The sequence below is a fragment of the Pelecanus crispus genome, chromosome 18 (assembly GCF_030463565.1).
Source record: "Pelecanus crispus isolate bPelCri1 chromosome 18, bPelCri1.pri, whole genome shotgun sequence".
Lineage (NCBI taxonomy): Eukaryota > Metazoa > Chordata > Aves > Pelecaniformes > Pelecanidae > Pelecanus > Pelecanus crispus.
Window position 1 is genome coordinate 6,312,524 of NC_134660.1, and position 135,830 is coordinate 6,448,353.

General features: G+C 57.3%; 9 protein-coding genes across 9 annotated transcripts in view; 6 read left to right on the forward strand and 3 right to left on the reverse strand.

Moving 5' to 3' along the window:
• Nucleotides 1-1,996: 1,996 nt before the first annotated feature.
• NMT1 (N-myristoyltransferase 1) lies at nt 1,997-20,259 on the reverse strand. Its single transcript, XM_075722653.1, has 12 exons — nt 20,117-20,259; nt 13,035-13,146; nt 11,560-11,704; nt 9,120-9,238; nt 8,493-8,584; nt 7,711-7,827; nt 7,049-7,219; nt 6,560-6,668; nt 5,299-5,469; nt 4,842-5,009; nt 3,670-3,807; nt 1,997-2,116 (listed from the first exon to the last, which is right to left on the reverse strand). The coding sequence occupies exons 1-12, from the start codon at nt 20,242-20,244 to the stop codon at nt 2,096-2,098; spliced, it is 1,491 nt and encodes a 496-aa protein (XP_075578768.1). The 5' UTR covers nt 20,245-20,259; the 3' UTR covers nt 1,997-2,095.
• Nucleotides 20,260-21,961: 1,702 nt separating this feature from the next.
• On the forward strand, nt 21,962-29,209 carry DCAKD (dephospho-CoA kinase domain containing). Its single transcript, XM_009493702.2, has 5 exons — nt 21,962-22,085; nt 23,908-24,025; nt 25,792-25,995; nt 27,888-27,975; nt 28,512-29,209. Exons 1-5 carry the CDS (start codon nt 22,077-22,079, stop codon nt 28,795-28,797), a joined length of 705 nt encoding a protein of 234 aa, XP_009491977.2. The 5' UTR covers nt 21,962-22,076; the 3' UTR covers nt 28,798-29,209.
• A 9,734-nt stretch (nt 29,210-38,943) lies between these two features.
• On the forward strand, nt 38,944-46,820 carry C1QL1 (complement C1q like 1). The gene is made up of 2 exons (XM_075722879.1): nt 38,944-39,507; nt 46,641-46,820. The coding sequence occupies exons 1-2, from the start codon at nt 38,944-38,946 to the stop codon at nt 46,818-46,820; spliced, it is 744 nt and encodes a 247-aa protein (XP_075578994.1).
• A 2,211-nt stretch (nt 46,821-49,031) lies between these two features.
• On the forward strand, nt 49,032-59,835 carry KIF18B (kinesin family member 18B). The gene is made up of 15 exons (XM_075722944.1): nt 49,032-49,362; nt 51,344-51,501; nt 51,988-52,092; nt 52,366-52,476; nt 53,955-54,152; nt 54,375-54,551; nt 54,923-54,997; nt 55,117-55,229; nt 55,541-55,658; nt 55,922-56,037; nt 56,784-56,998; nt 57,751-58,288; nt 59,065-59,160; nt 59,345-59,436; nt 59,729-59,835. Exons 1-15 carry the CDS (start codon nt 49,041-49,043, stop codon nt 59,833-59,835), a joined length of 2,541 nt encoding a protein of 846 aa, XP_075579059.1. The 5' UTR covers nt 49,032-49,040.
• Nucleotides 59,836-63,536: 3,701 nt separating this feature from the next.
• On the forward strand, nt 63,537-68,444 carry GFAP (glial fibrillary acidic protein). The gene is made up of 9 exons (XM_075723036.1): nt 63,537-64,003; nt 64,851-64,911; nt 65,832-65,927; nt 65,993-66,154; nt 66,355-66,480; nt 66,691-66,911; nt 67,125-67,168; nt 67,974-68,059; nt 68,403-68,444. The coding sequence occupies exons 1-9, from the start codon at nt 63,537-63,539 to the stop codon at nt 68,442-68,444; spliced, it is 1,305 nt and encodes a 434-aa protein (XP_075579151.1).
• A 3,058-nt stretch (nt 68,445-71,502) lies between these two features.
• On the reverse strand, nt 71,503-72,747 carry FAM187A (family with sequence similarity 187 member A). The gene has a single exon (XM_009492246.2). The coding sequence runs from the start codon at nt 72,745-72,747 to the stop codon at nt 71,503-71,505; it is 1,245 nt and encodes a 414-aa protein (XP_009490521.2).
• A 2,198-nt stretch (nt 72,748-74,945) lies between these two features.
• On the reverse strand, nt 74,946-80,012 carry DNAAF19 (dynein axonemal assembly factor 19). Its single transcript, XM_075722978.1, has 3 exons — nt 79,870-80,012; nt 76,994-77,126; nt 74,946-75,419 (listed from the first exon to the last, which is right to left on the reverse strand). Exons 1-3 carry the CDS (start codon nt 80,010-80,012, stop codon nt 74,946-74,948), a joined length of 750 nt encoding a protein of 249 aa, XP_075579093.1.
• A 1,050-nt stretch (nt 80,013-81,062) lies between these two features.
• Nucleotides 81,063-104,557, forward strand: EFTUD2 (elongation factor Tu GTP binding domain containing 2). The gene is made up of 28 exons (XM_075722694.1): nt 81,063-81,079; nt 81,604-81,709; nt 82,588-82,753; nt 83,227-83,305; nt 86,330-86,405; nt 86,675-86,740; nt 86,999-87,034; nt 87,946-88,036; nt 89,164-89,246; nt 89,733-89,899; nt 91,014-91,138; nt 92,799-92,862; nt 93,248-93,338; nt 94,314-94,449; nt 94,742-94,869; nt 95,874-96,067; nt 96,211-96,322; nt 96,540-96,680; nt 97,073-97,174; nt 97,685-97,767; nt 98,939-99,025; nt 99,315-99,441; nt 99,895-99,982; nt 100,490-100,608; nt 101,094-101,188; nt 102,029-102,182; nt 103,151-103,258; nt 103,925-104,557. Exons 2-28 carry the CDS (start codon nt 81,605-81,607, stop codon nt 104,018-104,020), a joined length of 2,919 nt encoding a protein of 972 aa, XP_075578809.1. The 5' UTR covers nt 81,063-81,079; nt 81,604; the 3' UTR covers nt 104,021-104,557.
• Nucleotides 104,558-132,650: 28,093 nt separating this feature from the next.
• GJC1 (gap junction protein gamma 1) overlaps nt 132,651-135,830 on the forward strand; it is a 5,567-nt gene continuing 2,387 nt past the window's right edge. Inside the window, exons 1-3 of the mRNA XM_075722614.1 lie at nt 132,651-132,748; nt 134,588-134,663; nt 134,797-135,830. The exon at nt 134,797-135,830 is cut by the window's right edge and continues 2,387 nt beyond it. Of these exons, the coding sequence (XP_075578729.1) occupies nt 134,816-135,830 (1,015 nt within the window). The 5' untranslated portion in view covers nt 132,651-132,748; nt 134,588-134,663; nt 134,797-134,815. The remainder of the gene's footprint in view (nt 132,749-134,587; nt 134,664-134,796) is intronic.

The window sequence follows — 135,830 nt, forward strand, 5'->3', positions numbered from 1 at the left end:
CGGGCCCCGCTCCTCCCCTCCCTGGCTGTGGCCCTGAGGGGACAGGGATGCTGTGACAACCAGGACGGGGTGGCCGGGCCATCGAAAGCCCAGCACAGCCCCGGGGGGGTGAGATGGGTGACAGCAGCCCCCGAACTTCACCGCCGCCGGCCATGCTCGATCCCAGCCCGGCCTTGGGCTGCAAGGACGGTGCCATCAGCGTGAGGTCCCCGAGGGGACCCTGTCACCACGTGCCACACCGCGCCCACGGCGTCGAGGCTTCGCTTGGCTGGTGGACGCGTTCCCAACCCCTGCGGCAGCACCGGCGGTGGTCACAGACTCATACCCTGGTGCCAAGTCAGTCCAATAAAGGTTTTATTTTAACAGAGCCTGTCCCGGTGTCCCTGTCACCTCCCGGGGGCTGTTGGGTGGGTGGGTGGGGAGAGGCCGGGGGGGTAAGGGCTGGAGCCCCCGCCCCAAACGCAGCGCTGCCCCGGGGAGCTGCCAAGCACCCATGGGTGCTGCACCCACAGGGGCCAGGGCAGGGCTCATTGGAGCAGCCCTCCGAACTACCGCGGGGACAGGGGGAGGGTCCCGCCGGACACCCCCCAGCCGCCCCCAGCCCAGGACACCAGGGACACGGGAGGGGACGCAGAGGTACTTGCATAGGTGACACGGGACCCCGAGCAGGGGGGTGCGATAGTGCTGCCGGGGGGGACGTGACGGGCTCCTGGTCCCCCACTGAGGCCCCGCAGGTCCAGGCCGGGGTGGGCAAAGCCGCTCGGGGCATGCGGCGTGCCATGGGGCACGACGGGGGCACGACGGGGGCACGGAGGGCAGGGAGGAGTGGGAGTGCATAGTTGGGGTCTTGGCCTTGGTATGCAGCTTTGGAGACCTTTGGCTGGGAGGGCGGGAGCATCTCGGAGCTCTTCGTGGCCACGGTTCATGTCACGGCAGGAGGCGGCAGGCTGCCCGGATGCTTGTTTCCCAAGATATCTTAATGGGATAAAGGTTTTCCATGAAAGAAAACAGTTCCTTTACCTTGGAGGTTCCCATAGCACCAGATGACGAGCCTGGTGGAAGAGGCACCCGGGTGGCTGGAGAGGCTGAAGCCCCAGGGCGATGCCGATGGCGAGTCGCAGGGCAGTCACCTGCACGTGTATCCGTACTTCCACGCTTCCAGAGAAAAGCAGCCGAGCAGAGAGCCCCAAGGCGCAGCAGCGGCCACGCAGCATCCCTCCAATTCCTGCAGCATCACAGGGGGTGGTGGAGGGGAACGAGCCCCAGAAGTCCGAGCAGAGCGGGGTGTGCCGGACGAGCTCTGGAGGCAGCGAGGAGCCGAGTCCCCCCGTATCTTCGGGCGCTGCTGCTCCTCGGTTCAGTGCTTGAGCAGAGAGGGTTTGAGTCTCTGAGGCTGGGGAGAAGGGACAAGGCATCGCTCGCACAAATAGCCCTTAGAAAGAAATTTCGACGTGCTCCCGAGCCCGCGGGGAGGGATGGTGCCATCCTCCCTCTCCATGCACCTGCGGGAAGTGCCGAGTTTAACAGAGGAGGGAGCAAATGGGGAAAACAGCCGAGCAAGGGACAGAGCCAGAACACCCTCCAGGCAGGCAGGAGGGCTCGGCAGCCTGGCCACTGCATCCCGGTGCTCCACCACGCCGGCGCCGAGCCGTTCGGCGCAGCAAGCATCTACCTTGGTTGGCCCCATTGAGAAAAGTCATGGTCCAGCAACCCGGAGGTGGCCTTCAGCAGACGAATGCAACTCACGTCAGTTTGGAACAGGAAAGATTTAAAATATATATAATATATACTTTTATTATTCACCCGTTAACTCCATTATATGCCAATCATGAGCTAGTTTCAGCAGTAACATTCCCTTGATCACGTCTTTACGAGGATGCAATTAAATCAAAACAAAGGAGACCGCTGACGCCAGCGGGGGAGCGGCGGCCGGTGCTGCGGGACGCGGTCAGTGAATCCGGGTGGCGGGTGGCTGCGTGCCTGGTTCGACTCCACCTCTCCCGGTGCGGCTCCAGCTTCAGCGGGAAGGACGAGGGCAGCACTTCCGCCGGGCCCGGCTCCTCGGCGGCACCGCGCTCTCCTGGCAAGGGCTCGTTTACTGCAACACCAGTCCGACCTGGGGGAGCCAACAGAGATGGCAGGTCAAGATGCGCCCCACCGCCGGCGTGCTCTGCCCCAGACCCGGCTCCGCGCGTACACAGCTCGCAAGCCCTCGCCGTGCCGGCCGGGAGGGCTCAGCGCTGTCCGTGCAGGTTTCCCCATCGGCTTTGGGATGCTTGAGAGCAGGGAGAGCCCTGGGCCTGCAGCCGAATGGGCGCACGGACCCTGCCCAGCTCCGATCTGGGGAGGTGACCAACGTTTGGGGTGTGACAAGCCTGGGCGGTCTGCACAACAGCCTTGATTTACGAGCCAAGGTTGCTTCTAAGCTAACTAACAACGGATTTGGGAGAAGCTGCTTCCCGAGAGCCTGGTACTGGGCCAGGCCCCTCCGCAGGCAGCCGGCACTGCCAGGTGCTCTCCGGGCACTGTGTGACGGGATGTGCTGGTGCCTGGTCCCGGGCTCCGGCCCGCTGGAGCCGCAGGCAGCCCCACCGCAGGGTATGGCTGCAGAGCAGCTCCCAGCACCAGGCTCTCCAACCCACCAGCCCTCCTGGTGAGAAAAGCGATTGCTTAAACCTCCTGGCAACCTCCTGGAGCTTTTTGAAGGGCTCAGTGGCACAGCAAGGCTGGGTTAAGGCATGTGGGCTTGTACCCACAGACCTGCCTTCACATGCTCTGCGAAGGGAACCAAAGCCCCATTGCTGCCGTGACTGAGCTGTGGTGATGCAGCGTGGGCAGGCTGCAGCACTGCGCAGTCAGGCGGCTTCTGGTTCTCGGGCACCGTCCTCTCCAAGGCGGCTGCGGACCGGATGGATGCTGAACCACATCTTCAGGGTGGAGACATGGTAGCAACCAGGTGCTGCCTAAAAATGGCCCAGGGCAGGCAGACAGGGTGTCTCCAGCTGCAGCGCTTGCAGCAGCTGGGTGGGGAGCAAGCTGCTGGCCGTGGGGACAAGGTGACACTCCAGCAATCCCATGGCTCAGCCACTCCGCAGACGCCACGAGCAACCGCGCTGGCAGAGCTGCCATCATCATGGGGTCCTGCTCAACAGCAGCCCAGTGGCTCTCAAGATCATCTGTTCTCTCTGGAGGGGTTGTTGTTCGTCTCGTCCCACCACGACAGACTGACGCATGGGCTACAGGGCTGCGCGGTAACACCTGGGTCCTGTGCAGGCTCCCAGGGCACAGCAACCACCTCCCAGGTACGGACAAGTGACTGTCAACCACCGGTGTCACGTCTGGCACCCGGCAGCCTCTGCCTGTCTCCTCTCTGTACCTGGCCTCCTTCCACAGAGGGAAGAGGCTGTCCGTGCGGACATGTGTGAGGTTAAGGACTCTGAACCTGTCCAAGAGCAAAATGAGCCTGGGGAGACGAGCGGTGAGCGCTTTTCCCCAGGGACACCCTCTGCGCAGGCACAGCGCAGCCGTCGCTGCATTCACCCGTTACTGTGTGTGCTGCTGGCCTGGGAACGCCGAGGTGTGTGAGACGGCAAACTCATCTCCCTGGGGGCTGTGGGGACAAGACCCCTTCCCACGCGCTGGAGGACCCCACCACCCCAAGGCACTGACCTTCTCTGGTGCCATGCTGGGACACTTCCAATTGTACAGGTAATACTGCAGGTTCCCGTCCCCAATCCCAAACTTCAGCTTCTCCAGGAAGGTTTTGTTTTCCATGAGATCCAGTGCATTGAAGACGTCGAATCCTTTCTGCACGGGCAAGACATGAAGCTGTTAGCTCCTCCTGCTTATGTGCTGGGGAGTTCACCCCATCCGTGAGCTGCCTGCCCCCTCTCCTGCCCACTTCTGCACCCCCTGAAGAAGGGAGCGAGGCCGATGGGTGTCCTGGTTTCAGCTGGGATAGAGTTAATTTTCTTCCTGGTAGCAGGCATAGTGCTGTGTTTTGGATTTAGTAGGAGAAGAATGTTGATAACACGCTGATGTTTTTAGTTGTTGCTCAGTACTGCTTATGCTAGTCAAGGACTTTTCAGCTTCCCATGCTCTGCCAGGTACACAAGAAACTGGGAGGGGGCACAGCCAGAATAGTTGATCCAAACTGACCAAAGGGCTGTTCCATACCATACGGCGTCATGCTCAGTATATAAACTGGGGGGGGTTGGCCGGGGAGCAGCGATCCCTGCTCGGGAACTGTCCGGGTATCGGTCGTCGGGTGGTGAGTAATTGCATTGTGCATCACTTGCTTTGGATATTATTATTACTATTATTATTATATTGTTATTATTATTATTTTACTTTATTTTATTTCAATTATTAAACTGTTCTTATCTCAACGCAGGAGTGTTTCTCTCTCTTACTCCTCCGATTCTCTCCCCCATCCCATCAGGGTAGGGGGAGTGAGCGAGCGGCTGCGTGGTGCTGAGCTGCTGGCTGGGGCTAAACCATGACAATGGGGAAGAACTTGGCATCGGCATACCCACTCTCAGTTCAAACGCTACGGACATACAGCAGTACAGTTTGCTGTAAGAAACGAGTAGACAGCCTGAGGTCAGCTCAGTGCTAGCCGGAGGGTTCAGGCTACCCCTTCATCCCGCTCCTGGGTGGCAGATTCTTTAGGATTTGGGTTTGTACAGCCCTGGGTACAAGCCCTGCCCCATGGCCAGCCCTCCCCACAAACCCAAGGGCGGCCAGGCGAGCGGTGAGCTGCCCGGTGCCCGGTGAGCTGCCCGGTGCCCGGTGAGCTGCCCGGTGCACAGTGGTGCCGCCCCGGTCCCACCATCACTCACCGACTTGGCGAGTATGAGAGCATCGCTCATGAGGTCGATGAGAGGTGTCTTGGTGTGAACGTTGTAGAAAGAGTAAGCAGCTTTCAGGCTCTTGTGAGTTGGGTGGTTCATGATCGTGGAGGGCAGCGTGTAGAAGCTCAGGAAGTCTGTCACCTCCCCTGGGGCACTCTGGAAGCCAGAAGTGACACCGCAACAAGTCAGAGCCAGGATAAAGCCTGGCCGGAGCTTCAGAGGGGCTCTGCCAGTCTGAGTGATGTGTGGGCTCCGTGTGAGGAGACTTGGGGCAGCCCAGGATGGAGAAGCACCATCCTCCAGCAGCTTAAACCTCCCACCCTGGAAGAGCATCTCACTGCTCGGGGCAGCAACCTCCCCGATGGCTCTCACAGCTTGCTGCACTCTCTTCCAGTGGAGGCAGAAGCCCAGGAAAACACCCCCCATCTTGCTCTGGCTCCCTCACCTCTACCACAAAGGTGTCGATGATGTTCTCCTGAGGTAAGAACCAGTGCTCCACCTCCTCTCGGCTCATGACAGGCGTCAGGTGGAACTGCTTCAGGTACTCGGTCAAGAGCTTGTGCACTGCAGAGATATCTCTGTGCTCCATTGGCCGCAAGCCAGGAGTCTTGGGAGTCTACAGAAAGCAGGACAAATCATTTGCGTTGCTTGCGTGGTGGCTTTTATCACCCAAGGGCTCTCCAACAAGCGTCACAGAGACGCGCTCTGCTTAGATCAGCCCATTTTCAGGCCCACAACCCAGCACTCTCCCCCCAAGCCCTGCTTGCCCGGCAGAAGGATGGATGCAATTGGCCGTGACACTGATGGCAAAGACTGCAGAGAAGCACAGTGGGTTCCAAAGCCCCACGTGCCAAGTCAAGTCCCGCTGGATGTGGCCTCCTACCCACTAACGACACAAGATCTCTGCTTCCCTCCAGGTCTCTGCTCCTGCTCGCAGTGGGGACGGGCTGGGAGATGTGCCCCGGGCACCACAGGGAACCACCTGATGTTATTTCCAGTTGGGCTCAATTTCTAATCTAGGGTTGGCATCGCTCAGCAAAGCCCAGAGCAAGCAGCACAGACTGCTTCTGGGTCCGGGTTTCTGTGCAAAAATTGGTAGCTACAAACCAGCAGCTGGTGCCTTTGCTGAGGTGGGAGACAGGAGCCACGTGCTGCCCAGCACTAAAGCAGCGCTCTCCAACCGAAACGAGCAGCTCTGACCGACAGAAGGAAGCCAGCAAGGTCGGGGAAGGTGGTGGCAATTTTAATGCTTGCTTTGTCTTTTCTCCCATATCCAGCTGGGGAACTTCCCCAGCAGGACAACTGCAGTGACAGAACTGATCAGTTTGACTGAAGAATGAGGGACTAACCCAATTCAAGGTCACTCCGAGGCTGTGTTTGGACAGATGAAGGCTGTCATATCTGCGTTCTCGTTTTACCAGGAGGACAGGATATGACTCACCATGAAACAAAAGCTCACAGGGTCCTTTAGCTGCAAGAATTTGCCCTTAAAATGCAGGTACCCAGGCAAAAATAAATAAAGATTAAATAAAGCACAATGGCTTGACAGAGTCATTTACTACATGAAACAAACCCCAGTTCTCCAGGCAGAGGACTTGACCTCAGCCGAGATGTTTGTGTCTGCAGTTCCCAGCCTCACCCCTTGCTCAGCGAGGAGCAACTTGTGAGCTCTGCCTCCGCGGCTCACAGCCCCGGCTGGCACCCACCTCGGGCAACCGGTAAAGCTTCATGGTACGTTGCATAGTCATGTTCCTGCTCAGGTGGGAAAATTTGACCTCGATGAGTTTCCGAGGATTCAGGGACCGGTGCCAGTACCTGCAGAAACACACTCGCGGTGGGAGACTTGTTCTTGGGCAGCGGGATGGCTGCATGGGCACGAGGTTCTCATAGCTGCCATGAGAGGGCAAGCGAGAACATCACACCAGCTCGTGAAGAGGCCAGCAGCTCCCGCAGAGAAAAACAAGGGCGGCCTGAAGTGCCTGTGCTGCAGAAAGTCTCCTGTCTTGTGATACATGAACAGCTTAAGCAAAGCTACTGGACTTAATCCTGAAAGCACGGTGTGGGGAGAGGAAACCTGGGCTGGAATCGATCTCTCCTGTCCTGGGGAATCCCACACACGCTGCACGCCACAGAGGGGATCCCGCCAAGGGAAGGTCAGCAGACCAAAATCTCTTTGGAGAACCACAGACACTCACCTGCAAGTCCCCACAGGCTTTGGCAGCACCACTCCCGCAGTGTAAACAGCCTGAAAGATCCCCTCCAGATGAACCCGCCGCGTGATCTCGCGGATCAGAACTGGAGCCACCCGTTTCGAGCGCAACTTTTTGTGGACACACAGGAAGTTTATCTCTACCATCTTCTTCTCTCTTGGGAAAGAAACAATGCAGAGCATGAGACCCGACTGTCCTGACCTGGGAGGATCAGTCCAATGCCCTGGGCAATTTACCTCCAGCCCCTTCACAGGAAAGAGGAGTCGAAGCCTCGGGGAGGGCCAAGAGGCAAGGGATGGGTTTGGAGAACTCTCTCTTAAGCTGTTGCCCAAGGTTTTCCCAGGGAAAATGATCTCCATCCAGCTCTGGAGGATTTCTGTAAGCCAGAGCTCTAAGCTGACCTCACTCATTGAGGAAAACAGCCTTCATGGCTGCTAACTACAAGATGGCCTTGCACAGAACTTCACTGCCTACCTCAAATATCCCCCACCTTCTCCTCTAAGCAGCAAAGCACCTCCATGGCTGAACAGCACAGGTCTGGTTCAGTTGGCTGGGGAGGACAACATAGCCAGACCTCCTCAGCACTCCCAGGAAGCCCCACATGCCATCGAGGGGCAGGATGAAAAATGCAGCCGAGCAGCACTCACGTGTCATAGATGTGGATAGAGGCTGGAATCGCGCTGATAAATCCAACCAGCTTCTTGCTGGAGACAACTCTGACTCCACAGTGCCACTGGGGCAACCAGCCCGGAGGACGCAGTGCCCTGGAGAAGAGACACACCTCAGCAGTCACGTCCCATCAAAGGTCCCCAGTGTACTGCTCCTGCCTCCCCACCCTGTCCTGGGATGCCCCGTGTCCTGCTCCAGGCTGCCCAATGCAGCTGTGGGTTTGCGGGCAGGAGGATGAGGGGGTGACAGTGATGTCGGGCAGTGACGAAGGCAGGACCGCCGGGATGCAGGGCAGTTCCTGCACTCTGGGGCCAAGGCCAGTTCTCACTAGCGACACAGGAGAACACAGAATGTTCCTCGATTCATGAATGCCCTGAGGAAACAGCAGCTCCACTGCAACAGGTCTCCAAGTGTTATGGCTGGCAACATTTTTTGGCAGCCACCTTCATCCTACGGCTCCAGGGCACTGGGAAGCTCCTCAGCTACCGGGATTTTTAAACACTGGAGGGATCAAACCAAAGAGGAAAAAAATCCGGTTTTAGGCTCCCATATCTCAAAGAAGCCAGAGGCAGGCAGGGCTGGGTGAGAGACCCCTCTTGCAGGGTATCTGGGACACCACACCCATGCATGGTGACAGACGGGGAAGGGAGATTTCGGAAAGAAGTGAGACGGGACAAGCAAAGGCAGCTGCAGCGCTGTCACCGGGATCAGACTTGCCAGCATCCAACACCCTCTGCTCTGTGGTCATGGTGCCACTCACCACAGCAGGAACTCAGGAGAGTAATCGAACCGGAACATGTTGTCGTCGTCCTCCACATAGTTCTCATTCAGAAGTGTGTACAGCTCTTTCAGCTAATGCAGGAGAGACCAAGCAGATTAAGAAAGTTATTCAGCCATCAGACGCCCCAGCTGCCCTGAGATGAGACCCTGAACACTTTTTGTGTGGCCACAGTAACGGGCGCCGCATGCAGCCATGTCCCTGCTACCAGCACGTCCCCCTGCTCCGGGCTCCTGAACCGGTGCCGCTGCAGAGCAGGGTGAGCAGCAGGACACACAGATAAGTCCTGCTGCCCTCAGGTCATCTCCCAGGGAGGTGGGTCACGGCCTGGAGGGTCTTCCTAAGGGAAAACTCCTGGTGTTCTTACATCTCCATGAAGAAACCAGGCCAACCTGGCCAACATGGGATGGGTGAGAGGTAACTGCACGGTGGGGGAAGTCAGACCCATCTAACTCCAAGGAGATGGCGTGACCACTGAGCTGGAGAGTTGGTGTGGTGAAGGACATGTTCCCGTCCCCAAAACCATCTTCGGCAGTCCAAGCATGGAACTGCCAACAGCGCAAGGGAGACGCCCTCCCAACACACATGTGCCAAGCTAACTGTACTCACCACGCCTCTATCCCCAAGGTCCAGGGCATCCCAGGTGAAGTCCTGGGGCAAGGTGTATGGCTCCTTACGGATATTGTCTTTGTCCGGCTCAACGGGACCGTGGGTGTTCACCACTTCTCCTGTAAGAGAGCAGGGAGCCATGAAGATGCTTTCTACTGTTTGAGGCCAAGTCTCCACGACACCTCAATCTGGTGACCAACATGCCTCATGGCTCCCACCCCAGGTCCCCGTCGTGGGCAGCCAGGGATTGCTATTTCACCCACCCGGTTTGGGACGTGCCACACGTTCATCGTGACACAGGGGCAGAGAATCAAAACTCCTTCCAGGGCAATGGTGGAGCCCATCGGGCAGCAGAGAGGAAGTGACCAAACTGATCAGAGCACCAGGGCCACAGCTACGTCCTCCAGGTCCACACGCGATGCCTTATCCTTCCCCATACCCACAATCCCAGCCTCGGCTAGCACTTTCCCATGAGCCGCTCCATCGGATGGTGGCTCTCTCCCTGCCAGCCCTCGTCCCTGCCATTTGGCAAGCATCAGGGTTTCCTTCCCACTGTGCTTAAAGAAGAGCTGCATTGAACAAGACAACTTTTCTTGAAAAAACACTGACTCCTAAAGCCCCTGATTCAGCCAAGAGATGTCGGTTCAAGCACCGACTTTCTCGGGGATGTCAACACAGCGGCATCACTTGAGCGCTGCCAAGAGAAGCAAGCCACGCTAATTAGGAATTTCCTTAAAAAGGGACTGAAAAGGTTTCCAGGCAATGGGGAGGTGAAGAAAGCCCACAGCAAGGACTGCCCCCATCACACCCACCCAGGGCAGCTTCCAGAAATGCTCACCCCTGGCCGTCCTCTCCGTTTTGAGCAGGTGCTGAACCGCTCTGAAATCTGGCCCCAAAAATCCCGGAGCACTTTTGTTACCCGACCCTAAATAGCCTTGCGTACATAATGCTGTGTGCCAGAGAGTGCTCTTGAGCAAGGACCACGAGCGATGGCAGGACCCAGCGAGGGGCTGGCAGCCAGAGCACAGCCAGCAATTTGGTGTATGGAGGAGCGGGCTGTATTGTGCCTCTCCTTCCCCACAAGATACTTTACCCAAACAGAAATGATGTTGGCCATGCCCAGGAGCCTCTGGGAAAAAGGGCAAATGCAAGATCAGGCTTTGCTGTCTCACATAACCCCATGCCATCTCGCTATGAGTTTCCCAGCACAAAGCTGAGACCATTGCTCCCAGCAGCCAGTCTCTTGAGACCAAAGAAAGCCTCAGGCTGGTGCTGAGAACACGAAAAGGGAATCAAACATGGTGTTTGCAGCACGAGGGGTTGGACACAACCCCATGAAGGAAATTACTGAAAAGCAGCCAATTTGAAGCCATGACAAGCTTTGGGTAAATCTAGAAACTATGGGCTTGGACTCATTCTCTAGTTCTCCTGAGCTCTGCATGGATTTTGCTGAGGGATGCAGGGGCGGAGAGACGAAGTGAAGCAATCCCGGGCACCCCGGGAGCACTGCAGGTTTGCTCCAATTAGCTCAGGAACAAGCGCCTTCCAGCCACGCAGCTCTGTGTCAGCACGCCCCTCTTCCTCTCAGATCTGCTCAGCTGCCAAGCGCTCCTGCCACACTGAGAAACGCCTCGTTATCGACAGCAGATCACTTTTGACGCAGGCTGACAGCATCAAGAGCAAACTGGAGAAAGGGCTGGAGCAAGGACTAGAGCTGGGAAGCGCAGCCTGGCTGTTTGCAGGGGGACGAAGAGATAGGATTCCCCATCTTTAGATGGGCATGGCAGCTTCGGGGTGCAGACGCTCACAAGGTTTGTGCCTCCCTTCTCCTGGCTCTCCTGGCTCAGCCCCAGCGCCTGCCCGTGCCAGAGCCCAGCAAACCAACGATGTAGCAGCTCAGCACATAGACCTGCTTCCCTGCGCGGCTCCCGTCACTGGCTGGCCCCGTCTCACCCCGAGTTACCTTCCCCACCAAGGACCCCTTGCTGGGAAGCTTCAACCCCTCGGAAAGGGGAGAGCTGGTTAGCTCCAAGTCCCCTAGGACTTGGCAAGAGGAACACTGGCAACACCCCGCATGAAACTTGGGCACAGAGGGCTGCAGAACCCAATTCAAGGGCTAAAGACTGAGATTAAGGGATGCCCAAAGGCAGGAGGCATCAAATCAGATGTCTGAATCGGCTCCTCGTCCCTCTCGATGCCGCCCAGCCGCCTGCACAGCTCTCCGGCGGCAGGGCTGGCCGCTCAGTCCACGACGCTGAACGGTGGAAAAGCGTCACTGATGCCTTTGAAGCCCAGATAGGACAGCAGTGAGGGGCCATCCAGGGACTTGCTTTCTGGCCAGAGACCAGCTTCTTTGGGCTTCTTTGAGGGCTTTGTTGAGCAGCCTGGGGACCACAAGGCTTCTCCCAAGGAGCACAAAACGGCAGGGGACTGTACATACCCAGCTTGGGCACTGGCTGCGTGTCCCAGAACTGGTAGCTCCTCTTGCTGGCTTCCTCCATGGTTTTGGCAGGGCCCTGACCTACAGAGAAGAGCTCGATGGCTTTTTGAATCTCCTGGATCCTCTCAGCAGGTAAGGAGTTCACCTGAGGGCAGAAAAGGACGGTAGAAAGACAAAATGAGTAAGCTGAGCCACCAGGTCTGTATTTCAGCTCCTCATTAGGGGAACCTGGAGCTGACCCTACCAGGAAGGGGAGAGCAGGGAGAAGATTCGCTTCCCAGCCTAGATCCTCTCATAACCCTCTACAAGATGGGTGAACCCTTTTACCAGGCACCTGCCACACACCTAGCCGTGGTTTCTAGGCACTCCTGGGTCAAAGGAGATAGATGAATTACCTTAAAATGCTTTAAGCTTCAGTTAAGGAGGGCGCTGCGAGCCCCAAGAGCAAACCTCCCTGCCTCACCTTGACTAACACCCATGAAGAGACACCCTGGGTCAACCCACACCCAGCGTCTGGGCTTTCTGCGGTGGCTTTTCTCTCTCACTGCTTCATCCTCCTCCAAGCTGGATCCGTATCTGCAAACTGCAGCTTCCAAAGGAGTGCCTGGGCACCGCGGACCAGGACAAGGCAGAGAGGCTGAGTCAAGATGAAGGACGCTTTCCTCCTCCTCCCCAGGCAGACCTTGGCAGGGTGGGCAGCTCTGCACTGAATTCACAACCCCAGCTCCTCCCTGATTCCCAGTAAAGTCAGTCTTGAACACTCAAAGCCCCAATTTAATGCTCTGCATGGTCAGAAGGACAAAATAGTTGGATGGAAACTGGGCGTTGGACAGAAAACAGCCTTTGCTGATGTGCAGATCTGTGCGCGTGTCCCCTGCTACAGGACCAGAGGGGACGAGAAGGCTGGGAGGGTGCCACCCTGGCCGGGACAAACCCTGCGTGTCCCACGCTCCTTCCCCAAGCACCAGCTGCTAGTCAGGATTGGGCAAAGCCAAGAAGGGCGAGACAGACCCTGCTCTGACCCGGCTGCTGTTCTTATGTTAGTCAAGCAAAAATCAACATCAGATGTTGCCCAAGAAGTAGGAGAACACGTTTGTTGTGCTGGCTGCGGGCAGGAGAGGAAGCTGGCAGGTGGCAGCGTGGCGGTTCCCTGCCTGCGAGGAGGCAGCTGGTGTCTGGAAAGAAGAACTCAGAGGCGCCGGTCTGACCCTTTCACCGCAGCGCTGGAAGTGGCTGGGATATCCAGCCAAGGACCGCATTTACCCTGGAGTGCTCCGCAAACACCTTCTGCAGTAACGGGAATTCCCACGCATGGAGCCAGGCTGGGAAATTACTCTAAACCTGAAGTTTTTTGAGCAGCCAAGTGCCTAAAACCAGGACCGGGAGACTCCTTCCTTGCCCTAAGCTACATCGGGGGGGTTCAGGACAGGGCTGGCTGTTGTGTGGGGCCGCAACTCCGGGAAGGGGTCGGTCACCTTCACCGGCTGGTCCTGAGCCTGGTCGGGCTGATCTCCTCCTTTCTCTTTCTTCCGTTTGGGTTTCTTTTTCTTCTTTTTGGCTCCGCTGTCATTTGCTGGACTCAAGCCGCTAGGGAACAAAAGAAACATCATTGGAGCCTTGGGGTTTTCTTTTGGAGAACGTTTATAGGGTTTCTGAAACTCCCTGAAGAAAATACAAGCTCCCTGCTCGTAGTGCAAGTCTCCAGGATGGGGAATGCTTGGCGCACAGAGGGTGCAGCCCTGCGCCCTCTCCCCAGCATCCCTCCCAGCAGCGAGCTCCCAAAAGGGGACCAGCACCAACATCTCCCCCACCGCAGGTTTGCTGAGCGGCGGGGAGCGCGCCCTGCACCGCAGGTGACCGTGTCTCTGCCGTCACCTCACCCTGCTCAGCCGCACATGCCCAAATCCACGCTGTGGAGTAGCGGGGATGACCAGCTTAGGCTTTTTCCTCCTCTCTGAGCCCAAGGATGGACAGGGGAGCAGCAAATGCTGGTCCATCCCTGGGGATAAGGCACCGCAGCAGGTCCAGGCACCCTGGAGGGGCTGGTGGCCAAGGACACGGCACCAAATGTCACCCCACCTGCAGAGGTGATGATCTAGGGAGACGGGGGGCTGTTATATTGGAAAATTATATTGTTATGCTGGAGCTGGAAAATTGAGACCGAGCAGCAAATCTCTTTGGGAGAGCAGGATGGGAAGTGCCTGCGCCCAGGCATCGCTCCTCCTTCCAGGGATGCAGGGCAGCCCCGGACATCCAGGTGACGGTCACCCCAAAGCAGCTGCAGGCGTGACGCCCGCACCAGGCCTGGCCTTGCTGATGGGCAATTCCCGCAGCGACCTGATGCGAAAACACAGGAGATGCCAAAACATGCCTGTTCCCGGCACGGTGTATGTGATCTCACCCCTGCGCGAGATACCCTGACGCAGGACAGGCGACATTACTGCTGCGGAGCTGGGTCACCCCCAAGCCGGGAGCATCCCTGCCAGTGGTCCCCAAAACAAGGTTACAGCCTCCGACATGGTCACGGCTCAGGTGGAAATTCAACCCTAGAGATGGCTGGAGCAGGACCGAGCAGAGGGATGAGAGGGGAACATGGGGGGACACCGGGCCAGGGGTGCTTTGCCAGCTGCCGACACACACGAGGGGTCTTCTGCAAAGAAAGCTGAGGAGACAGCGTGCATGCCAGCAGCATCGCTCAGCTCTGTCCTGTCCCCGTCAGTGCCGCCAAGCTTGTTTTGCAGTAAAACCACAGCATCTTTCCCCTTCTGTTTTCACTGAGGATGATAACCCATGTCTGGCTCAATGGGGAGAGGCCAGAGCGAGGAAAGCCATGGAGAATCCCGGGTGGGAGCTGCTCTTTGCATCAAGCGGCACATCCACAGCACAGCCCACCACCGGCGGGCACCGTCACCCACGCCGCAGCGCGTCTGGCTGGAAACTGGTACGAGCTCTGCGGGACTGGATCCGCCCCGCCTGCCCCAGGGACCCCCCACCAGCCTGATGCTGTGGGACGTGTCCCGGCCCTCCTGTGCCTGGGGACCTCATCGTCTTCTTTCCCCAAATCTCAGCTCGGGGATCCAAGCCAGTATATTTGTTACTCTACGACACAGAGGCGTTTCCTTCCTTGCAGCCCCAAAACGATTGCTGCTTTCACAGCAGGGACAACTGCACAGCTCTGCTCTGCCCAGAGGCACACGGTGAACCGAAGGCACTGGCCAGCCTGGAAGCCCCCCCGAGTACTGCTTGCTCCCAGAGCAGCTTAATGTCTTTACCAAACACAAGATAGCAGTGAAGAGGGTGGAGCAGGGAAAAGAAAGAAGAAACACACTGGAAAATATGTTGGAGCAGCATCCAACTATTTATTTCAGCAAGGCCAGGAAAAGGAGAGAGACGGGAGGGGAATAAGGTTTAAAAAACATCCCTGGGCTGAGCAGCAAGTGAGTTTTGAAACCAGGGAAAAGGGAATAGAGAAATGTTTTTTTGAGGGATTAAGCCGGGAGGGCTGGGTGTGGAGATGCCCGCGGACGGTGAGGCTGCTGACGCTTGTGGCGCAGAAACCTGACGTGACGGGCAGCCATCGCCCCGTGGAGCAGAGACATCTGGTTTGCAGGACACGGAGCGGCTGAGCTGGGCAAGGCTTTCCTTGGGACAAAACCTGAACAGCAGCGGAGACTCTGCAGACAGCATTTACTGGGGAAAAAGATTCCCGTCTATCAGCAGAGCCCCATTGAAACACCGGGAGACAGCAAGCGTTTGCTCACCGGCACGGGGAAGAGCAGTTGCGCAGGGCGAGCTGCTCCACAAAAGGGGGCTGGATGAGAAGCCCCCGCTCTTCTCCAGAAGTGCGTAAGCGCTTGCAGCGGAGCAGAGGGAGGAGCAGCTGCGAAGCCGCAGCTCCGTGGGGATCAGCATCCCGCAGCGGTACTGAGCCGTCCCTGGGGGGACACATGGCACCTTTCCTCCCACCACGGGCAAAGGGCTGCACCTCCACCCAGGGAGACGTGAGCTCTGACATGACAGCAAAAGTAATTATGGCAAAGCGGTGCTGACACCGCTATTGATTTTGGTGACAAATGCACGATGGTGTTTTTTTTTTTTAAACTCCTTGTGGAGGAGCACGGGCAAGACCTAGCAGATCCCCAACCAGCCAGGACAGCCGCATCCAGGCCCTGGGATGAGCCAAACCATCCACCGTGGAGCTGCAATAAACACATTCCCCTGATTTCTTACCAATTTTAACACCACAAACTGACAGCGCAAGGGGGTTCTGAGAGCACGTCCGAGGGCAGGTGCTGGAAGCCGCCCCTTCCAAAGGGGATGGACGCGTTTTCCCAGGTCACCTCCACGTTGGCATGCTGCAGGTGTCAGATTTGACAAACAAAATCCTCCCAACCCCTGCGTATTCAGTCAGCGTCGCTTTGCTTCATAAATCAGAGCTGCCAACTCCCAGCTTGCCACTAATGAGTTCAGCTCAACCAATATCGCTTCACCCCAGCACCGGACTCGCAAGTAAAAGTGCTGAGAAAAATCCTCCCTGATTTACGAGCAAAGCCATCATGACCTGGAAGAAATCAGGGTGGCATAGGTGGGATGAGGGCTTGCATTCCCAGGTGCTGTGGTGTTGGGAAGGGCCCCACTCCAGCCGGGAGATGAAAATCAACCCGGCAGATGAGTCATGAGCAAAGGAAACGTAGGAAAATGCCAGAAAACCCAAAGGTCCATCTCATTACACCTAGGGAAGCAACAATTATAGGTATTTTCTATTTTAAGTCCATTTAGGAAAGCAAGTATCTTCTTCTTTACACTCCAGTGTAGCTGCAGCCCCTCGGATGGTCCCCAAATTAATGGCATCGCCCCACCAGTGCCCTGGGACAGAGCCACCATTGTCCAAAATCCCAGCTACCGCAGCTGATGCGACCCATGAAGCTGCCAGGGTTGAAGCCGGTTTCACCCCCCAGGAAGGGTTAACTGCCAGGCCAGCTCCTGCCCGACAGCCCACGGCCCTCCCAGCTGCGCTTACGGCTTTTTTGCTCCCTGCTTTTTTCCTCCTGTATCTCCCTTCCAGCCCAAGCTGCTTTGGGAGATAAAATGGGTGGAGAAGGGCACGTTGGCTGTGCTATGTGAAACATCTTCCGATTACCCACGGGATGGCAATGCTTCATTCTCTGATGAAGGAAAACACTTTTTCCCTTCTCCCGGAAAAGGCATCGCTGCCGTCACGGCCATTACCTTTCACTGCAACCCCCCTTTCCTGCTACCAGACGGCTCCTCGAGTTCGAGGGAAAGGAGCCGGTGCTAACCGGTAGAAATGCAGAAAATAATACCCATAACCTGAGCGACTTATGGAAGTACCTGAATAAACCGGATGGGTTTGTTCAAGGCGAGACCCGCTCAGACTGACTGTCCTCCACCAGCTCAGCCCCTTGGGAGGCTGGGAAACACCAGATGCCTCCAGTAACAAACTGGTGCTCAGCACCCACTTATCTATCACCTGGATCCGTGTGCACTCCCGCTGTATTCCCAGATCCAAGAGCTTTATTTTTACAAGGTGGGGGAGGAAAGTACAAGGGAGGACAACTCCGGCTGTGGCCGGCTCCCTGTGGCTCCCTCAGCCTGGTGGGAAGCTCTGGGTTGACACGGGGGGATTTCAACAGCAGGGACTGGGAGTTATTTCCTGTCACGTATGCGCTGCGGTGATCAAAAAGCACCTTTCATTCCACAAATCGAAATGCTGCGCTCGGGCTCTCAGACCGTCTCACACCTACAATAGCAAACGGTACCAAATACTGCTGGTTCTTCCCCAAAACCCAAACTGGAAATGCAGATTCAGATAAGGTCTTGTGTGGTTTGCAATTCCTCCACTGCACGGCCTTGCTTCCTAGTCTGAAAGGTGTCAGATGAGAAACAGTAGATCCCTGCTCTGTATTTAGGTGCTGGAAAATCCTTCTGCCAAACCTGGGGCTAATCGGGCATGGTACTTAGGCTGTAATCTCATTAGGGGCCAGAGCGAGGAGAGAGGCTCTGCAGATGGCCGAGCACGGGTCCCAAAGCAGAGCGTGCCATTCTTGTGCTCCATATAATACCTAAAACTAAATTCTGCCTGTTAAGAGCATGGCGGTTATCCCAGGAACATCCTCTCATGGTGTAAGTGCAGGCAGGGATTGCCAAACCAGACAGCTGCCCGCTGTCCCACCAAGAAAAGCCCCTTTGCTTTCCTCACACCCCATCCAGCAACAACCCAGTTCGGGCCGCAGGACTGTCCCTGAACTTTTACCACCCAAAACCACTTCCCCGGGTGGTTTTGCCAATAACAGATGTGTTTCACGGGGCTGGGACGCTCGAATCTTTGGTCTCACCGCTGCCACTCGCTGCCTGTGAATTGACAAATCCCACTGGGCTCACAGCAGCTCCGGGGAGCAGAGCCTGTGCCAGTGTTTCTGTCTTTCCAGCGTCTTTTATCTACAACAAGAATAAACCCTCCGCAGACAGGACAGAATCCCTCTCCACACAAAGGAAAGCATGACAAATACGAAAGTGGGATTTTTTTTTTTTTTCTTTGGGAAACCAACTCGGACGGCCGCAGTGGAGAGCAGTGCAGCCACTTCCCCATGCCGACACAGGACCGAGGTGGAGGAAACTCAATTCCTCTTTCCTGTCCTTAAAAGGAAAGGAAGTATTGCTCTCACTAAGTAATATTTTTATGTTTTAAATCTCAGAGCCAAGATCCAGTGACTCTTAACACAAACTGGGCAGAGGCAGGACTCCGAGCATTGCTCTGCAAACCCCAGTGGCTCAAAGCACTTCCCCTGCCCTGTTTCTGGGGACGGCGTTCAGCTGGGGTGACCAGAAACCCTCCCACATCCCAGCACAACGTGACGGTACAAAATCAACAGAACCGATGTGCATCAGGAAAGAAAACCACTACCTTTCCTACCGCTTGGTCTTTTCTCTCCTAGGTGGATCCCCCATTAGGTTTTTGGGAGGACAGGAGATTTGCCAGAGAGCTCCGAAGCCTCCCTGGCTTGTGTTCATTATCACTGTGCCCATCAGCCATGCTTTTAATGTTATTTCCCGAGCGATCCAAGCTCTCTAAGTATATTTGTTACAGGACATCTCCCAGGCTGCCCGGTTAGCTTGTGGCACTTCAGTGCTCGCCCCAGTCGGGGCAGGTAACTGCATTTTAACTCCTTGGGGTTGCAGAAGGTGCGATGCCTGAACTAGGAAATGAAGAGGGCTCGAGAACACACCTTTTCCTGGCAAAGGGCAGGTTGAACCGCTGGGCTGGGAAATAACGGTGACTAAGCACCGTGTCTCCTCTCTGCTTGGCTCTGCTTTCCACAAACCTAATCATGTCAGAGGGAAAGAAAAGAAAAATCTCCCCAAGCACAGCTAAACCTATTAAGCTGAGACACGGTGCCACACCCGGGAGGCAAATAAAATACAAATGGGCATCTGTGCTGTCATAAAAAACATCTCTGTGATATTTCTTGCATGACCTTTTATTCACTTCAGTTACTGGACAGGCGGGATTGCCTACGGCAAGCTGTCGATGGAGGGAGAAGAGCCCTTCAAGCCAACGGTCTCCATGCCACAGGGCTGGGAAAGCAGCTGCTGGGGCACGAGGTGAGCGGGAAGAGGAGGCTGAGTGAGGCTCAGGTGTGTGAAGCGCAAGGCGCAAAACCTTTGGCAAGGCGCGATGTGGCACGAGCCACACGGCGACGTGCCCCGCCGCACGCCAAGCCAGCAGGAACGAGGACAAAGCCTCTCCTGCAAACCACGGGCATGGCGAGGCAGCTCTGCGCCTCGTTAATTAAGGCAGTGAGTAACACAGGCACTACGTTAGGGATTTTCGATCTTTCCTAACTAGATAAGGACTTGCCTCGCCGCGCGCGCTCGCTCCCAACCTAATTGTTGCTCTTTCACCATTTCCTACCTCGGGAGGCTGCGCTCCTCCAGCCACAAGACGACGTTGGCTGAGCTTTGCAAAACCCTGGGCTGTGTTTAGGATAACGACGGGACGGGCGTACAGAAGCCCGGGCTTCTTCCCAGGTGCAGGGACGGCCACGGGAAGCCACAGGCTCCGGGGAGCGGGACAAGGCACCCAGCCGTGCCACCACCCTGGGTGCCACCTCGGTGCCAGAGATGCCGGGAGGGGGACGGGGCTTGTGCTGGACGACAGGGGAAACGTGGGGAGACACACCCTAACGCAAGGACAAGAAGAGCTGCGAATTGGGCTCATTTCTGCCAAAAAAAAAAAGGCACCCGCGGCACCTTTCTGGATGCCCGGCAGACACCGCGCCAGCCGTCCCCCATCCACGCCACGGACGGGCCCGACCCCGCTTAGCTTCAGTACACGCTCCCACAACAGGCGTGAATGGAAGCCAGCCGGCCCGCCCCCCCCCGCGAGACTGACGGGCAACTCGACCAATCGCAGCGCGGGATGCTGCCCGGCGGCCAATCAGGGCGCGCGCAGGGCGGGGCGCCGCTCACTTCCCGGCCGCTGCCTCCTCAATGGGCCCGGCCGCCGCCGCGGCGCGCGGCCCCGGCCGCCGCTCACCCCCGGTTGGAGCCGTGCTCCGCCTCGTTCTCGCAGTCGCTGCAGTGCTCGTGATCGTTCTCCTCCGCCGACGGCCGCGGAGGCCTCGCCGGTGGCCGCCTCACTGCTGTCTCACTGTCGTCCGCCATCTTGAAACGGGGCCTCGGCGCCTGCCGCACCCCCGCAACAAAGCGCGCCGCGATTGGGCGGCGGGCCGCGGGGCATGCCGGGACCGGTAGTCTGCGCGGGCATGCGGGGGCCGGGCTGCGCCGGGGCCGGGACTGCAGCTCCCGTCGGCCTTTGGGGGCGCCCCGGGGCGGGGCTCCGGGGGCGGGGGGGCTCACTCACACCGGGGCAGCCGCGCGGGGCCACCCGCCGTGGCGGAGCGCCGCGGCCCGGCCCCTCCGTCTCCCGTCCCCCTTCGAGGCCGCCGTGCCCGCGCCCCCTCCCGCTTCCTGCCCGAGGGGGCGGGCCGAGTGCAATGAGGGCGGCGCCGATTGGCTGGGAGAGGGATCCCGCTTCCCCCCAGCCAATAGGCGCGCGGGACACTGCGCCGCGCGTGAAGCCGGGCAGAGGGTGAGTGGGTGAGGGCGCCGGGAGGGGCTCGCTCGCTCGGGGCGGCCCGGCCCGATCCCCCAAGCGTGTCCCGGGCCCCGGGCGGGAGCCGCGGCCGTGCCCCGGCTCGGGTAGGCCGCGGGGGTGGCCACGGCCCGGGGCCGGGCTCGGGGCCGCCGGGGAAGCGCCGTTTTGCGGTCAGGGCCCTGTCCGGTGGGAAGTGCCTGGGCGTGGGGCTCGATTCGGGCCCAGCCGAAAGGCCCGGGGGGGGGGAAGGGCGGTTCATGGGGGCGGCGGCGGCTTTTTCTCCGCCAAGTTAATGATGTACTTTCAGATTTTTTCCTTTTAATTTCAGCCTCCTCAAGCCAAACGCCAGGTCCGTCAGCGCGCCAGGCCCCAGTCAGAGCCGAGGATGGGAGTAACAGCGGGGCCGGGTGCGGCATGGCGCTGGGGGACGCTTTGGGGCTCTGTCCTCGGCCCTGCGGCTCTGTCCTCGGCCCTGCGGCACGCCGGATGGGTGGCTCGAGGCAGGCGAACTTGCGCTGCGCTCAAAAACCGGAGGAGTCGGGACACGGGGGAAATTTGGGCACCTCAGTCTTTAATAGCCGCTTCCGCAGGGCTCTGGGTTACATCTCCCAGGGCAGCATTCCTCACAGCAGGAATAACTCGCCAAGTTTTCCAGCCTGACTAGCCTCCGCGGCTCACGTTTGAGCTTTCCCCATGTTTGATTTAGTTGGCGCAGGCCAAACGCACCACAAAACGGTGTATTTTGGGGAAAAGTGGTTCTGGCTCCTGCCTGTAACATCTGCAGGAATGGGCTGGCCCCTCTACCCTTGCGTACAGTTCAAACCCAAGCTCGTGAAGTATTTATGCCTCATACCATGGGTCTTATATCCGTACAGGCCCTGTGACAGTGCAAGTGTTTTCAAACCCCATTTGGCTGTGGTTTCTAGGCGAACCCTTCCAAGTGCTGTTTTACCCCTGCAGTAATTCTTGTAGCAGCCGCCTGCCTGCGGAGGTATGTAACAGAGGGACAGAAATAGCAGGTTGTTTTGGGACCAAGTCCCAGCTGAGGCTGGAGGCCAGAGTGTAGGGGTTACTGCCGTTAAAACCCTGTATTTACTCTACATGGGCAGGAGAGATTTTTATGTATTTTTAAAAAACACGTGAGTGGAGCCTCTGCCCCTGTGAGGCAGCGCACCAAAGGCCTGAGTCTCCTCGCGCGGCGTTAGCCCTGGTAGGCTGTTGCAGGGGGTGTATAAAATCCTGCCAGGGAGGGCTGGATTTTAACCTGCTGCAATAAATAGAGAAACAGCCCCTCTGTTGCGCCGAGCCCTCTGTAGCGCCGGGAAGGGCTCCCCGTGGGGACCGGGTGCTCGCTTGGCAACAAAGCTTGAGATTTACGTCAGCCTCCCGCAAAGCACTGATGTTTATTGTAAGTGCCCTTTCCGATTCCCTTTGAATTCCCCCTCGTTGTTGCTCGAGTTAAACCCATCTGTTTGCCTGGTGTCTTGGAAGGGAAAAGAGCACGTGGTGCTGCTGCGGGCTGGCGTCGGCTCTCGGCAGCCACAAAGCGAACGACGCTGCTGGCAGGTGCTGCTGGCTTTTGCCCTAACTCCTGGTTCCTCCCTCTGCTGATTTGCCTCCAGCTGCCAAAGGACTTAGCCACCCCCAGACGGGGGTCTGGGTCCTGTTTGTAGAACTGAGTTATGACAAAAGTGCCTTTTTTTTCCTAGCAAAAAAGCTTGTGCTTTGTTTTTGCCCATCTTCAGCCACCCTGCAGGCCCATGTTCCTGACTGCTGCCCCTGGTGCAAAGTGGCGCGGTCCCCGTTCGTGGGGGACGGTGCGGGGAGTAGGTACCTGGTTCCTTCATGTGCAGAGTTTTTTGGGAGCTGGTAGCCATGGTGTCTGGAGGGAGGTGTGCCACCAGACCCAGGTTATGCAGAGCGATGGTTACTGAGATTGTTGGCTCTTGGGGTACGTGGCTCACTGGGGGAGGCGATGGGAGCTGGGTCTCCCTTCCTCTGGGCAAGAGGAAGCTGTGGGGTGTCTACCAGCAGCCTGTGGCTCCTGGCCAAAGGTGGCAGAGCCAGTTTCTTCTCAGGTGCAAGGGGCAACAGCCACAAGCTGCGGCTTGGGAGCCTCAGGCTCAGGTGACAGCAAAGTTGGAGGTTCTGTCCTTGGGGAATTGCAGGACCCAGCTGCACAAAGCCCTGGATGCCCTTGGCTGGGGCCGGTGTTGGTCTGTGGGGGCTGGAGAGGGGACGCTGGGGTCTGTTCCCCACCCTGCCATGGTTGCCCCAGGTCCTGCAGGACTCTTGCTTTCCCAGTCTGCCGTGGCTGTTGCCTTTTTGGGGGTGCAAACACCACCTTACTCGCAGGAGTCCCCACTCCTGTCCAGAGCTGCCTCTGCGTCGCTGAGCCTTTTGGTGAACGGGTGCAAGTGGGATTTAGCGGGTTGCAGGTTTTGGATTGAGTGGGGAGAGATCTCAGTGCAGAAACCGTGAGAGGAGCTGTCTGCTCTGGGTTGGCCCAGGGGTTACTGGCTCCCTCCCAGGCTCAAGGCCATCGGCCAGCGCGGACTCTGCGTTTAGTGCCATGTTTGCAAGCTAACAGAAACAAGTTTGCTGCGCAGAGCCATGATTTCTTGTGTCCGTTGGGCGGCTGATGGCTCTGCTGGCTTTCAGGTAGCATGGGCATGCGATTTACTTACTGGCTTTGCGTCCGGATTATGTCAGAGGTAGCTTATCTCCTCTTACACCCCAGCTGTACAGATCAAGCAGGGCCCTCCCTCTCAGTCCTCGTGTTTCTTGGTCCAGCTTGAGATGTCATCTGAATTCTTCCCCTTTGTCACTGATCCTGGGTCACCCTTGGCAACCCTGCCAGAAATTTCCTCTGATTTAGGGTGCTGTAGGTGAGACTGCGGCTTGATGGGTGCAGATGCTAAAGGGGAATGAGTTGCGTGGAGCTGCAGGTAAACCAGCTGGAGGAACTTCGAGCTGGCTCAAGCTGCACATCCAGAATTAGCAGGGACTAGGGAAGCCTCATTTAACCCAGCGCTGTTCTTCAGCCTGTAAAACAGGGTACCCAGCTCCGAGGGGTGCCAAAATCGTGCTAATGTCTCAGTAACACCCTGAGAACCTATGAAAATGAGCTTTGAATGAAGTTGCCTGTTTGGGATAAATATTTGATGTGCGCAGCATGAACAAAACGGCCCTGTCCTGGCGCATTTTCAGCTCTTTTCTTTCCGTTTCAGAGCACAATGTTCCTGGTTGGACTCTCGGGTGGAATCGCGTCGGGGAAGAGCACGGTGGTGGCCATACTCCGGGAACTGGGCTGTGCCGTGATTGATGCTGATGTTATTGCCAGAGAGGGTGAGTTTTGCATAGCTGATCTTTCTCCCTGAGGTTCCCCTGACAACTGGGGCTGATGCGGGGAAGCGCAGACGGCAGAGGGTGCTCTGGGTACATTGGACAAGTGTTTCCCTCCCATTCCCCAGTTGATGAGGCTGCGTGGAGCAGCTGTCTTGGGGGGATTGGAACTAGGATGTATTTTTAATAATGAAAAAAAATAAGATCGTGTCCTAATAAACAGCGCGGGGAGATCTTGCCCTGAGTTTCTCTCTTCTGGAGTGCAACGCTTCCTGGCTTTGAAAGCCAACTCCTGGCAAAATAAATGCAGTTCTCTGTAAAACGGGCTCCCTTGGCTGATCTGATGTCCCCCCTAAGCCCCAGGACACCCATCCTGTAATGTGGTTACATTAGGTGGAATCACTAAAAGAGAATTTCCCTCTGTGCTGGATGTTGCTTGGTTGTAAATACTGAGAGATTGGTCCACAAAATTACTTGTGCCTTAATGCGCTCAAAAAAAAAAAAGAGGCTCCAGATATCCCAGATCAGAGGGAATTTGGTCTGTGCTTCTGCACAGCACACCTGCCTCTCGCTGCTCTGGAAATATGCTGTCCTGGCTACAGAAAAGAGCCAGAAATCCAGGTCTGTTGCCTCAGCAGGACTGGACAGACCCTGCTCACCCCGATTACCTGCACGATGCGGGAAGAAATGTTAATCCCTCCATACCACTGGGATAACGAGGAGAGCAGCGCTCGCTCCAGGAAGGGCTGCTGATTTTGTATGCGGAAGGTTTTGGGTCTGCAGCTGAGCAGTGGTGCAGGCGGTGTCATTTTAAAGTGCCTGCGCTTTTCTATTTGGTGAAGAACTTACCATGTAGCCGCTCAAAGCCGTGATGCTCTTAACATTTTATTGCACTGTAATTCCCCTCGAGGTGTGGAAAATTTGCTGGAGGTGCTAAAAGCCCTCAGAGACAATAGGAAAACACTACAGATACTCGGTGTCGGTTTTCTACCAATCACTTCATTTTTCTCCAAGTCCTTTTTTATATGTGTTTATTTACTGTATGGATTTCACCCATCCTGAAAGTACCTCAATGTGAAATTCCACGGGAGGAAGAAATTGGTCTTAAAGACTTTTATTAGGTTGGCCTGAGGTTACAACCTGTGGCAATGTTCCCGGATTTTGGTGAGAAAATTATATAAGGTCTGTCATGCTCTGTGGTTAGCCTCAGCTTGGTCTTAATTACGGTTTTATTACAGCATCCTTTTTGTTGGTGATTTTTTGGTGGCGCGGAAGTTTTCAGCTAAAATAAACCTGATGCTGGGCCGTGTCCCTTTAGGGTCTCCCTGCCCAACTCCTCACCCTGCAGGCAGTGGGAATCGGCTCAGCCGCCGTTCCTGCCCGTTCCCTGGCGTGTAGTCAGCGAGTCCTCCCGCCCGCCCTGCTGACTGCTAACCCCGAGCAGCAGCACACGCGAGGAGGGTTGTGGCGCTGAATTAATGTTTGCAGGATGCTTCGATCTCTCGGGTGTCAGCCCTCAAAGGGACCTTGGGCTGAGAGGGTTTTTTTGCAGACGCTTTCCCGCAGCACCGATGCCAGGTGTCTGCTGGGCTGCAGCGCTGAGCCGCGCCGGTCTCGGTTCAGCGTGTGCTGGCAGGCAGATGTGCTGCCTGCCGAGGAGAATAAGCTCGGTTATTTAATGAACAGAACTCATTCGAGGCCGATCGCTGATGCAAACACCAACTGTGCTGTAGAACTGACTCTAACCTCCGGCTGTTTAATGTTATCAGTGGTGCAGCCCCACTTCAAGGCCTATCAGCAGATAGTGCGTTACTTTGGCACTGAGATCCTCTTGGAGAACGGAGAGATAAATCGTGAGGCTCTAGGAAACATTATCTTCTCCCACCCGGAGAAACGGCAGCTGCTGAACTCCATCACCCACCCAGAGATCCAGAAGGAGATGCTGAAGCAGATCCTGAAGTACTTTGTGCTAGGTAAGAGGCCGGGCAGTTCCGGCATCCCGGCACACCGGGACTCCTGCTCAGGCAGGAGCCGTCCCTGCTCGCTCTGCCTTTGATTTTAAAGTGGGGAGAGGGACGGGGAAGGAGAAAGGGAACTGACGTTGAGTGACGGCCGTTGTGCTCTGCCACCGGTGGCCTTTTGCGTTGGCGTTTGGAGGATTCATTCCTGCCTTTCACTGCTGCCCTTCACCGCCACCGCCTTCTATGGTTTAAAGTACATCTGTAGGGCCTGAGAAAAGCATTGTGAGGCCTCTTCTGAGATTACTTGCTGGATAATGTCATACCTTCTGAAATGGCCAAATATTCTTCCCTGCCCCCAACCTCCCTGGGCTTCGATGAAAGCTGCGGAGCCCTTTTAGTCTCAAGAAGGTGAGAAACGGGCTGACAGCTGTGGTTTCCAAAGTCCCGCTTTTTCCCCTGATAAATATAACAAATACAGCTGTCAAACTTGGTCTAATCAAATGCCAGATAAGATCACCAGCTGTTTTGGAGGTCTCCGTGTAGACAGAAGGATGTCTTAATAGAGTCAGTCTGGTTTCGCAGAGCTTATCAAAGCTGAGTCCTGTGACAGCTGAATAGGCCTGTGCTGGGGCACCGCGGGGCCGTGCTCTGCTGCGGGGCGAGGAGGAGGAGAAAGTGCAGAGGAAGCAACAGGCAGGAAAGCTGGGAGCCAGAGATGGAGTCTTGAACCCGGGGCTGCGGGCTCGGGAGGCGGATGCCGTCCTGCCCCTCAGCGAGAGCGCCGTGTGTCTTCAGCAGGCTGCTCTGTCCTCATTAGTCAGGTTTTAATGATTTGGGATAGCTGGATGTTGTCTCTAAGGATCACTGTGTAAGGAAAGCTCTTATCGATCAAACTGTAGGGCAGCAAGAAGTCTCTCTGGGCAGAGATGCTGGTAAAATGGTGGCTTGTTGGATGATGACGTCTTTGTCAAGGCTTTTGTTGCCATGGCCAGCTTGGTTAAGGGGGTTTGGGTTATAAAGAGGGGACACCAGCGAAACGGGGGTGTCCTCGTGCCCGGGGCACACACGGGGGAGCAAGGTCCCGACTTGCAGCCCTCCCCTACCCTCGCCTGCTCCCCTGGGCTCAGCGGGGCGTACGCCCACGTCCCCAGGCGCGGCAGAGGCGTGTGGAGAGCCTGGGGTGGGCTGCCCGGCCCAGGAGGATGGCGGCTGGCAGTTACGAGCTCTCCTCCACCGGCTGCTCCACATGGTGACAGTGGTTTGGAACCAAATTGGGCCACTTCTGGTGAAGTTTCAGGCCCTGGGGCTGTGCCTGGAGGCACCCCCGCATTTCAGTGTCATGGCTGTGAGAGGTCTGCAAGGATTTCCTTGCTCCCCTTGGAAAAATGGAACTGTTTAGCCAAGGCTTTCCATAAAGGGAAGAAAACCGAGCTGGGAAACATTGGCTCAAATGACCGCAGCCTGGCAAAGTCTTGGACAAGCGAAAGAGAGAGGAGAGCAAATTCTGCTGTGGGCACTGCTCCCCTGGAGAGGCCAGCAATGACGGCGCGACTGCTGCTCTCGCCAGCCAGGCACAGGCGCTTTCATTTGAGCTTCTCGTTTCAGCTCCTCATTATATTTCTGCAGCTTCACCTTTGGTCTGAGATCATCCAGGTTAGGGTTTGTTTTTAGTTGGTTTTTTTTTTTTCTCCTCTGGAAACTTGGAACAAAACCACTTCCTCCCTCTGAGAGGGAGGAGGGCAAGCAGGCTCTGCTCTCCTCTCGGCTGTAATCGTGGAGCCGTAGAGCTCTCCTGCTTGCTTTGCTGGAGCAGCCGTGGCCACGGTGCATGGGCAGCACGAGGGATTTGGGAATCTGAGTAACGCTATTCCCTTTTTGGTGGGGGGGTATTATCATTTCTGCAGGCTACCGCTATGTGATCCTCGACATCCCTCTGCTCTTTGAGACCAACAGATTGACCAAGTTTATGAAATACACGGTCTTGGTTTATTGGTAAGTGCCACATGAACCACGAGAACTGCGACACTGACACCTCTCTTAGAGGCCGGAGGGGACGGTCACGTCCCTTCTGCTCCAGTGAGGGTTTACCTCCGGCTTCAGTGTGAAACCTCTCGATAAGGCTGCCTCTTTTCTGTAGGTGTGAGAAGCGACACCTTCGTTTATCCTCATGTACGAGGGGGCTCTTACTGAGGTTGCCCCGAAACCTGGCACCGTTGTATGGGGGAAATCTTTGCCTTTGGGCCTTCCACGACCTGTGCTCCGTTGGCTGGGGCAGGGTTTGGGGCGCTGCCCCGGTGTTGTGGGCCATGGGAATGCCAAAAACGCGCAGCAGGGTCAGCCTGGGCAGCGCTGCAGGTGCTGGCTCCACTGATCCGAGCACAGGATACCTGCGCTGGATCCAAAATGAAGCACGGAGCGTCTCTCCCCCATGCTTTACCCCAGCTTTTCCCCCTCGTGCCGAGGAAGGCAGGCAAACCCCCTCTTCCCTCCCGCACGCCCATCTTAGTGCCACCCTCTCGTCCCAGCAGCGACCCGCCAACACAGCTCTCTCGGCTGATGAAGAGGAATGGGCTGTCCCAGGCGGAGGCAGAAGCTCGCATCGCCTGCCAGCTGCCGCTGGACGAGAAGCGCAAATTAGCGAGTCACATCATTGACAACTCCGGGGACCGGGAGAGCATGCGCCGGCAGGTCCTGAGGCTGCACGCCCGCCTGGAGGATTCCCTGGATTTCCTCTGGGCACGGCTGGCGGCGGGCACGGTTGTAGTCGGGCTTGGAGGGTTGGTGTACCTCCTCCTCCGGCATTTCATGTCTTAATTCACCTTTTCTTTTTGTCATGGAAGAGGCCTGAATTTCCAGGTTTGAAAAGGGCAGTGAAAGGCCACCTCTTTTAATGAGCTTTGCCAGCTGAATGCAGGCAGTGGGATGAGGCGTCTCCTTGCAGACTTCCCAAGGTGAACGTAGGGGGTTTTTCCGGCACTGTCTCCCCTCTCCTTTCTTCCTGCTTGGATTCTTACCCATCACCTCTGTCCACAGGGTGGGACTACTCCCTGTGCATGGCTGCAGCCCGTGGAGGGGCCAAGGCCCTTGTTATCCCCCCATGGCTCTGTACGGTGGGACTTCAGTGAATTTAGGCACTTTAACGTCTTCCGGGACGATCTCTTCACTGGGGGAGTAGCTGGTCTCTCAGGTCCTGTTTCTGCTAGCAGGTGTCCCCATGTAGATCCCTGCCGAGCTCGCAGCCCTGGCTAATCTGCATTTAGATGTGGGATTTCCCCTTCTTTCAGGTTGATTTAATGGAAATGTGTTAAATCTGCCTGGGGCGTGACAGACAGCACTTCATTTCACATGGGTTAGGTGTTCAGCTGGCTGCTCGCCCTCCCTCCTGCCCTCTCTTTCTGCGATCATCTCTTGGGGGTCACCCTTGGCTTTGGATCTGAGGGTCTGATACATCCCCGGAGCAGGCTGAGACCTAGGACCTGCCTCACCGAAACTCATTTACCACTTTTTGAGTTTTCCTTTGGCGGCAGTTTCCCTGTGGGAGAGCGTGAGTCTGCGCACGAGTCTGGGCGAAGCGGGTGCTGGCTCTTCACGTTCGTTTTAATAAAGTGCTAAACAGCAGCCGGCTCCCCGCGGCTCTGCAACCTGCGGGCTGCCAGCGCTGCTCTTTCCTGGCCCGCTCCCAGGTCGTTCCTATGCCGGAGCACGGCTGCGCTCTGTAAAGTTCACCGCACGCAAGCAGAGCTGACGAGCGCGCTCATGTTTTTCCCCGGTACACATCCCTGTGGCGGTTCCAGGGAGCTTCTCGGAGCATCGGCCCCTGCCGTGAGCTTACTTGGGGGGGCTGCGGCTTTGTGTTGGCTCCAGGCACCCCACGGCGTGGGTCTGGCTTCTCGGGATGCGATCCTGGGATTCGCTCTGGTTTTCTGTGGTCAGAACTTTGCCCCTGGGGCAGCCCTGTCTGGCTGCCGCCCCCTCTGCCCCCGCATTCCGAGAAAGGCGAGTGTTGCCAGCCCCTGCACACGGTGGGCGCCGGGGTCCCCCGGGGTGCTTGGGCTCGGATCCCCCTTCCCACGCTCCTGCCTGGGCTCGCTGGTCCAGCAGGCAGGGACGCAGCAGAGCAAGGCAGCGGCCTCGCTGGCCCCAGCGCCAGCCTCTGGGCACGGGGACCTTTCCCAGGGTGTCACAGCCATGCCCAGCCAGCGCGCGCCCCTTTTTGGGGCCGGGCACCCTTCCCACCCTCCTCTGAGCCTGGCCGTGCGCCCAGGGGTCCTGTGTCTCGCTCGCCTGGGGAGACCGGGTGGTCCCTGAAGCTACACCCACGGGAGAGCATCCCTGAGCTGGGGCACCCCTGGGTACCCCAACTTTTCAGGTGGCGCTGTGGAGGGAGCCTTACACAAGCGATAACCCTCTGCCCGTCCCCTCCCCTGCTTTTTAATGCTGCCTTAATTGCGGTGGCGATGCCGGGAGTCCCTCGCAGCCAGCCATAAATCAGGGCTGGAGCAGGACGGTCTCGGCCCGAGATAAGCACTGATTGCCTTCCTCCCTCCCGGCTCGCCGCCTCCGCGATAAATGGGGCTGCGATGAGGCCGGGGGGGGAAGGAGCAAGCGAGACGGGCACCGTAATCGCATTTGGCGCTTCGCTCCTGCCCTGCTGACGTTTGCCGGCCGCTAACGAGTTTAGCAGGACGGAGCGAGCGGTTTCAAGGGGACGGCGAGGCGCAGGGCTCCCCACGGTGCCGGCCGGGGCTGGTGCAGTCTTGGGGTGCCCGGTTTGGGGGTGCCTGGTGCCCTGGGCTGAGCTGGGGGTCGAGCCCCCGGGTGGGCTGCGTGCCCAGGGAACGGCACCCGCTGGGGAACGGCTCCTGAGCCGGGCGCTTGGCCACAGCGTCCCTCCCGCGGGTGCCGATGTCCCTCCTGTGGGTGCTGCCCCAGCACCTGCAGGCCTGCCCGGGTCCCGCTCCCGGCCACCCCGCAGCCAGACGCTCCTGGGGACGAGCTGGCGGGACACCCCCTGTCCGCGGCAGTGGCCGCGTGGCTCAGCCTGCAGCCATCCCGCGCTGGTGACAGATGGCTCCGCTCCGGTGGCATCGACAGCTCAATCGATGGCCGTGGAGGGGGCCCGAAGGGCAGCGCGTGTCCAGCCAGGGGGGACGCCGGGACCCCCGCGCTCGTGACGCGGGTGCTGCCCCTGGAGCTGCCTCCACGTGGGCTCCCGTGGGTGCCGGCGGAGCCCCGAGGGTGCTGCCCACGTCCCCCCCAGCACCGGCGCGTCCACGCGGCCGCCCCAGCTCGCCGCGCCTCCCGCCATCGATCGGGCAGCGTCTGGAGCAGCCGCTCGCCGCGGCCCATCCGTCTCCTCTCACCAGGGGCTGTTTGAGCGGGCAGCCCAGCCCCGTGCCGCGCGCAAGCCAAATATTTAACTGCTGCAAATTGGCGGCTGGATCAATTACGCTGCGGCTGTCGGGGGCTCGTGACAGATGGCCGCCCCTCCCGCTGCACCCCCTCCCCGCTGCACCCCCTCCCCAGAACACCCCTTCCTCAGAGCACCCCCTCCCCGCTGCACCCCCTCCTTGGAGCACCCCATCCCAGTGCACCCCTTCCCCTGAGCACCCCATCCCTGGTGTACCCGGTACCTGGAGTACCCCCTCCCCGATGCACCCCTTCCCTGGTGCACCCCATTCCTGAAGCACCCATTCCCCAGTGCAGCCCCTCCTTGGAGCACCCCTTCCCTGGAGCACTCCCACCCTGGTGCACCCTGCCCCTGGAGCACCCCATCCCCAGAGCACCCAGTCATGGTGCACCCCCTCTCCGGAGCACCCCCTCCGTGGAGCACCCCATCCCCAGAGCACCCGCTCCCTGCTGCACCCCCTCCTTGGAGCACCCCCACCCTGGTGCACCCTGCCCCGGGAGCACCCAGTCATGGTGCACCCCCTCTCCGGAGCACCCCCTCCCTGGAGCACCCCCGCCCTGGTGCACCCTGCCCCTGGAGCACCCCATCCCCAGAGCACCCGCTCCCTGCTGCACCCCCTCTCCGGGGCACCCCCTTCCTGGAGCACCCCCACCCTGGTGCACCCTGCCCCGGGAGCACCCAGTCATGGTGCACCCCCTCTCTGGAGCACCCCCTTCCCTGGAGCACCCCCACCCTGGTGCACCCTGCCCCTGGAGCACCCCATCCCCAGAGCACCCGCTCCCTGCTGCACCCCCTCCCTGGAGCACCCCATCCCCAGAGCACCCCCTCTCCGGAGCACCCCCTCCTTGGAGCACCCCCACCCTGGAGCACCCCTTCCCCGGTGCCGCCCCTCCCCAGCACCCGTCACGGGGCACCCGCTGGGCAGGTGGGGAGCGGCGCAGACGCCCTGGAGCTGGCAGGTCCCCCCTGGGGCTGCGGGGACAGGGTGGGGTCCCCAGTGGGGACTGTCCCCAGGGGTGTGCTGGGTGGGGGCCCCAGTAACCAGGAGGGGCGGACCCCTTGGGAGATGGGGGGGTGGGAGGGCTGCCTGTGGTGTCACCGCGTGACCCCAGTGTCACAGGTGTCACCATCCCAGCACAGCCCCTGGGGTGTGGCACGGTGTCACCATCACTGCACGGCCCCAATGTCACAGGTGTCACCATCCCGGCACGGCCCCTGGTGTGTGGCACGGTGTCACCGTCACTGCACGGCTCCCAGTGTCGCAGGTGTCACCATCCCGGCATGGCCCCTGGAGTGTGGCACGGTGTCACCGTCGCTGCATGGCCCCAATGTCACAGGTGTCACCATCCCGGCATGGCCCCTGGGGTGTGGCACGGTGTCACCGTCGCTGCACGGCCCCAATGTCACAGGTGTCACCATCCCGGCATGGCCCCTGGGGTGTGGCACGGTGTCACCGTCGCTGCACGGCCCCAATGTCACAGGTGTCACCATCCCAGCACGGCCCCTGGGGTGTGGCACGGTGTCACCGTCGCTGCACGGCCCCAATGTCACAGGTGTCACCATCCCGGCACGGCCCCTGGGGTGTGGCACGGTGTCACCATCACTGCACGGCTCCCAGTGTCGCAGGTGTCACCATCCCGGCACGGCCCCTGGGGTGTGGCACGGTGTCACCGTCACTGCACAGCCCCTGGGGTGTCACACGGCTGCACAGTCCCACTCGTGTCACTGAGTGCTGCTGTGCGGCCCTGCGGGATTGCACAGCATCGCTGTTGCTCCCTGGGGTGTCACACGGTGTCACTGTCACCGCGCAGCGCACAGGGTGTCACTGTCACCGCGGGGCTGCCGGCTGCCACGCAGTGTCACTGCAGCTCCCGTGGGTTGTCACATAGAGTCATCGTCAGTGCCTGGTGCACGGGGTGTCGCGTAGAGCTATGTCACTGCATGGCCCACGGGGTGTCACCCAGTGTCACCGTCACTGCTGCCCGCAGTGTATCACCCAGCGTCGCCATCAGTGCATGGCTCACGGGGTGTCACCCACTGTCATTGTCACAGCACAGCCTGGGGTGTCACGCACCGTCACTGTGCAGGTTACCCCCAGTGCCACCCCCTGCACACCCCACGGGCTGTCACCCGCGTCCCTGCGCGCCCCCCGGCTGTGTCACACCCCGTCCCCACTGGCCTCGGGGCGCCTTGGGGACAGCGCAGCGGCTCCCCGCAGCCCACGTCCCCGCTGCTCCCGACCCCCGCGTCCCCGACCCCGGCCCCTGTGCCCGCCGCTGCCGGGCGAGCCGCCATTTCCCACCGCTCACCAGCCGGTCCCAGCAGCCGGGCGCTAATTAAGTAGCGGTGTTGGCAGTCCTTAATTGCCGCACGGCGGGAGGGTGGCGGGCCCCGCCGCGTCCGTAATGAGAGGCAGCGTGATGGGGACGGGGCCAGGGAGGGGACGTGCCACTCCCACCCTGCCAGCAGCTGGGCTGCCGCCGGCGGGCAAGGGACGGTGCCCGGCATTGGGCTGGGATGTGCTGGTGCAGCCCCGTCCCCGGGGCCACGGCTGAGCTAGCTGGGCAGCTAGCCCATCAGCCCACTGCTGGCCAGCCAGCAAGCCCCCTGGGTCAAGTGGCCAGCCACCAGCCAACTAGTCAGCTGGCCACCCAACCAGCCTGCTAGCCAAACAGCCTGGTGGTCAACTGGCCAGCCAGCTAGCCAATCAGCTAGCCAACTGGCTTGTTGGTCAACTGGCCAGCCAACCAGCCAGGCAATCAACCAGCCAACTGGTCAGCTAGCCAACCAGCCAGCCAGCCAACCCACCACCTATCCATCTGGCCAGCCTGCCAACTGGCTAGCCATCTACCAACCAGCTAGTTGGCTAACCAGCTAGCCACCTGCCAGCTAGCCGGTCAGCTACCAAACAACCAGCCAGTCAGCCAACTGACCAGCTAGCTAGCCAACCAGCCATCTAGTTGGCCTTCAAACCAGCCAGCCAACCAGCCAGCCAAGCAGTTGGCCAGTCATCAACCTGCCAACCAGCCATCCAGCTGTGCTGCTAGCCAGGTAGCCAACTGGCCAACTCTCTAGCCAAGTGTGCAACCAGCCAACCAGCCAATGAGCCATCACGGGCCAGAGGCACCTCCAGCTCTGGGGTTTTTGCGCCTGTTTTCTACCCAGCCCGGCACCGGGAGGTGAGGGTTGGCTCCTGGGATCCTCTCCGCCTCAGGTTCGGTCTGTGGTGCCTCCTCCTCCTCCCGCACGGATCCGTGCTGCTGCCGTGTCTCCCTGGGCATCCACAGCCTGGAAAACTCATGAATTCCTGCTTTTAATCATGGCTGCCTCCCGCCGAGGCCGTCCTGGTGTACTTCTCAGGGATGGAAGCGATGCAGGTCTGGAGGTTGCGTGGCCGGGGGTGCCTGGTGTTCCCCCCTTGGGACCAGGGAACAGCCTGACCGTGGCGCCCAGCCTGCTCCTCCCGCCCGCTCCTGGAGGCGGCTGGGCGGATGCATGGATGGACGCACGGACACATGGGGATGGGTGGATGAACCAACAGACGCGTGGATGGACGGACGGATGTGTGGGCAGATGGATGTGTGGATGGATGGAAGCATGCATAGGTAGAAGCAGTGATGTGCAGATGACGGCATGGATGAGCGGATGGATAGGACGGATGGATGGATGGCAGATGGATGGTGGATGAGCGGATGGATGGAAGGATGGATGGAAGGGTGGATGGATGGATGGCAGATGGATGGTGAATGAGCGGATGGATGGAAGGACGGATGGATGGATGGCAGATGGATGGTGGATGGATGGATGGATGGATGGCACATGGATGGATGGATGGATGGTGGATGGATGGATGGTGGATGGATGGATGGCAGATGGATGGTGGATGGAGGGATGGATGGATGGTGGATGGATGGATGGATGGCAGATGGATGGTGGATGGATGGATGGATAGCAGATGGATGGTGGATGGAGGGATGGATGGATGGTGGATGGATGGATGGATGGATGCCACCAAGGTGGTGGGAACCAGCAGAGGAAGCCCCGGTGGGAGCTCAGGACACCCGGCCGCCTTCCCAGCTGTGCCCAGCCTGCGCGGCGCAGGCTCCCATCGCCGCAGGGCGTCCTGCCCGCCCCGGCCCTGCCCTTGCTGCCCCCAGCCGAGCGCCCACGCCTCCCATGGCGCCCCCAGCCCCATCCGGGGACATAGCGTGATTTTGGGGGACAGCACCCAAAACCATCAGGCACAGCTTGCAAACGCCAGTTCCCTCCCCAAGCTCGTCAGCGTGGGCCGACATCAAGGTCGTTAGTTATTTACGGCTCCGAGTCCTAATTACTGCTGAGCCATCGGCGCCGCCCGCCCGAGCTGGCACACGGCAGTGGGGCCGGGTGGTGGGTGCCACGGTGCCACGCGGGTGCAGTGTCCGTGTGTCCCCGGCCGCGCACGGTCCTACCGGCAGCATCTGCAGCTCAGCTGCGGCGGCGGGGGAAACCGAGGCACGGCGCAGCGCCGACCCCCACGAACACCCCTGTCCCGACCCCGCGGCCCTCGCCCTTCCCCAAATCCTCCTTAATGAGCTCCCCAGCGACCGGCGGGCGGGGGGGGGGGGGATACAGCCATCCCCCCCGGCCGAACCCGCGCCCCCGGAGCATCGATCGGGGCCCCCCCGGCGTCCCCTCGGCGTCACCCACCCACCTCCCCACGTCATGCTGCCAAAGCAAACAGCCGTGGGCTCGGCCGCGCATCGATTCTGCGGGAGCTGCTGTTTGCTTAACCTTTGCAGAGGAACGGCAGCGGCTGGCGTCGAGCGGAGCCGCCGCCGCAGCCGCCGCCGCAACCACTGCAGCCGCCGCTGCCACCGCAGCCGCTGCAGCCACTGCCTCCGCTGCCACCGCTGCCGTCACCTCCTGGCTGCGTCCCTTCTCCCCTCCCGCACTCCCAAACGCGGCCCTTCGGGGGTTGCGGCTCAGTCGCTCGTCGCCGGCTCGGGGGGCTGCGCTGCACCCCTGCCCCGTGCAGGGGTTGGGGACAGGGACAGGGAGCGCCCCGGGGGCTCCAGCCAGGGTCACCTGGGGTGTTGTCCCCATCCGTAGGGTGCTGCTGCCCCGCGGTGGCGTTGAAGCCATCCCGGCTCTGCAACCCGGCTGTGGGGACACGGCGGGCTGGGGCGGTGGCCGTGCCACAAGGACATGGTGGCCCGGGGTGGGGAGGGGGGCTGGGGCGGTGGCTGTGCTGTGGGGACACGGTGGCCCGGGGTGGGGAGAGGGGCTGGGGTGGTGGCCGTGCTGTGGGGACACGGTGGCCCGGGGTGGGGAGGGGGGCTGGGGTGGTGGCCGTGCCGTGGGGACACGGTGGCCCGGGGTGGGGAGGGGGGCTGGGGTGGTGGCCGTGCCGTGGGGACACGGTGGCCCGGGGTGGGGAGGGGGGCTGGGGTGGTGGCCGTGCCACAAGGACACGGTGGCCCGGGGTGGGGAGGGGGGCTGGGGCGGTGGCCGTGCCACGAGGACACGGTGGCCCGGGGTGGGGAGGGGGGCTGGGGCGGTGGCCGTGCCACGAGGACACGGTGGCCCGGGGTGGGGAGGGGGGCTGGGGCGGTGGCCGTGCCATGGGGATACGGTGGCCCAGGGTGGGGAGAGGGGCTGGGGCGGTGGCCGTGCCATGGGGACACGGTGGCCCGGGGTGGGGAGGCAGCCTGGGATGGGGACATGGTGGCCTGGGGTGGTGGCAATGGCACGGGGACACGGTGGCCTGTGCTAGTGAGGTGGCCTGGGATGGGGACATGGTGGCCTGGGGTGGTGGCCGTGCCCTGGGGACACAACGGCCTGTGGCAATGAGGGGACCTGGGGCTGTGGCCCTGCCATGAGGACCCGGTGGCCAGGGGCAGGGGTGTCCCCTGGCCCTCCAGGCCAGGCGATGCCAGCGGGGCGTGCCTGCGTCCCCCCATGTCCCCGCCACGGCCACCCCGTCCCCACGCAGAGCCCCCTGCCCACCGGGGCCACCGCGGCACCGCGCCGGCGGGTGACTCACGCAGCCCGTGACCTCGGCGAGGCGTATTTTTAGGCGCTCGTTAAAAAAGAAAGATAACGAGGAGCTGGGGGGGGGGACAACAATGGTGAAAAGAAGCAGGGAAGGAGCCGGTGACATGACGGTGACAGCCTGGGGGTGGACAGGGGGCTGGCAGCTCCCCCACTCCAAAATACTCCGTCCCCCCCAAGCCTCGTTAAGCCCCCAGGAATAATTGCCTCCTTAAAGGCGGCTAATTGATTTTTGCCCGCTGATCAAATTAAAGCCTCTGCGGGAGCTGGGGGGGCCGTGGGGCGATCGATGGGCTGCACGTGTCCCCTCGGTCCCCCCCTCTTTTGGGTTGGGGGGCTGGGGTCTGTCCCCCGTGGGTCCCCTGGGGCGTGGGGACGCTGCACGGGCGCAGCACTGGAAGGGGACGCACGCCCGAGGTGGGGTTTTTGGGGGGACACAGGAGGACCCCATGGGTGTCACCGGGGTTGGTGCCACCTCGGCGTTGTCACCCGGGGCCACCAAACCGCGGCGGCGGGCGGCGCTGGGAGCGGCCCCCCCTGCGCCCCGGTGTCGTCCGTGTCCCCCGTCCCCGCTGCGTGTCCCCCGTCCCCGCGTCCTTCGCTCCCCCCGGCGCTGGCGGCGGCTGTCACTTGCCATCGCGTCCCGCCGTCCCCACGCAGGCTGACGGAGATGGCGGGCGGCGGGAGCGGGCGCAGCCGCGCGGCCCCGTGTCTCGAGGGGCTCAGCCCCCTCCCCGGGGACGGCTGTTCCGCGTGGCCGTCGCCCCGGAGCGCGGACCCCCCCCCAGCCCCGCGGTGGCACCCACGGGCGCCCCGTTGTCACCGCGGCCTTGGCCGCCCCGGCGACCCCACGGCTGACCGCGCGCTCCGGGGCGGTGGGCGCTTGGCCGCGTGCGCGCCCCCGGGGCCGGCCCGAAGCGCGGGTCGCCGCGACCCCGACCCGCGTGGGAGGGGAAACTGAGGCAGGGAGGAGGGCAGGGCCCTGGGGACCCCGTGGGGGCACAGGCGCGGCACCCGCTCCGCGGCGCGGGGCTGGGGGGGTCCCCGGGCCCGTGGGGTCGCGGCCGCCGGGTGCCCCCCGCCCCCGTGGGGTCGTGGCGCGGGGTGACCACGCGGGGCCGGCGCACGCGGGGGGCGTGGGGCCGCGGAGGGGTCCCCAGCGCGGCGGCGGGGGGGGTGGGGGGGTGTCCCCACGCAGAACCCGGGGGTCACGCGTGGGGCGGGGGCGGCGGCGGGGGCGTGTCCCAGGCGGGAGGGGGCGTGGCCGGGCGGGGCGGGGGGGCGTGGCCGGCGCGGGGGGCGTGGCCGGCGCGGGCGCGGGGCGCACCGGAGCGCAGCGGAGCGCAGCGGAGCGGCCGCCGCCGCCGCCACCCCGAGCCCCCCCACCCCCCGCCGCCGCCGCCGCCCTGCCCCCCCCCGCCGGCACCATTCCCGCCCCCGGGCGCCCGCGCGCCCCGGCCGGGCGCCGGCTCAGCCTGGGCCGCAAAACTTTGCTGGCGGCCGCGGCGGGGGTGGTGATGGTGCTGGTGCTGGTGGTGCTCATCCCGGTGCTGGTGAGCTCCGCCGGTGCCGACGGCCGGTACGAGATGCTGGGCACCTGCCGCATGGTCTGCGAGCCCTACGGCCCCGCCGCCCCCCCGCCGCAACCGGCCGAACGCGGCCCCCTCCCGCCGCCCTCCACCCTGGTGCAAGGTCCCCAAGGCAAACCGGGGCGACCGGGGAAACCGGGACCGCCGGGACCGCCGGGAGAACCGGGACCGCCGGGACCGGCGGGGGCACGGGGTGAAGCGGGACGACCGGGACCCCCGGGATTACCGGGACCGGGGGCTACGGGTGCGGTGAGCGCGGCTACCTATAGCACGGTGCCGCGCGTCGCCTTCTACGCCGGCCTCAAGAACCCCCACGAGGGCTACGAGGTCCTCAAGTTCGACGACGTGGTCACCAACCTGGGCAACAGCTACGACGCCGCCTCCGGCAAGTTCACCTGCGCCATCCCCGGCACCTACTTCTTCACCTACCACGTCCTCATGCGCGGCGGCGACGGCACCAGCATGTGGGCCGACCTCTGCAAGAACGGGCAGGTAAGGGCTGGCCTGTCCGGGCCCCCGGCCCCACCATGGGGACGGGAGCTGTCGCCGCCCCCCGTGCACCGGAGAAGGGCTCTGGGTGCTTCCTCAGGGTGCTCCATCCCTTTCCCTGTGGTGATGACGAGCCCCAGCTGCATCCCTGGGGTGCCGCGTCCTTCTCCCAGCCTCAGAGACGCACCCCCGGGGTGCCCTGTCCTTCCCTTGGCCCTGGAGATGCACCCCCGGCGTGCTCCGTCCTTCTCCCGGTAGCCATGATGGGCGCTGGGTGCAGCCCTGGGGTGCCCCATCCTTTCCCCAGCCCCAGGGATGTGCCCCAGGATGCCCTGTCCTTCTCCCAGCTGCAGAGATGCACCCGCAGGATGCTCTGTCCCTCGTCCGCTGGCAATGATGAGCTCTGGGTGCGTCCCCAGGGTGCCACATCCTTCTGCTGGCCACAGACGTGCACCCCTGGGGTGCCCTGTCTTTCTTCCAGTGACATGATGGGCTCCGGGTGCACCCCCGGGGTGCCCTGTCCTGCTCCCCACTCTGGAGGCGCACCCCCAGGGTGCTCCATCCTTCTTCCAGTAGCAATGATGGGCTCTGGGTGCAGCCCAGGGTGTCCTGTCCTGCTCCCAGCCCCGAAGATGCACACCCAGGATGCCAGACTTGTCCCAGTAGCGGCGATGGGCTCTGGGTGCACCCCCGGGGTGCCGCATCCTTCTCCCAGTAGCGGCGATGGGCTCTGGGTGCACCCCTGGGGGCCCCCATCCTTCTCCCAGTAGCGGCGATGGGCTGCGGGTGCACCCCCGGGGTGCCGCATCCTTCTCCCAGTAGCGGCGATGGGCTCTGGGTGCACCCCCGGGGTGCCGCATCCTTCTCCCAGTAGCGGCGATGGGCTGCGGGTGCACCCCCGGGGTGCCCCATCCTTCTCCCAGTAGCGGCGATGGGCTGCGGGTGCACCCCCGGGGTGCCGCATCCTTCTCCCAGTAGCGGCGATGGGCTCTGGGTGCACCCCTGGGGGCCCCCATCCTTCTCCCAGTAGCAGCGATGGGCTCCGGGGGCCCCCATCCTTCTCCCAGTAGCGGCGATGGGCTGCGGGTGCACCCCCGGGGTGCCGCATCCTTCTCCCAGTAGTGGCGATGGGCTCTGGGTGCACCCCTGGGGCCCCCATCCTTCTCCCAGTAGCGGCGATGGGCTCTGGGGGCCCCCATCCTTCTCCCAGTAGCGGCGATGGGCTGTGGGTGCACCCCCGGGGTGCCGCATCCTTCTCCCAGTAGCAGCGATGGGCTCTGGGTGCACCCCCGGGGTGCCGCATCCTTCTCCCAGTAGCGGCGATGGGCTCTGGGTGCACCCCTGGGGCCCCCATCCTTCTCCCAGTAGCGGCGATGGGCTCTGGGGGCCCCCATCCTTCTCCCAGTAGCGGCGATGGGCTGCGGGTGCACCCCCGGGGTGCCGCATCCTTCTCCCAGTAGCGGCGATGGGCTCTGGGTGCACCCCCGGGGTGCCGCATCCTTCTCCCAGTAGCGGCGATGGGCTCTGGGTGCACCCCTGGGGCCCCCATCCTTCTCCCAGTAGCGGCGATGGGCTGCGGGTGCACCCCCGGGGTGCCGCATCCTTCTCCCAGTAGCGGTGATGGGCTCTGGGTGCACCCCTGGGGGCCCCCATCCTTCTCCCAGTAGCAGCGATGGGCTCCGGGGGCCCCCATCCTTCTCCCAGTAGCGGCGATGGGCTGCGGGTGCACCCCCGGGGTGCCGCATCCTTCTCCCAGTAGCGGCGATGGGCTCTGGGTGCACCCCTGGGGGCCCCCATCCTTCTCCCAGTAGCGGCGATGGGCTGCGGGTGCACCCCCGGGGTGCCGCATCCTTCTCCCAGTAGCGGCGATGGGCTCTGGGTGCACCCCCGGGGTGCCGCATCCTTCTCCCAGTAGCAGCGATGGGCTCTGGGTGCACCCCCGGGGTGCCGCATCCTTCTCCCAGTAGCGGCGATGGGCTCTGGGTGCACCCCTGGGGCCCCCATCCTTCTCCCAGTAGCGGCGATGGGCTCTGGGGGCCCCCATCCTTCTCCCAGTAGCGGCGATGGGCTGCGGGTGCACCCCCGGGGTGCCGCATCCTTCTCCCAGTAGCGGCGATGGGCTCTGGGTGCACCCCCGGGGTGCCGCATCCTTCTCCCAGTAGCGGCGATGGGCTCTGGGTGCACCCCTGGGGCCCCCATCCTTCTCCCAGTAGCGGCGATGGGCTGCGGGTGCACCCCCGGGGTGCCGCATCCTTCTCCCAGTAGCGGCGATGGGCTCTGGGTGCACCCCTGGGGGCCCCCATCCTTCTCCCAGTAGCGGCGATGGGCTGCGGGTGCACCCCCGGGGTGCCGCATCCTTCTCCCAGTAGCGGCGATGGGCTCTGGGTGCACCCCCGGGGTGCCGCATCCTTCTCCCAGTAGCGGCGATGGGCTCTGGGTGCACCCCTGGGGGCCCCCATCCTTCTCCCAGTAGCGGCGATGGGCTGCGGGTGCACCCCCGGGGTGCCGCATCCTTCTCCCAGTAGCGGCGATGGGCTCTGGGTGCACCCCCGGGGTGCCGCATCCTTCTCCCAGTAGCGGCGATGGGCTCTGGGTGCACCCCCGGGGTGCCGCATCCTTCTCCCAGTAGTGGCGATGGGCTCTGGGTGCACCCCTGGGGGTCCCATCCTTCTCCCAGCCCCAGAGATGCTCCCATGGGTGCCCCGTCCCTCTCAGCGCTGGGGACACGCTCCCCACCGTACCCATGCTGCCCTGATGTGTCCCCGAGGGTGCCCTCCGTGCTTTCCTCGGCCCTGGGGCCGTGCCCCGCCGTGCCTGTGGGGTGCCTTGGGGTGTCCCCACGGTGTCCCCGGGGTGCCATGCCCTCCCTGGCCATGCCGTTGTCCCTGCTGGGACCCCCCGGGGGCACAGGGCTCCTCCGCAGGGGACAGCACCTGCCCCGCTTTTGGGGTGCTGCACCCCCAGCCCGGAGCCCGCTCTGCTGCTGCTGTGTCGGGAGCGACGTCCCCATCCCCGGCCAGGCTGCGTGGGGACGCCGTGGGGGGGACGCCCCAAGGCTGGCTTCATCCTCGCCCCCCACCCCGCTCCAGCATCCCCCCCCGACCCCATCCACCGGAAAACCCCAAGACGCAGCCGCTCCATCCCTGCGGTTTTTGGGTGATGCCCAAAACGCTGCCCCTTTCCCCCTCCATGTCTGCCCCTGGCCACGACTCGAGGCACAAGACATGGCCGTGACCCCCGAAATGTCATCCGAGCTCAATTCCCTTGGGTGTCAGCGCAGCCGGCATCCTCGCCAGGATTCATCCCACCCCGCTCCCCCTTCCCGTCATTTTCTCCCAGCATCAGGCCCCGTGGTGCATCCCCATCCCGAAGACGTATGACACCGAATTAACCCAAAACTGAGTTATTAACCCCCCAAAAAAGCCGGGGCGGGGGGGAAGCGGGAGCCGTGGCACGGCCACCACGCTTCACCCCTTGGCTCCGAAAACCTCCGAGCTGGGAGCGCAGCGGGGACAGGAGCCGCTCAGCATTTTTTCTCCATCCAAACAGTTAAAATTTTCTTTTATTGGTTTTTTTTTTTTTTTTGTCTCTCCCCCTCCTCAGCCCCAAATTTTGGGGGTCTTGGTGACACTTGTCACCACTGGCTATTTCTCCTAAGCAGCATCCGTGTAACTCCGGACTGAGCGTCCCCCAAAAATCCACCTCACCCCCTTTTTCCTCCCCCAAAATCCCACCCCCAAAATATTTTTGGGGAGCCCCCCAAACGTTCCCGCATCCTCCTGCCCCCCGCTGAGCTCCGATCCACCCAGCTCGGTGGAGGATCGATGCTCCTGGGCGCTACCGGATGAATTTCCAGAAGCTACGGAGCCCCTCGTCAAGAGGAACCGCGCTCGGTCGGGCGCACGATGCAGCTTAATTAACCAGTTGTTAATTACTAACGAGATATTGCCGCTCCAATATTTATAAAGAAGTGGCTCGGGGGGCGGGGGAGTGCTTTGGCGGGCTGGCATCGGCGGGAGAGTTTAAAAAAGGGACCCTAAAAATGCCCCAAATAATTAAAAAATGGTGTTAATAAGGGGGTTGTTGCCCAAAATACCTGGCAAGGCTGGGGGGGTCCGCGGGCGCTGAGGGGTTTCCTGGCAGATAAGGGTCGATCCCGGCATCCTCCGAGGGAATTATAACTTGGGGGGTCCCCTCTGACCCCCACTTCCCTCCGGGCACTGCCGGTTTTGGGCGCAGCCCATCACCCCTGCGTCGGGGCTGGAGTTAATGAGAGCCAGGGGAGCCCCGGTGCCGGGAGGGAGCTGCTCTCGGTGGTTAATTAGCATTAATTATGCTTATTTGGATTAGCCCGTAGAGGAGGCGAGCGGGGCAGCGGGATGGGGGGAGATGCTGGACGGACGGACAGACGGACGGGGGGGGTTGGAGCCGGGCGGTTTCGGGGTGCCTGTGGCGGGGGTGCCCGTGGCGGGGCGAGGGCCGTCCCGGCTGCCTGGCGTAGCCAAAGGGGCGCGCGGCCGTGCCGCGGCTCGGGGGGGGGGCACAGCCCCGGGGGGTCCCCGTGGGCGGGGGCCTGGGGACGGTGCCCAAGGAATGCTGCCTGTGGGGACACAGGGGTGCGCTGGGGGGTCCTGGGGGGGCACCCACCACCGTGTCTGGGGTCCTTGGGGAGCACCCGCCGCCGCGACCAGGCGTCCTGGGGGGCACCCACCACTGCACTTGGGGGTCCTGGCGGAGCAGCCACCACTGTGCCTTGGGGGTCCTGGGGGGCACCCACTGCCATGCCTTGGGGGTCCTGGGGGGCACCCGCTGCCATGCCTGAGGATCCTGGGGGGCACCCGCTACTGCATTTGGGGGTCCTGGGGGGCACCCACTGCCGTGCCTTGGGGGTCCTGGGGGGCACCCGCTGCCATGCCTGAGGATCCTGGGGGGCACCCGCTACGGCGTTTGGGAGTCCTGGGGGGCACCCACTGCCGTGCCTTGGGGGTCCTGGGGGGCACCCGCTGCCATGCCTGAGGATCCTGGGGGGCACCCGCTACGGTGTTTGGGGGTCCTGGGGGGCACCCACTGCCGTGCCTTGGGGGTCCTGGGCCATGGTGGCTGCAGCACGTGGGGTATGGGGTGCAGGGTGCCCCGAGGCACCGAGTGTCACTGCCAGCCTAGACATGGGACTGCCCCGCTGCCCCCCGTCTCCCTGACAGCCCCCAGCCCCTGGGCGCAGCCGGCCAAGTTGGGGTCCATCCCCATCCCCCGGTATCCCCAGGGCTGGTGGACAGCACCCCAGCGGTGTCACTGAGGTTGGTGACAGCGGCCGCGGCAGAGCCAGCCGCCGGAGCTGTGTCCCCCCCCACGGTTCCCACCTCTGGGGGCTGCGCCTGGCCGTGGCTTGGGGAAACTGAGGCATGGAGCAGGACGAGGGGGACGATGGGGGGGACGTGGTGGCAGCCCCCACCTCCTCTGCCGCCGCGGTGCTGGGAGCGGCTCGCCCGGCCCCGGCGCTGCCATTTATCTTCCCTGGTTAGCGCGAAGGGCTGGCGGGCGCGCGGTGACGAGGCGGCTCCTTAACGAGGGAAGATGGATGGCACTGGGTGGCTCTGGCTGCAGCGGGGGGGGACGATGGCAGCAGAGCCCAGCGCCAAACGGCTTCTCCTGGTTCTCCTTCCCCCCTGCTTCTTCCCCACCCTCCTCTTCCTCGGCACGACCCCAGTTGAGCCGGCATCCCCCGGAGCTTGGTGTGCTGTGACCCACTGAGATTCACTGTCCCCGCCCCAGGGATGGGGACCCTCGTGGTGGCGGGGTAGACAGAGGGTGACTTTTAAAGGGGTGACAGTGTTGGTGACGGCACGAGGGATGTGGCTGCATGGGTGAGAGCAAGCCCTATGGGACCAGCTGCTGGGCCATCAGTAGGTTCCAGAGTCAACAGCTTCTGACTGGCGGGTTACCACACCATCGCCTGCGTACTCGGGGAGACGCCGCTGTGTTTCCCGAGGAGGAGAGGGCCCCCGGGACCCCTGTCCCCAGGGCAGAGGACAGGAATCCATGGGGACACCCCTCCTTCCCCTGCCGGCGCTGGGACCCCGCAGCCGCTCGGCCGTGCCTCCCCGCCCGGCACCAGCCAATTAAGAGCCCATTCTCGTGGGTTATAATTAGGAGCATCTTCTCCCTGCTACATTGCTTTTGCATTTCACTTGGGATTTTACCTGCCGGCTTGTCACTGTCACCCAGCACCGTGCGATCTCCCTGCAAGGCGCCGCTGTAGGTTTGATTACCCAAATAATTGTGCAGCGGTGGCGGGCTCCAGCCACGGAGCTTCTTTGCCAGGCAGTTACGGCACCTCCGGCTCTGCCGGCACCTCCTGGCCTTGTCCTCCGGCACCGAGGAGATATTTATCGGGGGGAGCATCCTGCCCCACAGCACGTTGAGTGCCGGGTGAGCAGCGAGGCTTATTTTTGGGGGATTTGAGCTCAGCCAGCTCAGCCCTCGCCACACGTTCGTGGTCCCGGTGAAGTTCATGGGAAGATGTGCAGGGATGCGGCAGGTTCAAGTTGGTTGAGGGCTGGGCTGGGAGACGGGGTCCCATGTCTGAGATGTGCTCCTGCATCCGAATCTGGAGCCAGGGTTCTGTGTCTGAGCCGTGGTCCTGCATCCGAACCCGGAGTCGGGGTCCCATGTTGGAGCTGTGGTCCCACATCCAAATCTGGAGATGGGGTCCTGTGTCTGAGCTGTGAGCCCGTGTCTGAATCTGGAGCTGTGGTTCCACGTCCGTGCCATGGTTCCACGTCCGTGCCACTGTCCCGCATCCAAACCCAGAGCTGTGGTTGCGTGGCTGAGCCATGGTCCCACATCCGAACATGGAGCCATGGTCCAGCATCCGAACCCGGAGTTGTGGTCCCACATTTGAGCCGTGGTCCCACGCCTGAGCCTGCCGGGTTAGGGAGAGCCTCTGGGCGATGCTGGGAGAAGCCGCCTCCATCCGGGACCTGTTGACCCATAGGTGCGGGTCCAGGGCACCCCACCCTACCCCAGAGCTGGCGGGCGGTCTCCCTGGGTGCGGGTGAGCTGGGACCCCGGGGTCCCGCGGGATCCGAGGGCTGTGCCGTCCCCTGAGCCGCGTAACGTGGGTGTCCCCTGCGCAGGTGCGGGCCAGCGCCATCGCGCAGGACGCCGACCAGAACTACGACTACGCCAGCAACAGTGTCATCCTGCACCTGGACGCGGGGGACGAGGTCTTCATCAAGCTGGACGGGGGCAAAGCCCATGGCGGCAACAACAACAAGTACAGCACCTTCTCTGGCTTCATCATCTACTCGGACTGAGCCTGGACCCACGGCATCGCCCCACGGCCCTCCAGCCCCACGGCGTCCCCCGCGCTGCCCTCCAGCCCTATAGCCTCCCCTTGCTACTGTCCAGCCCGCGGCATCCCCCCACAGCGGCCCCGGCCACCTACACTGCCCCGAAACCCCCTTTCCCATCAGCTCACCCCACGGCTGCTAATTTGGGGTTGGGGGGCCGCAGGGGGCTGGCAGGCGGCCGGGGGCCCCCCCTGCGCTGCCCCACTGCACCCCCCTGCCCCGCTCGGCCCCCGGCCCGCTCCCCGCTGCCTCCCCGTGCCCGGGTGGTGCCGGGGGTCCCCGCGGGCGTGCAGATCTGTACCGGCTGTGCAGGTGTCGATGCGGGGGCCCCCCCATCCCCGCTGGCCCCGTGGCGGGGGGCTGCGCCGCGGCAGGGGGAGCTGCCCTCGCTGCCCGACCCCGGGCAGACTCCATGGTAAAGCAGAGCTGTGACCTCTCCCCGTCTGCTGTCTGTGTCCCCGCGGGGGGCAGAGCCGGGGTCCCCAACCCGGGACAGGGTCCTCCTGCCACCTCCCCTCCGAAACCGACCCCGCTCGGCTTCCCGAACCGGCCCAGCCGGGGGGTGCCGGGAGCGGCCCCCGTCCCCAAGCGCCGGTGTCCCCTCTGCCAGCCCCAGCGGGGACGCTGGGGGTGCCACCACCGCCGTGTCCCTGTCCCCACAGCCCAGGTGTCCCCATGGGGGAGTCCTCTCAGGCACGCGGCGTCGCCGCTGCGAGGGGGCACACGGTCAGGCCACGCAGAGCCACGGGGACCCTCCGGCACGCGGACCCATCACCGCCGCCGCAGCACAGGCGGGACGTGGCCCAATTAGAGGTGACAGCGGGTGCCCGGGGCCACCGGCCGCGTCCTGAGCGGGGTCAGAGGACAGGAGCCATTGGGGACGTGTGGGTGGGTGGCCCTGGGGACAGGGCGCAGGGATGGATGTCCCCCCCCGCCAGACCCCCGCGGGTCCCTGGGCTCGTTTCTCAGCGCTAATTAACGGGGACAAGGCGGGGGCTGGGCAGCGGGGCCTGGGTAGGGCCGGGGCCGTCAGCACTGGTCTGTGAGGAGAAGGCCGCCATTAGGCCTGGCGTGGCTGCAGCCACCCACCCCGGCTGGCACCAGGGGGGGACCCCGCGCCCCCCAGCTCCCCCGCGCCCGTGGCTGGGCTCTCTCCACCAGGCAGCGCCGGGGCCGCCGGTTCCAGCGCCCTCCAGGGGCCGCCCCCGCCCGCCGGCCACGGCAGGGGTGGGGAAGGGGCGGGGGCCAAGATGGCGGCCGGCGGGGCCCGGCGGGACTGCAGCTCCCGTGGGGCTCCGCGCGGGGCGGGTGGGGCTCCGCGCGGGGTGCGCGGCGCGGGAGAGCCAATGGGAGGGGGAGGCGGGACGAGCGGCCAATCAGAGAGGAGGGCGGGGCCTGCCGGGACGTTTGAAAACGGAGCGGCGGAAGCGGCGGGTGAGTGGCGTTGGGGGCGTTGCGGGGCAGGAGAGGAAGCTATAGGGGTGCATATAGGGGCCGGCACGGGGCCTGAGGGGCCCAGAAGGGTAGATAGGGCTGGGGAGCATCTCTAGGGGCTGGGGACCGGCCTGGTGTTCGGGAGGAGGCGGTAGGAAGGGCCCTGGTCGGGGCGGAATAGGGGCCCGGGGGGTGCTATAGGGCCCTGAAGGGCGGGTACGGCGGGGGGGGCTGTAGGGGCCTAAGGAGCGAGGGGGAGGGCTGTGGGGGCCTGAAGGGAGGGGGCTATGGGGACCCGAAGCGGGGGTAGGGCCGTGAGAGGGGCTGTAGGGACCCGAAGCAGGGGTAGGGTGCTATAGGGGCCTGAAGGAAGGAGGGAGGGGGGCTATAGGGGCATGGAGAGGGGGCAGGTCAGGCTGTGAGGAGGGCTGTGGGGGCCTGAAGGCAGAGGGGCGGGGCTGTGGGAGGGAGATATGGGGTCCCGAAGGGGGAAATAAGGTCGTTGGGGAGGCTGTGGGGGGGTTATAGGGGTGGCTATAGGATCACTGACTGGGGTTAGGACAGGGAGGGGGTGGCAGCAGGGCCCGGGGTGGGGGTGCGAGGCCTTGCCCAGCCTCGGGCTCCCCCTCCACAGCTTCACCCCCCCGGCTGACCCGTTCCCACCCCCCAGAGTGCATGAGGCCCCTGGTACGTTTGACCCCAGAGCCGTGTCCTCCAGCCAGCACCGTGCCCCCACATCAGCTCCCCGCCATGCCCATGGCGCTGGGCCCCCCGCCCGAGGAGGGCACCGTGGCTGTCATGGTGCGCGTGCGGCCCCCTGCCCCCTGCGAGCGAGAGCGGGCCGCGCACCCCGTCGTGCGTGTTGTCGACCAGCACATCCTCGTCTTCGACCCTGAGGAGCCCAGTGGCCCCCCCGGCAGCATGCTGCCCACCCGTGGGCCCAGGCACCAGGGCAAGAACCTGAAGTTCGTCTTTGACCGGGTTTTCGGGGAAGGGACCGTGCAGGAGGAGGTGTTCCAGCACACCACCCGCGACATGTTGGACAGCGTCCTCAATGGCTACAACTGCTCCGGTAAGACCTGGCGAGCGCATTCGATCCCTGTAGGAGCTCCTGCCCCATCTGCTCCTGGGCTGAGGGGGCTCAGCGGAGCCGTGGATTTATTTTGGAAGCCCCCAAGCAGTTGGTGAGAGGCGGGATGCAACAGCAACACAATAACAAATAGCCTCAAACTTGGTGGTGGTACCAAGCTGGGGCAATTGCAAGTGTGGTCAGGACGGGGATGTTCCTGACATGGGAATGTTGTCCAATGTTGGCATGAGGGGCAGCAAAGCATGAAGTGCTTTTATAGAGTCACAGGGTGGTTTGGGTTGGAAGGGGCCTTAAAGATCATCCAGCCCAAGCCCTGCCATGCAGGGACACCTCTCACCAGACCGGGTTGCTCAGAGCCCCGTCCAACCTGACCCCAAACACTTCCAGGGATGGGGCATCCACAGCTTCTCTGGGCAGCCTGGTCCAGTGTCTCACCACCCTCATTGTAAAATATTTCTTCCTCGTGTGCAATCTAAACCTGCCCTCTGTCAGTTAAAAACCGTTAGCCAGCAGGGGGAACCTCATCAGTTTTTCAGTGCTTAAAGGGCAGCCACAGAGAGGATGGAGGCTCTCCTCTCACAAGAAGACAAGGGGCAACGGGTACATGTTGCACCAGGAGAGGTTTAATCTCAATATAAGAAATACATTTTTTATGATGAGAACCTTCACTGGAACAACCTGCCCAGGGGTGTAGCGGAGTCTCCACAGCTGGAGGTGTTCAAGATGCTACTGGACAGGGTATGAGATAGTCTCATCCAGGCTGCCTTTCCCACGGAAGCTTGGACCAGATGATCTCTCCAGGTCCCTCCCAGCCTGGGCTGTTCTGTGGTTCTGCGATAACAGGGGCCACAATGGTGCTCAGTGCTTTAGGAGATGTGATGTAGAGGATGGAGGTGGGCGTTGCAGTAGAAAATGAGGCTGGGCAGGTCCTTTCCAGGCATTTCAAGGGACAAGGATCACTTGTTCTCTGCTCTCCTGGGGCAGGAAGGATGGGAAGAAATTGGGTGGATCCATGGCACAAGAGCACCTCACTTTTGCCATCCCTTCCTAGCCCAAATTGCCGTGATGGGCAGAGCTTTGGTAGGACGCTGAGTTTTGGAGTGGGACCTGGGGTGAAGCAGACACGTCTTGGGGTGCTTTGGGGGCTGCTGTGCCCCTCATGAGCACCTCCCAGGCTGGCAGCGCTGTAAAGCCGGGTCTGGAAAGCTCATCTGACGCTGCAGACCCTCGTGCTGTTCGCAGGCTGTCAGCAGATGAGCGGCTTAACGAGCACATCACTTCTGCAAGGCAGGCACTGAGCGGGAGACGACTGCTCTCCTGTCTAATCATGCGCTGGGCTGGGCAGTGGGACCGGAGGATGCTATTCCTGGCTCTCCGGCATGCTCTGCAAGCCGCTGAAGGCTGCCTCTGTCACCGTGCCCACCTGGCAGGCACGTCTCGTGTCTCTATCTGCATAAAATAACTCCAGGATCCTCAGATGAGAGAGTCACGAAGCACTGAGTGCTGCTAATGGGGAGAAGGGCTGAGGCTCTCTAGATTAGCGTGTCCTGCTCTGATGGTGATGCTTCAAAGAGGGTGTTGAAAGATGGGGCAGGAAAATTAGATGAATTACAAGGTCTGGAAGAAGAAACACCTTCTGGTAAGAGGCGGGGGAATGGGGCTGCTTGCCTTGTTAAAGGGAAGGTTCGGGGTGACTTGAGCATGGCCTCCAAGAGGGTGATGGTCTGGGGACTCGTTCTGTCCCTGCCTGCTAAATTAGAGAGGCTGAAACGAGGTAAAAAAAATCGCACTAAAGGATGGTGCAGACAGCATGGAGGGTAATTAGCTTTGCTGCATCTCCACGAAGCCTGTGAGCGACCCCCGCCGCAGGGGTTGCTGCGGGAAGCTCTCCGGCGAGGAGCAGCCGTTATGCCGCTTCCATTAATTAACGATCGTTTCGACCATCTATCCTTTCTCCTCCCAGTGTTTGCCTATGGCGCGACGGGAGCAGGAAAAACCTACACCATGCTGGGCTCCGAGAAAAGCCCCGGCATCATGTACCTCACCATGGTGGAGCTGTACAAGAGGATTGAGGCCAGAAAGGAGGAGAAGCGCTGTGAGGTCCTAGTCTCCTACCAGGAGGTACGCTGCGGCTCAGCCATGTCCCCTCCTGCCTCCGGGTCACTGTTGCTGAGATTTGGGGTTGATCCAGACCCTGTAGTGCCACGCTTGGGGTACACACTGTGCTGCCAGCTGTGCCCGGTGTCCCCAGGGCTGCCTTAGAGCCCAACTGAAAGCAGGCTCACCCACCCAGTTCAATGAACTGGTGCTGGTGGTTTCTCCTATCTGGAGTTGGGGAATTTTCTCTTCCTCGCCGTGGTCCATGTAGCAATGAGGGCTTCCTGGCTGAAAGGGCTTTAGAGAAACAGTGACACGGTGACCTGCCAGTAAAGCTCTCCCTCGCTCCTCTGCGTTTAGAGCACCGTCGGCTGCTCTCGGTGTCACGAGGTCCTGGAGGTGGTGTTGGGGGGGACAACAGGTTGTGTGTGACCCTGGGGTACAAAGCTCCTCTCCCTGCTTGCCGCTGGGGAACCAAACCTCAGCCTTACATCAAGTTCCCTGCTCCAGGTGTACAACGAACAGATTCATGACCTCCTGGAGCCCAAGGGCCCTCTGGCCATCCGGGAGGATCCTGAGAAAGGAGTCGTGGTTCAGGGTCTCTCCTTCCACCAGGTGGGTATAAAAATGGGCACAAGGTCTGGGTGACGCTGCACCTACACCAGTTCTGAAAGCGGATGCGTGTTCTGGGGATGTGGGTGCATGTGAAGACACAGGGTGCTGTCTGCGGGGCTCCTGGCTGGCAGCAAATGTGACCCCGAGCTGAAATGAGCCCCCCAGAGCTGCGGGATCTCTCAGCCTGAGTCACCATGGCTGCTCGGTGCCAGGTTTTCTCGGTGCCTGCATATGGGGCACACTGATACCTCTCCTCTGCCCGTTCTCTCCTAGCCCGCCTCGGCAGAGCAGCTCCTGGAGATGTTGGCCAATGGCAACAAAAACCGGACGCAGCACCCCACTGATGCCAACGCCACCTCCTCCCGCTCGCACGCTGTCTTCCAGGTGAGGGCTGGGGGTTGCGATACGACTTGGGATTTGTGCCAAAAAGGGGGCTAGGGAGCAAGCCTGTGCCAGGACCAGCATTGCAGGGTTCCTGCTGCTGTTCCTGGTGTGCCGTGGGGAAAATTGGAGTGGTCGTGGCTCTGAAAAGAGAGGTGTGGGGCTGGGCAGGCCACTAGCCTGTGCTGCAGCAGGACAGCACGTGCTGGTGGCCACCTCTCCTGGACAGCCCTGTACTCCCAGCTTGGTGTTACGTCTCCCAAGCACTGAAACTTCACTTTGTGCTTTTGACTCTTGTCGACTTAGCACATGGGAGCCGTACCTAAAACCTGACCCAGAGCAAAGGGGGCTGATTATCACTGGCTTCTGCTTGTGCCTCCCCCCAGGTGCCACGGGCAGGCTGTCTCCTCTGTCGTGTCCCCCTTGGCACTGAGCTGGGAATTATGCTCCCCAGGGGTCTGTAGATTTGTCATCCCCGGCCCCTCTTTCTCAGGGTTTCTCAGTGCTCTCCTAGGCAAACCTGCCAGTTGATTTCAATTCCAGCCAGGCCTTTCCCTGAATTAGCAGGGCCATCACGGCTGTGTAGGGAGACGGAGGGCTCTGACTTTAATTTCACTCTGAACCTGGTGCCTTGCCTGTTAGTCCTTGCAGGGGGGGAAGTCCAGGTGTCTGGATGCTTTCCCAGCCAGCTTCCCAGCTGGGCTTGTCAGTGGGTGCTGGTTTCCAGCCTACCACAAATCCGTTATCTGTGCTGGAAATCTGCCCTTCCCGCTGTTGGCTCTGTCTCCCAGCAGGCAAATCGCACTCTGGTGAGGGTGCAAGACCAGTTACTGGCCTCCAGCATCTCCGTGGCACCTCCAGTCCATGCAGGACTTGCTCCTGGGAGGCTGAGGGTGTTATAGGTTGGTGGGGGAAGCGTTTGGCTGCTCCTGGGGAGATCTTTAGGGATGCAGAAGGGGAAGTTATGGAGCGATGCTGCCAGGTGAGTCTCGGTGCCTGTGTCCCTCCTTGCCTGCACCAGCTGGGAACTGGGCTCGGCACCAAAACCCTTGGCTGGACGCCTCCCTGGGACACTGCGAGATTGCGTCCAGGGGCTTGCAGCCCTTGTTGGCGTCTGCTGCCAAAATCCACAGTCAGAGTCGAGTGTGTGAGCACTTCCCAGGTTGTGCCGGGGCTCTGGGTTGGCGTGTTGCCCTTTGGGGACCCAACCAGCTGTACCCTGCTTGCTCACCATACTGATTATTTTCTGTAGCTCTGTCACTTTCGAGATCCCTTCCGTGGATTTGCTACTAGTGTCATTGCTGAGTTTTTGGCTTTTCTTCTCAGTGTGCCAGGCTCTTCTTTTTCCTCTGCTCAGTCTCATGGCTTGTGTGATCCTCTTCGCCGTCCTTTTATAGACATTGAAACTGGTGATGCTGGCTCCAACCAGCAACCCTGTGTGCCTTGTTGAGCTGCAGCCTCACCGATCTCTGTCCTTGCAGATCTACGTGAAGCAGCAGGACCGTGTCGGTGGCCTCGCTCGGGATCTACAAGTGGCCAAGATGAGCTTGGTTGACCTGGCAGGCTCGGAGCGAGCTTCAGTTGCCAACACCAAGGGAGAGCGTCTCCGGGAGGGTGCCAACATCAACCGCTCGCTGTTGGCCCTCATCAACGTCATCAATGCATTGGCTGATGCAAAGGTAATGCTGTTTGTGTGGCCCTGCTGGGCTCTGGCTCTCTGGGGTGGGGGAATGTGAGGGGTGTCCTCAAGTGACGGGCTAGCCAGTGCAGTGAGGACGGCAGCCTGGGCTGAGCTCCGAGTGGTGCTGTGGGATGAGTGTGGCCATCCCCTCACAACACAAGATTCAGAACTGAGCACCCAAGGGCCAAAAGCTGAGCAGACCCTTGATCTCTCGCTACAGAGCAAGAAAACCCACATCCCATACCGGGACAGCAAGCTCACGCGCTTGCTGAAGGACTCCATTGGTGGCAACTGCCACACCATGATGATCGCTGCTGTGAGTCCCTCTGCGCTGGCCTATGAGGACACCTACAACACGCTCAAGTACGCCAACCGGGCCAAGGAGATCAAGCTGTCGGTGAGGACCTCGCGTTGCGGCGGTGATCTGCTGTGTGTTTGGGAGGTGCTGGGGATGGGTGGGAAGGAGCCTGGTGCGTGGTGGGGTAGATTGGTGGGCGCCTCCCCTCTCCAGCTTGAGTTTTCCAGCTCTGGGCAGAAAGCAGCTGATGAAGCTGCAGACACTGTGTGCCTGGTCTTCTGCTAAAGCTCCTCAGCCCAGAGCCCCAAAAGGCTCATGACTGGGACAGCGAGTCCCTGAGCACAGATCATGTCCACTGCAGCCACCCTGGGGACCCTGGAGGAGGCTGAGTAGCTGCGCTGCTCCAGCACCGGGAGAGGGGTACGTGCTGCCCCAGTGCTTTAGCCTCTCCTTTGTCCCTGTCTCTGCAGCTGAAGAGCAATGTGCTCAGCTTTGACTGCCACGTCAGTAACTGTGCCGTGATCTGTGAGCAGCTGAAAGCGGAGGTGAGATGCTGGCGGGGAGGGCAGGGCTCTGTCTTTAGCTGTGGCTTGCTTGGGATGCAGACCTCTGAGCTCCCAGGGGTCGTGAAACCATCTGAGCAACAGATGATCCTTCCTCGCAGGTGGCAGACCTGCGGGCGAAGCTTCGTGCCTATGAGGATGCTGCCCAGGAGGTGGAGAGCCAGGTGCCGGTGCCGCTGGCTCCTCTCAGCTCGAGCCCAGTGGGGCTGCCCAGGTGAGGCTGGTGGGGAGGAGGGACAGAGCTCGGTGTCACCTCCCGGTGTCAAGGAGCCTGCCGGGTGTTAGTGCCAGTTGGAGCCTAGGTGTCCATCAGACAGCAGGTGAGCTTCTCTGCTGGTGTGCGCCATCATCTCGGCCATGGTTGGGTGCAGTTATGAACCTGGCAGACCACAGCACACTAGCACCAAGGGAAGCTGGGTTGCAAAGGCCAAATCTTCTGTTTGACCCATCCCAAAACTCTTTATGCAAAATGATGGCTTCACCAGACGATCTCTGGCTCAGTGGCTTCATCTCTGGCTTCTGTAGGTTGGAGGAGGCTGTCCCAAAGACATGCTTGGCCCTGGATGATCAGAGGGAGAGTGATGAAGAGCAGCAGAAGCTGGAAGCTGGATGGTCTGTTGAGCTGCAGCTGGAATCGGAGGAGGTGAGAGAAGGGGTGGGCAGCGCGGGAGGGCTTGGCATGCCGAGCAGGGCCCAGAAGAGGCTGGGGGGCTCAGTGCCCTTGTGGGGTACGCTGGGCATGCCTGGAGAAGGCAGGAGCTTGGCTCGTCTGTGGGGTCCTGGCTCAACACGTGCTGGGCTGTGGGTTGCTAGCGAAACCCCTTAACTTGCCAGCTAACAGGGAGTTTGGGGACCAAACTCAGCTCAAATATGGGCTAATCCTGGGCTTTTGGGTGACTGCTGCAGGCTCCGGAGGAAATGCATTCCAGCAGCCCCAGAGCAACCCACCAGACAGATGGCCAGCTGGAACCGAAGAAGCCAAGCCACCTTCTACAGGGGTTGTCCAGCTGCCAGCGAGAGTCGTGAGTGTCCTCGTGCCATCCCCATGTGCTGCTTCCTCATTTGCCTATGGAGGACGGGTGGGCCACCCTCCCGTGTTGCATGTAGCCATCCTAGGGGTGGTCTAGATGGATGTGGCACCAGGTCTTTGCTTGCAGATGACTGCCTGCCCTGTAAAATAAGGGATTTGGCTCCTAGGGATCTAATCCCATGGTATAATCTCTCCTGGAAATGTCAGCAACGAAGGCTTCCAGGCACAGCAACCTTAACAACGAGCCTTAAGTGCGTGTTGTTAGTGCTGAAATTACCTCTGCGAAGTCTTTCCTCCTGCCTTGGCTCCCCCAGGTCCTGCCCTGGCAGGGCTCCCATGGCACCATCTGCTGATGTCTCTGCCCCAAGCATCTTGGCAGAATGAACCTCTTTAGAAAGGCCTCTGGAGGGAGGCTGGCCTTGACGTGTGCCTGGATCTCTGTCTGCCTCTAGCCGAGCTAACGAGTGTCTGAGGCCCAGCAAAAAGTCTGTGGATGCCATTTGGTTCCTTGTAACCAACAGGTGAACTCGCAGCTCAGGTTCTCCAGTAAGGGATTTACAGCATGGGTATCTCGCAGCTCAAAACTTGCCTCTCTTCCCCCAAAACTCTGCTAACAGGCTCTGCCCCACCCAAGGAGGTGTCTCAGGTGTGATGCTGGTGGTGCTGAGCCTCTGGTACTGGTGACACTGGCTCAAGCTCACCTGCTAACTGATTGTTGGGTCTGTCTCTGTGTTCCAGGCTTGTAGCTGCTGTCCTGAGCATTGCCCGAAAACACTATTCCATCCTGAAGGCTGCCAACCTCCTAACTCCTGACATGGTCTCTGAATTTGAGGAACTGGAGCGCCTGGTCCAACAGGAGGCTGGTGTAAGCCTGGAGCAAGCCGCGTCTCCAAACAGACCCGCAGAGGTCAGCGAGGCTGCCCCAGCCCAGAGGATGCAGCAGGGCTGTGACGGTGAGGATTTGGATTTGGGACAGTCGGTGCTGTCCCCTCTCCTTTGTCTTGGCGGGGGCAGCTCCCAGCCATGGGCGCAGGGAGAGAGGCGTTTCTCCTGACGTGGTGACGAGAGGGGCATGCCGAGAGCGGCTCCAGCCTCGCTTTGTAGAGCGATTCAGGCTAGCCAGCATCTCTGGCAGCCTGGGGCACGGCACAAGCCGCGAGCAGCCCTTGTCTCCGGGGAGCTCAGCATGTGTGTGCAAGTCAGCTTAAACGTGAGTGGTATTTCTGCTCCAGGAGGCCAAAGCAGCAGTTCTGATCCTAATTTTTTTTTTTCCTTCTCTTGTTTACTCCTCCATGGTACATTTGCCCAAGTCAGCCCGGCTGTAGCATCCCAGCTGGCAGCCTGCATCTGACCAGGGCTGAGCTCTTCCTCCTCATCCTCAGTGCCAATGCACGAACCTGACAGTGAAGCTGTGGGCTCTGCAGACCCTGTTTTCTGGGGACGGACTGGGCGTTGCCATGGGGCACTTGCTTTGGGACCAGTCTGGTGCCTTTAGGCTGGCAAGGCGCAGGATTATTTGTGCCGGCTCTCTTCCTCTGGGTTTAACGCAGTTTGGTGGGAACGCCTGCTGGCACATGGCTGCTGTAGGGCTCACCCGGCAGATCTCTGCTGAGCTGTGCCGGGGGCAGAGAGGGATGCCCCGGGGTTTGGGGGGTGCCTGGGAACTGCAGACAAGGAGGTGACTGTTTCTTCTCTGCTCCTTTAGCAGAGGCGTCCGTTGCCGTGCCCAGTGCCCCTGTGACGAGTGCCACCCTGCAATGCTTGGAGCAGCTCGCTCCGCTCTCCACACCAATGGCTCCCAGCCTGATTAAGAAGAGGAGGAGGTCTGAGACAAACAGCGCTTCCCAATTGGGAACTGCCCGCAGCCTCAAAATGCAGGTGAAACGCCAGAGGAGAGGTGGGAAAGCAGCAGAGACTCCCAGGGTGACGCAGAACCCAGGCACCACCTGTCTCAAAGCAGCAGCCCAGGCAACCCCTGTCTCCTCGGTGCCATCCTGTTGCACCCCCAAAATCTGCCCGCTGACAGTCACCAAAAGCCGCGTGCCCCTGGCAATGTCAGCTGCTCAAAACTGCTGCACCGTGCCTGACCTGCCCGTCCACGACCTGAATGTGACTTTTGAGGTCTGCGAGTACAACGGTTCGCCCGGCGCAGCCGAGCCAGCTGCCTTCAGCCTGCCTGAGTTCCCTGTCTGGGAGAATGTCCAGAGCCTCCTAAACGAGGAGGCCAGCCCCTTCGTGCCCAAGTAAGTGCTGCCCTGGATGGGTCTCCCGTGTTTTTGGGGATCCCCCCTCCATGGTCTTGCTGTCTGGGTGAATCCTTTGTGGATCGCTGCAGCTCTGCAAAGAGGGGAGATGAGGCAGAAGACACTCTGCCTGCGGACGGGTAGCCGGCGGGCCGAGCTCGTGTGTGAATTGCTTGCAAAGATATAAAAAGCATTCCAAGAAAATCTATTTCTCCTCCATTTCCCTTTGGACGTGGAGGAGCATCCTCCAGCTGGCTTCTGGAGCCCCACGTGCTGGCTGGGGAGCGGGTGGGGCATCGCCTCCGCTCCCAGAGAGCTCGGAGCAAGAGTGGGGTTTTTCGTTGTGGTTTTTGGGGGTGGTTTTGGTTTGTTTGGGTTTTTTTTTTAATTGCTGGTGCTTCAAAGAGGCTCTGGCTTTTAGAGAGCTGTGTGAATTTGCGTAACCACTGTGTGACCAAAACCAGAGACCTGCACACCCTTAGTAATACAGGACGCCCTTCGGTCTCCTACAGCTCTACGAGGTAGTTCCTATAGAGGGTAGCTGGGGAACCGAGGTACAGGGGAACGGCGCCACCGCTTTAGGGAGCAGCAGTACCCGGGCGGCTGCCACCTCCTGAGGACTTCCCCCTGTTTGAATCGTTTCCCTTACAACACCGGGCAGGTTTCCTGTGACTCCCGTTCCCTGCAGGTGGACGGCGTTGGCCTGGTTGCCTCCCAGCCTCGCGAGGGCGGGCGCGATCCGGCCCTGGCACTAACCGTCTCTTCCTTGGCTGCAGAGCCCGCATCCCGGTGTTTGCTGTGAAGGGTTCCTCCATCCCCAAGCCCTCCTCTGTCCCCAGAGCACCTGCGCAGAAGCGGAGGCGAGTGGAGAGGTGAGACGGCCACTGATACCCTGTGCAGGCAGTGAGGGCTGGCAGCTCCTGCCTGCGCTCCCCTCTGGGGCTCGAGCCCCCGGCCCTGCCTGCGTCAGCTCCACCTCACCTGTGGTGTCTGGGGACCACGGGGGGCCTCTGCCCTGCGCCTCGGGCTTTAACGTGGCCCCTTTCTCTTTCACAGCACTGCTTCCCCTGCCCTGGGCGGGCTCCAGAGCTGCACCACCCACCTCCCAAGCAGCAAGCAGAGATCTGCCCTGCGCTCCCGCATCCCAGGTGAGCCCGGCGCCCGGGGGGGGTCCCAACTGCTGCTGCACCGGCCCCATTCCAGTGCGGGGTCGTGGGGGGAAATACCTGGGCTGGGCACATTTGGCGCTGGTGGAAGATGCTGTTTGGGGTTTGCTGCTCCTTGGCTGCAGCTGCAGCCTCGGGGAAGGGCGTTGGGTGCTTGGAGAGGGGTAAGGAGGAGGGAGCTGGCAGCGCCTCGACCTCTGTCAGGAGGGGACCTGCGTTTGCTGCTTTTACCCAGGAGCTGCCTCATCCCCTTCTCTCCTCTTTCCACCCTCAGAATACTCTTCTGCTGCTCTCGCCAGGAAGAGAACCACCAAAGAGCTGGCGGCACTCCCCAGTGTCCCCCCTGCTCCCACCCCCCAGCCAGTGAAGCTCTTGTGCTGATGGCTCCATCCAGGATCCCAACCCAGGTCCCAAACCTCTTCCTTTCCTATCCCATCCTTCCTGCAGCCCCTTCTTGCACCCCTTCTTCTACCCCTCCTGCCCAGGGTCCTGTTTGCGTCCCCCCCTGTGTGTACCCCCCCCGGCACAGCCCTGTATTTTTGCAGCAGATGGATTATTGCTGTTCCCTCTCAGCCCCTCTCTAATCCGCGCCGGGGTGTCGAGTGCTAACAGATGGGTGATGCTAAGAAATAACACGCGCTTTTAATAAATCCTTGCGTTTCAAACCAGAGGGACGAGGGGAGACGTGCGGCTGTTTCTTCTCGCCTCCCCCTCGTGCAGGGAGCCGGGGTTGGGTAGCGGCTCCCGTCTGAGCGGGCCTGGAAAAGGCCCTTGCTCCTGGGGGTGGACTCCACCGCAGATTCTCTTCACCCCCCTGCTTTGCTCAGAGCTGGGGCGAGCCTTTCTGCGCTGTCTCCCCCTGCTGAAACCCCCTCCCTGCCACCCCGTCCCCCTGGGTCCCCCATCCAGCTGCCCCTGAACCCGCAGTCCTGGGGCAGAGCACTCCCAGCATCCCTACCAGGGACCCCTCACCATCCCCCAGCACCCCCGTGACCCCTTCCTGCCCTGTTGGGGCACATCTGGGCACTGGGGCACATCTGGGTGCCTGCACCAGCTCCTTGCAGCCGCCCTCAGAGGTGACCGCGTGTGGCAGGTGCGGGATGGGGAGGGTGGGCCCGGCTCCTGCGCCTCTGTCCCGTGGGGAGCGGGGTCACCGGCTGCTCCCGCTCTACTTCCCTGCCCGCCAGCGGCAGATCTCGCCTTTGTCTTCTCACAGGCTGGAAGCTTCTAATTAAAACTTCCAGCCTGCTCCCAGTTCGTTTGTCTCATTAAGAGGGGGCCGGGGAGGAGGAGGGGGGAGAGCCCAGCTCTGCCTCCCCGCAGCCTCCGGGAGTGACAGCTTTCCATGCTTTGATCCCGGCTGCGTAGGAGCTGGGAGAAAATAAATCTCTGGGGAGCAGTGCGGGGCTCATGCAGGACCCCAAAACCCTCATGTCCCTGCTCTGTTCCCTGACGTCCTGCGAGGCCAAGCACCCCAGGGGACTTCTGAAATTCTGTAGGGATGGAGGTCCCCTGTCACCATCACGTGTCCCAAGCACATGTCCCTGGGATGTCACTGTTCTGCCAGGCTGGGGACGCAGAGTGTTGTATTTGGGGTACATAGGTGCCCCAAACCAGGTGTTTCTGTGGGAAAAACCCCTGCCTGCTGCTGGCGACGCCGGCTGGGGACAGCTGGGGGGACCCGGGAACACCCAGCATAGGGACAAGGGGCTGCTGGGGACTAAAGGGGGATGTGGCAGCCAGAGGTTGTCCGTGAGCTGCCCTGCTGCCACCGGTCCCACCTGCACGTCCCCACAGATCACGCCCACGGGGACAGGGCTGTTGCCACTGGCCGCTGTTGGTGGCCCAGCGATGGTGGCCGTGGCCCAGCAGGGCCTGGCCGTGTGTCCCTGTCCCCAAGCGTGGGGAGCCTTTCCCGGCCATCGGCTGCCATCTAGCTGCCAGCCGGTGAGCCCCGTCCCGTCCACGTCCCCACGGCATTCCCACCAGCGCCCCAGGGGCCACGACCCCCAGCTTGGGCCCAGCCGCCTCCTGGGGTGCCCACCCTGGTGCCACTGCGCGTCTCTCGTGTCCCCGCGTCCCCGGAGCGCGCCCGTCCCCTGCCCGGGCTGTCCCTGAGGCCTGGCCGTGCCCCAGTTTGCGGCCGTGACACAGTGGCTCGGAGGGGACGGTGCCGGTGGTGGCCCCGTGCCCATCGCCCCCGCCATGCCCGGATCTGTCCCCCGCCTTTCCCGGCAGCGCGGTGCCCCGGCACAAAGGCACCCCATGGCTGGGCCGGCTCCGGCCCCGCACAAAGCCCCTTTCAGCCGCCCCGGGAAAGCCCCTGGCACCCGGCCCCCGCCCGGGGAGGGGTCCTGGCCCCCATGGGCCAACGGGGGGCAAAAGATCCCCCAACTCAGCGCAGGCGTGACCGGTGGCATGGCCACGCGCGCGCAACGAGGCCGCGGCGGGATCGGGCCCCCCCTGAGCTGGGAAGGGGACCCGGCATCCTGAGCCCCAGCCAAGCTCCGGCGGCGACTAGCCGGCGCTTTCACGGACTCACGGGGCGGAAAGGGCTTGGGAGGCTTCAGCCACGTAATTAGCAGCCTGCCTTAATTAGCAGCCTGCCCGCGCTGCCAGGCTGCCTGCAAAGGGCCTCGGCCCGCTGGGGAGACGGGCCTTTGGTGCCCGGTGCTGAGCTGCTGGTGCCGGGGCTGTCCCCGGGGGCTGCGACACGGGGAGCGTGGGCGTGTGCGCGCGTGCACACGTGGATGCGTGCGCGTGCACGTGCGGATGTGCACGCATGTGCATAGCAGGATGGCTGTGCACGCGTGTGTTGGGTATACGTGGAAGGGTAGATGGGCGTGTGCGACTCTGTGCGTGTGCACACATGGCCAGGGAAAGCAGCACGCGTGTGCATGTCTGTGCCTGCTCTGGCCATGTACACATGTATACGCAAGGGTAGGCGTGTGTGTGTTGCACGTGGCGTGTGTGCGCACATGGGCATGGAGGGATGGATGTGCATGTGTGTATGTAGACCCGGGTAGACACGTGCGTGCACCTCCATAGGTGCACGTGTGCATGTGTGTGGATGCACCTGTGCATGAGTGGATGTGTACGTGCACGCGTGTGGACATGCACATGCATGCATGTGGATGTCTCCACATGGATGCGTGCACAGGACAGTGCGGGGTGTGCGTGCATGGATCCTACCAGCAGCGTGCGTGGGGGTGGGTATGCATGGGGGGGGTGCATGGCAGGGTGCGTGCACACGTGTGCAGGTACATGTGTGTGGGGGGTGCCCGTGCACACGCACACCCGCACCAGCCCAGCGTCTCTGCCCTGAGCACCTCAAGAGGCTGTTGGGGCTGGGGGCATTGGGAGGGGGATCCCCAGGGTGCAGGTACAGCCCAGGCCCTTGCAGCAGGCACCCAGCCTCAGCCTCGCACCCAGCACCCATGGAGCCTCCCTGGCGTGGCACCCAGCACCCACGGTGCCCCGTGGCAATGCATCCAGCACCCAGGGTGCCCTGCAACGTTGCACCTGGCACCTGTGGTGCTCCATGGCATTGCACCCAGCACCCATAGTGACCCCGTGGCATTGCACCCAGCACCCACGGTGCCCCGTGGCAATGCATCCAGCACCCAGGGTGCCCTGCAATGTTGCACCTGGTGCCTGTGGTGCTCCGTGGCATTGCGCCCAGCACCCACGGTGCCCCGCAGCAATGCATCCAGCACCCAGGGTGCCCTGCAACGTTGCACCTGGCGCCTGTGGTGCTCCGGGGCATTGCACCCAGCACCCACCCACCGGCTGCCCCATGGGTGCCTGTGGCCACTGCTCTGCCTCCCACCCTGGCACGTGCCCAGGCCTCTCTGGCTCCGCGGTGCCCGCTGGGGGCCAGGCGGTGGGCAGGGGGCCACGCCGCGGTGCCCGGGCTGGGTGCCAGGGCGCATCCGCCCCTGCCGGGCACCACACAGGCCGGCTTTTGTGCCGGTTCTCTGCCTCCCTGGCCGGTGGCCAGCGCCGGGGCAGCCGGCGGGGCCAGGGGCCCCCGGGCTCCATAAAACTCCCCGGGCCGAGCACATCGCGCCCACTCCTTCGGCATGGAGAGCCGGCGGCTGTCCTCCTACGGCCGCCGCTTCGGCCCTGCCACCCCGGCATACCGGGTGCTCCCCGCCAGCCCCCCAGCCCGGCTCCGGGCCCCCCGCAGCAGCCAGCCGGGTCCCCGCGTGGGTGCCCGCCTGGGGCTGGGCAAGATGGACTTCTCGCTGGCCGCGGCGCTCAACTCGGAGTTCAGGGAGACGCGCACCAACGAGAAGGTGGAGATGATGGGACTCAACGACCGCTTCGCCAGCTACATCGAGAAGGTCCGGCTCCTGGAGCAGCAGAACAAGGTGCTGGTGGCGGAGCTGAACCAGGCGCGGGACCAGGAGCCCTCGCGTCTCGCTGACATCTACCAGGAGGAGCTGCGTGACCTGCGGTGCCACGTGGAGCAGCTGGCCACCGCCAAGGCCCGTCTGGAGATCGAGAGGGACAACCTCGCCGAGGACCTCGGCAGCCTCCAGCAGAAGTAAGGCGCTGCCCCGCTCGGGGTAGTCCTGTGGCCAGGGTGGCCACCAGGACAGGATTGAGAGTGGCCACTGGGATGGGTGCCTGTTGTGACTACCAGGAGCAGGGTGGCCACTGGAATGGGGACCACGGTGGCCACCAGGCCCAGAGTGGCAGCAGGGACCAGGATGGCCACCAGGATGGTGATCAGGGTTGTCCTGGGGACCATGGTGGTGGCAAGGACCAAGGTGACCCCTGGGACCAGGATGGGGACTGCAGCGTTCCCAGGGATCAGGGTGGCCACTGAGACAGAGACCAAGGTGGCCATCAGGACCGGGGTGGCCCTGGGGACCAGGTGCTGATGGGCACAGGGTGGTGAATGGGGACCTGGGTGGCAACAGGGACCAGGGTGACCCCGGGAGCAGCGTGGGACGGTGGTGGGGGTGTGGGGGGGGCACACGCACCGACACGGGGTGCGGGTGCCGGAGGCGAGGGGCTGCATCGACTCGGGGGTCCGTCCGTGGGGCTGAGTAACGAGTAACGGTGCCTAACGAGTAATGGTGCCTAATGAGTAATGATGCTGAATGAGTAACAGTGCCCAATGAGTAACAATGCCCAATGAGTAACAGTGCCTAACGAGTAGCAGTGCCTAACGAGTAGCAGTGCCTAATGAGTAACAATGCCGAATGAGTAATGATGCTGAATGAGTAACGGTGCCTAATGAGTAACAATGCCGAATGAGTAATGATGCTGAATGAGTAACGGTGCCTAATGAGTAACGGTGCCAAATGAGTAATTATGCTGAATGAGTAACGGTGCCTAATGAGTAACGGTGCCTAACGAGTACCGGTGCCGCTCTGCTCGCGCAGGCTGCAGGACGAGGTGGCCCTGCGGCTGGAGGCCGAGAGCAGCCTGGCTGCCTACAGGCAGGTGAGGGCAGGGGCCGGATCCTGCGTCCCCCATCCTGCACCCCAGGGCTCAGCCCCCCGCTCAGCCTCCCTCAGGGATGGGGCGGGGATGGGCAAGGATGGAGCAGGGATGGGGCAGGGATGGGGCAGGGATGGAGCAGGGATGGAGCAGGGATGGGGAAGGGATGGGGCAGGGATGGGTGGGATGGAACAGGGATGGGGCAGGGATGGAGCAGGGATGGAACAGGGATGGGTGGGGATGGGCATGGACAGATGGGAGAGGGATGGGGCAAGGACTGGGCAGGGATGGGCAGGGATGGGCAGGGATGGGGCAGGGATGGGGAAGGGATGGGTGGGGATGGAACAGGGATGGGGCAGGGATGGAACAGGGATGGGGCAGGGATGGAACAGGGATGGGGCAGGGATGGAGCAGGGATGGAACAGGGATGGGTGGGGATGGGCATGGACAGATGGGAGAGGGATGGGGCAGGGATGGAACAGGGATGGGCAGGGATGGGGAAGGGATGGGGCAGGGATGGAACAAGGATGGGGCAGGGATGGGGCAGGGATGGAGCAGGGATGGAACAGGGATGGGTGGGGATGGGCATGGACAGATGGGAGAGGGATGGGGCAAGGACTGGGCAGGGATGGGCAGGGATGGGGAAGGGATGGGGTGGGGATGGAACAGGGATGGGGCAGGGATGGAACAGGGATGGGTGGGGATGGGCATGGACAGATGGGAGAGGGACGGGGCAAGGACCGGGCAGGGATGGACAGGGATGGGCAGGAGCAGGCAGTGAGGGCCTGGGATGTGTTCCGATGGACAGAACCGGCAGAAAGAGGCAGGGATGGGCAGGGATGGGCAGGAGCAGGCAGCTCAGGAGGGAGCAGACGCGGGTACCCAGCCCTGGGGACGGTCCCTCCTGTCCCCCGCGCTGGCAGGATGTGGACGCCGCTGCCTTGGCTCGCCTGGACCTGGAGCGGCGGGTGGGGACGCTGCAGGACGAGATCGCCTTCCTCCGCAAGGTCCACGAGGAGGTAACCCCGCTCGGGGGGGGTCCCGGGGCTCGGGGGGGCCAGGCTGACCCCCGCTGTCCCCCCAGGAGCTGCGGGAGCTGCAGGAGCAGCTGGCCCGGCAGCGGGTGCATGTCGAGGTGGACGCAAGCAAGCCAGACCTGACGGCCGCCCTGCGCGACATCCGCAGCCAGTATGAGGCCATGGCCGCCAACAACGTGCAGGAGACCGAGGAGTGGTACAAGTCCAAGGTGCGGTGGGAGCCGGCCGCTCAAGGGTTGGGTGGTCCGGCTGTCCCCTCCCGGGATGTCACCTTCCCAGGGCTGGGGTTGACCTCCCTGAGGTTGGGTGGCTCCCGTGGAGCAGAGCTGGGCTTTGTCCCCATGCCATGTGCCATGGGGACACGTCCCTGGTGCCTGGTCCCATCCCACGGCACACGTTCCCCCCCCAGTTTGCAGACCTGACCGACGCGGCTGCCCGGCATGCAGAAGCCCTGCGTGCGGCCAAGCAGGAGGCCAACGAGTACCGGCGCCAGCTCCAGGCCCTCACCTGTGACCTGGAGGCTCTGAGGGGTTCGGTAGGTGACGACCGTGGGGTGCAAGGGGAGGGACATGGCCTCAGGGAGTTGCCACCACCATGGGGTTCCCTGGCACGGCGGTGGGGACCACCCAATGCTGGGGGAATGGCTGGTACCTGAGGATGGCAGCGGGATGGGCACCGTGGAGAGCCCCTAGCTCCTGGGAGAATGTGGCTGTGGAGGGTGTCACGTCCCCTTATGGCCCCCCAGAACGAGTCCCTGGAGAGGCAGCTGCGGGAGCTGGAGGAACGCTATGCCCTGGAGACAGCTGGCTACCAGGACACGGTGGTGCGGCTGGAGGAGGACATCCGCAGCCTCAAGGAGGAGATGGCCCGGCACCTGCAGGAGTACCAGGATCTGCTCAATGTCAAGCTGGCCCTTGACATCGAGATTGCCACGTACCGCAAGCTGCTGGAGGGCGAGGAGAGCAGGTGATGGCAGAACAGGGTCTCCATCCTGTCCTCTCCCGCTCCCCTGCCATGTCCCAAACCATCCCCAAGTTCTTGTGGTCCCTCTGCGGTGTCCGACCTGCTTGGGGACCATCCTCCAGCCCTCCTGCCCCAGCCCTGGGCAGGGCTGAGCTGGTGCACTGGGGGACGGCAGGACCCCAGTGCTCTTCCCAAATTCCCCCATCGCTCCTGCAGGATCACCATCCCTGTGCAGAGCTTCTCCAACCTGCAGATCCGAGGTGAGGCCGTGGCCACGCATGGGGTGGGGGGTCTGGGATGGTGGCACAGGTAGGGGTGGCTTCTGGGGGGCTCAGTGGGAGGAGGCGTTGTCTTGGCCATCCCTGCCCCATCCAGAGGGACTGGGAGGCTTTCCTCCAGATCTCAAGGAACCAGGACTCCTGTGTTCTCTCAAGATGGGGGGAGGGGTGTGCCATGGCCACATCCCCAAAGCCGAGCATGTCCCCAAGGTCAGTGATGTCCCTAAGACTGACTGACCACATCACCATGTCCCCAGTGCCAACAACATCCCCAAGGCCAATGACATCCCTGAAGCCAGTTGTGTCCCCAGTGCCAACTGTGTCTCCAAGGATGACCCTGTCCTCAAGCCCAATGACATCCCAAAGCCACCCATGTCCCCATGGCCAACCACAGCCCCTAGGCCAATCAATTCCACAGTGCCAACTGTGTCTCCATGGACGACCCTGTCCCCAAGCCCAATAACATCCCAAAGCCACCCATGTCCCCATGGCCAACCACAGCCCCTAGGCCAATCAAGTCCACAGTGCCAACTGTGTCCCTAAGGCCAACCACGTTCCTGAACACATCTGCAAGGCCAACCACGTCCACAACTGCATCTCCAAGGCCAACCAGGTCCCTGAGGCCAACAGTGTCCCTGAGCCTGGTCATGTCCCTAGGGCCACTGTCTCCCATGGTTCAGGGTTTTCCAACCCAACCTGTTCCCTTTGGGCCCCTCCACTTGAGTGTGGCTAGAGGGGCCATACCCTGGGCACTGGGTCACTGCCACGTTCTGCCCATGTCCCCTAGAGACCAGCCTGGACCCTAAATCTGTGTCAGAAGCCCATCTGAAGAGGAGCATCGTGGTCAAAACTGTGGAGACCAGAGATGGAGAGGTGGGAAGTCCTTACCTGTGTCACCCACGCTGCCTCCCCTCCACCCCTGCCACCCCATGGGGTGTCCCCAAGGGGGTCACTCGTTGTGCATGTGGGGCCACCATCCCTCAGCCCCAGGAGCAGCCCGGGCAGGGAGCCAGTGATCCCAGTGCCCCGAGAGCATGGCATGAGCTGGCTCTGGACCATGGTGGAGCTGAGCCTGGCAGCTCATAGAGAAAACAGTCCCCATCCCTGTCCCCGTCCCCATCCCTGTCCCCGTCTCCAAGCTCATTCAGAAGCCAGCCAGGCTCAGCTGGAGGAGAGCCCGTGCCCGGGGTGATGGCCCCTCTCCCTCTGTCTGCAGGTGATCAAGGAGTCCACACAGGAGCACAAGGAGGTGGTGTAGGGCGGGCGAGCTGCAGCAGCCGCATGCTTGTAGCTGTAGCTCCGTAGGTCCCGTCTGATGCTGCGAGGGAGCCCCGGGGCCAGGCACGGGTCGCGGGCGGAGCCGGCGATGCTTCAGCAGGGGCCATCTCCCTCCCACCCACCGCTCGACTCTCCCACGTCGCCCTGCGCTCCAGGGGCCACTGACACCCTGTTCAGGGCTGGCTGCCAGCAAAGCACCCATCTGACGGGCAATAGCTGGGGGAGGCGAGCGGCACCAGGCAGATCCCGGTTCCCCTGCCAGGATGCTGCCACGTTCCCATGGCACAGAGGCACCCGCAGTTTTGGGGCCATGCCCACACTCGCCCTGGGTCTCCAGCTCACCAGTGCCCAGGGAGACAGTCCATGCCGTTTCAATCTCTGTGCACCGGTGGGACAAGACGGCGGTGCCAAGCGCATCCCTCCCACGGCGGTGCCAAGCGCATCCCTCCCTGCATCCCACCTTGCTGCCCTCCCTCTGGTCCGGGAGGCCACCCTGAATCTCCCCAGTGCACCCAGGCCCTGAGCACCTTTGGGGGAGCTGCAGGGGACAAGGTACCAGCTGGTGAGGGACACTTCCCCGTCACCGAGCGTCGGGTGGGCTTAGCCAAGAGGCACGGGCAGGAGGAAGGGGAGGACAGAGAGGCAGGGTGCTGTCGAGATGGTGTAAAAGGGTGATGAAATGAGGATAACGAGGGGTTCCTGGGGACGCTGGGGTGTCCAGCGTGGTTTGTGGGGCCGGAGCAGTGGTGGGCACAGCAGGCTGGGTGGCCTTGTGGGTTCTCCTGCCACAGTGCCATGGGGCTGTCCTGACCCCCACTGGGCATCCCCCACCAAGGTGTCCCCGTCACCACGGTGGGGAAAAACAGTCCCAAGGGGCTCGGGCGAGGGGTGACCCACGGCCATGTGCCTGGCCCCTGGCCTTGGGGGTCCTACGCAGGTGAAAATGGAGAGGAGGGGGGTATGGAGGAGGAGGAGGAGGGTGTTGGGGCACCCGTGGGTGCTCTCACAGCAGAAGGTGCCTCCCACAACCCAGGAGTGACGGGGGAGGACAGACGGAGCCGGCCCCGTCCTGCCTGACCCACCCAGGCTCACACTAAGGGGGCCAGGGACCGGGGGCTGCCCCGTCACAACCCCTGCCGTGCATGGAGCCCAAGCCCACCCCCCGCGTGGGCACTGAAGATGGGGTTGGAGGAAATCCCTTGTCCCTGGACTCCACGTGGCCCTGTCCCCCCATCCGTCCTCCCCCCAGACAGCACATGCCACCGGCCCACCCGGGCCATCGCCCAGCCTGGTGCTCGCCCGCAGCTCCCGTCCCCACCTTTGATTTAGCTACTGACCACGAGCGAAACCTGCCCTGATGCCACCTAACGTCGGAGCAACAGCCCAGCAGCGCTTCTTGTACTCCGCAAGCCCTTTGGGATGAGCATGTGGCATGCCACCCCGATGCCATCCCCCTCGTCCCCTCTGTCCCCCTCGTCCCCTGGCTCCGGTGCTGAGCATGCTTTGCAGCTACTGGCTCCAGAAAGGCCATTCCCAGGGCAGGAGATGTTATAAGAGGAGACCCGGGTGCTGCCCAGGTTTGGCATCTGGGGCGGGATGGCGGTGGCCTGGGGGGCTCGGTCCCCTGCGAGCAGCCTCCGGCTGGAGCTTTACAGCCCACGTCGCTACTGAATTAATGCACTAACGCCCGCAGCAGCTTGAGATGAGAAATAAAGCTAACGCAAGCACTGCGCTTCCACAGTCGTGCCTGCAATCCGCCTCTCCGCAGCCAGTGCCCTGGGTTATTTGGGATCAGCTGGGGCTGCAAGGCCCTTCGGGAGTCCAAACCAGGCTCAGACTTGCAGGGGATGCAAGATCAGTGCTGTACCCCAAGGCATGGCCAACGCTTCGTGGGTCAACACCCGTAAGGGATTCCAACACAGGGGAGGTGGGTGCAGGCATAACCCCCCAGAGCTGGCAGCCAGGCAGCAGGGTGGGCGACAGCCCCTTCCCGGGAGGGAGGGAGGGGAAGAAGGGATCTGCTTGGGGGTCTTCAGCCCCAAACCCAGCTCCTTCCCCACATGAGCCCAGGCTGCGGCTCCTGGGATCAGCTGCAGCTGTCAGGACTGATGGTGGCTCTGAGATCCTGCACATCATCGATGTGGTTCAAGTTCCTGAGCATCGCTGGGCCCCTCAAGGCTGCCCGGCCTCCGGGACAGTGGTATTTCTCTTGGGAAAGCTGAAATTCCCAAGCCACATCCTTGAAAAAAGAAGCAGAGATGAGGTCCATGGAGAATTCCCACTCTATGCTGAGGAGTGAGCCACCTAAACCCTGCAGAGATGCCATCTTCTTTGGAGGACATCTTTTGTCAGGCATAAATATCAATTCACAAGTCTGTGCTGAGACAGGCAAGGTAAAAAAAAAAACAACAAAACAACAAAACAGAGAAATTTCTAAAGAACTCCACCAGATTCATTTGGAAATGTCTTTTTCCCCTTTCAGAAATGAAAGATTTAAAAAGATGGGTTTGCTCCAGCTGAGGAGCTGAAAGGAACATTGAAGGTTTTGTAATGCTGGCACTCAAAGGTCTCGGCAATGAAAAACAGTTAAAAAAAAAAAAAAGGGTAAGAAAAGCAAGAATTAATTGGATTAAAATAGTTTGGTGGATCTTTTTAGCAGCCTCTTAGAAAAACAGCTCTAATAAATCACTGATGCAGTTTGAGAAGTCTCAGCTTGGCCAGAAAACCTTGCAACAACTCCAAGTATTCTTTTGAAAAGCACTGTATTGAGCTTAAAACCCCACTGCAAGCCAGCAGCAGAAGCAGGAACAAGTCGTGGTGGTGTGAAATGCCCGCCTGTCCCTACCAAGCCATACCAATCCACAGCTCAGGGAGTTTTCTGCATTGGTCCTCACCATTGTGCTCTCGACCCGAAAGGGAGGATAAGCAGGTGCTGGCAGAATTTGGTCACACTGATTTCTAATTGTCAGAATATTAGAAATTTCCAACAAGAATTATCCAAGGTGTAAGAGTGACCTGTCAGGGCCATGGTGGAGATGCTATCTGCTGGCAGGGCACCTGAACACCCGCCAGCAGCAGCGGCACATGTGGATGATGATGAAGATGATGCTGATGACGGCGTAGCTCATGCCGATGACCTTGATGGCATAGATAGTCTCGGGATCGTCGAGGGTCCGCCTGCGCCAGCGCTGGTGCATCACGCTGAGACGGAAGCCGGCCACCATCTTCCCCTCCCGCCAGCAGAAGTAGGTGCCTCCATCACTGACCCGGAGCTGCTGGATGTGCAGGTGGTTTCCGTGGTCGATGAAGACCCGCATACTCCTGTTGACACCTACGAGGTAGCGGGAGCGGTAGAGCCGGACAGAGTTCTTGTCCCAGGCCACGGCATGCTCGGGCCGGGCTCCTGGGCACGCGATGATCAGGTCAGTTCCAACGGGCTGCTGGTGAAACTGCGTGGGGACGTGGGGCAGCCAGGGCTTCTTGCCCAGCTTGAAAATAACATTGGAGATGGCCTGCACGCCTTCCTTGGGGACCTCCTCCTTTGGGCAAGGGGTCAGGCAGCTTCGGATGGCCACCTCGGGTCTCCGGAGGCGGCCGGGGCGCTGGAAATGCACGGGGACAGCCCTTGAGCCACAGGACGTGATGTTGGGCACGGCGGCACGATAGCGAGGGTGCAGTTGGGCACTCTGCATGTAGCAGAGCCCAATCCGTCGCTGCTCACCTCTCACCCCACAGCGGTCGCATCTGGTCCAGTCCCAGAAGGTGGTGAAGAGGCTGAAGAGCTTCCCTGTGTAGTCGTGCTGGATGTGCTGGCCTCTGTCCACAAATGCCACCATGATGTGCTTGGTGGGCTGCACGTCCACATCATAGCCGTAAAAGAAGTCCCCTGTCTTAGTGCCGCACAGGTAGTGTCCTGAGTCCGCCACCTGGGCTCGGAAGACGATGAGACTGAACATCCGGATACTGAAACGCTTCAGCACATCGCTGCCCGCATGGATATGGCTTGAGTCGACAACCACAGTACCAGCAAAGTCCGTCAGGACCGTGGTTTCATGGCTGCCCATGTTCTTCTGGAAGTACCAGACGACAGAAGAGACCTCTTCGGGCTTGCAGTTGCAGGGGAGCTCAAAGGTCATATCAGCCAAGTAAGCAGCGTTGTCGAACATCAGGAAAGCGGGACAAGCCATCCTCTGGAACACATCTCCTTTCTCTTCAGTTGCAAAAGCGTGGAGAACATCTACCAGGCAGAGGAGAATGGCGGCTCCCAGCAGCCTCGTCACCATTGCGCTGGGCTGTCTGCAGTCAGCAGAACCAACCCAGCCACCTGGGATGGCAGGAACCCATGCGTGGGGTGAGCAGTGCCAGCATGGGGCAGGGATGGTGCACACACCGGCTTGCTTGCCAAAGAGGGGTTTTGCAAACAACCCCCCCACCTGCAGTGCACGTGACTGACAGCAGGGATCAAACAGTGGCTGAAAAATCCCATCTCAAACAAATATCTGCTGAGAAGCACTCTGTCCTGCCCTGGGGCAGGCTGTCCCCTGGGACACGGATTCTAGAATCTCTCTTCTCTCCCAGACGCTCTAGAGTGTTATCCGTGCCCTGGACAACGAGCAGGCAGGTCGCTCGTGCAGCAGACAGAGGGAAGATGCAGTGATGGGAAGCATGGTGGGAACAAGGGAACTGCTGATGTCTTCTTGAAAGACTCGTGCAGTAAATGTTAAAGATAGCTCCGATCCCTCTGAGAGCAACAAACCCAGAGGAGACCCTCCTCTGATGGCAGCTGACCTCCGTAGTCCAAAACAAGAGGTTTCAAACACGGTATTTAGACTTCTGCACGCTCCCTGCTGGCTTTCCAAGGATTTGTGTGCTGAAGCACACCCCCTCCCCAGGTAATGTTTGAGACTCCTCTCTGAGTGATTGAGCAAGGCTTTTCATTCACATCACCCTTGCCTGGGCTGATGCTGGAACCAGCCCTGGAGGCCGTAAATGCATCTCTCCTATGATGAAGGTGAGCTAGTTGCTCCCCACTGACTGGCTCAGCTTTTGGCACTTCTTGAGCAGCCACTCAGATCAGACCATGAACTGACAGATTGGGAAACTGATCCCAGCTGGTCTAACAGCCCGTCCTCCCATAAACGTTCACATAACCTCTCCTGTACTTCATTTCTCCTGAGTCTTCTCACCAAACCACGGGGATTTTGCCTTTTCCGAGTGATGGGGATGCAGCAGGCTGCTCCCATCCTTGACATACAATGTGAGTGCAAGCCCTGAACCTCCGGACTGCTGAAAGCACCGTGCCTGCTCCCATCAGAGCTGTAACTGTCATGCCGGGGCTGTTCCTGCATCATCCTCCATCCTGACCTTGGGAAACTCCAGAAACTTTGTTGTTTTGATTAAGACTTCAGCTCTTGGCTTTCTGCTAGTCCTCAGATTTGCAAGTGTTATGCAAAGGCAAGAGGGATGGCACCCACAACAGATTGTCCACCAAGACAGATGCCACAAAGCCCAACGTTCAAGTGCCCGACTTCACAGGATAATCAAATAGGTGCCTAGTGGTTTCTGCAGAGAATGTGGGAGAGGATGGTTATAGTCTGCCAGGGTGACTCTACCTTTCGCTCCTCTAGCTGGGTTTTGCGACAAAATGGACCTGACAGTTGTTTTTGAACTGAATTCAAGGGAGTCTGAGCACTGTAACATACATTGGGCTCCTCAGCACGCTTGGGAAAAGTTTGAGGATCCTCCCAGACCAGAACTGAAAGAAAGCTTGGTGGGTCGGTGCTGAGCTGTGCCATATGAAGACCTCTCTGGTTGGCAGCCAAAACCGAAGCGTGACTCACATAGTATTAGGCAGTCCTGGAGAGTCTCTTTGTTGGACTGATGCCTGCCAGTTCCTTTTAAATTTCAATTTCTGTGGAATTGCAGCAAATCAGATAGTGTCTGAGATCACAGGACCATGAGGTGACAGGATCTCTGAAGTTTACCCCGTGCCCTACTGGTTGGGGTAGAATAACAATAAAATAGCTGGTTGGGCAGTCCCAGATATACCGCCTTGCACAGCACTCCCACCTCCATCAGCCCATTCTAACTTCAGTGGCTGCACGGTTAAACACAAAGTGTCATTGATTACATTTCTTAAATCACCTGAGTGACAACAGACAGAGATGAAAAAGGGAAGGGATTATTTGGGTTTTGGTTTCTCCTTCAGGAATACCAGCCTAGTTTTTCTTTGTCTCCTTGTCTACGAGATTCTCACAGAGCCATTCTGTGAGGACACTCTGCCCCAGAGATCACAACACAGTCCTCTTGGTAACTAACTTTTATTTGTGCAGAACTATTGCTCTGGGTGGCTCCCAGATACAGACAAATGTACAGCAACGCTCCAGAAGTACCCGATTTAGCCGTCACACAGCGGTGCCAAAGTCAAGCTTTGAGCGTCTTTTGCACTCTGTTTCTGCATGACCCTGGTGCTTCTGCTCCTTCAGTTGACCTGGTAACATTTCATCAGCTCCATCACTATCCTTTCCTCCTCGACTTCCTTTTGCAGGCTGGTGTTCATGATGGGGGCTTCCCTCTCTGCTTTGCAGCTGGCTAGGCCACTGGGATGGCCAGTGGTCCAGTAATCCCTGCTCATGCTCCTCAGCTTCCTAAACAAATCCCTGCTGCTCTCCTTCTCCAACTCGCTCAGAAGATCCACGTTTAACCCGAAGCGCTTGGTGCCCGAAAGGCTCTGTAAGATCTGAAGGATGGCATCTCTGTCTTCATGACAGGCGTTCTCTGCCAGCACCGTAAGGAATTCACCCAGGAGGCCAAAGCCCACGTCAGCCTGAAAGATTCTGCCCAAGGCCTTCCCTCCGAGTTCAAGCAAAAGCTGGTATTTTTCTTTTCCGCTTTTTAAGCATCTGCGCCAATCTCTGTAAAATTCGGCAGAGGTTCCAGGCAGTTGATCCAGTTCCTGAAGGAAAAAATAGTTACCAGTTCCTTTTGTTTTGTTCCCATTTGAAGATTTTTATCCCCTCCACCTCAATCAACCTGTGGATGTCTGAAATGTTTCTAACACGGGCTTTGATAACACAAAGGGCTGCATGTGAGGTGGCAAAACATAGAGAAAAGACAAAGAAATATCAGGTTCCTCAAGCCCCATAGAAACCAGAGAACTTCAGGGGAAAATAATGGAAGAATGGATGAGACATGAAGCACAGCATGGATGAACACAGACCAGTAGTGGAGTAACCCCAACCCTAACCAGAACCAGACACGCTGCCCAGTCTGGATCCACCATCGCTGCTTGGGAAGGGATCTCCTGGAGACTGGGGCAGCTCAGTAAAAATCTCTGCCCCATCTTGAGCACCGTGAGGCAAATCAAAGGGGTGAGGAGATAAAAGTTATAGCATGTAAAACCCAGACAATATGCAGATGGCCCTAACACACCATCTCGTAACATACCGCATTCATATGGTCTGTGGCAGAGAGCTTGCACTAAAAGACAGAGCCAAGCTCAATGTGGCATCTCCAGATAAAAGGAAATCCTGTTTCATACAATATGTAATTGAACTGCTGAACTCATCACCGCTGACTTAACTGATGCACAGACTGAAGGAGGATTAAAATGTTTAGGCTTTTATACAGGGAGCGAGAACAAGGCACAGCAACATCAGGCTGTGTCAAAACACAAAATGGAGAAGCCCTGGAGATCAGAGCCCAAGCACTAAAGGGATTAGGAACAGAATTTGCTCTGGGGAGATCATTGCTCAGTCCAAGCAAATACAAAGCTGCCCAGAAAAGTTGCAGAAGGATCTCATAATAAACAGGCAAATGAAATTCAGTGTCAAAAAATCCATGAGAAACATCTAAGGGAAACACCCCCGGCTACAGGTTCAGTGACCAGGACTCTCCAGCGTGGGCAGAGTCTGCCAGAGGGGACGGGACAGATGTCACTCAAATCACAAATGACCTCAACAGAAAATGTTTAGTCACTATTTCCCACAAGTGAAGAACTAAGGAGCATCCAGTGAATTCATCAGGCAGCAGGTTTAAAACTAAATAGCACTCTTCCATATCATGCATAATTAAACCGTGGGGTGAAAAAGAACTGGCTACGTTCACAGAAGATCTGCGGTCTGCGGCTATTAAACGCGATGATCCAGATGCACAGCCCTGGCTCTCGGTCTCTAAACCGCAGCCAGCTGGAAGAGCGCGGTCAAGGGAGGGCACTCTTCCCCAAGAATCTGTTACTGGCCACCACCAGGGTATTGGGAGCTCTGGTCCGACGCCGTGCAGCTGGTCTTAGATTCCCACAGGGCTGAAGCAGACTCTTCTTGGAGCAGCTGGCACAAGTTCTTGTCAGACACAAAGTAGGGGCCAAGACTGAACACTGTAGTTATCTGAACACCAGTACTCCGGGGGACTTTGGGGGCTTGCTCACATGTAGACATATTTCAGAATAACTCTTGCATTTTAAAACAATCCCCAAATTATTACAGAGTAATTTTTAGATGTGGACAAAGTTCTGGAAAGCGTCTCCCTCACCTGGGGTATTTCCATGTCACTGGCTTGCGGGGCCTTGGCGTGGGCTGCACAGGGATTCCACAGCACGTTCCTCCTCTCACCCATCTTGTCCTTTTTCTCTAGGGGCTTCAGATGGGATGCCAGCACGATGTTCCTGCAGGCAACAAGAAGGGGATGGGATACTTAGCAAGATCAAGTACTTTGAGGCTTTGAGCTTCTTCTCCAAGGCAATTTCTGAGTTTGGGCCGTATGTATCATGCAGAGGGACCTGGACAGGCTGGAGGAGTGGGCCCATGAGAAACTCATGAATTTCAACAAGGCCAAGTGCAAGGTCCTGCACCTGGCTTGGGGCAATCCCCAATATCAATACAGGCTGGGGGATGAAGGGATTGAGAGCAGCCCTGCAGAGAAGGACTTGGGGGTACTGGGGGATGAAAAGCTGGACATGAGCTGGCAATGTGTGCTCGCAGCCCAGAAAACCAACCGTACCCTGGGCTGCATCCCCAGCAGTGTGGCCAGCACATCAAGGGAGGGGGTTCTGTCCCTCTGCTCCGCTCTCGTGAGACCCCCCGGAGCACAGCGTCCGGCTCTGGGGTCCCCAGCACAAGGAGGACATGGAGCTGTCGGAGCGGGTCCAGAGGAGGCCACAGAAGTGGTCGGAGGGCTGGGACAGCTCTGCCGTGGAGAGGCTGAGGAGTTGGGGACGTTCAGCCTGGAGAAGAGGAGGCTCCAGGGAGACCTTAGTGCAGCCCTCCAGTACTTACAGGGGGCCTGGAGGGAGGATGGGGAGAGACTTTACCAGGGCCTGTAGTGACAGGACGAGGGGCAATGGTTTCAACCTGACAGAGGGCAGGTTTAGACTGGCCACGAGGAAGCAATATTTTACGATGAGGGTGGTGAGACACTGGACCAGGCTGCCCAGAGAAGCTGTGGATGCCCCGTCCCTGGAAGTGTTTGGGGTCAGGTTGGACGGGGCTCTGAGCAACCCGGTCTGGTGAGAGGTGTCCCTGCATGGCAGGGGCCGGGCTGGGTGATCTTTAAGGCCCCTTCCAGCCCAAACCACCCTGTGACTCTATCAAACAAGATCAGGATTCAAATGAGATCATGAACCATCAGAGGGGGGCCAGAGAAGGCATTGCACGAGGCACTTGGCAGGCACATCCTCCGCACACGTTCAATGTTAATCCAATCGTCAGGACCAACAGGGCAGGAATTTCCCCGTAGGCTGGACCGCTACCAAGCACTGTGGTTCCTCCGCAGCACGGGGAATGGCTCGCTCCCCAGGAGCTGGGCATTTCCACCCAACGGTTCCTCCAGAGCCAGGGCCTGAGGAACTGGCACATCTGTTTCCTCCAGCCTTTTTCTTACAATCCGCTGACATTTCTATGGCTTTGGGACTTCCAGAGGAAAGACCCTAAATTCTTACAGGGCCTAGGGACTGTTTTGCAGCTTGCAGCATGCTGGGCAGGTACGTTTTTGCAGATTCATTTGCATTCAGCATCTTCTTACACTGACATCTGCAACTAACTACAGCAGCCCAGACTCAGCGGCTCACGCGCTTCCTCTCATCCCGTGGGATGAATCCCTGCAGTTAGTCCTCCCAGTAACGGGCAGGAGGTTTCTGAAGGGGTCCGGGTCTCTGCTCCGATGCTAGCGTGGGCCATGCAAGTGAAGACACTGCACCCACGGAGAGAAGCTGCTCCGTTACCTCCCTCAGATTACTTCTACGGTTACCAATATACTGATAAAACAGCTTAAAATCACTTGGGAATCCTTTTTTAGGGACTGGCAAGAAGGTTGGGGGAGAAAACACCATTTTAAAGTGTTTTCCTGCCTTTCAGGGATCAGATGGCACAACCGAATGCAGGCGGAGATGAAGCTGTGAAAGGGATTTGAACTAGTCCCATGGAAGTCTACGAAGGGGTGGTCGCAGTCCTGGATCCACCTACAGATCCATCTGCGGATGTCAAGGGACAGGGACTTCCGCACTTCGGGACATGGTTTAGTCCGGTCTACCCTTGATTGGCTTAGAGTAGACTTGGTAGTGTGGGTTAATGGTTGGACTGGATGATCTTAAAGGGCTTTTCCAACCTAAACGACTCTATGATTCTATGATTCTATAGGTGGATCCAGAACTTCGGTGGGCGTTGGGAGCGCCCTGCGCTGCCTCTGCGGAGCATCCCTGCCTTCCCCGGGCCACAAACCTGCTCCCAAACCACCTCAGACCAAGCGGTGAAGGGTTTGGGAGCACGAACGTGCTGGGTGGGGCGCACGGGGACACGTGTCGCCCCCCTCTTCTGCATCACCACCGCGGCATGGGGCGTGCGGGGAGGAAGGAGAGGGCAGGGCGGGCTGGCAGGGCTTGGAGGGTGGGTGCTGTGCCCGGGAGCAGGGTGAGAGAACAGCGTGCTGGAAGGAGGGGACAGCGAGCCGTCCCACTGCTGGCCTACGGCTTGGCCACCCTGGGGACCTGCCCTGGAGCTGGCCGTTCCCGGCTGGAGTATCTGACATCTTACCCCGCCAGACATCAACCCTTTTTGGGGGGCAAATCTTAGGCGAGGCTGAGTTTCTGTCCTCCGGGGCTCTGTGCCACAGGGCTGTGACCTTTTTGGGAAGCCCGAAGCTGGGTTTGCTGCCGTGCCAAGCCGCGCTCCGGTCACCGGGAGCAGAAAGCACAGATGATCGGTGCAACCCCCTCTCAGAGCAAGATTTGAGCTCAAAAACCACTGGGTGACCTTGTCACAGCTCAGAAGAGCTCCAAAAGAGCTCCAAAATCACCCGTGAGGTTGGGTCGGCCCCGTTGCCACAAGCAAAGCTTCGGTGACGGCGCTGATGACGCCCTTCGGGGTAGGGGAGCACCCAAAGCCGCCCGGTGCCCCGGGCGTCCCCCGTCGCACCTGAACTCCTCGTAGGAGGGGACGCGCTGGCGCACGGCCCGCAGCTTGGCGTCGTTCTCCCTCTCCCGCCGCTCGTCGGCCGCCACCGCCGCCCGCAGCTCCCGCTCCAGCGCCGCGGGGTCGAGGGCTCCGTCCGCCTCCATGGCGGCCCTGGCACCCACCGGGGTGCGGGTGCGGAGCCGGCGGGGACTGGGGGGACGGCGGGGACGGGGCCACCCCGGGGTGCTCAGGGACCTGTCGTGACAGCCCTGCCAGGGCTGGCCTTGGGCACCCCGCTCCCGTCACAGCAGTCCTACCAGGGCTGGCTTCACGTACCCCACTCCTGTTGCGATAGTCCTACCAGGACTGGCCCCGGGGACCTCACTCCTGTCGTGACAACCCCACTCTTATCGTGACAGTCCTGCCAGGGCTGGCCTTGGGCACCCCGCTCCCGTCACAGCAGTCCTACCAGGGCTGGCTTCACGTACCCCACTCCTATTGCGATAGTCCTACCAGGACTGGCCCCGGGGACCTCACTCCTGTCGTGACAACCCCACTCTTATCGTGACAGCCCTGCCAGGGCTGGCCTTGGAAACGCCACTCCTATTGTGATAGTTCTACCAGGCTGCACACACCACCAACTCCAGGGACCCTCACTCCTGTCGTGACAGCCCTGCCAGGTTGTGCACCTGGATGGCAACTGGGAGCCACGCTACTATCGTGACAGCCCCGCTGGGCCCCGACACACCTCTGGCCGCGGGGCCCCTCTGTCACGACAGCCCCACCGGGCCCCGACACACCTCCGGCCGTGGGGCCCCTCACCCTATCGCGACAGCCCTGCCGAGCCACGCACACCGCCGACCCCTGGGCCCCTCGCTCTGTCGCGACAGCCCCGCCGCCCCCCGCCGAGCTCCCGCCGCCGCCGCGCGCGCGCGGGCGCCCCTCCCGTCGCCATAGCGACCGGGCAGCGCGGCGCGAGGCCCCGGCGGGGCTGCCCCGGGCCGCGCCTGACGGAACCGGCCCCGCCGCCCCCAGCGCCCCGGCCCGAGCCGCCGCCACCGGGGCCCCGCCGGGGCCGTCCCCGACCCCGCCCGCCCCGCCCGCCCCTTCTCCCGCGGGCGCGGCGCTGACGGCGGGCGCGGGGGGGGCTCTGTCGCGACAGGCAGACCGGGCAGCCCGGGGGCCTTCCGCGGCGGTGTCGGCGGCGCCGGCGGCGAGGGCAACGCGGCGGGTGAGAGCGGGACTGCGGCCGGGCCGGGGGACCCGGGGAGGGGGCGGAGGTGAGGGAAGGGGCCCGGGGAGGGGCGGCGGAGGTGGGGGTGAGGGAAGGGGCCCGGGGAGGGGCGGCGGAGGCGGAGGGCGCTGGGCGGGCAGGCCCGGGCCCCGCGGCGGTGCAGGGCTCCGGGGAGGGGCGGGCGGGCCTGGAGGGTCGCGCACGGGCCGGGGGCCGGGGCCGGGTCTGGGTCTGGGTCCGGGGTCTGGGTCCGGGATCTGGGGTCTGGGGTCTGGGGTCTGGGTCTGGGTGTGGGGCCGGGGTCTGGGTCTGGGGCCGGGGTCTGGGTCTGGGGCCGGGGCCGGGGCCGGGCCGGGTCTGGGTCTGGGTCTGGGTCTGGGTCTGGGGCCGGGGCTGGGTCTGGGATCTGGGCCGGGCAGGGACCCCCGGCGCAGCGCTGGGTGCTGCGGGTGGCTCGGGCAGGAGCCGTGGGTGCGCGGGGCCGAGCCCACCCCCTGCTCTGACCCCCTCCCCGCCCCCAGCATGGACACCGACCTGTACGACGAGTTCGGGAACTACATCGGGCCGGAGCTGGACTCGGACGATGACGATGATGAGTTGGGCAGGGAGTCCAAGGACCTGGACGAGGTGAGCGGCGGCGAGGGGCAGCGTCCCATGGAGCCTGGTGCGGGCCTCGTCCTGCCCCGTCCCCCCCACGGCAGCAGGGGCTCAGCCCCGCGCTCTTCACAAGCTGCCAGCGATTCCTTTTCCGTGCCGCGCTCTGGTTCTGCAGTGAGGCTTTGTTTAGTGGTGGAATTTGACTCCTGAGGATCAGAGTGGATTTTGTTTTTAAAGGATTCAGCAAAAGCTGCCCTCCTGTGCCTGTCATAAAGGGAAAAACAAAATTTCCGCTTGAATTGCAGTTAGAACTGGGAGTTTCTGTAGCTCAAGCCATATTTGGCTTTTTTATTTGTGCTCAATCAAATGGAGGATCCATATCCATTCAGTGAGGACTTCAGGCCCTTAGTAACACGCGCTAATGCTGCAGCAGTATTGCAAGGAGCTCAGCTCCCGGGCGGTGAAGGCAGGGCAAGGCTCCACAGACACTAAAGGCGAGTGAGGAGGGCGGGGGGACAGCAGTGGCTGCTGTGCCACAACGGGAAGGTGCGGGAGGACCGAGGGAGCCCCTTCTAGTCGCCCGTTCCTGCAGTTGGTCTGAAAGTGGTGCGCGTGCGCCATCGGGGTTGTGTTGTGTATGCGAGCCAGGGGTGGGAGCTGCTGCCAGTGCTCTTGCTGTTTGTTTTCAAGCTGTGCCCCTGTCCCACAGCAGGAAGAGCTGTGCTGCTTGCAGAGGGCACCTCCGCGAGCTGCTCTGCCGCCTGGGGTGAGGTGCCGGGGCCGTGTCGGTGGCTCCCTGGCTGGGCTCGTAGCTCTCTTTCGATGTACAATTCTGTACCTTCTGGGGTGACTGGTGTTTGTAAAGCACTTGGGTGCCGGCAGCAGCTAGATGTCAGCGTTGGTTGCAGCTCGAGGATGATGACGATGATGACGATATGGGGGACCATGACGAGGACCACCCTGGGATGGAGGTGGTGCTGCATGAGGATAAGAAATACTATCCCACCGCCGAGGAGGTCTACGGGCCCGAAGTAGAGACGATAGTACAAGAGGAAGACACGCAGCCTCTCACTGGTGAGTGGTGAGGAAGCGGCGAGTCGGGTATGGAGGGAGAAGAATACTCTTAATGGATCCTTGGAAACGGGAAAATAATATTCCCTTCCGTTCTCCCCATCTGTTTTAATGCTCCTTTCGAATTCCCAATTCCCTCTCAGCCCCAGGAACGCGTAGACTCTTGTTTGTCTAGCGGTGTGCAGATTTTGGCACTCGGGATTATTACAAATGCCAAAGATATCATCAGATGGTGGAAAGATATTTAAGGAGAAATGGAAATGCATTTAAGTCATTTAATTTGATCCTTTTATAATAGAATAGAATAGTTCAGTTGGAAGGGACCTGCAACAATTGTCTAGTACAACTGCTTTTATAAAAAGCTAAGAGGATCTGTCATCTTGAAGATTGTGGGTTTGTCTGCAAAAGTTGCTGTTCCCTACGACCGTTCACGGTCTCTGGTAGCAGTGTTTTATTGTTCTTTCTCTTGTTTTCAGAGCCTATTATTAAACCTGTGAAAACCAAAAAATTCTCTCTGATGGAACAGACGTTACCGGTCACTGTCTATGAGATGGAGTAAGTAATATGTAGGGGTTCTAAGCATGTATGTTGGATCAAGCCATCTGTGCTGTGATTTCCTCACTCCTTGTTGTTTACGGGCAAAGGTGGGGAGGCAGAGTGCTGTGTACTCTGTGGAGGAGGCAGATTTCGGGGGGCATTGGCTTTGTTTCTTACTGACACCAGCAACAGAACTGAGTGCAGCTGCTTCACAGATTTGGAACCAAAAAGAAGAGGAAGAAAGTACAAGACTAACCATTTCACAGATATTTTTCCCTCCACATAATGCAGCATAGTGCATAGTTTTCTGACGCTAGAATGTAAGTCTTACCTTGAGAGCTGATACAAAGCTTGATAATCGGAAACCCTTGTGGTGCAGATTTGCTGAAAGCAAGTTTTCTTGACTGGCTCAAGAAATATTTCTATGGTCAGGGTGTGGCACACCTCATACTGGGACATTTTGGGGTGATCCCAGTGACCATTGGCCTGCTGCTCTCTCAAATTAATTCCCATCTATCCAGGAGGAGTTTCTGGGCAGGATTTTTATGCCGTCGGTTGTATGCAAAGTTGTGTCGTAGGTCAGCATAATGCTGCAGCTAAGTTGCACTTGGGTGTTGGTCTCTTCTCCCATGTAGTTAGCGATAGGACGAGAGGAAGTGGGCTCAAGCTGCACCAGGGGAGGTTTAGGTTGGAAATTAGGAAAAATTTCTTCATGGAAAGGGTGGTCAAGCATTGGAACAGGCTGCCCAGAGAGGTGGGGGAGTCCCCATCCCTGGAAGTGTTCAAAAAACGGGCAGAGGTGGCACTTTGGGACATGGTTCAGTCTAGTCTACCCTTGATTGGTTTAGTGTGGACTTGGTAGTGTAGGTTAATGGTTGGACTGGATGATCTTAAAGGTCTTTTCCAACCTAAACAATTCTATGATTCTATGATTCTGCTGCACTTGATGGTGTTTGCTGGTTGCAAAGCAGCCCCTGGGCCACCAGGGTTGGGAGAAAACCCTGGAAAAAATTCCAAACAAATCTAAAGACCGAGATGTAATATCTCCTGCAACTTTGGAAAGGAGTAAAACCAGTTGTTTACTTTCTCTATTAAAAATATATAATCTTAGCATCAGCGTCTACATTTTGCCGATGGGTGGAGGGGCTCTGTATCCTCGTGTGCACAGTGTTTATGTATGTTGTCTCCTATTTGAGGATGAACAGATTGAGCTGCGTGAGTGTCTTGTTAGGCTCGTCTTGCCATACGCCACTTCATGGCTAGGCAGAGCTTTTTCCAATTTTTAATAGTCGTCTTCAAGTGTAGGTCCCAGAACCAGATGCAGGCTGAGTAGCAGTTCCCTGTGCGCCAAACAGACCCCAACGTGAGCAGTCCCGCTGCGTGTTATCACGGATCCTGTTATTTTCTGGCAACAAAATTGCACTGGAGTTTGTATTCAGTCAGTTGGTTACTTGGATGCCCAGGACCTCTTTGGAATGGCTGCTTCTCGGGGCTGTCCCCTGATACCGTCACTCCGGCCGTGTTCATTGATCAGAGAGGTTTCTGATATAGCCAGATATAAACCAAAAAGCCAGCTGGGTCTTATTTTTCATAGAATCATGGAATGCTTTGGGTTGGAAGGGACCTTTAGAGGCCATCCAGCCCAACCCCTGCAGTGCCAGGGACAGCTTTAACCAGAGCAGGGTGCTCAGAGCCCCGTCCAACCTGGCCTGGGATGTTCCCAGGGATGGGACCCCACTGCCTCTCTGGGCAACCCCTTCCAGTGCTTCACCGCCCTCATTGTAAAAAATTTCTTCCTTATGTCTAGTCTGAATCTATTCTTCTTTAGTTTAAATCCATTATTCCTTGTCCTGTCACAACAGGCCTTGCTAAAAAGCTTGTCCCCATCCTTCCTATAGCCCCCCTTTCAGCACTGCAAGGCCGCACTAAGGTCTCCTCACAGCCTTCTCTTCCCCAGGCTGAACAACCCCAACTCCTCAGCCTGGCCTCGTAGGAGAGGGGCTCCAGCCCTCGGATCATTTTTGTGGCCCTAATTTTTCTAATCAGTCCATTTTGCTCTTAGTCAATGACCTGCACTCTTCATTGTCTACCGCTTTCCTGATCCCTGTCTCCTCTGCTCGTTCCGTCTGTAATGAATTCCTCTTCATCCTGTTTGTAGATATAAATGGTTAGGACGGGGCCAGGAGAAATTCTCTGTGGGACTTAACCAGAAAACCTGCAAGCTTGGTATTGATTTCCCATTTAGCCTTATTTTAAGACCAATAAGCAAGCTTTTAATCAGTAGTATTATTGATTTTTTTATTTTTTAGCTCTTAATCAAAATGTTGTACATTAAGAAGTCTACTGCATCAGTGAAAATTAAATCTTTTTAAAAAGGAGGTTATTTGACAGCACTTATTTTCTGCAGACCTGTAGCAGTGGATACTTGTTTTATAGCCTTCCATTATTTTTTAAAGGAGTTGGTAATTTAGGATCTCAATTATATTTGGGCCAGGATCCATGCAGAAGTGACCGGCCCATCATTACCCGGCTCAGTTGCTGATTCTAAAAAGATTTAAATTCCGTTGCTGTTTCCTTGAGTCCTGGGAACGTCGGTGTTTTAAGACCTGAAAATCATAACTCATAATGGTCTGCGGAGCCCTGTGGCTACCTTTTAAAACTGCGTGGGGTGCTTGTTATCCAGCTCTGTGATTTACTTGACTGCCTGCCACTATTTGAGTGGAAGTATTTCATCATCTGAGTACATGGATGTGACTTTTGCTCTAATACTGACTAGAAGAGAAGAAAAATATTCAATAATATTCCATCGCTGGCAGTTTCACCAGCTCCGTATCCTCCCACCCACTGCCATCTGTCTAGGACTCCAACTCTCTTGTCCTCCCCATCTGGAAAGTGGGATTCTTCCTCCGCAGGGCATTGGCAGAATGAAAGTTTGGAGAGGATTCAGGGGGCACCTTGGATAGAAAGTGTAGCTGAAATGGCTCCTGCTTTTCTTAGACACAGCAGAAGCCTCCAACAGTCTTTTGTGTTTTGTTCCTCCAGTTTCCTGGCAGATCTGATGGACAACTCGGAGCTAATTCGAAACGTGACTCTGTGTGGGCACCTTCACCACGGCAAGGTAGTGTGAATATCCAACGCGTATCGGGTAGTAGTAATGATCTGTTTGTTGCTTGCTTTTACCGTTGCTCTTGATCCCTCAATCTCTGCAGCAGCAGTCTCTTTCTGCTCCTCTTGCTACTGCAGTTATTTGTAGGTTTTCTTTCAGCCACGTGGAAATGATAACGTGCCCAACTTTCTCTGTACTGCTGCTGGAGGGATGGGATTGTACTTGTATTTATCTGTCTGAACAGAGTCGCCTCCTTTCTCTTGTGGTCTGGTATTTTTCAGACGTGTTTTGTTGACTGCCTGATAGAACAGACGCACCCAGAAATCCGGAAGCGCTATGACCAGGACGTAAGTGGGCGGCTTTTGGTGTACTCCTGCCCTGGGGAACATGGGTTGGCTGTTCCGCTCAGAGGGAGCGTGACTGTACGTGGGGAAAATGTGGTTTAGTGATTAGAAAGTAGGATTGGAAAGCCAGAGCTCAGTCCTAATTCTGTCTCTGTCACTTACTTGCCACCTTAACCACGTGTAAAGAGTTCTTGTGTCCTGCTTCAAACTTAATATTTGATACAAAAATGCGATATTCTGACTTTTGTTTTGTCTTTGCAGCTTTGCTACACTGATATATTGTTCACAGAGCAAGAGGTAAGTGAGTCTTGTAGAACAGGCAGTGATTTTTATCCAGTCGTCTCATGCTTTACTCACAGTTACTTACTGTAGGCAGTTTCCTCTTCCATTTTAACAGCTTCTTGTGCCTTGCACATTTTGATTATTTTCGTTATCAACAAAATGATCTGCTCCTCTTGTTTGCCTCAGTAAGATCCCTGGTCTGACTTTCTTCTATTTCCTGCACCCCTCATCTCCATGTGTGATTTTATTTATCTGAGATGATAACCTGTGGAATGATGAAAATCTGTACCAGAGTTATCTCAGCATATGGGTAACTCCTGTTTTCTTTGAGGGAAAGAGGTGGAAGGGGTTCACAGCAGTGATGGATGGGAAAAAAACCTATGATTTCAAAATAAACATATTTCTCCTCTGTTTCCTTTGACGGGAACTCTTAGCTGGGTGCTCTGACTCCATGTGGTTGGGTGTGAATGGGAATCTTATTTTGTCCTACTCGCTAAATATTGTCATGACCAGAACAATCCCATGAAGCATTTCTTTCTCTTCATCTTAATGCCCTACTTTAGACTCTGGGTTGATCCAATCTTATGCTTTGAGGTGTAACTTGATAGCAGCAGAAGGGTGAAAGCCCAGAAAAAGATGGACCTTCTGTCTCTGGTGTTGCATATTATACTTCTTCGGCTGAAATGAGGCATGGATTGTGCAGTGGTAGCTCACCAGTCTGAGCCAGTGTGGATGGAGGAGCTGGGCTGGATACTGCAGCAATCTGAGGTTGTTACTCCCTCCCTGGGAGTAACAGGATGTCCTGGATGGATGTTTACTTCTTTCCATCTTTCTGATTTTGCTTTGGTCATCTTTTACATCTTTACATGGTGGTGTATATTTTTTTTTTTCCTTTTAACTGATAATCCCGGTTTCCTGTCTTTCAGAGGGGAGTAGGGATCAAGAGCACACCAGTGACTATTGTTCTGCCGGACACCAAAGGAAAGTCTTTTCTCTTCAACATCATCGACACTCCAGGTAATTGTGTAATCCTGAAAATCCTGGTTTGGGATGCACTTAGCTGAGGGCAGCTTGATGTGCGGAGCAGATACATGACCACGTGAACCAAGGTTTCTCTCATTATTAAACCCCTTTGGTCCTCTGCATAGTGCTATTGACAGGAGCGCGGCAGTGAAAACACGTACAGTGATGGTTAATGAGGGCCTTCAAAGAGCTTCTGTGTTGGATTGCGCTGGGATTGTGTAGCATTGGCTCTCAGAAAAACAAAGAAAGAATCTGTACCCTGAAACCTCACTGATTCATCTGGAAATGTCACCTAGGTGCAGTGAAACCCTGGGAAGTTTTCTTTCACAAACGGAAACCCATGTTTTGTTTTGTGTTTTTTTGTAGATGATTCCAGCCTAGTCCTGAGCCTTTAGCTAAGTTCATTCGTCTGAAATCCCTTCCAGCGGTAACGCCTGTGCAGCTGGCTTTTAGTCAGGCTTGTGTTTCTCATTAGCAGGCCTAATTGAGGGCTAATGGGGCTGAAAATGTGTTTCACTCAAGTATATGAGAAGCACGTGTAGAATTGGATTTTCCAGGTATCGTGCACAGTGGGGACCGTGCTTTTCTCAAATGCCGTTGCCCCACAGTGAGACTCAGCAAGTTCCCTCAAGCCTCTGGCAAGCTCCTGTGGGGGGAACATAATCATGGATCAACTTGTAAGAAACCAAGGCCAAACTTTAGGAAAGAGGGTCTTGGGACACATCTGTTGAGTTACAGCTCAAGATGAGGGAGGTTAGAGCGCAGGAGGAGACTGGAGGGAGAGGCATCTGTTGTTCTTTGGTGAGAAGTAATCTTCCTCCTTTTCCTGCAGTACTTGCACAGAGCTGTGAGAAAAACGGTAACAAATGTGAGGAAAAGTGCCTGTTAAATGAGTTGCTGTGTTTATTCTCAAAAAATAGCATTAAGGCTGAAGCGAATCCCTATATGGAGCCCTGGCAGCTGCTCCCGGGTCCCTGTCTGAGGAGAAAGCTGTCTGCGTTCTGCCTCGCTGGATGCCAGTGACCAGAGCGAGCTGCAGAGCAGAGGGATGGCTTTCCACCCTCCATGCTGCTGGTGTCAGGGCTTACTCTGGTTCTCACTACCATTTTGTGTTTTTGAAGGTCACGTCAATTTTTCTGACGAGGTGACAGCTGGCCTTCGTATTTCGGACGGCGTTGTACTTTTCATAGATGCGGCTGAGGGGGTGAGTGCCAGGTTCTCATAGGGGTTAACTTCAAAATCTCTTCCTCTGGAGTCTTTGATCCTGCCTTAGCATGGAGGCCTGGGATGGGTTCAGCTTTCCAGGATGAAGGGTTTTTGGAGGACAGTTTGGGAAGCGAGAGTGTTTTCCAGACAAAATGGGGTCAAGTGTCTGGCTTCTGTGTTCGTGGCTGACGTGATGCATGTAGGCTGATCATCTAACTTGTTTGTATCTCCATCCCCATGATACCTAAAATTGAGGAGGTTATTTGTAACAGAGATATCCAAAGGGTAGGATTCAAGGAATTCGGTTGGATTAGCACCTACTTACGAATTTCAGGAAGATTAGCTGATTGCTGGTGGCTGAGCTTAGGCTTTTCTCCGGAGTCGCAGCCCTGTGCGTAAGGGTCGCTGCTTTGTCTGTCACGCCCTAGATAGCATTTTGCGGATGGCTTTCGCTAGGGGTGTTTGTGCTCGTTATTCCCTGCAGGTGATGCTGAACACAGAGAGGCTGATCAAGCACGCGGTGCAGGAAAGGCTCGCGGTGACCGTGTGCATCAACAAGATAGACCGACTGATCCTGGAGCTGAAATTGCCCCCTACAGATGCTTATTACAAACTCCGACATATCGTAGACGAAGTTAATGGTCTGATCAGGTACGGGTGTACGGGATGATGCGTTGTTGGTGCTTGCTGTCCCTGTTCCATTGCAGGTGCTTTCCTTTGGGAGTCCAATGTGTGCCTAAAAATTCATGAGTTAGTCTCTTGATATGTTGAATCATAGAAAATGGGGCAGGAAGGATTGGAAATTCATCTCAGCCAATATATTGAATTATACAGGAAGGGCCAATCCTGCCTGAATTCTGACAAGCTTCATGGGATCAGCTCTTTTTCCCCCATTAAGAAGTAGGGAAAGTGGACACATGTCCGGAGCAGGAAACTTCTGTGCGCCCGGATATCTCAAATAAACTGAAATTGTCCAGGCTGTATCCCAACTTTTAGGCTGAGATGTCTCAAAGCTCATAAACATTGGTTACAAAATGGGCAGGAGCTTGCTGTTCCAACCCCTAAGCAGAGGCTATGATATTGCTATGGTCAAATCTTCTTGCAAGACCCTGCCCAGAGAAGGGAAGGGACATCTTCTCTAGCTGTGACAGTAGCAATGCATCGTTTCTGTGGGTTCTGCATCCAGGTGAAGTTCTTAAGAGCCTTCTTCCCTTCAGTGGGTGTGTGTCTGCGCCGTAGCCTGTATAACCCCAAACTGAATTTGCACTTGCACGTCTCTCTGTTCAGTGGCTGCTGACATCAAGCAGCTCGGAGTAGGATAACTTATCCTGCCTAGCATGCTTGCAAACTCATTAAAACTGTTTTGATTCAATTCTATCCCTACGTTATTTGCCTTGTATTATCTTTTTCCTTGCTTGGTTGACCAACCTTGCTGCCTTTTTTTAGGGAAAGAAAAACTCTACCTGACAAAAAATACAAAGCACTTGTGCTGGTAACGTTTTAGTTCTAGGTCTTTAAATATTTCTCAGTACACTAACGCTTTGAAATTTGTAGTCATAAAATGATACTGACCCTGAAATTCTGATGGCAGGCATGCTGCAGCCCATTTTAAGATGCTATTTGGCAGTGTAGAATCCTTGCCTATCACATACTGCTGTTTGGTGTGGGAAGTGGATTTAAGTGTCTTCCTTGGTTCATAACGTTGATTTTTTTTTCTTTTTTTTTTTTTTTTTTGTGTGTGTGTCTAAAAACTGTCTCCTCTCAGCATGTATTCCACCGATGAGAACCTCGTTCTGTCTCCCCTTCTGGGGAACGTGTGTTTCTCCAGTTCGCAGTACAGCATCTGCTTCACGCTGGGATCTTTTGCAAAGATTTATGCAGACACATATGGTGAGGATTATCCAGAAACCTTGTACACTTTAACATCTCATTTCCTAACCTATTTTGTTGAGGCTTTCTAAGCCATTCAGCTTTGGCTTTCGCTGCACGTATATGGCCAGCATATGTGCTCTTGAATTTCTAGGAGCTGAGAGCTACTGCAGATCTGAGCCATGGGTGGTAAAAAGCAAAAATACAGTTCTAACTTGTTTTTAGCTAGATAGTTTTTCCTGATAAATGTTTCTTGAGTCAGAAGCCAATATTTTATACGTACCCTTAAGCAGAAAAAACAAGTCTTGCTATGGCAGTTGAAGGCAAGTGTATGTGTTGCGCTTTGCCTCCTTATCAGAACAGCTCAGAAGCGAAGCAGTTAAGTTCTGCCTGCCTTTTCACAAAAGTCTTCAGAGTCTGAGACTCAGCTGCAGCCGGGCACAAGCTTGGCCCACAAGGTTTGCACTCTTGCCCTCTTTCTTTTTTAAGAAACTGTCTTTTTCTGGCTTTGATTTAATCTTCTGTTCCCCAGGTGCCCACTCAAGGCAATCTGCCACTTGTAAAAGTGGGCCTTTTGCTTGCATTAGCCAGCTGTACAGCCAAGATTTTTGAAGTCTCACACTGGGGAATTCGGGGTGATCTGTAGGAGCCGTGAGCAGGGGAGGAAGGATTTTGTAAAGCAGCTGGCCTAGCTCTTGCAAAGAAGTTAGCCTGAGGGAGGATGAAGTTGTAGAGGTCAGGGACTGATGCGTCAGGACTATCGTGTGTCCTCGTGAGTTTGGAGAAATAAATGAGCTCCCTGGGCATCACAGCTTTAACTTAGTGCCTGCTAGGATGATACCCCTTCTTTGGGGGACTGACAAGGGCTCAGTGGGTGGGAGATGCCATCCGTGTGGGGCAGACATGAGCTGAACAGGTACTGGAAGTCAGCAGCATTTGATTTTGGCCACCAGGGATTTTATGTGCAGCCACCACACTTCAAATAACATGAGTTATAGTAGTTTAACTGTCAGAACCTCAGCCACCGTGAAATTTCTTATGCTTGCACATCTGCCCACAGCAAAAGCTTGTTTGGAAACTGCTGTAAATTATCACCACTGTCTTATTATTTGTAAATTCACCATGACAGCCAAGCACTACACTATTCCTTCAGCACTTGGCTATGCGCTTAGTGCATCAGCTGAAAAAGAGAAAAGAACCTGGAGATGTTCAGCAAGGCAGAAAATGCTTGTGATAAGCCTACGGGGCAGATGGGGTGTAAGCCATCCCAGCACCTTGCCACTACAGCGTCAGGTTGCAACGTTAACATTTGGAAAATGAAGCAGATGTAACTGGGTTCCTGCAGCGTGGCGTCTGGCAGGCCAGGTCTTCTCAGCTCTAACCTTGTGTGTAATTGAGAGAGGCGAAATGTTCCTGAGAAGCAAGTGTGCAAACCCACGGTGTACCTGGGCTGCTGCTGTCGTCCTCAGTGGACTGTTTTCTGCCCACCTCTCTGCCTGGTCTCCCCAGGTGAGGGCTTAATCAGTTTTTCTGAATTGGGACCCAAGCATTCACTCACCAGCTCTGGTCCATTAAATTGAATCCTCAGGGTTGTTTTAAAAGCCAAAACCCAAAGATTTCCAAGATGAGAGAAAAAACTGTGACATCTGAGAGACTTCTATCATTTGTTTTTTCCTTTTAGGAGATATCAATTATCAGGAGTTTGCAAAGCGGCTTTGGGGCGACATCTACTTCAACCCGAAGACGTAAGAAGCCTGTTTAAATGTCCATTAGTTTATTGATGGGTTTTTCCCTCCTTTCCCTGTAAAATGTGGGCCAGATGACCACCCAGGGTCCCTTCCAACCTGAGTTGTCCTATGGTCCTGTGGTGGAGTGGTACCTGGGAAGGGTTGAGTCAGGCCGCCTGCTTGCTGTGAATCCATGTGGTCCTCCTCAATCCTGCAAGTGGGAGCAGAGAGCCTTTTTTGGCCTTTGTTTGGAGTAAGCATGACTCCTGTGTCCATGACTGCTTCCCAGGGAGACTGGGAGGGAGAAGATAACCTGGGAAGAGCAGAGGCTGTGTTTGCAGTAGGGCTGCTTGCAGGCTGCAGAGTGCTTGCTCCTCATGTCTCTCCTTTTGTCCCCCAACAGCCGGAAGTTCACTAAAAAGGCCCCAACAAGCAGTTCCCAGCGCAGTTTTGTGGAGTTCATTCTGGAGCCCCTGTACAAGATTTTGGCTCAGGTATGTGGTGGTTCGTTCTCCTTCCCACAGCTCCAGATAGGAGCGGCCGAGGGCTGGGCACGGGGTGGTGGTGTGGCTGGTGCCTGTGGGACTCGCGTGTCCTGTTACACAGCCGGATCTTCACAGATTTCTGGGTTTGGGGGTGCAGAGTGTCGTGGTTTAGCCCCAGCCAGCAGCTCAGCACCACGCAACCGCTCGCTCACTCCCCCTACCCCGATGGGATGGGGGAGAGAATCGGAGGAGTAAGAGTGAGAAACACTCCTGGGTTGAGATAAGAACAGTTTAATAATTGAAATAAAGTAAAATACTAATAATAACAATATAATAATAATAGTAATAATAATATACAAAGCAAGTGATGCACAATGCAATAGCTCACCACCCGACGACCGATACCCAGACAGTTCCCGAGCAGTGATCGCTGCTCCCCGGCCAGCCCCCCCAGTTTCTATACTGCCCATGACGCCGTATGGTATGGAATAGCCCTTTGGTCAGTTTGGATCAACTATTCTGGCTGTGCCCCCTCCCAGTTTCTTGTGCGCCTGGCAGAGCATGGGAAGCTGAAAAGTCCTTGACTAGCATAAGCAGTACTGAGCAACAACTAAAAGCATCAGCGTGTTATCAACATTCTTCTCCTCCTAAATCCAAAACACAGCACTGTGCCTGCTACCAGGAAGAAAATTAACTCTATCCCAGCCAAAACCAGGACACAGAGCAACAGTGAGCAACTCCTTAATTGTTGCTCCTTGCAACTATAGCCCTATATTTGCACAGTTAATAGAAGTGCCTTTGCTCTTTCTAGCATGCTCTAATATCAGCCAAGTGATGACTTGAACCAGCCAGCCAGTTCTGTGTGAGCTCTAAACCAGAGCAGGTAAAGAGCCCTGAGTGTGATGGCTGGTATGCGAAGCTGCGCCTGGGAGTTATTGTCTTGGACCCCTGCAGCGAAGCTGAGTGGTGCTTTTTGTCTTGCAGGTGGTGGGGGATGTGGACACGACCCTGCCCAGGACTCTGGATGAACTTGGCATCCACCTGACCAAAGAGGAATTGAAACTGAACATTCGGCCCCTCCTGCGGCTCGTCTGCAAGAAGTTCTTTGGGGAATTCACAGGTAAATGCTGTTTGTCTTCCCCTCCATAATCTTCCCAATACCCTAGGCTCACGTCAACAGAGTTAAGTGCTGTATTACAGCCATGGAGCGCTCACTTGCACAGATCCCTTCTCAGCTTTCCAAATATAAAATATTAAGCCATTTGCCCAAAGGACAGCTTGAGACACTGCCTGCATCTTCCCCATTGCTGTGGGTGTGGTGCAGTCAGAATGGCTTTGCCTTGTGTTTATTGGAGTCTGTTTCTTTCCTCTACGCCGCTTAATCGTGTTCTCATGAAGCATTACTTTTCCAGGCTTTGTGGACATGTGTGTGCAGCATATCCCCTCCCCGAAGGTGGGAGCCAAGACGAAAATCGAGCATACCTACACTGGCGGTGTTGACTCTGATCTGGGGGAGGCCATGAGTGAATGCGACCCTGATGTAAGGAAACTCTTCTGCTTTGCTCTGAGTGTCCAGAAGCGTGGCAAATATGCCCTTCTTTCACTGCCTTGACAGGGCAGCTGCCTCCTAGACAGCCATCTGCACAGATTTGACTTCCAGCATTTTGAAACCTCTCATCCGATACCGAAACAAATTTCTTCACTCTGAGAAACTTTAGCTGCCTGCCAGGGCAGCCCTTGAGAGAGAGAATTGTTTGACAGTGTGCAGAGAAGAACAGGACTAGGTCAGGACTTCAGAGCACGTGGGAACTGCAGGGTGATTTTGTGTCCTTTTGCTGCCTTTTTGTTCTCTTTTCCTTGAAGTTTGATTCTCTCTCCAAACTCTGAGAAAAGTGATCTGAACTATACTGATAAAAATAGCCCTGCATTAGTTAGTCAGCACCTTCCCTATCAAAGCCTTGCACAAACCTTCCTCCTCAAACAGCTTGTACTGAGCTGTCATTCAGAATTGTCTAGAGCCACCAACGCCAGCCAGCAGCTAGTGAGGAATTTGCCCATGACTTTTGCTCTAATGTCTGGAGAGAAAATGAATCGCTTGTTTTAATGAGTTGTGATTACCCACATAAAACTATACAGTGGTGACTGTCACCAGATCACCAGTTGTGGGGTGACCTTATGGGACTGAGAGCTGTGGTCTGTGGAGGCTTGGGTGCTCTGCCCAGAGCTGATTTGCGGGTCAGCAGATGACATTTCTTCTTGTGGCTTTGTTCCAACCACTATTTACTGCTCCACAAGAGGAGTAAGGGTTGCTCCAGAAAAGTCCACCGAAGTCGTTCTAGGGTTCTGCGTACAGGGCAAGGAGATGTAAGGCTTCCAGTGGAAGGAAGTGAAGGACTTGGCAAGTCAAAAGAAGTATTTCTAAGTTCCAGACCATTAATCCCTTTGTATCAATGAGGATACCAGGTCTGTGTCTGTTTCTTGACTGGGTTTTGAAAGAGGCTTATTTTTTCTTCTCTCTCCCTCTCTCTCTCTCGCCCTGGAAAGGGTCCACTGATGTGTCACACAACAAAAATGTACAGCACAGACGATGGCGTTCAGTTCCACGCCTTCGGCAGAGTGCTCAGCGGTACCATCCATGCTGGACAGCCTGTGAAGGTCCTTGGAGAAAACTATACCCTGGAAGATGAGGAGGATTCCCAGATTTGCACTGTCGGACGCCTCTGGATCTCGGTTGCGAGGTACGGAAACCTCTGGCAGTACGTTCATTTGGGAGAGGACTCACCTGGAGTTGTTGCTGCCAGGGACAGGGAAGAGGACAGCGCTGCAAGGGGCCCGGGGCTGGAGGCAGCGAGCGCTGCAGTGACGCTTCCCTGCCTTTTAGGTATCACATTGAGGTAAACCGGGTTCCTGCTGGCAACTGGGTGCTTATAGAAGGAGTGGACCAGCCCATAGTGAAGACCGCAACTGTCACGGAGCCTCGGGGCAACGAGGAGGTACTGTGCGCAGCTGGTATCGCTCAGCCTTACAGAGAGTCGAGGTGATGGAGTGCATGCCAAAAGCTGCAGGGGTGAGGTTAAAGGAACCTTGTCTGCCAAGGTGCCAGGGCACAAGGGCCACTGAGGGAGACAAAACAGCTTCAAATGCCGTGTCCAACGCCAGTGGCCATCTAATGATGCAGAGATTCAGCTCTTTGTCCTTATCTGGTTTCAGGCTCAGATCTTCCGTCCTTTGAAGTTCAACACCACATCTGTCATCAAAATAGCTGTAGAGCCGGTCAACCCCTCGGAGCTCCCCAAAATGTTAGATGGTCTCCGCAAAGTCAACAAGAGTTACCCCTCACTTACTACTAAGGTATTTCTGGTGTATGTGTGGCTGTTTTCAGCTCATGCTGTGGGCTGCCTTGTAGGCTGATCTTAAAAATAAATAATTTTTTACTGTAGGTTGTTTTGTTTGTTGTGGGTTTTTTCATGCTGTTGCAGTTGACCTCATGAATCATGTAGAAATAGCAGAAAACTGTAAATCCAGCAGAAAAACACACACCTTGCTGTGCCAGGGAAGCAGCTTTCTGCAGAGCACATCAGCACTTTCTGCTAGAAAAGGCTGCGGGAGCAGCTTTCCTTGGGGTGCTCTGATCCTAACCAATTTATTTAAAGCTAATACTTCCTCAGGCTTGTGTAGGAGCCTGGAAGGCAAGGGCCTGTGAGCAGCAATGTTATCAGCTGAACCCCTCTCTTATTTTTCAGGTGGAAGAGTCTGGGGAGCACGTGATCCTGGGCACGGGGGAGCTCTACCTGGATTGTGTGATGCACGATCTACGGAAGATGTATTCAGAGATTGATATCAAGGTGAGGAAATGAGAGGGGTTTTCCCAGCTGGGGAGGGGGGCTTGTTCCCCTGTCTCAGAAGAATGGGAAGATAAGCCTAGCTGAACGTACAGCATGGATTTTGTCAGGTCCTTTTAAAAGGAAAAAAAAGGGCTGTTGGGATGCAAAAGTAACTCTTGCAGCCTGACTGTGTCACACCATTGTGACTGAGAGCCTGAAAATTGACTTGGAGAGGGGTGTGTGACCATGTTCCAGACTTTTCCTGTACTTCAGCCATTGCCTGGCTAGCATTAAATAAATAAATTGAGCAGAATTTTTCGTATCTGGAATTAGGTTTAAATGTTCCTGTCTTGTTTGAATGAAGGAATTAGTAAAGCTGCCTGTGCAGGTCTCCGTGGTTCATACGCAAGGCCGATTAAAACACTGGCAGGTGAACCAGTTTTTTCTTGTAGGTGTTCAAAGGTTTCAAACAGTCTCTTTAAAAGCAAAAAAGTACTTGAAAACCTTACAAACCTGTTGTCGTTATTCCAGGTCGCCGATCCAGTTGTGACATTCTGCGAGACAGTGGTGGAAACGTCCTCCCTAAAGTGCTTTGCCGAGACACCCAACAAGAAGTAAGAGCCCACGGGCGAGCTGGGCGTTGGAGATGGGCCCGCGGAGGGGTTCCCTGGAGACCCCAGCCTTCACCCCTCCCGGGGGCCTGGTCTGGGTGGCTGTTGTCCAGACAAGTGGCGTGTGCCTGTGTCGGCAGCCTGCCGTTGCGGCAGCTCTGCTGAGCTGCTCAATAACACGCTTGAGTCCTAGGGACGTTTCTGTGTTTTGTAAGAGCTCTCAGAATGGAGGGAATAAAGACAGAGCCACAGCCTTTTTTTTTTTTTTTTTTTTTTAGCTAAATTTCACACCTTGTCAGCAGTTTTGTGGTGTTTCCAAGACTAGGAGTTGTGTTGGGATCCTAGAGCAGGTGCCAAAGAGCCCAGTGCTGCCTTCAGTAACTTCCCAAATGTTTCATGAGCAAAAGCTTTCTCTTCTCTTATTTGTTCTTAGTCTTGGAACGGATTTTTTTCCTTCCTGCTGTTGCACGGGAGTCTTACAGCCTGGTCTTGTCTCCTTCCTCCAGCAATGCGCTGTGAGATGCACATGTTTGAAAGCCAGAGGCCTGGGAGGGAACATAGGCTGAATAACCAGGATGAAATCTAGGAGCACAGGACGTCTTAATGCCTGAATTTTCAGGGAAATCATGATCTGTCATATGCTGAATGTGGCTTTCCTGTGTTCCCCTGTAGTTTCTGGTTCTTCTTATGCTCTTTTGTTCTGATACACTCACTCCATGGTTGGTAACCTTATTTTTGGGAACAGAAAGTTCCAGTCTTAGGTCGGTCCTTGAACTGTTGGGCATGTGGAGTGACCTGCTTTGGGGGCAGGCTACTTGCGTTGGTGGGGTTCTCCAAGGCAACGTCCCATGTGTCGGACACAGTGAGTGCCGGCTCTGGTAGAGGCGTATTGCCCGGCCCATGGGCTTCCTTCTGCGGCCTGGACGAGCGCTGGACGTCTGGCAAGAGGGATGGAGCCATGTCGTCCCTTAGCAATCTGCTTCTGGAGATTAGCAGACTTCGGAGAGCAGTTTTTAAGTGCGTGGGCTGTTTTTACAAGCAAGACAGTAACAGCGAAGGACACGGATGGCTTCATCTCCCTAGCTGGGTTCGAGGCACTGCAGTCCCCGAGGTCCTGCCAATTACTCCCATTTCCATCATTCTGCGTACTAATTGCAACTGTTTGTCTTCTCAGGAACAAGATAACGATGATTGCTGAGCCTCTGGAGAAGGGACTCGCAGAGGACATTGAAAATGAAGTGGTCCAGATAACGTGGAACAGGTATGACCAATCTGGGGAGAGCAGGCGTCCATCTAGAACCAAATAATTGGGGAAAAAAGGGAATGCTGGGATCTGCAGGGTGCACAGTGTAAGCCAGAAGCCTCTAGGCAGGGGTTCTGGTTCAATATTGCTATCAGCTAGTCCGTGAGCATCCCTGCCTCCGCAAACAAGTTGCTCCAGGTAAAAAGCTGAGATCCTTTTATGTTTGAAGGGAACAGGGTCATAAATATGTTGTGAGTGCAGGTCAGATACTTGTTTCCTAAAGTTTCTTCCTTCCTCCTGTTATCAGAAAGAAGCTGGGTGAATTCTTCCAGACCAAATATGACTGGGATTTGCTGGCTGCCCGTTCCATCTGGGCCTTTGGGCCAGACGCCACTGGCCCAAACATCCTAGTAGACGATACGCTGCCCTCAGAGGTGAGAAACGCAGGCAGGGGGTTATGTTTCAGTGAGACATTTGTCCTGTGGTGCCAAGAGGTGACCGCTCCTTCCAGAGCCTGCAGCAAGGTCCTAATGCTGTTGGAGTGCTTGTTGGTTTGCCAGATCTCAGATCTGCTGTGCTTTCTCCACCATGCTCCTACACTGGCTAGCAAATTTTTCAGGCGTTGCTATTTGGGCTGGCATCCTCCAAAATTGGCAACTAATCGGCCTGCCTTTCAGGATTACCAAAATATGGACTCTTTTAATTTATAGCTCTAGATGCCAAACTCTGAAGATAATGCCCCTGAGCTGTGAGAGGGAGGGATAGACATTGGGGGTATCGGGACATTGCTGCTCTTCTAGAAACTGGCTTTTAAACACTGGGGTCTGTCTGTTACTGCCTCGTGATGCAGATGTGGTCTCTGAAGCAGTCTGTCTGTCTGTCTGTAGGTGGACAAGTCGCTGCTGGGCTCTGTGAAGGACAGCATTGTGCAGGGATTTCAGTGGGGGACCAGGGAAGGGCCTCTCTGTGACGAATGTAAGTAGGACCTGCAGAGAAGTGGAGCTAATAAGATTGATTAAATTCTTCCACCTCTAAGCACCCAAGTGATTTTGCTGGTGCAGTCCCTCAGTGGCCAGTTCCCTCCGCACGCCGCAGCTGGGGACAGCACTGGGGATGGGTGACAAGGGAGATAATGTTTTCCTGGCTGCACTTGCCACCCAGGCACTGGCACTTGCCGCCTGCTTACAAAGCAGGGCCCGATAGCTGGCAAGCTGCCTCCTCCAGACCTCGGCTCTGCTCCTCGTATAGTTCAGGTGCAGATCATTGAGCACCCTGCATGATAAGCTGCTGAACTGCCTGTCTTGGATGTGCAGGACGTGGTCATGCCTTCGCTGCTGGAATTAAATTTAGGAGAACTTCTGGTGGCTCTAGGTCTTTGGATGTTTGCTATGTGCTCAGGGTCTCTGGGGATGCGCGGTTGGTGCTGGTGTGGCAGAGAACATCCCCCTCGAGTCACTTGCTGTCATTTCTGCCCTTCCTCAGTGATCCGCAACGTGAAGTTTAAGATCCTGGATGCAGTGATTGCTCAGGAGCCCTTGCACCGGGGTGGAGGACAGATCATCCCGACAGCCCGGAGAGTGGTATATTCTGCTTTCTTGATGGTGAGGACTACACTGTGCGTGACAAGGACGGAACCCCGTGCCGTGCCAGCTCCTGTGGGCTCCAGGGAGCGTGGGTTGCACGTGTGCTGCAGTATCTGCCCCAAGGATGTTCAAACTGACTCATTTATCCATTAATGTTTCCAGCGCCCTTGTGGGCTGGCAGATGGGTTTTACAAGCGATCACGTTCCAGTCTGGCTGGAAACTTGTGTGCATCTGCTCTGTCTCTGCTTTTTGCTACTGTTTGGCTTGCTGGGAAGGGTGGGTGTGGGGAAGAGGGAAGCATATGACTCATGGCCAGAAGGAGAAAAGCTCCTTTCAGGGTTTGTTTGATGTTGGTTTGGGCAGCCATGGGGCAGCAGGAACCCTTTCATCCCCAGTCAGGTGCTGCATTTGACCAAAGTATGCCAGTCCCCGACTCTTACTTGAACCAAATTGTGTTGGCGCTGCTGGAAGCTCAGTGGCTTGGGTCCCTTTCTCCCCACAGGCCACCCCTCGCCTGATGGAGCCCTACTACTTCGTGGAGGTGCAGGCTCCTGCCGACTGCGTCTCTGCGGTGTACACAGTCCTGGCCAGGCGCAGGTGAGCTGCTCCGACCAACTGCGATCGCCTTAGTATTGCAAAGCAGTAACTGCTCGCTTGGGATCTGGGTTGCTAGAGATGTTCACATTCCTAGCACTGCTTGTGAATCGAGGGGAGAGGGTGAAATCTGTATGAAGTGACAGCTGAAACCTCTCTTGACTGATCCCTGCTCCTGTGCTGGGTGGGGATGGGACGTCCAGGATCACATGCAGCCTTTGGTTTGTAACTGGTTCTTCCTGAGTCTCGGAGAAGAGAATATATAAAGGGACACGAGACCCACGCCGTACTGTGTTCAGCTCAGGGGTCCCCAGCGTAAGACAGACATGGACCTGCTCGAGTGGGTCCAGAGGAGGCCGTGCAGATGATCAGGGGGCTGGAGCTCCTCCCCTCCGAGGCCAGGCTGGGAGAGTCGGGGTTGTTCAGCCTGGAGAAGAGAAGGCTTTTGGAGACACCTTATTGCAGCCTTCCAGTATATAAAAGGGGCTTATGAGAAAGATAGGGAGGGACTCTTTATCAGGGAGTGTAGTGATAGGACGAGGTGTCACGGTTTTAAACTGACAGAGGGTAGGTTTAGATTGGACATTAGGAAGGACTTTTTACCACGAGGGTGGTGAGACACTGGACCAGGCTGCCCAGAGAAGCTGTGGATGCCCCATCCCTGGAAGTGTTCAAGGCCAGGCTGGATGGGGCTCTGAGCAACCTGGTCTCGTGGAAGGCGTCTGTGCCGTGGCAGGGGGATTGGAACGAGATGATCTTTAAGGTCCTGACCCAAGGTTCTGATTCAGACCATTCTGTGATTCTGTGACGTACAGGAAAACTAATGTGTTGTTCTGTTGGCAGAGGCCACGTGACGCAAGATGCTCCGATCCCGGGCTCCCCTCTCTACACCATCAAAGCCTTCATCCCAGCCATTGATTCATTTGGCTTTGAGACAGACTTGAGGACCCACACGCAGGGCCAAGCCTTCTCACTCTCTGTCTTCCACCACTGGCAGGTGAGTCCATGCCCTGGTGAGACTGGGAAGAGGGACATGGTAGGATCAGGCACCAGGTAGGTGCTCTCAGTAGAGCTCAGTGCCACGGCTCACAGAGGGCAGAACAACTCTGGAGAACATCCTCAAAGGATCTCGAGTTGGGAGGCTTTGTACGCTAGCTGTTAAGCGTCTGCCAGAAGCTAATGGCTTCGTTCCAACTCACATCGCCCTTTGCCCTAGCGAGGGAGCGCTGAATGCTGCTGCTGGCTGAGCATAAAGGTCCTTTGGTGCTTGGAGAGAAGACGTCCTTGTCCGGGAGAAGGGAAGCTGTTTGGGTGCACTCGGTACTCTGCAGCTTGGGGAGCAGGGGACTTGGAGCAGGGCTTGGACTTGTTGGTCTGCTGTAAGACGTGGGTTGCCACACTTTGGCTTTGCATCTCAGAGAAGGCTTTTTAAACCTATGGAAAACAGGGTTTGGGACAAAATACTGTCCCAGTCTGGGGCAAATCAAGTCTTGTGGGAGCTACCACTGCGAGGTGCACAGCTACTTGTGGTACAGCCAGGTGGGAGCAGCAGCAGCGACCGAGCCCCAAGAGCTGCCTTAAAGGTCAAGATGTAAAAGTCCGAGGCTTGGCTCTGAAAAGAACAAACATGCCTGATTTCTGGAGAGGGTTGCGCCAACTGGGCCCCACGTGGGTTGTTCTGGTTAGCAGGCTTTTAGGGGTCTTAGAGTAGGCCGGCAAGTGAGGAAGGTGGGACGTGTTCTTGGCTTGGGTTAGCAGCACTGTATTAGTGACTTCTCGCAGAACGATCACCAGCAGCGACGTGACAGTTTTTCTGTGCCAGAAGAACAGATGGGGTGTTGGGGCTGTCACACCAAGGCTGGGAGTGTCCGCAGGGTCCAGGGGTGTTTCCTGTTGCAGTTCAGGCTCTCCAGGAGGTTGAACCAGCCCCCAGCATCGCTCTCACCTCCTGGCCCTGTGTTTCAGATTGTGCCTGGTGACCCCTTGGACAAGAGCATCGTCATCCGACCCCTGGAGCCCCAGCCAGCCCCACATCTGGCCAGAGAGTTCATGATCAAGACCAGGCGTAGGAAGGTACGGCTGGGAGCAGTCCCTACAGTGTCCCTCTGTCCATCTGTACCGGCAGCTGAGCTGTTGCAGTGTTGTCCCTTGGGCATGCCATGTCCCCTCTGTGTTCCCAGAGTGGACCGATGTCCTTTGTGCCTCGGGTCTTCCCTTGCTCCTGATCCCTCATGCTGCCAGTTGGTGCCTGTGGTAGTCCCGCGAGCGACTCATCTGGCAGCGACTCCAGCCAAAAGCGGGGTCCTGCAGCGTCCGCTGAGCCCCGCTCCCTCCCCAGCGCCCATCTGACCCCTTGGTGGCCTGCTTTAGTCCGTTTGTCCTGCAGAAAAAGCAACAACTGGGTTCTGTGCTGGTTTAGTGAGCTGGGCTGAGGGGTTGGAGGGGCACCTGGGGCTGCGCAGGGAGCAGAGGGAATCAAACTCCCTTTTGGGATGGCAGTGAGCTGGTAGATGCGCTCAGCAGCAGCAACCACACATTTGCAGCTTCCTGAGAGACTGTTAGGTGTCTTCAAGCCACTGAGCAATGCCTGATCCCTTGCAAATTCTCCTGCCTCCTCTGGAGCCTGAAAATTTATCTTACTGCGGGACACCAGGGCTTTTTTGTGGGATGTCTGCTGCGATGGCTGTACGAGTGCTGACTGCCAGAGGAACAACCTCTGGTTTTGCGATTACCCTGCAGGGCTTGAGCGAGGACGTGAGCATCAGCAAGTTCTTCGACGACCCCATGTTGCTGGAGCTGGCCAAGCAAGACGTCGTTCTCAACTACCCCATGTGAACGTGCTGCTGCGGCGTGGGGGCTGAGCCAAGTCCTGGCTGGTGTCTGTCTGTCCTTCCCCATCCCCGCTTGCCCAGCCCTGGCTCCTGGATGCTTGGGGCACACAGGGAACCACTCCTCAGGTCGCTCTTTCATGGCTGTAGAAGTCTCCCTGGGCATTTGTGGACTGTGCGCTTGGGGCCTGCCCTGTATAGGGAGTAACCCCGAGCGCTGATGCTTTTTGTATTGCTGGTGTTCAGCCGTGATGGCCTCCAGCGAGGAGATTTTCCCTTTGGATAGGCTCTCTGAGGCACAGGGGTTATCCCCGGCTGCAGCAGAGCAGCGTGAATAGAATGTCAAGATTACTAAGGACTGAGTGTAAACGTACATCAAGCGTCTGAGCTTTCTGCCAACCCTCCCTGGCTGCCAGCGGGTGTTTTGCCTTGGGCACAGCATGGTGTTGGGCAGCTGAGGAAGGTGGGGATGCTGGGGGCAGGGGGGCTTCTACCAGCCCCTCCCAGGAGAAGAGACAAGTGTGGCTTTTACCTTTTTTGTACACCTTTTTTGAACCCTCGTAAACGTTTAATACAAACCCCCACGCAGGGCTCGGTCTGATTGCGCCGAGAGAAGGCAGTGCTGTGAGAGGCTCTGCCTTCGCCGGGGCTTAGAGCACGCGCTGCCCCAATTCAGGCGCTGCCCCAGTTCCCCTGTCCTCAGCGCTGTCCCCTGCAAGGGCTCCGTGTCCCCCAGCCACCCCAGTCCTGCCTGCCATAGCTAGCTGCCCAGCCAGCCCAGGACAGTCCTGGGCTGCACTAGGATTTTATTCCTCCTGCTGTGTTTCGGGGAACCTCATCAGCTGCTCATGCTCTGAAAGGTTTTCAGTGCTCCCTCTCCCCTGCCGCAGCTCCTCGCTCTGTGTCCACGGCCCCGGGTCCTCTCCCGAGCGCACGCTGTGACAGCAGGGCCAGTTTACATCTCCTGGAGGCTTTTATACCCTCTCTCTCCCCTGGCCCTGCACCTGCCCCCCCAGATCGAGCCTTGCCTGGGATCGCCCTGGGGCTGCTGTGCTGAATTTGGCCACGGCAGCCTGGTCTGGCCCCAGAGACTCGCCTCTGGGAGCCTGCCCCAGCGCATCCCTGCGCTCAGAGGGGCTCGAGATGGCGGGGGGGGGGCACGCAGCACCCGGGGAGCAGAAGATAAAGCCAAGGACGCCCCCCGAAACCTTCTCCCCAGTTGCTGGTGGAAACTGTGAGGCACTGGGCTGACACAGACACAGGGGATAGGAAGCAGCCCCGGGAAAGCGTGTCCAGCCGTGCCGGGTCTCTGTGGAAAGTGGATGTTGCGGGGGATAATTCAGGGCCACCGCTCGCCAGCGGGGCATGGAAACCGGGGAGGGGGAAGGATTTCCTGCCGCTGCCGGCGGACAACAGCATGGCCCGCACGTGCTGCCCCATCCCATCCGCCCAGCGGGAGGGTGTGCGGTGCCGGGGGCTCCAGCCCTATCTCGGGGCTCAGCCTTTCCTGCTGGGCAGAGCCGGGAGGTTCCCCATTGCCTCCTGCATCCGCCCCGGCACCGTGGCCTCACCAGCGGCGCATTCCCCCTCTGCCCTGGGGCAAAGCGGGGTTCAAGCCCTGCCTGGTGCAGGCAAGACCAGCCTTACACCGTGGCCAACCTGCCCGCGGCCTCCCCAGCGGTGCTTTTCACCTCCCAGTACAGCCCAGCACCAAACTGGGCCCCTGGGGACCAGGCCAGGCTGGAGCTGCACAAGCCTGGAACTGCTCATGCCAGGGCTGCAGCAGGATCAGCGCCCGCGGGGCCGGCAGCGCGCTCGGTGCTGTGCGGCACGTCCCCAGGCTCCGGGGTGCGACCCTCGGCTCCGGAGCCAAGCACTTGGCCGCTCTGTTCCATCGCGGCGAGGGGTTTTGTCCCAGGAAGGGGACATCGGTCATCACCCTGGGGTGGCTCTGATCCCAGCTCTGATCCCAGCTCTGATCCCAGCTCTCCAAGGCCTGGTAGTGGGGCTGGAGGGTCCCGTGGGGGCACCCATGCACCCACAGATCAGCGCAGGTCGCCCCTGCCCTCCGGAGAGCAGAACCACAGGGCTGCGATGCCCGACGGGTCCCTACAGATCTGAGCATCCCGGCTTTCGCCCCAGGAGGGGTGGCAGGATACGGCCCGGGCAGGCGTGGGAAGGAGCCGGTTCTCACGCGGGCGGTTCCCAGCAGCTGGAAAACGCTGACCTGCGCCAGGCCCGAGCGGCCGCGCGAGCTCTTGCAGCCGAAAACCCGGCCCCGCGTGTGCGGGCTGGGAATTTTCCACGGAAACAGCTTTTCCCTGGGAACGGGGTCTGTGTGTGGCCGGACCCTGAACCCCGTCCCCTTCTGAGCAGCTGGAATTTCTCTCCAGCCAGCAAAGGAGCTTTGCCGGGTGCAGGGTGCCCCAGGGGACGCAGCGAAGGTAAACTGAGGCACGCCAGCAGGCAGAACTGCTCGCCAGGGCCGCGGGTGCTGGGGGGCTCCATCCTTGGCACGAGTTCATCGGGGCTCAGCACCGGGACCCGCCAAGGCAGCAAATACCCCCGTCCGCAGCGGGGCCATCGGCAGCGAAGGGTGCCGGCCCGGCTCCTCGGTCGTCCCCGTCTGTCCCCTGTCCCCACTGCTGTCACAGGTCCCTGGGGGACACAGTGCCTTGAGCAATGAGCTCCCGGGGGGGTGAGCCCCAGCACTGCTCCCCTGTCCCTGTCCTGGTCCTGATGCCCCCACCCTGCTCCTGGTGTCCCCATCCGTGTGCTGCTCTCGTGTCCCTGTCCCCACCCTGCTCCTGGTGATCCTGTCTGTGGGCCTGCTCCCAGGGTCCTTGTCCCCATCATGCTCCCAATGCCCCCGTGTCCCCCCCCTGCTCCCCGTGTCCCTGTCCCCATCTGTGTCCTGCTCCAAGTGCCCTGTCCCCATCATGCTCCCAGTGTCCCCATCTGTATCCTGCTCCCCGTGTCCCTGTCTACAGCCCTGCTCCCAGTGCCCTGTCCCCATCATGCTCCCAATGTCCCCATCTCCACCCTGCTCCCCGTGCCCCTGTCCCGCTCCCCGTGTCCCTGACCCCATCCTGCCCCCAGTGTCCCCATCTGTGTCCCGCTCCCCGTGTCCTGTCCCCATCCTGCCCCCAGTGTCCCCATCCCCACCCTGCTCCCCGTGCCCCTGTCCCGCTCCCAGTGCCCCTGTCCTGCTCCCCGTGTCCCTGCCCCCAGTGTCCCCATCCCCACCCTGCTCCCCATGTCCCTGTCCCCGTCCTGATCCCAGTGTCCCCATCTGTATCCCACTGCCCGTGTCCTGTCCCCACCCTGCTCCCAGTGCCCCTGTTCTGCTCCCAGTGCCCCTGTCCCCGTCCTGCTCCCAGTGTCCCCATCCATGTCCCGCCCCCCGTGCCCCTGTCCCGCTCCCCGTGTCCTGTCCCCACCCTGCTCCCAGTGTCCCCATCCGTGTCACGCTCCCCGTGTCCTGTCCCCACCCTGCTCCCAGTGCCCCGGTCCCGCTCCCCGTGTCCCTGTCCCTGTCCCACTCCCAGTGCCCCTGTTCCGCTCCCCGTGTCCCTGTCCCTGTCCCGCTCCCAATGCCCCTGTCCCGCTCCCCGTGTCCCTGTCCCTGTCCCGTTCCCAATACCCCTGTCCCTGTCCCGTTCCCCGTGTCCCTGTCCCGCTCCCCGTGTCCCTGTCCCTGTCCCGTTCCCAATACCCCTGTCCCTGTCCCGTTCCCCGTGTCCCTGTCCCGCTCCCCATGTCCCTGTCCCGTTCCCCGTGTCCCTGTCCCGTTCCCAATGCCCCTGTCCCTGTCCCGTTCCCCGTGTCCCTGTCCCTGTCCCGTTCCCAATGCCCCTGTCCCTGTCCCGTTCCCCGTGTCCCTGTCCCGGTCCCGCTCCCCGTGTCCCTGTCCCTGTCCCGCTCCCAATGCCCCTGTCCCGCTCCCCGTGTCCCTGTCCCGGTCCCGCTCCCCCTGTCCCTGTCCCGTTCCCCGTGTCCCTGTCCCTGTCCCGTTCCCAATGCCCCTGTCCCTGTCCCGCTCCCCGTGTCCCTGTCCCTGTCCCGCTCCCCGTGTCCCTGTCCCGCTCCCAATGCCCCTGTCCCGCTCCCCGTGCCCCTGTCCCGCTCCCCGTGCCCCTGTCCCGGTCCCCACCCCGCCCCGGGGGACCCCTCTCGCTCGGTCTGGGGCCGGGGCTGCCCCAGGTGCCTGCGCCCACGGCCGCGCCCCCTCCCGCAGCGGCCCCCGCGCACGCGAGCTGCCGGCGCCGCCTGCCCCCAGCGGAGCCGCCTGGCCCCCCCGCGCCGGGCCGGGCGGTGGGCTCGGCCGAGCAGGGGGCTTCGCGCATGCGCCCCCGCCCGGGCTCGGCGGCCCCGCCGCGGCGGAGAGAGCGGGCGGCGGAGCGGCCCCGCCGCGGCCATGGGCCGGAGCCGTGCGGGGCGGCGGCGTGAGTGGGCAGGGGGCGGCTGGGGGGGCGGCCCCGGGGGGGGCTGAGCGGCGGCGGGGGGGGGGGCTGAGCGGCCCCGGGGGCACGGAGCGGCGGCGGGGGGCACGGAGCGGCCCCGGGGGCGGCGGCGGCGGAGGGAGGCTGAGCGGCCCCGGGGGCACGGAGCGGCCCCGGGCGGAGGGGAGGGCGGGCGCTCCGAGGGGAGCCGCGGGCTCTGAGGGGACCGAGCCGCGCGGGGCTGAGGGGAGGCGGGAGCCCGAGGGGAGGCGGGAGCCCGAGGGGAGGCGGGATCCTGAGGGGAGGGGGGATCCTGAGGGGAGAGGGGATCCTGAGAGGAGGGATCCTGAGGGGAGGGATCCTGAGGGGAGGGGGGATCCTGAGGGGAGCCGGGATCCTGAGGGGAGAGGGGATCCTGAGGGGAGAGGGGATCCTGAGAGGAGGGATCCTGAGGGGAGAGGGGATCCTGAGGGGAGGGATCCTGAGGGGAGCCGGGAATCCTGAGGGGAGAGGGGATCCTGAGGGGAGGGATCCTGAGGGGAGCCGGGAATCCTGAGGGGAGAGGGGATCCTGAGGGGAGCCGGGATCCTGAGGGGAGAGGGGATCCTGAGGGGAGCCGGGATCCTGAGGGGAGCCGGGATCCTGAGGGGAGCGGGATCCTGAGGGGAGAGGGGATCGTGAGGGGAGCCGGGATCCTGAGGGGAGAGGGGATCCTGAGGGGAGCCGGGATCCTGAGGGGAGCGGGGATCCTGAGGGGAGGCGGGATCCTGAGGGGAGATGGGATCCTGAGGGGAGCCGGGATCCTGAGGGGAGGGATCCCGAGGGGAGCGGGGATCCCGAGGGGAGAGGGGATCCTGAGGGGAGCCGGGATCCTGAGGGGAGAGGGGATCCTGAGAGGAGGGATCCTGAGGGGAGCGGGGTCCTGAGGGGAGCGGGATCCTGAGGGGAGAGGGGATCCTGAGGGGAGCCGGGATCCTGAGGGGAGGCGGGATCCTGAGGGGAGCCAGGATCCTGAGAGGAGCGGGGTCCTGAGGGGAGCCGGGATCCTGAGGGGAGAGGGGATCCTGAGGGGAGAGGGGATCCTGAGGGGAGAGGGGATCCTGAGAGGAGGGATCCTGAGGGGAGAGGGGATCCTGAGGGGAGAGGGGATCCTGAGGGGAGCCGGGAATCCTGAGGGGAGAGGGGATCCTGAGGGGAGAGGGGATCCTGAGGGGAGCCGGGATCCTGAGGGGAGAGGGGATCCTGAGGGGAGCCGGGATCCTGAGGGGAGTGGGATCCTGAGGGGAGAGGGGATCCTGAGGGGAGCCGGGATCCTGAGGGGAGCCGGGATCCTGAGGGGAGAGGGGATCCTGAGGGGAGCCGGGATCCTGAGGGGAGCGGGGATCCTGAGGGGAGGCGGGATCCTGAGGGGAGATGGGATCCTGAGGGGAGGCGGGATCCTGAGGGGAGGGATCCTGAGGGGAGCGGGGATCCTGAGGGGAGCGGGGATCCCGAGGGGAGAGGGGATCCTGAGGGGAGCCGGGATCCTGAGGGGAGAGGGGATCCTGAGAGGAGGGGTCCTGAGGGGAGCGGGGTCCTGAGGGGAGAGGGGATCCTGAGGGGAGCCGGGATCCTGAGGGGAGCCAGGATCCTGAGGGGAGCCGGGATCCTGAGGGGAGCGGGGTCCTGAGGGGAGCCGGGATCCTGAGGGGAGCCGGGATCCTGAGGGGAGCCGGGATCCTGAGGGGAGAGGGGATCCTGAGGGGAGGCGGGATCCTGAGGGGAGCCGGGATCCTGAGGGGAGCGGGATCCTGAGGGGAGAGGGGATCCTGAGGGGAGAGGGGATCCTGAGGGGAGCCGGGATCCTGAGGGGAGCCGGGATCCTGAGGGGAGCCGGGATCCTGAGGGGAGATGGGATCCTGAGGGGAGCGGGGATCCTGAGGGGAGGCGGGATCCTGAGGGGAGGGATCCTGAGGGGAGCGGGGATCCTGAGGGGAGCGGGGATCCTGAGGGGAGCCGGGATCCTGAGGGGAGAGGGGATCCTGAGAGGAGGGATCCTGAGGGGAGCGGGGTCCTGAGGGGAGCGGGATCCTGAGGGGAGGGATCCTGAGGGGAGCGGGATCCTGAGGGGAGAGGGGATCCTGAGGGGAGGGATCCTGAGGGGAGGCGGGATCCTGAGGGGAGCCAGGATCCTGAGGGGAGCGGGGTCCTGAGGGGAGGGATCCTGAGGGGAGCGGGGTCCTGAGGGGAGGGATCCTGAGGGGAGCGGGATCCTGAGGGGACAGAGCCGCGGCAGGCTGAGGGGCGGCAGGAGCCTGAGGGGACCAAGCCGGGAGCCCGAGGGGGTCCGGGAGCCCGAGGGGACTGAGCTGGGAGCCCGAGGGGGTCCGGGAGCCTGAGGGGACCGAGCCGGGAGCCCGAGGGGGTCCGGGCGCTCTGCGGGGAGCCAGGGGCCGAGAGCAGCCGCCGCTGCCAGGCTCGGGTCACGCCTGCCGAGCCCCACGTCCCCTGTGGGCCGGGTGTCCCCGCTGCCCGGCCGCGGCCAGCGCCGTGGGCTTTGTCCCTCTGAGTTTCCCTGGCCGGCCCCGGGGGGCCGGGGCGCGCCTCGGGCCCCGCTGCGGGGAGGTGGCTTTTGGGGACGGGCATCTCTGGTGTGCTTCTCCCAAGTGAAGAAACGCAAACCCTCGCCACAGCTTTCTGCCATGAGAGAGAAGGGCGCTGGCTGCTGGTAGCACACAGCCTTCGAGCTGTGTTTGCCGCCTTCAGTAGTAAATTTTGCTTTTCCCTGTGATGCTGATCTTAGTTGCAAGTAACAGGTAATTTTTTACTTCAAGAGGCACCAGCTGTCTGCGCCTCGCTGGCGCGCTCTCCTCGCGAAGCCGGCTCTGCCATCCCAGCTCCTCAGCCCGGCAGCTTGGCAGGTCCCCGAGCGCTCCGTCCATGGCAGCGGACGCTGCTGTAGCACCAACACAAGCTAAGGAATCAGCAGCTCCTTGCTCTCCTTGGCCAGATAAATGCTTACAGTGCTCTTGATAGCCTGAGTTAACTCTGTCTCGAGCTAACCGGGGTTGCAGCCTTGCGGTTTGACATTTCTCTGCGCCTGATCCGAATGCAGAGCACCAGGAGAAAAATCCACCCCCTGTATCAGATACTGAAAGTTTTGGCCTCTGTCAGGCCTAACTTTCACCCGCTGTTGTAGAATTTCACAAGAATGACACTTGTACAGTTATTTTTACTGGCTTTTTTTTTTTTTAGCCAGTTCTCTTTGCTACTGGTAGGAATTAGTTCCGACTCTTTCTGGTCATTGCGACCTTGCTTCCCAGGGAAGTACTAATTTTGTTCCACCGTCAAATTGATTACAAATAGGAGAGAGTGCACAGAGATTTAATTAGGGCATGGATGTACAGTATGGATTCTTGAGCAACAGTTGGTAATACTGAGTTCAGCTTTTTCACTGGGTGTTTAGTTAGTGATTAGAAATAAGAGGAAGAACAAAAACCTTGCATTTGACAGACGATTGATTATTCTTGTTACTATTTCCACGTCTTCTGCCCCCTGTAAATCAAGGATAATTGGTAGGAAAAAAATCCCTCCCTTTCTGTTAGTTATCTGTTTCATGGTGATGTTCAGCAAACCAGCCGTCCGTCCCGTTACCAAACCCCACCTTTCTTCAGGGCATTTAAGAGAGGAAAGCTGCTGTTCTCTGTCAAGACTTGTGATTAGGAAAATGAAAGGTGCCCTTCTCTGTATTTTTGATTCTTTCCAAGTATGTTCTAAAGTTATGCTTGTGCTTTCCTGGGGAACAAGTAAGCTCTGTTCTATGAGGCGGGATACGTAAGAATTTTTAAAAGAAGATGAATATACAAACACACAGGTAATTTGAGTCTTATTGTGCCGTTCCTCATTCTCCCCGTATGACTGCAAACAGCTGAAAGTCCCGTATTTCCAGCAATCCTAAAATTAACTCCAGCGTTTCTGCAGTTCTAAAAAGGCAGGAGGGGACGATGTTTGCTTTCCCCCTCACGTCGCGCTGGTGGCTGGAGCGGATCCGGAGGGCTTGGCGGTGGGTGGGGTGAGCCGTTACATATTTTCTGTGTCTGACGAATGCGCAGGCTGCTTGGCGTCCGTCCTCCTCTCTCTGGTCAGCGGCAAAAGCTCCGAACGAGTAGATAGACGGTCCTGACGATTCAAGGCGAGGTAGAGCGGTTTGGCGGCAGGGGTTTCCCGTGCGGCAGCGCAGCCGGGTGTCCTTTATGGCCAGGGCTTCCAACCATGTCTGCGGCCGAGGCGGCGAGCTGAGGCGGTGAGGGGCTCCCAGCAAAAGCTCAGGTGCGCCGGGGCGGGTTGATGGTGTGCTGAGGGCGGGTGGCTGCGTGCTCTGGGCCGGCTGAACTGAGCGTGGGTATCTGCCCTGGGAGTATTTCGGTGGCTTTTTGTAAGAAAATGATCCCCTTGCGGGGTATTTCTCGAAAAGCAGTAATTTGACTGATGTTTCTGAGTCGAAATGGCAAAGGATGGGGCAAAACGGGACACGGAAGGTATGTCGGTACGCTTTGACGCAGCCGTTTGAAGGCTTGTGTTTCAGATCCCATGGAACTTGTTTTACAAGGCTGTCTCAGTTTTTTCAGCTGTGTTGAAAATGCATTCAGCTGCTGTTTGTTGTGGCTACTGGGGTTCATCACCCAGCTTCTCTCATCCTCCCAGTGGCTTTTAAAACTGGCTTTACCAAGTTTCAGATCAGTTGAAATTGTGCAAAGTTGTTCAAAAAATCTTAATGGCGGGGTGTACCCTTATCAATGTGACTACCTTTAGTACTTTTAACACTAAAATTGTACATTTGTATTATCGCAGATGTAGGGGACTGTTGAACTATTGCTAACAGACAACATTTCATTTAAGAAAACTAAGCGTTTTCTTAATTGATGCAACAACATTAAGTTTTTTGGGTTTTTTAAAGCAACTCACAGGTCTGAATGCGTGATTATAAATGAGGAATTGTCATGCAATACCTGTTTTCTAGATGGGTTCCATTGGTACCTGTTCTTAACCCTTCATTAGTGATTATTTTTGCTTGTTACATTGAAGCAAACGTCCAAGTCATCACAGATAACTTGCAAGTGCTGCAAATATCAGTAAATAACTGAAAAATAATCAGTAAAAAACTGAAGAATTATGGGGTCACAGGCTGAGAGCATGAGTTAGAGAAGAGCCCTGAAAGGGTCGGAAAACATGCTGACAGTGAGGACTTCCAGCGGTCCCGTCTGTCTCTGGGCAGGGGGAAGGTTAAGAGAAATCTCGTTAACAGTTTATGAGTGCGTTTGAGAGGACAAAGGTGTAGCGAGGCAGTGATCAGATGCTAGGCAAGTTTAGACCAATTTTAAGAATTCAGCAAAGATTTTAGTACACACGGAAGAGTTTTAATTGTAGGCACAGTTTTTTCAAAAAAATTTTCTGTGGTTCAAAAGGTTTTCAATTGGTTTGGGAATTGTGTTGCTTAGGTGAAACTTTATCTTAAAAGGTCTTTTCTGGCTCTGTATGGTTTATAGCTGACAAGGGCAACATTCAGGAGCAAAATTCTTATAAGCTGTGAAATCTAATTGCTGATGGAGAGTTTGCAATGAATTCTAACACACAGATTCGTTGACTTAGTAGTTACCTGACTGCCAGCAACTTCTGTGAGTCCAACAAAAAACCCCAAACTCTCCTAAACACCGCTTTTTGCCAAGCAAAGGATGAGGTCCAGTGCACTTATAGTGCCTGCAGTTGTACGTAGGTGTAATTCAGCCACTTAGGACCATCGAAGCAGCCTAGAAGCACGCTGTCGGGGTCGTTTAATCCTGAAGGCGCCTGCATCGGGTGCGTGGTGGACTGGGTTACTGAAACTCCTGTGCCTCGGGTATTTCTGTTGGGGGAGCTGGAGCCAGCAGGCACTCGCAGTGCGGCTGACCCTTCTTTTTTGACCAAGCTGCGATGCTGGAAAGTGAGGGCTTGATGCATCGTGGAGAGCTTTCAACCGAGAGCTGCTAAAGCACGCCAGGGTACGTGTGAGCCAGGAACGGGGGAACCCAGGCAGAGTGTGCTCATCAGGTTGAATTTTGGTGATTTGCCAGCGTTCCCCTTGCAATCGTTGGTACCTGCGAGGGGCCGCATGGCTGAGAAAAGTCATGATCGGTCTGTAGCTTCACTGTTAGCATCGAGCCGGGCAGAGGGAGGCAATTTTGTGGCTTTTTCCTAACGCCACTTAAGATTTTCACCATCTCTTTTTTTAAACATGGGCAATGCAAAGCGAGTTGCGGCAGGCACCTCATTTTTGCCTTAGCCTTATTGCTCAGGCAGGGTTCCCTGGCTAGCGGCACGAACTCGGGCAATGGTAGGGATCGTTAAACAGTTGGAGTAAAGTCCTTGGGAGAATGGACCCCTTTGTTGTCTGGCTGCTCTGCGGTCCGAGAGGATAGGCGCTGCTCTCATTAGGAGGGAAGGTGATCCTTTCTTCCCACCCTGTTTCCAGCTTTTGTTTTTCATGCCACCAGTCAACAAAGTCCCTTACGGAGTTTGTGCTCCAGATTTTTTTTTTTTTTTTAATCCGATTAATAGGAAGTAAATTATTCCCGTGAAAAAAGTTCCATTAATATTTCCTACTCTTCATACATTGCTTCTTTTCCTTATGCTTGCTCTGGCTTTAACCCTGCTGACTTGCGTGGGGAAACACGACCCTTCTAGCATCCCTGCCCAGCACGTAGGACTCCTCCCTGAGTTACAGACGCGTCTCCGAAAACTGGTCCCTGGACCACAGCGCGGTCAGCCCCTCGAGGGGGGCTGCACCACCGCCGCCTCCGTGCGGGGAAATGATCCCGTTTGCCGTGCTTTGTGAATGAATATTGTATTGCAGAATGCCGCTTCGTTATCAGTCTGTCCAGCTGGTCTTTGCACTTCCCATGAGCAGCAGGAGTGGAATTCCACTGTCCTGTGCTTGTGCCATGTAATAACGTGCTACACTTTTTTTTGACTCACGTGGTGGTTAATAATGGTCAAATTCTATTAAATCACATTTCACTTGCTGTGTTCAGTACTGTTTGATTTCTAAATTTTGCCTCTGAAAAAAAACCCCCATGCTTTTTAAACGTCTAAGTTATCTATTCACTGCCCGTTCTTTGTCATGGTTTTGGTAGGCTGTTCATGTTCTGTTAAAAGCCACAAAAAAGAATTTATCTTCAAAGTGCTCCTTGGAGGGGAAGAAGGCAACGCTAGATTTCCTTTTCTGACCTCCTCATACCACAAATATGAATTGTTATCACTGCTTGGGTAGTGGCACATGGTTCTTCCCAAACTGTGGACTGTCTGGAAGATCTGGTTGGGATTTTTAAAAACTTGGCTTTCTTTTGTGTAAAACAAAGATTGAAGGTGAAAGTTCCCAGATGCGCTGTGGGCTAAATTGACATATGGCAATGTATGGCTGGGCAGTTAGGATGGTACTAGGTATTTTCTGGCAAAGGAAATACTGAGAATGGTAAGTATTGTAACAAAAAGAAATCCCTTTTCCTTCTGCAAACGTAGAAACTTAGCCAATATTAAGGTATGAAACTAACAATTCCTTAATGATTACATTTCAAAGAAGAACCCAAGGCTGCAAGTAATAACACAAGTTACAAGGTTTTCTGACTCTATAAATAAAAAGCTATATTTGGAAAAAACGAATAGTGTATTTATGGACAAAACTGTATTAAGGGAAATGTGATGGAAAAATTGAGTCAGATGAGCTGATGTATGAGGCATTTCCCTATGGAGTCATTGGGCTGAAAAATGTTTTATATGCCTAAACTTGAACAGATGCTTCAACACACAGACGCACGCACACACACACACACACATGTATATTCCCCCCCCAGTTTAATATTAGCAGTTCTGTTCATACCACTGTGATTAATTCATGAACCAGCCTGGTTTAGTCTCTTTTCCGGGGGCTATCGGGTATTTCCAGATCATCCGGGTACTTAAGCCCATGCCTGACTGTAAATATGCAAGCAGCCCAGTTATTAGTAGGATTTCTTTCAAGCTTTACGTTAGGCATATGCTTAAATGGCTCACTGACCTGGGATTTACATTTTTACACAGGAGTGAAGGATTTCTCCCTATTACCTTGCTTAGATGAAAATCGTTGGAGTCAGCCAGCTTTTTTGTCTAAATAAGGACATGCTACCAGCTTTTGGCTCTTCAGATATTACTTCCACCTTTTTAGTTACAAATTTGTCAGAAAACAATTCCGAGTGTGTGTGCTTGACCTCGTTTAAGATACAGCTGAAGTACTAAGAGAAGACATGCATGTGGATGGCCAGCAGACTGTGCCTACCGTTCTTTTTAGGACGAATATTGTATTCGGTGGTGCTGGAGAGGTGGCTGACAATTGCCTTTCATTATTTGCCTTTGAGCACCCGTTGCAGCGTTCTGCTCAGCCATTAATCTGCTTTCCCAGGGCTGTTTTATTTGCCTTGTAGGTAGCTGTGCACAGCGCTTCCTCTCTTCTAAAAACCCCCAAGCCCTCCCAAAAAACGCAGCACGTTGGAGCCGGTTGTTTCCGCTTTGCTTTTCTAATTGAGCTAAACTGATGAAGGAATGTGGAAAAATGACGCCCGGGTCTAAACCTCAGGATGGCTGTGGCGCGCCTCGGGAATACGCAGCTTGCGGGATGACCGGTGGTGCTCGTGGCTCAGGGCATATCGGCTCCCGCTCGCGGCGACGTGCCGCGGCGACGCTCGTGAGTGCCAGGCTCGGCTATAACAAGTCATCGTCTGTAACGCTCTGTATCTCTCCCGTGCTTAAAATAGTAGAGCGCCTGGAAGGGTGATGTATTTCTTGTGTGTAGATGGTTTCCACGCTACCTTGAGGGTGAGTGTCTGACTCCTCGTCGGCTCCGGGAAGTCTTGCTCTGTCACGGATTCAGGGACACAGCTGGCAAGTTAGGCTGCATAATGCGGGGCCGTGAGGTTAGAGAAGCATCTGTAGGCGCGCAAGGGGCCGGGTGGTAGCTTGTGCACGTGGGGCTGGCCCTGATGTTAATGTGTTTTTAAATGGCGTAAAAATAAAATTAAGGTTCTTAATGTGTCTTGCAGGTGTGCCATCTTGCATGCAGCATCTTCTCCTAAAAATCTCCTGATTTTCAAGGTAAACATTTTTAAGTAGTTGAGAAATGACTAAATTTTAATTACAGCAGACATTCATTCACAAGACTTACTTAGCTGACATTCAAATATGTAGTTAAACTTTTTAAAAGAGAAGAATTTTCATAGGGGAAACTGTGATTCCTGGGATATTAAAAAAATAAAATGAAGTGTTTGGGAGGAAGTACACAGTAGTCTTCCACGTAGCCATATGGAAACGATCTTCTTTATTCCTTGGTGCATGTAAAGTCTTCACTCCTTCTGGACCATTTAGTTGAAACGTGCACCTCTGTGGCAACACCCAGCTTGATTTGTATTCCTCAGCCTGCTCTTGCTCTCTTTGCAATCTGTGGCAAAACCTTATCGATCTGGGTGTCTGCAAAATCCGATTCCCTGGAGGATTGTGCTGGAGAGTTACCGACAGAAATAAATCATTGCTGCCCTTCAAGTCTGCCAATTGTGTGAGATCTGTCCGACAAGTAAATACTGAGTATCAATCAGCTGTAACTTACCAACAATTGGTAACCTGAGGTACCGATTTATTTTCCTTCTGGCTTCCGCTAGCGCCTCTCTTTTAGATGATTCATTACCATGCTCTTCCCACAGCCCCCGGGGAGACGCTCGCTCCCGGCTCCTTTAGAACAGCCACGCTGGATCAGACTGAACCTCCGCCTGGTCCGGAGTCCTGTTCCTGGCACTGGCTCAAGCGGAGGCTACAGCAAAAGCACAGGAGGAGCGTGTTTGAAACCCCTCTCAGCATTTTGACTGCTTTCCGCCTAGAGACTTACCCGTTGTGTGAAGCATTGTCTCTTTTTTTCAGTTTTTAAGGGGCTTTCCTTCTCCAGGTTGCTCCGGATTTTACAGCTCCCTTCTCTCTTTCCCCCCTCAGCCTTCTCATTTTTCCACTGTTCTTCCTACACCAGCCGGTCCGTACCTCTTCTCCAAAGCTGTTTCTGTTCTTCTCTATTTCCGTGACGGGGGACGGCGAGAGTGACCAGAGCCGTGTGCCACGGCCGGGGTGCGGGTGACTCACAGGCGCTCAGGGTGACACAGCAGCGTCCGCTGTTCATGCGCTCGTCCTTCTCTAACACTGGTAAAACGCTGTTGGCTTTCTGGGCCGGCTGAGTGGCGCCGGAGCTTTCATGGAGCAGCCTGTCAGTCCCAAGATCTCCTGCTTGCTGAGGCCGTCTCAGGGCACATCTTTTTTTTAGTGTGAAATTGAGTTTTGGTTTGGGTTTTTTTTTTTAATTCAATGTATGCATGACTTTATCTACGTGGAATTTCATCTGCCATCTTATTTCCAGGTTGCTTAGAGTCATAAGGTCCTTCTGCCATTCTTCATGTATCAGGAATGGTGTGGCCAGCAGGAGCAGGGAGGTGATTGTGCCCCTGTACTGGGCACTGGTGAGGCCGCACCTGGAATGCTGTGTCCAGTTTTGGGCCCCTCAATACAAGAAAGACATTGAGGTGCTGGAGCGTGTCCAGAGAAGGGCAACGGAGCTGGGGAAGGGTCTGGAGCACAGGGCTGGTGGGGAGCGGCTGAGGGAGCTGGGGGTGTTCAGCCTGGAGAAGAGGAGGCTGAGGGGAGACCTGATCGCTCTCTACAACTCCCTGACAGGAGGGGGCAGGGAGGGGGTGTTGGGCTCTTCTCCCAAGTAGTTAGCGATAGGACGAGAGGAAATGGGCTCAAGTTGCGCCAGGGGAGGATTAGGTTGGAAATTAGGAAAAATTTCTTTATGGAAAGGGTGGTCAAGCATTGGAACAGGCTGCCCAGAGAGGTGGTGGAGTCCCCATCCCTGGAAGTGTTCAAAAAACGGGCAGAGGTGGCACTTTGGGACACGGTTCAGTCTAGTCTACCCTTGATTGGCTTAGAGTAGACTTGGTAGTGTAGGTTAATGGTTGGACTGGATGATCTTAAAGGGCTTTTCCAACCTAAACAGTTCTATGATTCTATGATTCTATGATTCATGGTTGCTTATCTTCCTTGCCTTGAATGTTACCATCAGGATCCTCGGTCACATCCCACCCACCTCCCTCTTGCGTTTTACTCAAACAGCGTCCTGCTCCAGCACAGATCCTAGCCTCTCTCCCTGTGAAACTCCGCTCTGACCTCCCTCCCTTGCAGGAAGTGACTGTTCACTCCTACGCTTTCTTATCTTTCACCCAGTTGTTTATCCGTGCAGGGACAGTCCCTTTTCTGGTGAAGAGAGACTCGCAGATCTTAAACATCCAGGTTGCCTGGAGCCTTTTGTGAGGCTGGAAGTCCCTTTACAGAAGCCACACTGACTTTTTTCCCCTAGTGTATCATATTTATACCGATATATCAATTGTCCACTAATTCTAGTCTGTATAATATTGTCTGATTAGTCCTGTACGAGTGTTGGGTTTGGAGGCCTGCAGTTTACCAGGATTTTCTTTGCAACCCTTGTCTTTTAGAGTTGGCATCACTCTTGCCTCCGCGTCCCGAGGCGATTTTAAGACAGGCTGTAACCAGGTCGGCTGTTCCAGCTCTGAGCTCCGTTAACCTCTCTGGTGGATGCCACCCGGTCCTCCCCACCCGTTACTCTTCCTTTCGGCTCTGTTCTGTAACCTCCTCTCCAGGCACTTCAGTGTGAGCCAGTTTCCCAGAGAGTCCCGGAGGAATGGGGCTGGCGAGGAGGCTGGGGCTGTTCCTAGTACTGTGCGTAGGTGTGTAAAGAAGCCACGTGATTTTTCCTGTGTGGCACTGTCACCTCTTTTAGTAGCATTAAGAAGTGAACCTGTTCCTGGTGGTGGCTTTCTGTAGGGAGGCTCCCTCAAGAAGCGGATGAGTGTTTGAAGTGCTAACAAAGCGATGGGGGAGAAACGGTTTTACTCATAGGATAAATGGCAGCAACATGGCCAGCGGGTCGAGAGAGGGGATGCTCCCCTTCTGCTTCCTTCTCGTGAGACCCCCCGGAGCACAGCGTCCGGCTCTGGCGTCCCCAGCACAAGGAGGACATGGAGCTGTCGGAGCGGGTCCAGAGGAGGCCACAGAAGTGGTCGGAGGGCTGGGACAGCTCTGCCGTGGAGAGGCTGAGGAGTTGGGGACGTTCAGCCTGGAGAAGAGGAGGCTCCAGGGAGACCTTAGTGCAGCCCTCCAGTACTTACAGGGGGCCTGGAGGGAGGATGGGGAGAGACTTTACCAGGGCCTGTAGTGACAGGACGAGGGGCAATGGTTTCAACCTGACAGAGGGCAGGTTTAGACTGGCCACGAGGAAGCAATATTTTACGATGAGGGTGGTGAGACACTGGACCAGGCTGCCCAGAGAAGCTGTGGATGCCCCGTCCCTGGAAGTGTTTGGGGTCAGGTTGGACGGGGCTCTGAGCAACCCGGTCTGGTGAGAGGTGTCCCTGCATGGCAGGGGCCGGGCTGGGTGATCTTTAAGGCCCCTTCCAGCCCAAACCACGCTGTGATTGTGAACTTGGCAGAGTAGGTATGAGTTGCCTTAGTGAGGGAATCCACCAAATAATCAGTGGTTTCCTGTTGGGAATTACCTTGCTTGCAGCTAATCCCCTTTTTCTTTGAGTGAATGAGGAGATGTGATACAGCGGATGCTCAAATAGCCTTTGCATTAAGAATATTTTTGCAAGCAGACCTGCTCACCTCTGCATCAGCAAATGGTTGGGCCCCTTGCGCATACCAGTGCTTTAACCTTTCAGAGAACTGGTAAAGCGACAGCTGGCGTGGTTGGTGATAGGTCTTTGGATGTGCTAGGTGGAATAGTAAGGCCGTGTCTGCATTCATCTCTAAAGCAATCTAGTGTGTTAATGTTTTTTTGTCTCTGCTTTGTATTTTCCTGTGAATATTTTATTCTGGTAATGCAGATGGGAAATTACTTGTATCCAAACTTGCAGCATGGCTTTAGCCAGACTGGGGTGTGAACCAGGTTGTCCAAAGACTGCAGAGGCTGCCAGGAGATTCTCTTGTTGGTACAGGTTCTGTTGTTATATGCTTCTTTTAGTTATAAGAAAAGTAAGGTTTTTTACAATCTTTGGTTTTCTAGGTATTTTTCTAAGTAAGATCTTTTAAGGCCAGCCCGCTGACCTGTCCAGTGCTTTATAATCCTGTTTATGCTGACGCGCACCTCTGTGTCGCGACAGCGAGTCGCGATTTCTCTGTGGTCTTGCTAAATGGTGGTGATCTGCTGTCTCCTGGCTGGAGCTTGAAGAGAACATGCACAGAGCAAGCACGAAGTTCATTCAGTGACTGCCAGGGTTGTATCAAGATGTGACCACCCTCCTAAAATCTTGAAAGCTCGGAAATAAGAAACTGGGGGAAGCTTGGCACTGTCGCGTTGCCCACAGTTGTGCCTGTGCTGTCTCCGTGTGCTTTTTTCCATCTCCAGCAGGACCAAAAAGCGGTGTGTACCATAGCCTCGTCACATTGGCACTCTCATATCAAGTCACATGCCTGGTTTAAGCAGTTTCCACGCATTTGGGAGGGTAATCTGCCTTAAATTTGCTGCTAATTTTCATAATCTGGGTTGATTAATAAGTCTGATAAAATACACAGCCATGTAAAGCAGTCAGGTGGCAAAAAATGACCCGCCTGCTACTTTGTGCCTGGTGAAGCATGCCTTTCTCTGTGGCATGAGGCATGGTGAGAAAAGGCCTTCCAGCTTCCTCTCATACGAGAGAAGTTATTTGCGGCTATTCTCAGAAAGAAAAAAACCAGTCGGTATGCGTGTTCTCCCAGCTGGGGTGATGGAGGGTAGGGAGTTCAATCAGAGAGTGCTTCAGGTCCTTCCCAAGGGAGTCAAGAAAAATATTCAAGTCTTTCAGAAAATGACAATTTTGGGTTTCTTATTTCACTACAGGAAATAATTTTTTTTCAACAAATAATTAATTTAGTGAATTTATGTGTGTATTTATATTCCAAATTTTATCTTGGGCAAAATAAAGCTGTGAAGGCTCCTGTTGAACTCAAGCTGGAGTAAAATCTTAATGCCAGTAAGGCAGTCTGCTCTGATTTGCTACGCTCCTTTTCTCAAAACAAATCGTACTTCAGACCGATTTACTGAAACGAAACTCTTGAATTGTTTCTGCACCTTAGTAGCACTTGAGAGAAGCTGAAGCAGCAGGCCGGTGTTTGGCAGGAGAGCAGTGAGCTTGCCTGGAAGCTTGCGTTTTCGCTGCTGTCCTGTTGCGGCGGAGCCCTTGCTCTCCGCGTGGTGCTCTGGAAGGAGCGCCTGTGCTCCGCGCACGCAGCCTGTGCAGCGCGCGGCCGCGTGCGCGCTGGGCACCGCGTCGCTCTGGAGAGCGGTTTTGATGGCGCGGCGCTGTCGTTCTGTCCTTGGCTGCAGGCGCTCCCAACACCGTCCCCAGAGATCGTTGTGGTGTACGGGTAGCCGACGGTGAGAAGATGGCCGCCTGGCGTGGCTGGCTACCCTCCACCTAAGGAGACGTACAGTTGTGTAAAGTCACAGAGGTCTGCAAAGCTTTCTGGTCCTCCGTATCTCAGCAAGTGGAAAGTCCTGACCAGGTTTAGCGGAGCTATTCCAAGTGCTGGACGTCTTGTAAAGCAGTTGGTGGCCAGGGGTCACGGTCAGACAGCTGCCATCCTTAAATGTTGCAGAATGGGTGATTGGGGACATTGTGGCAGGCTGTGTATGTGGTACCTATTGTATTTACAAGCCATTCATACTAATTTTTGAGGCTTATCTATGAAGCAAGCGCTATCATAGTTTCTTTTTGACTGTCATAACATGGTGGTGCATGAATTAGGTGTTCATCCCCATTCAGTTGTATCCAGCTCAGCTGGGTCTGGGTGAGAGCCTTTTGATGTACAGGAGCCGACAGAATTGCTCTCTTTTGGCTTCTTTCTCCTTTCCCGAAATGGCCGTGAGAGTGATATTTGGGTCAGCTGCCTCCAGAGTGTCATTTTCTTTTGACACTCATCCCTCTGAGCGTGTAGGAGGAGCCCGATGGGGAAACGCCGTGGTGCTGTTGGCTGCTGTGGAATCAGGAGTAGTTAAAGGGGTGTTGTGGTTATTCGAATCGCTAATCATGTCAAGACAGAGGAATCTCTCTGATGCCTGACTGAAGCGGTACGCGAGTGAAGATGGCCTCACCCAGACCTCGCTGCGAGAGAGGTGGAGGGACCCAGGTAAGCGCGCGAACGCTGTAGCCCATGCAGAGGCTGCTGCTCTCCAGCAGCACGTGTCCCTTGGTGGCTTTGCTGTGGCTGTAACACACAGCAGTACTTGTGTGTTCTTCAGTTTGGACCGGAGGCCTTTTTGGTCTGTCTGGGAAAATACGATTTTTCCTTCTTTTCTTGCTGCAGTGCTCCGGGTCTGGGTACGGAAGTGCCCGTCTGTAGGTCTGAAGTGTCGGGTCGGGCGTCGTGCTCCCGTTCCCCTTGAGTGCACCAGAGCTGTTCTGCTTCGCCTGGGCTCTGCTCTTCCCCTGCGTGCCTCCGGGTGCAGCCCTGCGTGACGGCACTGGGCCTGCCCGCACAGGTGCTGTTGCGGAGTTTGAAGTGGGACGCCGTCCTGCAGTCTCTTTCCCTCCGCTGTTCGCAAGCTGGCAAACGCATCCTGAAATGAGCTGAACCTGTGGGATTTGTTGGCAGGCGTGTGCAGTAACCCCAGCCCTGCTGTCTGCTGCGCTCTGTCACTTTGGAGTGCTGTTGGCCGCTGGTACCTGCCTTTTGTTGTCATCCCCACTGCACTTTTTCCCTCTTTACCCTGCTGATGCCTGTATTTGTTGAGAGTCAACAGTACAATATTTTAGTATTTTAATAATGTGTTGTGTTTATATCACGCCAGTGCTAGTGGAACTGCCCAGGGCATCTCGGGGGTGACTGCACAGCAGCAGCCCGTGCTTTTTCGGGCAGTCGTCCCGCCCTGTGAACGGGCAGGGTCTTAGGTCGCAGTATCGCTTGCCAGTGTATTCCAAGTCCCTGTAACTCATCTCCCTCTATTACCTTCATTCTTACAGGAAAAGTTGCTTTGCTCCTGTTGTCCCAGACTCTGCTCGGTACCCAGGGAATGGTGATGGGCACAGATTGAAGCACAGGAAATTCCACTTAAACATAAGAAAAGCTTTTTTTTTACCGTGAGTGTGGTCAGACATAGGAACAGGTTGCCCAGAGAGCTGCTGGAGTCTCCATCCTTGGAGGTATCTAAAACCTGGCTGGACATGGACCTGCCAACCTGCTCTAGTTGACCCAGCTTTGGGAGGTAGAATTGGTAGTTGAAACTACCGGTTGGCGGAATATTACACATTTCTTAGGGTAATGCATATGGGAACCTAGAGGTTAAGCATCTTCAAATTATAACTAAGGGACTGAAGTAAATGGGTGGCACTCTCGCTTACAAAGAAGCTGTCTGGGGGGGTTGGCCCTGGCTGGACACCAGGTGCCCACCAGAGCCGCGCCGTCACCCCTCAGCTGGGCAGGGAGAGAAAATGCCACGAAAGGCTCGTGGGTCGAGATAGGGACGGGGAGAGATCACTCACCAATCACTGTCATGGGCAAAAAGACTCGACTTGGGGAAATCAGTTTAATTGATTGCCAGTCACATCAGAGTAGGAGAATGAGTAAAAACTAAATCTTAACACACCTTCCCCCCACCCCTCCCTTCTTCCCGGGCTCAACTTCACTCCCAATTTCTCTCCTCCTCCCCTGCAGCGGCGCAGGGGGACGGGGAATGGGGGTTGGGGTCAGTTCATCACACGCTGTCTCTGCCGCTCCTTCCTCCTCAGGGGAGGACTCCTCACACTCCTCCCCTGCTCCAGCGTGGGTCCCTCCTGCGGCAGACAGCCCTCCACGAACTGCTCCGGTGTGGGTCCCCCGCGGGGTCCCCAGCCCTGCCAGCAACCCTGCTCCAGCCTGGGCTCCTCTCCCCACGGGGCCACAGCTCCTGCCAGGAGCCTGCTCCAGCGCGGGCTTCCCCCGGGCTCACAGCCTCCTCCGGGCACATCCCCTGCTCCGGCGCGGGGCCCTCCCCGCGTGCAGGGGGATCCCTGCTCCCCGGGGGCCTCCATGGGTGCAGGGCACAGCTGCCTCGCCATGGGCTGCACCGGGGGTGCGGGGGAATCTCTGCTCCGCGCCTGGAGCCCCTCCTGCCCTGCTCCTGCACTGACCTGGGGGCTGCAGAGCCGCTCCTCTCACATGTTCTCACTCCTCTCCTGGCTGCAGTCGCGCAGGGTTTTTCCCCCTTCTTAACTCCGTTATCGCAGAGGCGCTGCCACCGTCGCTGATGGGCTCGGCCCTGGCCAGCGGTGGGTCCGTCCTGGAGCCGCTGGCGTTGGCTCTGTCGGACATGGGGGAAGCTTCTGGCAGCTTCTCACAGAAGCCACCCCTGTAGCCCCCCACTCCCAAAACCTTGCCACACAAACCCAGTACGCTGTCCCAGCATTGGACTTGTTGGGCATTTGGTGTGTTTGATCTCTGAAGTATTTTGCCAAGCGGTAATGCTTCGTGTGTCTGCACCAGGGTTTAGTAGCCCTGAGCTAAGGAGCACCTGGTGTCTTATTAAATCCATATCTTTTTTGGGAGCAGCTGCAGATGAGCTCCTAGAGGGAGCTGGGTATTTGGGAAGTGAGTGCTGTACATACAGGATCATGTTGTGGAAAAGCCTGCGGGATCCACTTGGGGTGGAATAGAGGGAATTGACAGCTCACAGTCGGGAGCATTCTGTGGACCTGGATCCATACTGAGACCACGCTCACCCAGCCTGACGGTCATTTCAGCTGATAGTAACAGTCTTGATAGTACCCTCCTGATCTTTGGATTTTAAGGGTACAAACAGCAGTCCCTGGCCACGTTGTCTGCAGACAGCCCAGGCTGTTAATCTGAGAGCTCAGATTTTGATTAAACACTTGGCCTTGTGTTTCACCTCTCAAAACAGCAGTCTCTAGTATGGTTTGAGCTTCAGATTCAAAGTCTTTGCAAAATGAAATTGCCCTTTACCTACCCTGTAATGCTTTGTTTTCATCGTCCGACTAAATTACGCAGGGAAAGGGTTTCGCTGTACATTACTGGCTCCTACGTAGTGAAGAACGAGCGTGGCAATGCCGAGGCCAAGAGCGGGGCAGGGCCTGGGTCGGTAAGCCATGCTGGGCCTGCCAACGCTGTATGAGGCCAGTTACTCAAAACCATCTGGGATTAGTGTGGAGAAATGCTTTGTGTGCGACTAGAAAAGAGAGATGGGCGAGACGAGAGAGGGAATGCTGTGGAGAGCTCAGGCAGAGTTAACTCCCGGGTTGTTTCCGAGCTCCAGCTCTTCACTGGTTGGGTTATTCTTAATCCAGCAGCTGTGTGAAGGGAGAGGGGTTGCTCGTGCTGCAAGCTTCGGTCCCGGTACTGTGCTGGTATGACCAAGTTTTGGTGCGATGCCGTGTCGGTTTGTGGCTTGTTGCCTCGAGGATCAAGCGTTTCATTGCAAAGACTGTCAAACAGCACACCGCGTCTCACCGTGTAATCTGCTGGCCAGTTTATTTTCTCCATTATTACATTTCACATCACCAAAGTGCAAGCATCACCTGGGGCTCGCTTCTGTTTCTTGAGACCCTAAGCCTGTAGGACAGATCTGATGAGTAGCTTGCTCGGGTTTGCATCTGACAACTCCATCCTGAGTCGCTACAGAAATGTCAAATTTGGGAGCTCGCTATAGCAGTCCCTGAGCTGGTACACCTTGGAAGGGACACTGAATGCTGAGCGTGTATGAAGGGACTCAGGCTGACATAGACCCCAAAATGTATCTCCAAAAATCTAGTGGGAGAACAGAGACTCTACAGCCCAGCCTCCATTTTCAACAAAGCCTGTTGTCACTGCAGGCTTCCGCTCTCAAATGAACTCGAGTCAGGCTTGCAGCTCGTCGTGTCCTCATGCTGCGGCACGGGGTGCACAGGCTGCCCCGACGGACACCGCTCTTCCAATGTCAGGATCTCGTGTGCTCTGGGGTGTCTGCCCTGGAAACGCCGCTTCCGGGAGGAGCATGCTTGCTGTAGGTGAAGTAAATGCTGGTTTGGGCCAGCACGAAACATGTCGCAGTTGCATTTGAATTGTGTCACTGCGGGGGAGCGTTGCTAAAATTGTCCCTTGGCTTCCCATGTTAGCGTTACCTAGAGGGCACGCTGAGGCTGCTGGAGGTTCATGTCTTATCTGCAAATTCCAGTTTACCTCTAAGCTGAATGCTCGGGTGGGTATGTGTGTGTTGATTTTCAAAAAGATACGTATCTGACATCTTTATTTTTTTGACAGCACAAGAATCTTATTATATCTCTACCTCTTACCCATATTTTAGTGTTCTATTTATACCCTGCATAGGATCTGTGGTCTCATAATTCAACGAGGGTTTTTTTAGACTCAAGGGGATTGGTCTGGCGATCAGCAGAACCTTGTTAACATGCCTGGGATTTGAAGGCACCATTCAGAAATTATTTCCAAATTGACATTGACGCTGTGGCTTTTTCAAAACCGTTCTCTGCTTTTTGCCACATGAGACTTGCCAGATGACCAAGTATTCCCTTGAAAAAGCACTGTGTGTTGTACAAAAAGTCCCAGCCTTTTCACTGCAAAATATTCTATAATGTAGATTTAGTTGCTTTCTTACTCTTTTTCAGCTGCACAGTGTGGTAAACACTTCTGAAAAACATAGTATTAAAGTTGGTGGTGATTGAACCCACTTGTTCAGGAATGACGGGAGGCTGCTAGCAATGGATTCACTTATCCCAGGAAGATCCCGTGTCCTTCCCCTCGCGCCGGTTGCGAGGGTGGCCGCTGGAATTGCTGCTGGGGTCAGGAAGGCGGGCGGCATCAGCGCAGGACACGACAGGACCTGCGGCGTGCCTCTACCCCGCTGGTGCTGGGTCGGGCCACGGCTTTCTCCTTTCTCAAACAGTAAAGTCTTACTCATGTTTCAGGGCAGCAAAAAAAAAAAAAAAAAGAACCCCCATGCTTCCTCTAAAATAATTGTAAATCATGCAATTTCTTACATTTTAATGTAAATGAGATTTGAATGAATAATGCTAATTATTCATTCACCCTAATTCAAATCCTATTTTAATTAGCCTGTGGGCCCAAATTTACTTTCATGCAGCATGAAACCTCTTTTGATTATCAACAGAATTGCCATGCATTTATTCTTGAGGTTTTTTTTCTGCTCAGCGCACATCTTTTTAAACTGCTTAAAACCAAAACAAAACAAATATATAATTAATAAATTAATCAAATTTCATTAGCATGACATGGGAGGACATTTTTTTAAGGGAAAGAAAACTGTAAACTGCCTTTTGGCTACAAAATCTTTCTCCTACATACGCTGTTTAAGACAAACCTTGTCTGAGGAGGTGCTGGTGAACTGCTGAAATTCAGAGAGACCCGAGAGCTTCAGCTCCCTGTCCCCGCTGGGAGCGGGGTCTCGGGGCTGGAAGGCGCGCTCCTGCCCTGCGCTTCGCCTCTGTGCCGGGGGAGGCTCGGCTGTGCGCTGGGGCCCGTACCCGCGCGCGCTCGTAGCCGGGGAGGCTCCTGGGGTGTCTGGGGCTGTGGGGGGAGGGCGAGCCGGGCTGGCAAGGGTGGGCCGGCCGCTGCCTTTGCAGCGCTGTCGGTCAGCGGTGGTGGAGAGGTCAGCCGTAGAGTCTGTCCAGCTGGAGTCATGGAGTCACAGGGTGGTTTGGGCTGGAAGGGGCCTTAAAGATCACCCAGCCCGGCCCCTGCCATGCAGGGACACCTCTCACCACACCAGGCTGCTCAGAGCCCCGTCCAACCTGACCCCAAACACTTCCAGGGACGGGGCATCCACAGCTTCTCTGGGCAGCCTGGTCCAGTGTCTCACCACCCTCATCGTAAAATATTGCTTCCTCGTGGCCAGTCTAAACCTGCCCTCTGTCAGGTTGAAACCATTGCCCCTCGTCCTGTCACTACAGGCCCTGGTAAAGTCTCTCCCCATCCTCCCTCCAGGCCCCCTGTAAGTACTGGAGGGCTGCACTAAGGTCTCCCTGGAGCCTCCTCTTCTCCAGGCTGAACGTCCCCAACTCCTCAGCCTCTCCACGGCAGAGCTGTCCCAGCCCTCCAACCACTTCTGTGGCCTCCTCTGGACCCGCTCCGACAGCTCCATGTCCTCCTTGTGCTGGGGACGCCAGAGCCGGACGCTGTGCTCCGGGGGGTCTCACGAGAGCGGAGCAGAGGGACAGAACCCCCTCCCTTGATGTGCTGGCCACACTGCTGGGGATGCAGCCCAGGGTACGGTTGGCTTTCTGGGCTGCGAGCGCACATTGCCGGCTCACGTCCAATTCTTCGGCCACCGGCACCCCCAAGTCCTTCTCCGCAGGGCTGCTCTCAATCCATCCATCCCCGGCCCGTGCTGATACTGAGGATTGCCCCATCCCAGGTGCAGGACCCTGCGCTTGGCCTTATCGAAGTTCATGAGTTTCTCACGGGCCCGCTCCTCCAGCCTGTCCAGGTCCCTCTGGACAGCATCCCTTCCCTCAAGCGTGCCAGTTACGCCCCTCAGCTTGGCGTCATCCACAGACTTGTTGAGGGCGCGCTCAGTCCCCCTGTCCGTGTCACTGATGGAATGACATGCCGTGAGTCCTGATATCACACATTCCGAAGGGGTTTGGGATTCCACAGCCTGCGGTGAGGCTGTTCTTAAAACTTTGCTGTTGCACGCTGCACCGCCTTATAGGTGCCGTACGTCTCAGGGGTGTGGAGGCGTTGCTGGGAGCGTTTCAGCAGAGTAACCACGGATCCAGCTGCCTCCCTTCTTCCTGTCCCACTGTCCGTCCCTGCCACACTTCAACTGTCATCCGAAGGCAGGATCTTAAGGTTGCTGCAGTAAACTGCTCCCCCGAGGTGCAGTTCTTCCCTCCCTGACTGGTGGGAGGCCATCACAGTTAGATGAGAAAGCTGAAACGAGATAAAATTAATCCGTGTTTAAATTCATATTCAAACCCACACAAGGGCTGGGTAGGGGAAGCTCCACACACGAGGGGCTGTTCACTGTGTCTGTACAACAGCTGTGTTAAAATTCGAGGTTTCCTGCAGCGCGTCTCTTAACCTAAAGCTGTTGTTTTGGTTTTTTTTTTTCCATGTACCTGCTCCAAATACTTCTTTATTCTTTCTGGATGTCAGTGTCTGCAAAACTTTTAATTCGCAGGAGCCAGCCAGCTGTCAGAGATAAGCGGCGCGTTATTTGCATCGCGTATCCTGCCTGCTCTAAGGAGCCTCCTCCGCTGGAAGTGCTGGAATGAACTTATGACAAATACAAGGAATGAAAGTCTCTCTCAAATGCACTTTCTGGCATGACTTAAATTAGCTGAAATTGCTGACATTTTGCCTTCTTCAGATGCGTGTCAGTGTCCATAGACTTTTATTTCAAACAATGGAAAATTACTGAGTTAAATGTTGCCAGAACAACAAATGCGGGAGACGCCAAGTGTACGTTAGGTGAAGGTTACTGCAGTCTGTCCGGGTCCTGCAGTACACGTGTTGTAAGGGCAGCAATGTGCAGTCTCTAACCTTGGCCGATCTCATCACACTGAAGGATGCCGCCATTTCAGATGCAGTAATTCTACCTGGAGCTCTTTGCTTTCTTCTCGTGTTTAATTTGGATGGGCTGAACATTTCCAGCGAGGGAAAGATTTAGTGGCAGGTCATTTTGCTTGAACCAGAATGTTTCCTTAAAGACAGAGAAGTTCTTTGCCTGCTGGTGGATTCTCCCGTACTGGTGTCAGTAGCTGTGCTCTGGACTAAAACTAAATTTAGAGTAAGTGACTCTTTCTTGTTGAAGAGAATCAGGGCTCTTCAGCAGCTTCACATCTCCGCAGCCAGAACTCTCTAATCGACAGAAGTCTTGGTTATTAAACCCGCGGCTGATAGCACCTCCTTCCGCATCTGAAGGCTGTGGTTAACCTGAGTGTGCAAGTCCGTGCGGTCAGCGTCTGTACGTAGGTTTGTCACGCTGCTCATTTACGTAACCGGTGGAACGCGGGAGATGAATCCCCGTCTTTCTGCTGAAGCGAGTTCTCGGGCAGGCCGGGTGCCTTGTGCCGAGGGAGCCGAGGTGCGATCCGCCCGCGTCTTCCTCTTTATAGCTGGTGAGGTAGGATGCGAGCCAGCCCCAGGTGTGCGGTCTGCAGACACAAAATGCACCTTGAAAAGCTGATAGATACCTCGAAAGAATTTATTAGATGTCGAGGTAGCAGCTCGACTAACAGTAGAGATTCAGTGTCCCCTGTCTTACTGAAACCAGTGTTGATTTCACACTTCTCTGTTGTTAACCGCTGATGAATAAACACTGACAGTATCTGAAAATTTAAAGGCTAGTTCCTGCTTTTATTCCAAATTTACACTGGCAACAGTATTTAATTAATTTCAAATTTACTCTGTAGTTTACTTTTAGAAAAGACATTTTCTAAAAGACATGCCCTAACATTTTCAGTGAGTGAAAACTAACCCCTTCTTAAACTTATACGGGTTTTGTCTCATTTTTAATTGACGAATAATGACACGTCGGCTAGCAACGTGTATGTCCGGTTACACGTCTGTGCTTGGTGACTGGATTGGCCCTGCAGCTCGGTGTGAGTGTGGGTGTGGTGGCTCTCACCTCTGTAATCCCCAGTTCCAGGTGTGGGTTTCACTTGCCTTTTCTGTTCAGCGTATTGGAGACCCTTCGGGTGCGCAGAGTATCCCCAGACTCGATCTGCCTCCCATTTTGACTCCTAATCCGAGTGAGCTGCTGGGAAGTGCCGCGGCTGCGGGTGTCTGAAGGGCTGTCTCCACTCACTGGAATGCAGAACTCGGGGTTGCAGAGCTGTGAAGCCACTTGCTGCAGCAAGTCCCAGCACTGGGACTGGAACCCTCTGGTCTTTTTTCCTGTTAAAAATGTGTTTTTTCAGCCAATTCTGTCTATGCCATAATGGTAGCATGGTTGCATAGAAAGAAGTGCATTGATTGTAAGTCTTGGATTGATTGCATGCTCAATTGACAGCTGCTAGGTTAAGTGATTGACCGGTAATCCTTCGTTTTCTTCCCATGTTTCCCAGCTAAACAAACTCTCTAAATCTCTCACTTTTAGGCACCTTCCCTGTTCTTCAGCTGGTTTCAAGACTAATATATTCACTCTCTTGATGGTTAAGCAACTTCTGAAGGATGCAGACAGAGGCACTGAGTGCTGTCTTGCTAACAAGGAGGTAAGATCACCCTCCGTGCTTCTGTTCGCACGTGACACAGCCAAGGGTTGCATTGATCACCTCTGCTGTGTCAGCAGCTCTTGCCGAGATGCTCTTCCATTAGGACCCTCACTCCCTCCCGTCAGCTGATGTCCAGACTAACTGCTCTCTCCTTTAATAAAAGACCGCTGTTCTTTTCCTTAGCTGCATGTCTTTGCATTAAGCTTGGTTAAAGCGGTGGTTTTGTTCAGCGGACTCAGCCTCTCGAGCGATCTGTGTTTTTCTGCATCACTGGTAGCTCTCATCTTTATTTGTCAGCCTGCAAACTTCTGTGCCATTTGCAGATTTTGCCAGCAGCCATTTTCTGGTCGAGCCTGGGGAGGATACAGCCTAGCTGCCAGGCCTGTTCCTGGTCTTCGCAGAACTTGCTGTAATTACATGCAGTTGCTCTTGGTTCTGATGTGGGAATCATTTATCAAGACCTTTGTTACTTTTAATCCACTTAATGTGGGCTTTTTTACTGCTCTCTTGTGCTATTTTTTTCTCACCCTGTCATGAAGTAATAAATCAAATGTCCTACACAGCCCATCCGCATTCTGCCTGCGCTGCTGCCTTTTCAATGAAACATTGAATTTCACCAGAAGGGGATTACATCCTTTGATTCTTTATTGATTGCATCCCCTCAAATTTCATTATTTTGCCTGTGAACAACTCTGTAGTTGTGTGGAAGAAGTTGAGTAGTTGCAAATACCAGTTTTCTTCCAGTCTCCTGGAATTTATCCGGGTTAAGAATTCTTTTAAGATCAGAGTGCCAGAGATTTGTTCAATTCTGGCTTTAGGATCTTTCACCAAATGTTGTGCTGATGTAAAAATTTCTGTTAATAATGTTTGACAAACTAATGTTTGACATCATCAGAGGACTGAAAGTTGTCCTGTGCTATAACAACGTCAAACAGCTCTTCCTGTGGTCAGTATTTTACTGGTTTTACTACTCCAGGTGGGCCTGTAACGTTGCTAGGTTTCGTTCATTCTCGTACTTCACAGTGTTGCCAGCTGTGAGTTCCCACCGCTTTTTTTTTACTGTTATGATTGCAAATTTATATTGATTTCTATCTAATATATCTTCTAAAATTTTTGACGGATAACTTTTTAAACTAGATTTTTACTGTTATGATTGCAAATTTATATTGATTTCTATCTAATATCTCTTCTCAAATTTTTGACGGATAACTTTTTAAACTAGATTTTCCTTCTACTCTCCAAAAAACCACTACAGGATACATACTGCAGTCTTTTCTGGCCCTGGAAGGGAGTTTTCTAGCCTTCCTAAGGGACTGAACGCAAATCCATAGAATAGTTTGAGCATCAGGTTAGAAGTCAGATGTTCCTTAGGTGAAACCCTGTCTCTAGCCTCGACCTGCAGGGTAGCACTGCTCAGGTCACTCTGCTTGGTCTGTCTTTAAATCAAAGATAACAGCGGCCGCCTGTTCCTCAGGTTTGGCCTGGGTGCTTCGTTTCTGCCTGAAGACAACTGGCATTGCCCCGTGGAGAGAACAGCTTCTCTCCTTGGCTGTGGCCGAGGCCGAGACCGCCAGCGCAGGCTTTAACAAGGCTTGGCCCCCTCCGTGCGGTTAAAATAAATTGTATTTTTAGCGGTGGGGTGTAGCCAACAGTGCCCATAAAATTTCATGGGAGCTTAGCTTTTGATCCACTGCATTTTGGAGACTTCAGCCTCGAGTGTAAATATTTTTATTAACATCAGAAATAGAGAGCAGCCACGTCTTTCTCTTCTGCCCGGGAGTAGCTTTGGGAGCATGTTTTGTTTGTGAAATGGCAGTTAACCACTACTTTCTTTTGTAGCGGACTTCTCAAAAGCCTGCGGAGGAGACGTAGGATCTTCAAGCAAATTCTGGCAGCTGGAATTTCCCGATAACAGGTGATGCTACGAACATGGTTGTGTGTTGGTTGTAAAATTCTCGAGTTTTCTGACTCTCTTGGTTGAATGTTTGCACTGTTTAGGCTCAAGCTGATAAACTCATAAATATTTGGGGGTTTTGTTTGTTTTTTAGATAAAATTATTTGACCACCATGAGTTGGAGTTTTCTGACCCGTCTGTTAGAGGAGATCCACAATCACTCAACCTTTGTTGGCAAAATCTGGCTGACAGTGTTGATTGTATTTCGCATCGTCCTAACTGCCGTGGGAGGAGAATCCATTTATTACGATGAACAAAGCAAGTTTGTGTGCAACACGGAGCAGCCTGGCTGCGAGAATGTTTGTTACGACGCTTTCGCTCCTCTTTCGCATGTGAGGTTTTGGGTCTTTCAGATCATTCTTGTTGCCACGCCATCTGTGATGTATTTAGGCTACGCAATTCATAAAATTGCCCGGATGGTGGAACACAGCGAAGCTGACAGAAGAATCAGAAGCAAAAGCTTTTCCATGCGCTGGAAACAACACCGTGGCTTAGAGGAAGCTGAGGAGGACCACGAGGAAGACCCGATGATGTACCCAGAAATAGAGCTGGAAAGCGAACGGGAAAACAAAGAGCAGCAGGCCCCTGCCAAAGCTAAGCATGATGGCAGGCGGCGAATCCGTGAAGATGGACTCATGAAAATTTATGTGCTGCAGCTTCTGGCGAGGACGACGTTTGAAATCGGCTTTCTCGTGGGTCAGTATTTTTTGTATGGCTTTGAGGTCAGCCCCATATTTGTGTGCAGCAGGAAGCCGTGCCCGCACAAGATAGATTGTTTCATTTCAAGGCCAACCGAAAAGACCATTTTCCTGCTAATAATGTATGGGGTGAGCTGCATGTGTTTACTTTTGAATGTCTGGGAGATGCTCCATTTGGGATTTGGCACAATCCGGGACACATTGAACAACAACAGAAAAGAGCTGGAAGACTCTGGTACCTATAACTACCCTTTCACTTGGAATACGCCGTCTGCTCCTCCTGGCTATAACATTGCGGTCAAGCCGGAGCAAATGCAATACACTGAACTGTCCAACGCCAAAATGGCCTACAAACAGAACAAAGCCAATATAGCTCAGGAGCAGCAGTATGGGAGCAACGAAGAAAACATTCCTGCCGACCTGGAAAATC

Coding starts and splice junctions, on each gene's coding strand:
- NMT1 (XM_075722653.1), bottom strand. CDS start 20,244: ATGGCGGACGACAGTGAGACAGCAGTGAGGCGGCCACCGGCGAGGCCT. Junction 5,010..5,298: donor TCGACACCTTTGTGGTAGAG/GTGAGGGAGCCA, acceptor TCTGGCTTCCAG/AGTGCCCCAGGGGAGGTGAC. Junction 2,117..3,669: donor CCAGCATGGCACCAGAGAAG/GTCAGTGCCTTG, acceptor TGGCTCCCCCAG/GTCGGACTGGTGTTGCAGTA.
- GFAP (XM_075723036.1), top strand. CDS start 63,537: ATGGAGAGCCGGCGGCTGTCCTCCTACGGCCGCCGCTTCGGCCCTGCC. Junction 65,928..65,992: donor TCCGCAAGGTCCACGAGGAG/GTAACCCCGCTC, acceptor CTGTCCCCCCAG/GAGCTGCGGGAGCTGCAGGA. Junction 68,060..68,402: donor TGGAGACCAGAGATGGAGAG/GTGGGAAGTCCT, acceptor CTCTGTCTGCAG/GTGATCAAGGAGTCCACACA.
- FAM187A (XM_009492246.2), bottom strand. CDS start 72,747: ATGGTGACGAGGCTGCTGGGAGCCGCCATTCTCCTCTGCCTGGTAGAT.
- KIF18B (XM_075722944.1), top strand. CDS start 49,041: ATGCCCATGGCGCTGGGCCCCCCGCCCGAGGAGGGCACCGTGGCTGTC. Junction 56,038..56,783: donor TCCAGCTGCCAGCGAGAGTC/GTGAGTGTCCTC, acceptor TCTGTGTTCCAG/GCTTGTAGCTGCTGTCCTGA. Junction 58,289..59,064: donor GCCAGCCCCTTCGTGCCCAA/GTAAGTGCTGCC, acceptor CCTTGGCTGCAG/AGCCCGCATCCCGGTGTTTG.
- DNAAF19 (XM_075722978.1), bottom strand. CDS start 80,012: ATGGAGGCGGACGGAGCCCTCGACCCCGCGGCGCTGGAGCGGGAGCTG. Junction 77,127..79,869: donor CCCTCCTACGAGGAGTTCAG/GTGCGACGGGGG, acceptor TGTTGCCTGCAG/GAACATCGTGCTGGCATCCC. Junction 75,420..76,993: donor GTGACATGGAAATACCCCAG/GTGAGGGAGACG, acceptor TTTTTCCTTCAG/GAACTGGATCAACTGCCTGG.
- C1QL1 (XM_075722879.1), top strand. CDS start 38,944: ATGGTGCTGGTGCTGGTGGTGCTCATCCCGGTGCTGGTGAGCTCCGCC. Junction 39,508..46,640: donor ACCTCTGCAAGAACGGGCAG/GTAAGGGCTGGC, acceptor TCCCCTGCGCAG/GTGCGGGCCAGCGCCATCGC.
- DCAKD (XM_009493702.2), top strand. Junction 24,026..25,791: donor TGATGTTATTGCCAGAGAGG/GTGAGTTTTGCA, acceptor TAATGTTATCAG/TGGTGCAGCCCCACTTCAAG. Junction 25,996..27,887: donor CCTGAAGTACTTTGTGCTAG/GTAAGAGGCCGG, acceptor TCATTTCTGCAG/GCTACCGCTATGTGATCCTC.
- EFTUD2 (XM_075722694.1), top strand. CDS start 81,605: ATGGACACCGACCTGTACGACGAGTTCGGGAACTACATCGGGCCGGAG. Junction 94,450..94,741: donor GTTCTTTGGGGAATTCACAG/GTAAATGCTGTT, acceptor TTACTTTTCCAG/GCTTTGTGGACATGTGTGTG. Junction 102,183..103,150: donor CTGTCTTCCACCACTGGCAG/GTGAGTCCATGC, acceptor CCTGTGTTTCAG/ATTGTGCCTGGTGACCCCTT.